General features: G+C 52.4%; 2 protein-coding genes, 1 long non-coding RNA gene and 1 pseudogene across 7 annotated transcripts; 3 read left to right on the top strand and 1 right to left on the bottom strand.

Annotated features, from left to right (window-relative positions):
- The first annotated feature begins 12,110 nt into the window (after positions 1-12,110).
- Positions 12,111-20,108, top strand: LOC139179694 (uncharacterized). 3 transcript variants are annotated; one of them, XR_011563997.1, is made up of 5 exons: positions 12,111-12,360; positions 14,644-14,723; positions 15,458-15,673; positions 16,727-17,138; positions 19,161-20,108. It is a non-coding gene; the product is annotated as an uncharacterized lncRNA (long non-coding RNA). The 3 variants fall into 3 exon arrangements; XR_011563998.1 differs by having other exon boundaries at positions 12,111-14,723; positions 17,058-17,138; XR_011563996.1 differs by having other exon boundaries at positions 12,111-14,723.
- A 6,541-nt stretch (positions 20,109-26,649) lies between these two features.
- On the top strand, positions 26,650-38,928 carry TFAP4 (transcription factor AP-4). Of its 2 annotated transcripts, none has more exons than XM_019988302.2 (7): positions 26,650-27,124; positions 34,750-34,915; positions 35,021-35,119; positions 35,522-35,692; positions 36,183-36,323; positions 36,969-37,124; positions 37,937-38,928. In XM_019988302.2, the coding sequence occupies exons 2-7, from the start codon at positions 34,841-34,843 to the stop codon at positions 38,120-38,122; spliced, it is 828 nt and encodes a 275-aa protein (XP_019843861.2). In that variant the 5' UTR covers positions 26,650-27,124; positions 34,750-34,840; the 3' UTR covers positions 38,123-38,928. The 2 variants fall into 2 exon arrangements, with proteins under 2 accessions (XP_019843861.2, XP_019843860.2); XM_019988301.2 differs by having other exon boundaries at positions 26,650-27,183.
- An 11,564-nt stretch (positions 38,929-50,492) lies between these two features.
- On the top strand, positions 50,493-87,533 carry SRL (sarcalumenin). Of its 2 annotated transcripts, XM_019987525.2 has the most exons (7): positions 50,506-50,601; positions 73,245-74,198; positions 75,937-76,038; positions 77,153-77,248; positions 80,873-80,989; positions 82,612-82,845; positions 84,320-87,533. In XM_019987525.2, the coding sequence occupies exons 1-7, from the start codon at positions 50,541-50,543 to the stop codon at positions 85,129-85,131; spliced, it is 2,376 nt and encodes a 791-aa protein (XP_019843084.2). In that variant the 5' UTR covers positions 50,506-50,540; the 3' UTR covers positions 85,132-87,533. The 2 variants fall into 2 exon arrangements, with proteins under 2 accessions (XP_019843085.1, XP_019843084.2); XM_019987526.2 differs by lacking the exon at positions 73,245-74,198 and having other exon boundaries at positions 50,493-50,601.
- A 16,150-nt stretch (positions 87,534-103,683) lies between these two features.
- Positions 103,684-104,964, bottom strand: LOC109578835 (galectin-4 pseudogene; annotated as a pseudogene).
- Positions 104,965-112,229: the final 7,265 nt, after the last annotated feature.

Here is a 112,229-nt window from a genome sequence, read left to right as displayed (position 1 = left end):
AGCTGATTTCCAACCTCCTGAGATTGAATCCCAGACTCGAATTCTTTAAGTGTGTTTTGTTTGGGTCAACCCGGAGACCCCGCCCAATTATCTTCTTGCTGTCTGGTGGCAAATCTTGGTTCAAAAACAAACCCTCCTGGTGTTGGCCTGCGCTGCCAGTTGGCCTTGAGGAGTCCGGGAGAGGAAAACCATGCACTCTAAGCGAGGCGTCTTGATTCTGGGTGTAATTTTGCCTTCATTCTTGCGCTTGGTGCCCGGCCTGAACCTGAGAGGAGCAGATCTTCATCACTCAGCGACCTCAGTGCCTGGCCCCATGCTCCCGCACATAGATATGTTTCTCGGATGGACACAGAGCAGTTGCTCATTCCATCTTAAGTGGTCAGGTAGGTATAGTAGTGCTCACGACTGTTGGGTGAATGGGCACATAATTGGTGCTGTGAGCTGTTATGTGGGCAGGTAGTAAATGCTCATTACATTTCCAGCAAACGGATACATAATAGGTTGCATAAATGGACAAGTAATAGGTACTCATGACTGTTGCATGAACAGACAAGAGGCTATTGGGTGATACATGAAAGGCCAGTAGGCCCGCACCATTTGGAGGTGACCTCCCCTGTCCCCACCCCACCCCAGTTTCCCTGTGTGAATAATGTGGAGTGAGGCCGGGTTAAACATTAGCCGGCAGATGGTCCCGAGGGAAGGCCAGCTTCGGGACCTAGCACCTCCTAGGAGGGGGCTGTTAAGGGCCGACGCTCTGGGTTCTGGGTCCGCTGACCAGCCAGGGCGTGGGGAGGGGCAGGGGCCGAGGGCCGCAGAGCGCCCCCTTCCGGCCTCCCGGATTTGGCCCTCGGGGGCCCTGCAGCCTGGGGCCTCACTTCGTTCCAATTGGCCCTGCAGGCTCCAGCTGCGAGGGAATGCAGGTGGATGGTAATAAAAGGTACACAAGGGGCTAGTTTTAAATCTTAAAACTGCTTATGGAATGCTTACAGGATGCCAGCGACAGTGGGGACAGATAGTGAACAATCCCAGCCATCCTTGCCCTTCGAGATCTCACAGTTCAGCTGCAACTGATTCAAGTGAAATCCACAGGTCTCCACACTATGAGGGGACCTGACCACAAGAAACCTTAACCCGTGAGGACTTTCTCATTTGTTTTTCTGCTCCCCTGTGTTTTCATGGACAAGCACGTTGCTCCCAGTGAGAACTCTGACTTAGGATTCCCACATTTGGATGGTAAATAATAGTATCTCCTTTCTGAGGTTGTTATGGAAATTAAATGAGGTATATTCTCAATACACATTAGCAATCACTACTAGGAATCAAGAGGCTTCCCAGATGGCATTAGTGGTAAAGGACTTGCCTACCAATGCAGGAGACATAAGAGACACAGGTTTGATCCCTGGGTCAGGAAGATCCGTGGGAGGAGAGGGTGAGGGAACAGCAACCCACTCCAGTATTCATGCCTGGAGAATCCCATGGACAGAGCCCTGGCAGGCTACAATCTATAGGGTCACAGAAGTCAGACACGACCGAAGCAACTTGGCACATATGTACACCCACAGCAGGTAGCATTAAGCCTGACCCGCTGCTTTTCAATTCCAGGACCCAGTTGGTGTCCCCTTAGCTGCAAACAAACCCTTAAATTTGGCACCTGCAAACCCAACAAGAATGAGGAACTCTATATATAATTTTGGTGGAGTCGACCCAACCAGAAACCCTCAATTCTCAGCCAGACCAGTTCTTTCTCTGAATGAGATGCTTTACTTTCATTATATTCACAATAACCCTGAGGGTGGGTCCTATGATTATTCCCATTTTGCAGAGAAAGAAACTGAGGCAGAGATTAAGTGACATGGCCAAGGTCTTAGAAGATAGAAAGAGGCATAGACCAAGTTGTGGTCTCAATCAATCTGAGTCCAAAGCATTTGTTATAATTGCTGCCTCCCTGGGGCATCAGCTAAGTGGTGGGATGGAGTGTGGGACATTTCAGAGGGCCAGTCTCAGAGAGGGTTTTTCATGGTATGCTTTTCTAGGAGGCAGCATTTGTTATGGTAGTCAGGCCAAGTGTGGCTTCTTCCTTCTAAGTGCAAGATGGGTGAACAGGGATGTCTTCTTTCCCTAGTAAGACACTAGATTTCCTCCTTCCAGGAGCCCTTACTCTGAGTACCCATCCTTTGCCACCTGCTCCCCTCCCATGTGTTATGTACTGTCTCTTCTGTTAGAGCATAAATTCCCCAGGAAGTAGAAGAGGGGACAGTATCTGCTTTGTCACCCCCCGCTACAGGGTCCTGCCCAGGGCCTGGCATCATCATAAATATTGCTGTTAGAGACTGAAGGTTTGTGTCCTCCTCTGTATTCATATACTGAAGCCCTACCCCCAACCCTGAGGTGATAATATTTGCACATGGGGCCCTTAGAAGGTAATTAGGTTTAAATAAGTTCATGCAGTCCCCATGATGTGATCGGTGCCCTTATAAGAAGAGGAAGAAAGTTGGAGCTCTCTCTTTCCCTCCCTTTCTTCCTCTCATGTGAGGACACAGCAAGAAGGTGGCTGTCTACAAGCAAGGATACGAGCCCTCACCAGGAACTGAGTCTGTGAGCACTTTGATCATGGACTTCCAGCCTTCAGAAGTGTGAGAAATAATGGTTGGTTAAGCCACCCAGCCTGTGTATTTTGTTATAACCACTGGAACTAAGATAATCGCTGAATATATTTGGGGGCTGAATATTGTCCCTTATCCTTCATCAATGAACATTTTTTTCCCCCATGCTGCGTGGCTTGCAAGATCTTAATTCCCCAACCAGGAATCAAACCGAAGCCGCCCCACCCCGACCCCCGCCCCGGCAGTGAAATCACCAGGCCCTAACCACTGGACCACCAGGGAATTCCCAATAAACATTTATTGAACATCTCCTAGGTTCCCGTTCATTCAACAGATGCCTATTAAACTGTTATCACATGTTCATTCAACAACATTTATTGAGGGTATGCTGCGTGCTGGGCTAGCAAACTCATCCAGGTTTCCAAGGGGATCGCTCAGTCTAGGGTGGGCTCCTTACCCAGTACCCAGAGGGGACGTGGCTCACTCATTCACACACATGTACCTGCCCACTTAGTACATGGCTCTTTGGTTAACACATGATGAGTTTCAGTCCAGCAGAAACTCAGCTGTATAAATATGGTTCTTCTCTTTCCAGAGCCTTTAATCTATTCAAGGGACTGGAATTGAATAATACAAGACAACATGTGAGCCTGAATGTTTCAGATGTAGGAGAGGTAATAGGAACCAGGATAGATGAATGGTACCTATCAAACCCCAAACTCTAGCCCTAAACCTCAGCCAAGTCATCAACTCTCTCCTAATTTCCCTCTCTGGGAAACCATGATCCTCATGCCTGCTATGGGGCTATATGAGGCTCTACTAAGAGGGAACACAAAGGGCTGGAAGGGAGAAACAGCGCAGCAAATAGTAGCTGCGCTATTATTATTAATGAAGCCTGCAACCCACTGTGAGTGGGGCCCAGGCACAAGGATGGAGCTGTGGCAAGAAGTGAGATCAGGGTGACTTATTAACCTTCAGCAGTCAGCCTGGAGAGCTCTCTCCCCGTTGGTGCTGGCTTGCCATGGCTGCAAGGCTGGGGCTAACTATGGGTGGGGTGTTTATTCTGGGAATCAGCCCTGACTGTTCCTCACTTTCAGCTCCAGAGAGAAAGAAGGGCTTTGAGTCAGAACTGAGGGCCCTGCTGGGCCCAGCATGTATGACCCAGCCCACCTGCCAGCAGGGCCCCTGACTGAGAACACCCGGGAGGCACAGCCCCCAGGACCAGCAGGGTCTTTTGGGTTTGACACACACTATCCCACTGGAGACACACCTGACCCCTAGAGGGCCTGAAGCACTCAGCTTTTGGAGTTTTGGAGGCTGAGCTCTAGACGTCAGCCTGGAGTGAGGTTCCTGGGCAGGGAGAGACAGACACTGGAGGTGGGGGTGTCCATGCTGGCTTTTCCGCCTCTATAAGTGCCCCCAGCTCCTTCATCAGGGCTCTATGGACATTCACCTGTTCAGTCGCACAAACCTGACACATCAGGGCTCATCCACCACCAAGGGTGATTTGGGGCTTCCCTGGTAGCTTAGTTGGTAAAGAATCTGCCTGCGCTGCAGGAGACTCCAGGTTCAATACCTGGGTCGGGAAGATCCCCTGGAGAAGGAAATGGCAACCCGCTCCAGTATGCTTGCCTGGAAAATCCTAGGGACAGAAGAATCTTGCAGGTTACAGTCCATGGGGTCGCAAGAGTCAGACACGACTTGGCGACTAAACCACCACCATACTGCACTGAATGTTCTGCCTTCACCATCTTGGGATTATTAATAATTTTGAACAGACCCAGTGCATTTTCATTTTTGCACTGGATCGGGTCCATTGTGCAGCCTGTCCTGCCCCCCTGCTTTGTTTTTTCCCCCAGTCTTCCCCAAGTGAAGGAGGTTTTCAGATCCACTCCTCAGCCACGCCCAGCCAGCCTGGAGTGCCTTAAGTAATAAGCCCATTTCTTGAAAGGGGCGGGGGTGAGCACCTGCCACTTCAGCCTAACGGTACCAACCTTTCCGGAAAAAAGCCTAAGGAGTGCGGCTGTGTGGTGGTGGGTAAATCACTCAACTTTCTGATCTTCTGATTATTGAGACAGTGTTTTATTTAGCTGAGTTGGACTACTGGGAGGATTAAAGAGGTAGTTCATATAACACGCAGTGCTTGGTGGAGTAAGCGTTCAACCCATTAGAACTATTATCAATACCGTTTCTAAAAAGGAGGATTCTTACAGGCGCTAACTTGGAGAGAGGGAGGGAGGGAGGGTAGGGTCAGCCCCATCCCTACGGACCTGCCCCGGGAAGGAGGAGCCGCCCCTCCCCCGACCCCGCCCCGCTGTCTTCCGAGGGAGGAGACCCCACCGTGGTAGGGACGAGGGGGCGGAGGAGCGGGAGCGACACATTTTTGAGTCGTGACCAAGTGGAAACTCCCTCCCAGAGGCGGAAGCCGGGGGCGCCCCAATGGGGCCGGAGCCTCCGCCGAGGCGGGATCCGCGGCCTGGGGGGGGGGCGGGGCGCCGCGGGGTGGGGATGGGGGACCCGGGACCCGCCCCTCGCCTCATGAATATAAACGAGCCGGCGGAGGAGAGCGGAAGTGCGAGGCAGCCCTGTCCCTGCTGGCCCCGCCTTCGCCGCGGGCCCGCGGCCGGAGGGGCGTGGTCTTGCCGCAGACGCCCCGCCCCTCCCGCCCTGCACGCGGGGCCTGCTTCCGGCCGGCGCGCCCCGGACGTGACCTCGCGGGGGCGCGCGCCGGAGCCGCCCTGGGGGAGGTACCCGCGCCCCTAGCGCAGGTAGGGTCGCCTTTTGTCTCCGGCGCCGGCCCCCGGGGCCTGGGTTTCCACCACCCGCCCGGCCCGAGGCCCCAGTGCTCGCTGCTCCTCTAGCTCAGACCCGGCCTGGCGGCCCCCAGGGCGCGATCTGGTCCCTGAGTCAGGCTCGCAGTCGCGCCCGCAACCCGGGAGGCGCGACAGGAACCCATTCACTCCAGCGCGGGCTCCCCGGGTACAGAAGGCTGCAAAAGCCCTGCACCTCACGGGGCTTGTGCTCCAGAGCGAGAGAGGCCGGCGGGTGCATCAGTAGAACGTCCAGTATGTCGGATGAGTGTCAGGGTGAGAACAAAGCACGGGATGGGCACCACCCAGGCCGCTGGGGGGGCCCTGGAGAAGGTGACTTTTGAGCGAAGACCCGGAGGAAGCGAGGAAACAGGCCGGTGCCTGGGGGTGTCGGGGGCAGCCGGCCATTGAGGCTGGTGTGGCTGGAATGGAGACAGGCAGAAGGAAAGGATGGAATCATGATAATAATGGCTCAGTGTTGAGCAGGTGTCCTGCAAAGTGTTAGGTGCTCTATGTATATTATTTTTTTTAAGCCTCAGGACAGCCCGGCCCTGGGCGCTAGCATTATCTGAGAGGAAATCAGTCTCAGGCAGGCTAAATAACTTGCCCAAGGTCACACAGCATTGGAGCCCAAGGAGACTGGTGTCATTGCCCGATACACCCAGGAGACCCAGAATAGGGTGACCTTGACCCAGTCAGGTTCTTATGCTGTACCTCAATTTCCTCCCAAAGTGCTGGAGGGAGAGGGTGTGACTGACTGCCCAAAGGGAAGGACGGGCAGGCAGGGCCCTTTAGCTAACAATCTTCCCCAAAGCCAGTCTGCTGTAATTCATACCCAGCCCTGAAATCCAGCCTGAAATCTACACAGAAGGAGGATGTAGCAGGAGTCTTCGAGGATGTCCGCCTACCCAGGAAAGGCTTTTATTGCCTGGGAGGCATTTGTCATCCCTCCAGGCTCTGGAGCAGGTACAAGTGGGCTTGGGAAGGGAGGACAGAAGGCCCAGAGGCTGGAAGAGGCTGCTTGGAGGCAGGGGGAGGCAGGGGAGAGCCCTGTGAGCCTCAGTGCTCCAGAGCAGTAACAAAGGCGGAGTCAACCAGACAGGCAGGCTCTGTGTGCGTGCAACCAGCAAGTGCAGAACAAGCAGAATCCCCCAAACATCCCTGCGAGCCTGGAGAGGTTAACACACACACACACACACACGCGAGCCTGGAGAGGTTAACACACACACACACACAACGAAACCCACCCGTGTCTGCACCTGCAGCACATTCTTTGGCCACTGCTCAGACCATAGGGCGGAGAAGGCAATGGCATCCCACTCCAGTACTCTTGCTTGGAAAATCCCATGGACGGAGGAGCCTAGAAGGCTGCAGTCCATGGGGTCGCTGAAGGTCGGACACGTCTGAGCGACTTAGCTTTCACTTTTCACTTCCATGCATTGGAGAAGGAAATGGCAACCCACTCCAGTGTTCTTGCCTGGAGAATCCCAGGGATGGCGGAGCCTGGTGGGCTGCCGTCTGTGGGGTCGCACAAAGTCGGACACGACTGAAGAGACTTAGCAGCAGCAGCAGCAGCAGACCAGAGGGAAAGGGCCTCAGTGCTTCCTATCTGGGCTTGGCTAGCCACGCTGACCGCTCTCTGCTGTGGGAAGGGGCAATCTCCTGTGAAGATTTGCTTATGCCTCTGATCCTGAGTTTCTAACAGGGCAAGGGGGGTGAGTCTTCAGCTTTGCCCCTCCTCTAGCCTGGCACAGACTCCAGCCTCGGCCTCTGGGCCATGGTGTGAAATGTGGCACTGGGAGGATTCGGCATGTGCCCCATTCCTGTGTGTTGGAGCACAGTCCTGGTGGTGCAGGAGCACAGTCCTGGTGGTGCAGGACCACAGTGGAACTTACCATCAGGCCCATTTGGTAGATGCTCAGAGAGGTTAAGTGGTTGGCCTGAGCGTGCACAGCTGTCAAGGAGCAGAGGGGACTTCCTTAGTGGTCTAGTGGCCAAGACTCCTGGCTCCCAGTCCAGGGCCCCAGGTTTGATCCTGGTCAGGGAACTAGATGCCACATGCTGCAACTAAGAGTTCAAATACCACAACCAAAGATCTCGCATGCTGCAATGAAGATTGAAGGTCCCGTGTACCCCAACTAAGACCCAATGTAGCCAAATAATTTTGTTTTTTTAAAGGACCAGAGGTGGGATCCTAGTCCAAATCATTTGACTCCAGAGCCCTGCCCCTCAGGGAGCTGATTCACCCTGTAGAGGAGATATATTTCGTGTTTGGCCTGGAGACACCCTCCCACCCCCGCCGCCTGCCCCCCCCCACACACACATATACTCTGTGGAGTTGTAGGGATGGCAGAGGGGACAATGACCAAAGGGGATGGAGACACTTGCTGCTCTTCTTTCTTCTCAGCCACACAGTCAGATAGGTCAGTCCCTTCTCAGGGTGGGAGTGCTGCAGGTGGGGCCAGAGGCACCCTGGGGGCACCCGCCAGGCAGAGGGCTTCCCCAGGAGAATGACTCATCCTACCTGGGCTCCTGGAACCTTCCGTACACCCTGGCCTTGAACTGAGGGGGCAGCTGGAGCTCTGGCCGCTGACCAGGTAGGCTGAGAGTGTGGGAATGTCCAGGTGGAGGGGGAGAGGTCTGAGGTGTCACATTTGAGTCCTGCAAGTCACAGGGATGAACCTGGAGAGAATGCCCGAACGAGCTGAGAGCTGGTCCCCTCAGATCAGTCTCTGTGTTGTCTGTCGCCTACTGAGCTGGAGAGCTTCTGAGCCTTACAGCCCCAGTGGTTCTCAAACTGAGAGACTTACTGAGGGCGGGGCCCAGGGATACACATTTCTAACAAGCTCCCAAGCAGTTAAGATGCATGTGGTCCTCTGAAACCTGGAAAACCACTGTCCTGGACCTCCCAGCCAGGCAGCCATGAGAAACCCCTTCTGGAGCCTTCTAGCAGATCCAGAGCCTGCTGTGTGTGTTAATGTTTTCCACGACTGGATTTAAGTGCATTCCACTCTCCGTTGGGGGTGCTGTCATCAGCTGAGCTTCTTCCCTGTTTAAAATAAATGATGGCGTCTCAAGTGATAGCTCTGCTTTGATCCATCCCCGGCCGTTTCCCCCAAAGAGCAGGCTACCCCATCACCCGATTACCGCTGAGCCGCTTACCGCCGGGCTGTCCTGAGCCTTCCCCCTGGGCAGACCTCCTCCCAGCTGTCCTTCCCTAAGCCCTCCGGGGTCTGCACTGCCTGCCTGCCTGTGGGCCCCTAAAACTGGGTATTCCCTAGGATTCCCTCCTTGGTCCTTTTCTGTCTGATGCCTTTCCTCAGGTAAAGAGGCAAAAGTGAGGGGGAGGGATTTCCCTGGCTGTTCAGTGGCTAAGACTCTGTGCTCCCAGTTAAAGGGGTCTGGGTTCAGTCCCTGGTTGGGGAACTAGGTCCCATGTGCTGTGACTAAAGGATCCTATATGCCCTAAGGAAGATTTCTCTTGCTGCAACTAAGACCCAGCGCAGCCAAATAAATAAATGGATTTTTCTTAAAGTGAGAGAGGAACCCCATCTCTATTCAGGAGAGTCCCCCCAATACTACCCAGCTTCTGAGGTATATCAGCCCGACGTTTTCAGGGGCGAGCTTGATATCTCCCCTCGGCTAACCCCATGGAGCTCTTCGATACAGGCTCTGACTTGAGGGGAGTCTGGCCACACCTGTCACTCTGAGGGGGGTCCACCCACCGTGGATTCCTCGATCCTCCTTCCAAGCTGTACCCCTGACAGGAAAGAGTGCCCATCCCAGTAGCCAGGCTTCCTGCTGGAAACTTCTGACTTATTTCTGCTTTCCCTGTTAAAAGTCATAGTGCCCTCTCACCTTCCAGACCCCTGAGTGCACACACACCTCCACCCACCACACGGGTGTCTGTCCTGGTGTCCCAGGCTAGGGGTCTCTTTGTATTAATACCTTTTCTTTTATTCCCGCCCCCCACCCCCCATCACACATCTCTTAAGTCCCTTCATCTGGCCACTGCAGTTAGGGGCCTTTGAACTCCCCAGTGGCCCCCTCACTTTCTGAGAGCTTGACTCAGCCCAGGGGTGTCAGCTGAACTGGACTACTTGGAGGCTGCCTGGCTTTTCCCCATCTGTGTCAGGGGCCACGTGGCACTGAGTCAGTGCCCCTGCCTGGAGTCCGGGTCTTCGTTCAGATCCTGGCTTTGCCCTTCCTGGCCTTTAGCCTGGACAGATTTCTTGAGCCCCCCAAATCCCCATTTCCTTGTCTATAATGGCAAAGCAGGTATTAATAACAACAGTCTTATCTCACAAAGCACTTGTGAGGGTTGATGATATGTGACCTGGTGTCTAGAATTCCTTGGCACATTTAATTTAATTTAAACACTGCTTGGTGCATTTAATCCTCAAAACCATGCTGTCAGAGACTTCGTTGCTAGTCCAGTGGTTAACAGTCTGCCTGCCAATGCAGGAGACTCAGGTTTAATCCTTGGTCTGGGAAGATCCCACGTGCTGCAGGGCAACTAAGCCCATGCGCCACAACTGCTGAGCCCGAGTGCACCTGGAACCTGTGCTCCGCAATGAGAGAAGCCGCCGCAGTGAGACACCCACACGCGGCAGCTGGAGAGTAGCCAAGCCTGTGCTGCAGCAAAGCCCCATGCAACCAAAAATAAAAAAATAAATCTTAAAAAAAAATGCTGTCAGGTAGAAAGTCACTGTCAGGCCCAATTTGTAGATGGCGAGGGAGGCTCAAAGAAGCCAGGAAGTTGGGCACGCAGCTGTAAAGCAGCAGAGGTGGGCTTCAGTGGAAACCAGTTCACCCCAGAGCCTTAGCTTCTAACCGCCAATCCTGACTCTGGGTTCTCTTTCTTCACCTCCTGTTCATTCATTCACCCATTCGGCAGTTATTTATGGTGTGCGTACTATCCAGGGCCGTGGCGTGAAGGAACAGGTGAAACCCCACTCTGTGCAGAGAGGAAGGCCTCAGTTCCTGCAGGAACTCCTGGAGGCAATTGCCCAGGCTCCTCTTGCACACTCGCTTCCTTGGAGGCACAGACCAGGATGCCTGTCTCTCCTCTCCACTGCTCCTCATACCTGAAGGTCTGCAGGCGCTGGACTGGATTAGGGTTTGACCCTTGTGAAGGAGGAGGAGGATCACAGCAGGACCTGTTGTAGGGCTTGGAAACACTGGAATCCTCAGGGAGTGGGACAGTGCAGTCACGAATGGGGATGCAGCTCAGTACCCCATTGGGGTACCACTTCACCCAGCAGATGGCGGTCACAAAAAAGGAGGGGCAACAGCAAGTGGTGAGGAAGAGAGGGAGGAATTGGAATGTTCTCCCACTGCTAGTGGGCACGTTGGGCGTATCAGGTGGTGCGGCCACTGGCAGTTCCTCAGGATAGAGTCACATTTGACCTGGCGACTTCACTCCCAGGTGTGCCCCCAAGAGAAAACACATGTCCACGAAAAACCTGTACACAGATGTTCACAGCAGCGTTATTCACAACAGTCAAAAGGTAGAAACAGCCCGAAGGTCCATCAGTGGATGAATGGAGAAACCAACTGGAATATTACTCAGCCAGGAAAAAGACTGAAGTACTGACACAGGCTACCATGTGGATGAATGATATCACTTCTTTCAGCAAAAGAAGCCAGACACAAAAGACCACATACTGTATGATTCCTTTGCTCTGAAATGTTCAGAATAGGCCAATCCATAGAGAGTTAATAGGTGAGTGGTTGCCAGAGGCTTGGGGCAGGGGCTAGGGTGGCATGGGTAAGTGGTAAGCAGGGCAGGGTTTCTTTGAGGGTGATGAAAATATTCTAAAATGGATTGTGGTGAGGGTTGTACCACATTGAAATACTGAAGAATCACTGAATTGTATACATTAAAATGGTAAGTTATATACTATGTGACTTATATTGCAATAAAGCTTTTATTAAAAAAAAAAAAAAAATACTAGCCAGGAGCCTTCGCTGGGGGGACAGTGGTTAACACTGCGTTTCCAGTGCCGGGGACTCAAGTTTGCTCCCTGGTTGGGAAACTAAGATCCCACATGCCACACAACATGGTCAAAAAGAAATCAGAATAATTAGCCAGACTTCCCTGCATCAATGCTGACAGAAGGCATGAACACAAGAACTCAAAAACTTTCTGAGGAATCGAGAGACATTCTTTGGGGTTGCTTTGCTGTAGTTCTCGGGACACAGAGAAGTGACTGTAGATAAGGTTTCCGTTCATCCTTCAGACCTCAGCTTACACGTGACTCCCAAGAGAGACCCGCCCTTTGTTACTTGTCCTCTGTCTCAGCCTCTTCTTTCTTTCTTTAAGAGTTCTTCCTGCACTTGGAATTGTTGTCTGTGGAGCTGATTCTGACTCTTGCTGGGTCTGGTTCCGGCCAGTCAGGGGCTTGCTTCTTGCTTGCCCCATAGTAGGTGCTCAGTAAATTCCTGCAGCGTGAATGAACAGCAAGTACTGATAACAGCCGGGGCGCCGGGCTGGGGTCCACACTCCCTGCAGGGGAGAGAGCCAGCAGGGCGGGTCGGGGTGCCTCCCAGCCCCAGTGGCTTGCTTTTTCTCTGTTCCAGTTCCAGGAGAATGTCTCTGGAAAGGAAGCCCAAAGCCCGGTTTGGCTGGGAAGAGGCGGGCAGGGAGGGGAGCAGGGGCCGGGCGGGCCTGGGGAGGAAGTCTGCAGCCCTAGGCTGCCGAGGGCGCGGCGTCTGTGTTCGCACCTTTGGAATGTGGCTGATTCACTCTGGGGGGAGGCAGGCAGCCACTGCTGCCGCCGGCCGCCGCCACCGACTCGGATCCGACATCTGGAGGCTGGATTCCAGGAGGAGAGATGGAGTCTTGCAGGCAGATGTCAGCTTTGAAGGTCAAAGTGAGCAAGGGAGCCAAGGAGGAAGAGGCTGCCAGGGTCCCACGCTTCCCCACCCAGGATTCTGGGAGAGAGGTGAGGCCCCGTCCCCAGCCTTGTCCCAGCCCTTCAGCCACCAGAGCCCCTAAGGGAGCAGGACAGCCTGGGGCCCTCCTTCAAAGACCAGTTGCTTAAGAGCTGATGTAACTGCAAAGGCTGAGGGCCTAGCTCGTCCCTGCTGTCAGTGGCCTTGGGACACGGGCTTGCATCTCCCGGCCCAGTGTCTGGTGTGGCTTCACTCAGGCCGTCGCTCCCCAAGGCCTGCGAACTCCCAGCTTGCCTCTCCCTGGGGCTCCAGCGAGACCCTCGGCTTGCCCCTCGTTGGCTCAGCTGGGCCCAGCTCATGTTGGACACTTGGATGGGACAAGTCCGGGTCAGGAGCTCACTCCAGTGCATGGCTGACACCCCGAGAGCCACACAAAGAAGGTGGGATTTGGGGGTGGTCCCCCAAAGGAGCCAGTGCCAGAGGATGGGCAGAAGCCACTCTGTGAGCTGCCTCCACAGGACTGGCATCTGGCACTTCTGCCAGGCAGTGCACTCGGCCTTATGACCCTCACCTACTGGGGTGTCCCACTGGCTAGATTCCCTAAGCTCTCAAAAGCTCATTTTCTTCATCTATGAAATCTCATGGGATTCTTTTTGGGATTGACTGAGACCATGCCTGCAGATCCTCTGGCACCTGTCTGGCCCGGAGAAGACACAGAGCTAAGTGACCTTGGTGCCTTTCTCTGTCCTGAATCTAGGTGCTCTGTGATCTGCCCTGTGGGCTGAAAGAATGGTGTGTGCATGTGTGTGTGTATGTGGGAGTGAGCATGCAGGCTCCTTTCTCTTCTCCAAGGAATTTTGTACTGTCTGGCTTCTCCCTGGGTTAGGGACTACAGCGGGCAGAGGGTGGAGGCAGGAGGGACAGGAAAGGGCTGGGGGGAAAAGTGGGTGGGCATCACCTGCAGGCCTGCAGGTTCAGGCCTGCCCCTGGGAGTCTCTTCCCTGTGCCCTCAGCTCCACCAGGGCTGGAGGAGGGGCCCAGGATCACTCCTGGGAATGACGGTCTGTCCCTCCCTGTGCAGCATAAGCCTGCCTGGTCATTTGACCGGGGTGGGGTGTGTGTGTGTGTGTGTGTGTGTGTGTGTGTGTGTGTGAAGGGAGGGACCCAGGCTCACCCGTCTCCTATCCTGTCTCTCCTGGAACCCGGGGACCTGGGGGAGGGGGTGGCTCAGAAGGGGAACCCAGGCCCGCGGCTCCTCAGGAGAGGAAACCCGGTGCCCAGAGTGGTCGGAACCTCTTGGAGGCTTCAAGAGAAACCTGGAGGTTCTGGGAGGGTGGAGGGCCGGCCTCCTGTAAGCTTTTTGCAGCTATTTGTGAAGTGCAGCCCCTCCCAGAATCTGCTGGGGCACAGGACGTGCTCCACGGAGCGTGCCCCCACCCCACCCCACCCTGGGTTCAGCACCCTCCACTCCTGCCAGCCCTGCCTCCCAGCATCCCTCTGGGACGCAACACATCTGGGCGTCTGCTCATCCCCACCAAACCACCCACATCCTCCGACTTAAGGACTTGAGTCCAAATGCTACCTCTTCAGATCCCTGCCAGCCTCCCGCACTCACGGTTATTCTCCTCTGGACATGGTGGGCTTGGCACTCCTGTGTGGAGCTTATCACCACATCAGCCCCCTCGGCGATGGGGGGCTCCTGCATCCATCCCTTGTCCACATCCTACGTGCCCTGAGCCTGACTCTAGGACAGGTGTCCCAGACTGCTGGGACCACGCTGCCTGGCTCTCTTCTCTAAGATTTTTCAACATGTTCATCTGTCTCTTTCATTAGACGACAGACTCTCTGAAGTTGAAGGACATAGTAACGAAAGCTACGTTTTCTGAGCTCTTACTAAGTGCTTTTTAAAAACTGAGGTATAATTCACATACCTTAAAAGTCACCCCTTTAAGATGGACAATCCAGGACTTCCCTGGTGGCCCAGTGGATAAAGAATCCACCTGCTAATGCAGGGGACACAGATTCGATCCCTGGTCCAGGAAGATTCCACATGCCATGGAGCAACTGGGCCGCAACTACTGAAGCCCTCGTTCCCTAAGAGCCAGCAAGTTGCAGCTACTGAACCCGTGTGTACCTAGAGCCTGTGCTCCGCAATAAGAGAAGCCACTGTGATGAGAAGCCCGCACGCTGCAATTAGAGAGTAGCCCACCCCCTGCAACTACAGAAAAGCCTGCACAGCAACAAAACCCAGCACAGCTGAAATAAATAAATAAAGCAGTTTGTACACATAAAAAATAAAATTTACAATCCAGTGGATTTTAATGTATTCACAGAGTTGTGCATCCGTCTCCAGCATCTAATTCCAGAACATTTTTATCATCCCCCCAAAGGAAGCCCAGCAGATTCATCAACTGTAAGATGTGTACCATTCGTGTGGGGATTGATCATGGGGGAGGCTTTGCACATGTTGGGGCAGGGAGTAAGTGGAAAGTCTCTGAATCTTTGCTCAATACTGCTGTGAACTTAAAACTAGTTTTTTGGTTTGTTTGTTTTTTTTTTTTTTTATTGATTTTGGGAATTTTCTGGTGGTCCGGTGATTGGGGCTCTGTGCTTTCACTGCACAGAGCCTGGGGTCGGTCTCTGGTTTGGGAACTAAAATCCTGCTAGCTGCATGGCACAACCCGCCCCTACATTGATTTAAAACAAAACAGAACCCTGAATGCATTAGCAGTCACTCCCCATTCCTCTCCTTCCCCACCCCCAACCACTGGCAATCATTAGTCTGCTTTCTGACTCTACAGATTTGCCTGTTTTGGACATTTCATATAAGCAGAGTCCTATAATATGTGGTCCTTTGTATCTAGCTTCTTTCACTGAGCACCGTGTTTTCAAGGTTCATCCACCTCATTCCTTTTTTATGGGTGAATAATATTCCACTGTCTGAATGGATCAGCATCGGTTTATCCATCTGTCCATCAGAGGACATTCAGGTTGTTTCCACTTTTCGTGAATAATGCTGCTAGGAACATGCATGTACACATTTTTGTAAAGATGAGGTTTTTCCAGTCTAAGTGTTTTTTTGACAAACACCTCATTTAATCCTCAAAGCAGCCCTGTTTCAGTGCTGACACGATCCCCCTCCGGCAGGTGAGGAAGCTGAGGCTCAGAGAGGTGAGCCAAGGTCACGTCACGGCTGGAAGCCATGGAGCCAGGACCCTCCTGCCTCCTGGTCAACAGACCCCGGTGTTTCTGCCTGTATTTAGCAGAGCTTTGCCCACTGTTACTGCACAGTAGATGTTGCTGACTCTTCAAACAAGGACCATGCACACCTGAAGTCCCAGAAGTCCTCTGTGATCTGTCAAGGTGAGTGGGTCACCTGCTCAGTGGTGATCCAGCGGCTCCAAGGGATGTGCGTTAGGGGTTACAAGAGGTCCCTGTGGCCATAGCATCATCATCCATGGATCCAGGCTGGACCAGACCCGGCCCTGCTCCCTCCAGATGCCATTTGCACCACCTCGGGGAGTACAAGCCCCAAACATTGCTGCCCTTTTCATTCACCTGCAGCCTCTTTCCTGGGGTTCCCGGGCTGCCTTACATCTCTTGCTTTCTTGGATTTGGCATGCAGCCCTGGGTCACCTTCTGGTGGGCTTTGTTCCTTTCTCCTTCCCAGGAGTGTGGCATGGTGGGTAACTGCTGTCAGATATCCCAGGTTTGAGTCAGCTTTGCCACTCCGGCTGTGTGGCTTCGGGCACGTTCCTGAGCTTCTCTGAGCTTCCATCTGCTCATCTGTGATGGGGGTCACAATAATAGACCCGCCGAAAGTCTGTGGGACTGACTAAGGGCAGGGAGATGAGCAGCTCGCGTTGTCCCCAGCACCTCGCACAGGCCTGGGAAGAACTCGAGGTCGGTCCTCAGGGCAGAGGCAGGCTGGCAGTGGGCCGGGGAGGGGGCAGGGAGCTTCATGTATCTCCCATGACTCAGTCCTGTTCGAGGAGTGGGGAGTCAAGGCCAGGCCTCTGAGGTCGGGCGCCTGGGGACCTCCTGTCCTCCTCCTCCCTACTCTGCCCTCGGCCTGCTCCCCACCCAGCGCTTCCGGCAGTGCCGGGCAGGGCCTCACGCATTCTCCGCTGGCCGCCTGGGCACGCCCTCCAGCCTTCCCCAGATCCGCAGCCCGGATCTGCAGCCCCGTGGCCCAAGGGCTCGGACGCTGGCCCACCGTGGACCACCTTGAGTGGGTGCCACAGCCCACAGCCTAAGGCAGAGGGGCGGTGATGAAGAGAGGGGATGGGGGCGGAGGGAGGGTCTTTTCTGGCCGCTGGAGCGGAGCTGCAGCTCCTGCCAGGGAAACCCTCTCTCCTCTCTGCTGCCAAGCCTTTCCCAGCCCTGCCCCTCTCCCCTCTGCTTCTCAAATTTCAGCTTCTGCATTACTGGCATCACAGCCTGCCGCTGTGGTCACTGCACCAGACAGACGTTAACCCCCAGTGTGCTGGTGGGAGCAGTGCGGCTGCACGTGGGCGCGTGGTCCGGAGAGGCCGAGGGAGGAGACCGCCACCGGGAAACCTTCCTTCACTCCAGCCAGCTTCCCCTCCAGGGAGCTTGCTCGCCCTCTTTCTCCCTGTCCACCCAGACTTGAAGCCAAAGCCCTCCCTGACCCTTTGAGTTGCTCCTTCCCTTGGCTGTCTGGCCCTGACTCTCATCCACAGCACGTGGGTTCTTTATCACCGTGAACCTGGCCTTGTTTCAGCAGATGGGGTTCTCGCCCTACACATCCTTCAGCTGCCCTCTTGCACCTGGCCTTACCTGGGCAGGGCTGGACCCCTGGGACCAGGTGAGTGAGTTCTCAGCCTGATGGCTATTCTGGGGATGATCACAGCCAGGTCGCTGAGAGGAGCCTGAAGGGAGCCAGGCACTGGTACAGACTGGCCAGGTGACCCTGGCAAGTCCCCGGGGAATAACAGGATTGGGGGTCCATAGTGAGGATGAAATGGGGGATGCAGGTAAAGCCGCCAGAGCAGCAGGTGTCAGGCACACGTGCGGCCCAGACTTCTCGTGCCCATATACACAGGGGCCTCCTGGCAGGCTGAGCCCCCCTCCCCAGGGAGAGCTCCTCCTGTTTCCCATCAGCTTCCCCTCGAAGCCCACCCAGGTCTGCTTTCTCATCAGAGCAGACATCCGTCCCTCCCCTGGCCCGTCCCGTCCCATCCTCAGATGGGGCTGGACGTCCTGCCCTCTCTCCCCATCCCTGTCTCCTTCAGAGGAAAGCCTGCAGCCCAGAGGGAGACTGGACAGCCTCTTGAGCTCAGCAGCACCCCTCTAGCCCTCCTCCCTGATTCTCCTGCTTCCTGCTTTCCTTTTGAACCCCAAATGCTCCCTCCCGGTTTCCTGTGGCGCCTCTGCTGACCCTTTGTCCCCTCCGGCCACAGTTCCCTTGGTGCCTCGACCGACTTAGCCTCCTTTATATTGACCGGAGGCCCAGAGGCCCCGTCCTCCCCTCCGCCTGCACCCCTGGTCCCCTTTACTGCTGTGCTGAGACCCAGGCTCCTGGTGGGATTTTTGTAACTGCTCTGACGGCTTACAACCAACTGAGGAAGTGGTCAGCCAACCATTGCTGTCTAAAATGGAAAGTCCAGCCAGGATGGCCATTCACTGAGTTTTTATAATGGGGATGCACCCAATCGAAGCAGACAACCTGGCTCCTCCTAGTCGACATGTTGCAAAGCAGCAGAGGAACATTTCCCAGGGTTGGGGAGTGGGGGAGCCTGGACAGGGCGAGCTGCTGGAGGAAGAGAAGAGAAGCCAGGAGGCTCCCCACCATGGGCTGCAGTGTCGGGCCTGGAAACACGGAGTGCGAGGGTGGGACCAGAGAGAGGGGACAGGGGACATGTCACAGGTGGGCTCCAGCCCCCTTGTCAAGGGCTCACTTGTGAGCAAAGTGAATCAGATCAGCCTGTTAGAAGGAAGCGGGCATCTGGAGATCGGGGTCTGGTGGCCGGGGGTTTGAGGCCCTGGGGGTGTGGGAAGCTGGGTGGTCAGAGCTTCCACCCTGGTATGTGTAGTTGGGTTTCCCAGATGTACTCAGGGTGAGCCTGGACAAAAAACATTGTGTGTGCTGGTCGCCCCCTAGTGGTTGGGGGACCCCCGTCTTGTTGGCCCAGGACTCTCCCTGTGGTTAGGGTAGGAAAGGGCATTGGCCGGTATTGCGGTTTGCTCCAAACCCCAACAGAGGCGTCTGACCCCCATTCTGCCTTCCTGGGAGCATTTAGGATCATCTCCCAGGCAAGGGCTTTATGCTTCTATGGGGTCTAATCCGTGCTCCCATAGCTGGTATCTACACCCCTCAACCCCAAGAAGGCCGGGATTCCCCGTGTGCACGTGAGCATGCTGGGGCCTGAAACATCAGCCGGAGCCCGAAAGGCCATCTTGTCCATCCACCTGCTGCTTCTCTCACGTTTGTGTAGAGGATAAAGCTTCAGATTAGGGTTGGGGCCCCCGTTTCTGCTTCAGGCTCCATCTCCAATTCTCTGTACTTCCTGAGGGAAGTTCCTTAACTTTCTCTGTACCTCCTTCATGGTCTCCCCTCTGTGGCAGCAGAATTCTTCTATGACCCCCCCAATGACTTTTGTTCTCGTGAACTCCCTACATTGGGTGTGGGTGGAACCTGTGACCCTGGCATCACTCCCGTAATTAGGTTATAAGTTGCCTAAGAGATAGGTTATCCAAGTGGGCCTGACCTAATCACTCAAAGCCATTTAAAAAAAAAAGATTTTCTCCAGCTGCTTGTGGAGGAGGAGATTAGAGAGATTCAAAGCCAGAGAGGGAATTGATGTGTGGGACCCTCTCTGTTCCTCAGATGGAGGGACCACAGGATAAGGGCTTGAGGATGGTGTACAGGAGCCGACAGCCCACGACGACGGGACCTCAGTCCTACAGCCGCAGGAACTGAATCCTGCTGACAACCAGTGAGTTTGGAAAACCATCCAAGGCCCTGATGAGATTGCAGCCCTGCCAATGCCTCAGTTTCACTCGGCAGGACTTTGAGCTGAGAGCCCAGCCATGCCACGTCTGGCAATGATAAATGGTACTGTTCGTGTCCGACTCTGCAACCCTGTAGACAGCAGCCCACCAGGCTCCCCTGTCCCTGGGATTCTCCAGGCGAGAACACTGGAGTGGGTTGCCATTTCCTTCTCCAGTGCATGAAAGCGAAAAGTGAAAGTGAAGTTGCTCAGTCATGTCAGACTCTTCGTGGCCCCATGGACTGCAGCCTACCAGGCTCCTCCATCCATGGGATTTTCCAGGCAAGAGTACTGGAGTGGGGTACCATCGCCTTCTCCATTTCAAGCCAATACATTGATGGAAATCTTATGTGGCAACAGGGAATAAGTCCATCATCGTTCCAAAGAGGAGAACAGTATTCTAGATGCAAATGTAGGATAAAAGTTTAAAACTGAGAAAAACCCGTCCCCTGCTCCTCGGGCGCTCTGTAAAGTGGAAACCTGCCACAGCCTCTGTGCTGATGGTCCCCCCTCCTGCCCTCCTGGCTGCAGTTTAAATCCATGGTCTTAGGGCTCACGTCTCTCGCCTGAGCTTACAACCAGCCTCAGAGGAGGGCAAGTGTGTTCTGGAAAGGGTAGCACTGATGGCACCTTGAGGGCAGTCACATCCCACTGTGGCTGAAGAAAGATGCTCTGGAACCCTTTGCTTTAGGAGATCCCTGAGGTTTCTGGGGCTCCTGGGACTTCTGGAAATCTTCAGGGTCAACAAAGCTATTTTTTTAAAGAAATACAGCTGTTTAATTTAATAGCTTTATTATATATAATTCACCCATCTAAAGTGTAAAATTAAGTGGGTTTTTTTGAATACAACCAGTTTTGTAACCATCACCACAATCGATTGAGAAGATTTTATCACTCCCCCCAAAGAAACTCTGTACCCTAGCACCCACCCTCCATTTCCCCCTGACTCCCCCTCATTCCCTTCAGTTCAGTTCAGTTCAGTTCAGTCGCTCAGTCGTGTCTGACTCTTTTCGACCCCATGGACTGCAGCACGCCAGGCCTCCCTGTCCATCACCAACTCCCAGAGTTTACTCAAATTCATGTTTGAGTCGGCGATGACATCCAACCATCTCATCCTCTGTCATACCCTTCTCCTCCTGCCTTCAATCTTTCCCAGCATCAGGGTCTTTTCAAATGAGTCAGTTCTTCACATCAGGTGGCCAAAGTTTTGGAGTTTCAGCTTCAACATCAGTCTTTCCTATGGATATTCAGGACTGATTTCCTTCAGGATGGACTGGTTGGATCTCCTTGCAGTCCAAGGGACTCTCAAGAGTCTTCCCCAACACCACAGTTCAAAAGCATCAATTCTTTGGCACTCAGCTTTCTTTATAGTCCAACTCTCACATCCATACATGACCACTGGAAAAACCATAGCCTTGACTATATAGACCTTTGTTGGCAAAGTAATGTCTCTGCCTCATTCCCTGGCAACCACTAATCCACTTTCTACCTCTGTGGATTTGCCTATTCCAGACACTTCATAGAAATGAAATCCTACGATATGCAGCCTTTTATGTCTGGCTTCTCTCACTGGTCGTCACGTTGTCAAAGTTCATCCACCTTGTGCCATGTATCAGTACTTCATCCCTTTACATGCTGAGCAACTCTTCACTGGGTGAATAGACCATGGCTTCTGTGTCCAGTCATCAAAAGAGCCTGTTGCTCATCACTCTTCCTACCTGGAATCTGGGAGTGGGGCTGGGGGATAGGCAGCAAAGGGGAATGGGGGGAAGTGGGCTGATTGGGCTTGGGTTTGACAACATAGAGGAAGGAGGGCAGGGGTTCTGCGGTGTCCTAGCCACACTGTGGCCCCTGGTTCTTTCCCCTAGGCTGAGTCAGTCCGGTCCCCTCTCCTGTTCTCCAAAGCATTGTCTGCCCCAGGGTCTCCAGCCCCAGAGTCCTGCTGCAGGTGGGCCGGCTGTCTGTCAGCTCTGTAATCTGCATTTCTGATCTTCTGCATTTCTAACACCAATTGTCCACTGGCAGTTATTTGATGACAGTCTTCACAGAGACTTCCCTTTTAAAGGGCAAACTGTCTGCAGGCCAGTTTTCACATCAGATCCTACCTGTGAGTGTCTTTACTATAAAGCGGGTGAGCACCATGATCAACAGAAAAGAAACTTGCAACATGCTTGCTTCCTTTCACTGTGACAAGTTTTTTTTTTTTTTTTTTGGCTGTGCCACAAAGCATATGGGGTCTTAGTTCCCCAATCAGGGATTGAGTCCGTACCCCCTGCATTGAAAGTGCAGAGTTTTAACCACTGAACTGCCAGGGAAGTCTCATTACCATGACAAGTTTGAGCAGGGGAAGGGGAAAGCTGGGCCCCTCCTCTGTCCCTCCCCTGTTCTCCCTGGCCAGCTACCTCTGGCCACTGTCACCCATGGCAACCCAGTGATACCAGGAAATACCGCTTATTAATGCTATGACAAGCCAGGTGTGCCAGTGACTTCTTGTGACAGTCAGCCTGCAAGCTAGGTACTATAGGGCTTCTGTTTTACAGACCAGGAAGCTGATTCAGGTTAAGGAACTTGACTGCGGTCACCCTGATAACACCAGGAGCTGGGGTTGGGGCAGAACCTCCTGGATTCTGAGTCACACTGCATGGCCTCAAGTGCTTTCTGGAAACCCTGTGGTCCAAAGAGTGAGGACTGTGTGTAGACAGAGATGAGGTCTGAAGACTATGGCCCCGGGATATCTCAGATGCTAAGCAGAAAAGAGCTTCAAGAAGGTCATTTAGGGACTTCCCTGGTGGTTCAATAGTTAGGATTCCTTGCTTCCATTGCAGGGGGCCCGGGTTCAATCCCTGAACAGGAACTGAAAAAAAAAAAAAAGTCAGATACAGTGAAGACAGGAAACAGAGCTCCTTGGAGTCACCAGTGAGAGCAGTTTTCATGGAGTCCTGGCTTCGGATGGAGTGAGCAGGATGAGAAAGTGGGCATAGACAGCCACTTTAGGGAGCTTTGCAGTCAAGAGTGTAGCTGGAAGGGGATGTATGATTGTCTCATTTTTTTTTTTTCCTTTTTGGCCAAGTTATGGGGCTGATGGGATCTTAGTTCCCTGATCAGGGATTGAACCCAGCCCCATGGCAGTGAAAGCATGGAGTCTTAACCACTGGACCACCAGGGACTCCACCGTTTTTAAATGGGAATAAAAATGGTTTGTTCTCCACATGGGAATGAGCCAGTAGCAGGCAGGAGGGAAGGATGCAGGAGTGGGGGACAGTTGCTGGAGAGAATACACGTTGGAGGGGTTCTCCAGGCACCAACAGAACATGGACCCACATCTAGGTGCTGGCTGGTTAGCAGATTTCAGGTACCAGGGGGGAGGCAGAGAAGCCTTGGGAAGGGAGGGAGGAGGGACCAGGGCCATACGAGGGGATGGCCAGCTATGCAAAGGAGCCACTTGAGCATCTTGGTCCAGCATTTAAAAGTAAGATGGTGAGATTTCCTTTTCCCAGCGCTGTTCAGATCCAGGGGTGGGGGCAGGGGCAGGACAGGTGGAGGGCTGGACTCAGAAGCGAGCATGCATGCAAGATGATTAGATTGCTGGGCTGTGAAACCTAAACTGGAGAAGGAGCAAAGGGAGAAGACAAGGGGCTTGCGGTAGCCCCCTCCCCTCACCTATGGAGTCAAGCAAACTATAGCCCACTAGTCAAATCCAGACCACTGACCTTTTTAATTTTTTTGGTTAACTTTTTAAAAAACTGTGGTAAAATGCATATAACATAAAATTTACCATTTTAAAATTTTTGTGTGTTCACCTGAATGGTAACTTTGCTGTTTTAAAGTGCACGATTCAGTCCCATTAATTACATTTATGATATTGCGCAAACACCACCACTATTTCCAAAAGTTTCCATCACCCGAAACAGAAACTCCATACCCATTATTAAGCAATAACTCCTCATCTCCCCTCCCCCTCCCCCGCCCTTGGTAACCTCTAATCTACTTTCTGTCTCAATGTGTTTGCATATTGTAGATCATTCATAGAAGTGGAGTCATACGATGTGTGACTTTTTGTATCTGACTTAGCATCGTGTTTTCAAGGTTCAGCCAGGCTGTAGCATATATCAGAACTTCATTCCTTTTTAAGGCTGAATAATATGCAGTTGTTTGAATAGATCAGTTTGTTTATCCATTGATCCATTGATGGTTTTCACCTTTTGGCTGTTGTGAATAATGCTTCTGTGAATACTGGTATATGATCATGTGTTTGAGTCCCTGGTTTCATTTTTTGGGGGATGTGTAACTAGGAGTGAAATTGATGGAGCATACTGTAACCTCTGCCAGGTTTTGTATGAACTGAGATTGTACAGTAGACGGAAAAATGACCTCCCCAAGATGTTCATGTCCTAATCTGTGGAACCTGTGAATAAGTTACCTTCTATGGCAAAAGGGACTTTGAAGATATAGTTAAGTTAAGGATCTTGAGATGGGGAAATTATTCCTGATTATCTGCTTGGGCCCAAGGTCATCAATAAGGGAGTGGTGGGGGGGGGGGCAGTCAGAGTTGCATAAGGAGATGTGATGACTGAAGAAGTTGGAGTGATGCATTCTGAAGATAGAAGGGGCTGGGAGCCAAGAAGGGGTGGGCAACCGCGAGAAGCTGGAAAAGTAAGGAAATGGATTCCCCTTCCTACCCTAGAGCCTTCAGAAGGAATGCAGCCCTGCTGACACCTTGGTTTTAGCCAAATACAACCCATTTGGATGTCTGACCTCCAGAAAGTGTATGTATATGTGTGTATATATATATATATATATATTTTTTTTTTTTTTAATTGGCTGCACCATGTAGCTTGTGGGATCTCAGTTCCCCTGACCAGGAACCCGGGATTGAACTTGGGCCATGGCCATGAATGTGCAGATTCTAACCACTGGACCAGCAGGTAATTCCCTTGTGCTGTTTTAAGTCACTAAGTTTGTGGTAATTTGTTATAGTAGCAATAGGAAGCTTATACAAATATTAAAAAAAAATTTTTTTTGTTGAAGTGTAGTTGATTTACAGCGTTGTATTAATTTTTGCTGTACAGCGAAGTGATTGAGTTTTTAATATATATATATATTTATATTCTTTTCCATTATGGTTTATCGCAGGATATTGAATACTGTGCTATACACTAGAACCTTGTTGTTTATCCGTCCTATATATAATAGTTTTCATCTGTTAATCCCGAACTCCCACTCCATTCCTCCTCCCTGTTTGGCAACCGTGAGTCTGTTCTGTCTGTCTGTGTTTCTGTTTCTTAGATATGGTCATTTGTGTCATATTTTAGATTCCACGTGCAAATAACTTTTACATTCCCTTTAAAGAAAGTTTGCTGATGCCTAATTTAGAGTAAGAAGGGGAGGGGGAAGGTCCAAGGATCAAAGTGATTTTGCGGAACAGCCTCTGAGAACTCCAGAGGGCACAGTGGCCCGAATTTAGGAGTCGGGAAGGAAGTAAGAAAGGGTCAGAGGTAGGGGGGTCTACAGAGCCTCCTGGGAATGAAAAATAGCCTGGAGGAACTTCTTTGGTGGCCCAGTGGTAAAGAATTCGCCTTTCAATGCAAGGGACACAGGTTTGACCCTTGGTTAGGCAACTAAGCCGAGGTACCACGACTAGAGAAGCCCACTGGCTGCGACAAAGACCCAACACACCCAAAAAGAAAAAAACCAGCCCGGAGTTTGGGGACTTCTCATGCTACTGTCATGAAGGAGGTGACGGGACAAGAGTTGGGTGGGTGGTGAGGGCAGTGGTATTTCAGGTGTTGGTCCAGCTGAGCCAGGGGTGTGGGTTTGTGCCAGGGGGTGTGGTTTTGTGCATTGGAGACAAGACAGGGCCCTAGAAGAGAAGGTGCCTTTGGCAGAAATGGGGAGGCCAGTTGGAGTGACAGTGTGCCCAGGGAACCAGGCTCCGGCTGGGTCAAGGGATTTCTGAAGAAGACAGAGCAAGGGGTGGACGCACTTCCCCCAGCTCTCCTTCATTCATTCATCAGGCATTGTGGACGCTGCGCAGTGTACACAGTTAAGTGGCCCTGTATCCTCTACTGTCTCCGATGTCATCCTTCCTGCTCCTGCAATGAAGCCTCCCAGGGACCCCCGATGTTACCCAACAGCTGACTTGAAGGATTGCAAAACATTCAGGCAAAACTGCCAGGCCTCTATAAGGGGCTCCGAATATCTAAAAACAACAACATTTCCTAATCATAACAGTAATCTTTGTTATTACGAGGGTTTCAATTGGGAGGCGCGATCTGGGCGGGAACCTGGAAGGCGGATGGGATTGGGAAAGGCGGTGGGCAGGAGAAAGGACATTCCAAGGCAGGCGCGGTCTTCCTGAGCCAGGGGCCAACCTCCAGGAGCCGGGGGAGGGGACGCGGGAAGCGGGGGACGGAAGCTCGCCGGCCAGGAGTCCTTTCCTCCTCAGTCCCAGGCCTTCACCCTTGGTAAAGAGCGCACCCTGCCGGGGGAGCGAGTCTCGCCCTAGCTTCGCCACGAATGGGCAGCTGCAGCCTTCCGCCTGCCCAGGCCAAGCTTCGGCGGGCCTCTCGCTGTCCAGCCTCCCAGCGGAGGGCTAAAGAGAAGCGGACAGGAGGCGACCCGCAGCAGCCACCGGACCTTCGGGCCGCGCCGGCAGCTGGCCTCCGGGTCTGCTGCTGTCCTGGCCCGCCTCCACCCTTCCCTCCCCGCCCGGGCCCCTGCTGCCTAAGGCAGCCCCAGGATCTGAGGCGCCCGGCGCTCCCCCACCCCCACCCCTTTGCCCTCCCCTCTCCGGCTCCGGGATTCCCAGGTTCCGGCGGCCAGGCCGAGCGGCCAGCGGCGGGCAGCTGGGCAGGGAGGGAGTGAGGGAGGGAGCCGTTCGGCCTCTGAAGTCGGCCCCAAGTTACATGTGGGAAGCGGTGGCTGTGACGCAAGTTTCCAGGGGGCCCTGGGCTTGGAGGGAGAGCGCCAGAGCGGCTCCTCTTGGAGCAGTTGCAACCGTAAAAAAGAAAAAAAAAAAAAAAAAAGCCCCGAGCAGCACCCAGGCCGCCTTCGGCTTCGCCGGGCCCAGCAGCGCGCTCCCGCCCCGCGAGGGTCTTCGAGGGCGCAGACCCTGTACCGGGCAGTCCCCGTCGGACCCCGGGCGCACAAGCTGGGCTCCCTAGCTGTGGCTGGCCGTTTCTTTCTTTCTTTTTTTTTTTTTTGCTACGCTTGCCAACCTGTCAGCTGATGGACCTCATCACCCATAGTGGCGCATGTAGCTCGGCCGCAGCTCGCTCCATTCACGCCGCGCCCCCAAGGCCGCCCGCGGCCCCCGCACCCGGAGCTGGAGTGGGGGGTGGCCCGCAGACCGGGGCCACCACCCGCCCCCGGGGGCCCGCGCCCCTCTCGCCCCGGCCTCGCGCCGCCCGGGGGGCGCTGCAAATAGTCCTTTGTTTACATGCAATTCCTTACTCCGCGGAAGGAGGCCGGGGGAGTGCTGAGTTTTCACCAGCTGTTTCCCGCCTTGAAACAGACATCTGATCAGCTGCAAACACACACACACACACAGACACACACACACACACATACACACGCCCGGGGAGGCAGGCCGGAGAGACCTCCCTCCCGCCCCTCCCGCCCGCCTCCCTCCCCTCGCCGCCGCCGCAGCCAGCATCTGGGACCGGCCGATTCTGCACCTCCGTCCGGCGCTGCCCTTTGATTCGGATTTCCATCTTGCATTCTCCGGCGGACCGCGGGACCTGGCTCGTGCAAAGGAGGGGGGCCGATCGCTATGGAGTATTTCATGATGCCCACTCAGAAGGTGCCCTCTTTGCAACATTTCAGGAAAACAGAGAAAGAAGTGATAGGAGGGCTCTGTAGGTGTGTACTCCTCCTCCCCCTCACCCCCTTCCCACGATTGCAGCCCCCGGCCAGTCCGCCCGGGCGGGCGCGCGTGTGCGCACGCATGGCCCGCGCCGCGGACCCTCTCGCCTTTCTTATCCGCCGAGGCGGCTGCAGCCCCGCGCGCCAGGCTTGGGCCGTCTGGGGACCTTCCTCCCTCGGAACGTGGGGGCCCCGAGCGGCTCCGGTCACTTTTGTCCGCTGCAGGCGGGCGAGTCGCGACGTTTGTAAATTGCAAACAGACCCACGTGGTTCTGCAGCAGTCCCGGCCATGCTTGGTGCTGGTGGCTTCCCCCCCGCGCTTCCTCCTCCCCCCTCCCGCGGCGGCTTCCTTCCTCTCCCTCCTTCATCGCTCTCTCTGGGCCCCCCCACTCCAAGGGAGACTGGGGGGCCCGTGTCGCGCGTGGGGCCAAGGGGCTACAATGCAGCCATGCCGCGGCTCCGGGCGCGGGGAGGGGGGTGCGGGGAGCCGGGTGGTTGTGAGTGTTTGCTGGGACCGGGGCTGCAGCGGGGTCGGGGGGCGTGCTGGAGAGGGGGTGAGGGAGTGGGCGGGACCCGGGAGGCCAGCGCGGCCCGCCGGGAGCGCCGCGGACCCGGGCACGTTGGCGGCCGCTTGCTAGCTCGCCGCCCGCGCCCGGGCGCTGTTTACTAGCGAGGCCTGGACGTGACTCTGCAGCCCTCTTGGAGTAGGCGGACCTCCGCGCGCAGCCTCGCGGGAGCTGTAGTTCTCCGTGCCGCGTCGGTGCGGCATTGTGGGAGTTGTAGGCGCGCCCAGGCCATGCTTTACCCGCACAAAGCTCGGCCCCCGCGGGCGGGATGGGCGAGGCAGGCCGGGTAGGGGGCTTTTTGGGGAGTGGGCACCGTAGGCCACCCCTAGTCTCGCCGGATCTCTGCCCGCCGCATGTAGGCCTCGGCTGCAAACTTTCGTGTCTCACGCCCCTCCCCCCAGTCATAAACCGAAAGCATCCAGTTGCCCAGCAGGCTGGGTGGGTGGGTGGTCCAAGATCCGTAGCCGTCCCCAGGACCTGCTCCCTAAATTTGGCCCGGGTTGCTCCGGGATCTATCCTTTGCAGAAGACTAATGGGTTAGGGGAATCGCCCTGGACACTTGTTAAAATGCACACGCCCGCAATTCCGATCGCTAGAAGGGCCTGTGTATCAGCATACTGAACACTGCGGGACGGCGATACCGCGTGGGTTGTTCTCTGCGGGTCCAAGTTTGGGACCTGTGGCTCCTTTCCTCCCGTGCGGCTTTCGGAGAGAAATGGCTCCCCAGGGCTGGGGCCACGTGCTCTGCCGCCCCGGGCAGGCAAGGCGGGGATTGAGGGAGGAGGAGTCGCAGGCGGTGTGGCCAAGGCTGGTGGACACCGCGGGCTGCAGAAACCAGGCTAGGGGGAGGTTGCTGCACACGTATACATCGTTCCCGCCCCCTCTCCCCTCACAGGGCTCCTGCCTTAACTACTCTCAAGTTCAAGGTGGTAGGCAGTCAGCAGTCCTGAGTGTTGGCCCTTCCCCAAGGTCCGTCCACCTGGAGGACTTAGCTGTAATAAGCGAAAAGAAAAAGAAAACAATTCTGGAGCTTGTAATACGTTGTAGGGTGTCGTTTTGCAAGACTTCTCTAATCAAACTGTTAACAATCTTCCTCTGTTAGTTAAGTGGCTTTATGATTTCTGTGTGGGTGGAGGACACAGGTTTGGGAAGGAACAGGTAGGGCAAGTGGTGGGGCTGGGACTTGAACTCTGATCCCTGCTCTTACCCTGAACTGCTGGTTGCTCCGGGAAGGGAAGGCTGGGCAGTGAGGAGGTGGGTTGAGCTGCCGCAGATGCTGGAGCGGACATCCTGGGCCCGACCTCAGGCAGGCGTGGCAACATAGGACCCTCTGGCCACAAAGCCTGAGCCTTGGCTGAGTCCTCTCTGGGCCCCCTAGGACTCCAGCTTGACCTGTTTCTGTTCCAAGCCCCGCTTCTGAGAAATCCAGCAGTTCCTTAGGAACCAAGTGCTCCAGGCTTGGGCACAGGGACTGCTTGGCTTGCCCAGCTGTGAGGCAGTTGTCAGCCTATGTGCTGGGTGTGGAGTTGGGGCCTCTGGGTTTATTCATTTTCAGACGGAGCTGCCGGATGAGGTAGGATTGAGTGTGGGTTGGGCAGGACCTTCTGGCCGGATATACTGGCTTCTCAGGCTGGTGGACTTTGCTCCATCCCTCGTTGACTAGCAGGGCTCCCTGCTTCTCTTCTCCTTCTCCCAGACCTGCCTGCCGGAGTGAACCGTACCAGACCGTGGGCGGGGGTGGGGGTGGGATGGAATGGGCGTACCTGACAGCGGCACCCTCACACACTGTGTGGTTTTGGACCCGTTGCCTAACTGCTCTCAGCGTCTGTAAAATGAAGCACCTGTGAAGCTTGGCTATGCGTGTGGAAAGTGCCTGGTAGCTATTAAGTGGCGCTCGGATTCTTAGAATCAGGAGCATGGTGGTCTTAAAGAGTTTAGCTGCCCGCTGCCAGGGAGAAAGAGGCCAGCTCCCCTCAGAGGGAGCTACAGAACAATTAGGGGCTTTGGAGTGTGTGTTGGGTCCCTGGTCTGGTATTTACGAGACACTTACTTTGTGCTGGGTGGTGCTAGTGGTAAAGGCTCCACCTGCCAGTGCAGGAGACACAAGAGACACAGGTTCAATCCCTGGGTGGGGAAGATCCCATGGAGGAGGCATGGCAACCCACTCTAGTATCCTTGCCTGGAGAATCCCATGGACAGAGGAGCCTGGTGGGCTACAGTCCATGGGGTCGCAAAGAGTCGGACATGGCTGAGTGACTAAGCATACACACACCATGTGCTGGGATTGAAGACACCTCAATGAACTAGAACTTGCCCCTCTCCTAAAAGATGGAAGTCTCATGGTGCTACAGAGTCTTGTCAGTTTCCTTAGATGCATGAATTCTGGAGTCTGGGGTACAGACTCTGGAAAAGCAAAGCATCTTGATACCCCCGATCTCTCTCTTATTTATTTACTTTTCTGTTTACCTGTCTGCGCTGGGTCTTAGTTGTGGCATGCAGGATCTTCAATCTTCATTGCAGCATGAGGGATCTGTAGTTGTGGCATGAGAACATTGAGCTGCAGCATGTGGAATCTAGTTCCCTGACCAGGGATCAAACCCAGGCCCGCCTGCACTGGGAGCTCAGAGTCTTAGCCACTGGACCACCAGAGAAGTCCTCCTCCTCCATCTCTTTTAAACTTCACTATGACCCTGTGAAGTGAGGCAGTATGTGCCCATTTTTTGAATGGGGAAACTGAGGCTTCAAGAGACAAAGTGCCTAAGCTTGGGATTCCACAGCTAGTAAGTGGCAGGACTGGAGTTTCCACTAGAACCCAATACAGGCCTCCCTCTGACAGGCTGAAGGAACTGGGGGGAGGGGGTGTTTCTGATGGGGACAGTCCAGACATGGTTTGTTCTGGAACCGTAGGCAGGGCGTATGGATAGAAGCAACGGGCATGGGCCAGGGCCTCAGGCTGCTTCAGTAGCTGCTGCAGGAGAAGGATGGGGGCCTTGGGCATCCTTGGTGAGAGGGTCATCTTCCTCCTGTCCTCCTTTTTGGGGTATAGGAAAAACTCCAAGTGGGCTTTCCCACCTCTGACTGTGTAGACATTGAGTGGTAGGTTTGTGAATGACTTTGGGGCAGCGTGAAACGAGAGCTCTCAATGGCTAATTTGAGGCTGGAGCTGGGTGGGTATTGGGGGGTGGGTGTGGGGAATGGGATACCCATTTGCACTTGGGCTGGGCAGAAGGGAAGGGTATAGGTTGGGATCTAGACTTGAAGAGCCTGCTTCCTGCCCTTGAGCCTCTGGTTGGGATGCCAGGGTTATTCTGTGGGGAGGGAGGGAGGGGTTGTTGTGGGGGTACCCTGAGAGTGGGAGCGGCAGCTCTGGTCTTGGCACTGAAGGCTCTGCCACCAGCTGCCCAACCCCAGGAGACCGGCTGGTTGAGGGCTGTCAAGGAGGGAGAGGAGAGAGAGACAGTGTCTGTGGACCAGGCCTCACCGCTGACCTGGGGATTCTGAAGTTGATGTGAAAGAGTGGAAGGACCTTACAATTACTATAAATCCGGTGTACTTCTGCAAAACTCAGAAAGATATGTAAGTAACTTCCAGGCATTTGCAGAAAAACCCACTTTATCTAGTACAGTAGCAGCTGGAAATGCTAATTAGCCATCCTTTATAGGAACCCCTGGCAGGCCAGCAGTCAGAACCCCTGGTTAGTCGTGATTCCACTCATCAGAACTTTGGGTTAGTCTGCATTCTATTAAAGAAACTTCCAGGACTATTTAGGTGAGTTGGTCTTGGTGGCAGCCCAAATCCCTATGAGGAACTGTGGCTTTGGGGTGAAGTCTGTTTTCTGAGCTTAAGTCTGCACGAGCTTAACCAGCAGCTGGTTCCTGAACCAGGAGGCAGGGCTGAGGGACTTGGTGCTGAAGGGGACAGCATGGACCATTCGGAAGAGCCAGGCCCCCTTCCCTCTGGGGAGGTTTGGGGCTTTCAGGCCTGGGGTCCTGTGGTCTCCTTTGGTGTCACCCCACCTTGTGGGCATCCTGGGGAGAAGGGAGGGGCCAGAGGTTGGCTCCCCAGGGCTGAGGTTTCCTGAGCAGATGAGTGGGCTGGTGGGGTGCAGGCGGGGTAGGGGGTGGGTTGTTGGGTTCTGGCTTCAGGCTGGAGAGTTGCTGAGTCTCGGCTGGGAGGCAGAGGGGCTACAGGGCTGTATGTGAGCCCTCAGTAAAGGGTGCCGCCCGCAGGCAGGGGAGGAGAGCATGCATTTTGGCTCCTGCAAGTGCCTGTCGTATCCTGCTGTGGCTGCCGGACCTTGGTTGAGCATACCAGTTCCCCTCCCAGAACCCTGGATTCCTCATTGCAGCTCAGCCACTAGGTGTCCATGGGGGTCAAGGAAAAATACAAAAAAGTCCTGTGAATGGCAGTAAGAGCTGACCCGTTGACAGTGCACACCTGTGCGCAGCCTCTCTACGCGGTGACCATCACCTGTCTGTCAGGGCATCTGTGGTGCTGGGATCGGGGTTCAAGTCCCAGCTTCAGCACGCACCAAAGCTGTTCCCTTCCCAAGCCTCAGTGTCTTCATCTCATCAGGCCACTTGACTCAGAGGATGATTGAGATGGTTCAGTGAGATAATTGCAGCGAAGTGAGTCTTTAGCACATTATGTTAAGAACTTAAGACTTTTTACTTTTTAAAAAAAAAAAGACTTTTTACTTTTTTAATTTTTTTGGCCACACCAAGTGGCTTGCAGGATCTTAAACCCGGGCCCCCAGCAGTGAAAGCACCAGTCCTAATTCTCAAGACTTTAAAGAAAACAGTAACTCTGTGGCTAGGCTCTACAGGTGGGCCTTCTGGAAGGAAGGGCCAGCACTCAGAGTGGCCCAGGGGTGCAGGTGGGGCTCCTTTTTGACCCTATAATGCTCTGGTCAGCTCTGGTCTTTGGGCATCACCAGGAGGGAACCCAGGGAATGGGTAAGTGGGGGCGTCTCTCCCTGTATCTCTCCGGGTGGGGGAATAGGAAACTCCCAGATGGATGTCAGTCACCGGGTTCATTGGCTTCCTGGGGACATCTCTCCCCATCTCTTTAATCCACCTGCTGCAGAGGGTATGCAGGGCGCTGGCAGGCCTGGGGGCCCAGACTCAGCTCTGATCTCCCTTCTCCCGCCACCGGCAAAGGGCAGGCAAGCCACTGTGCATCAGGTCTCTGACCTTCATTTTCTCTTTTTCTCCATCACCCCCACTGTGTGGGTGCATGCTAAGTCACTTCAGTCATGTCCTACTCTTTGCAACCCTATGGACTATATAGTCCGGCAGGCTCCTCTGTCCTTGGGATTCTCCAGGCATGATCCTGGAGTGGGTTGCCATTTCCTCCTGCAGGGGATCTTCCCCACCCAGGGATCGAACCCCCGTCTCTTATGTCTCCTGCATTGGCAGGTGGGTTCTTTACCACTAGCACCACCCGGGAAGCTTCCCACTGTCAGGTCAGGGAAACTGAGAGAAGTGAGGTGCCCCTGGCCCGGAAATGGGGGAGCCAGGTGCCCGGCTAACCAGGAAACCACATCCCTCCCATTCTGAGCCCTCAGTCTCATTTGTAAATGGGGGGTCATGGGCCCCCTTTTCCAGTGCTGTGAGGGAACTGTATCTTGGCGGTGGGGTTGGGGGGCTCCCAGGGAGACGCTGGGGCTGCTGGTGGAGGACAGGGCTGGTCTGTGGACCCCTGGCAGCAGCTGATGTGAAGCTTGCTCCCAGCTCACCCCTAGCCGACCACCCTCACGTGGGGACAGGAGGCAGAGACCCAGGAAGGGGCAAGGGCAAGTTCAGGGGGTCGCTCAGGGGAATGAGGAGGGACAGGTGGGGTGGGTGGGGGCCAGGAAGACCTTAGTCTCCAGCTGCAGGAGACGCGCTCCCCTCCTCGGTTTCCCAACAAACTCCTTTTTTCCTGGGGGTGGTCAGAGGGGCCAGGGCACCTGCCTCTGAGCGCAGGCTGCTCCGCCATCGACGGAACAAAGCTGCTCAGAACCGTCTCCCCGCGTTTCCCCAGATCTGGGGGTGTGAGCTGTCTTGGCCCGGGCCTGGACCAGGTCACCCCAGGAGGGCCCCTCAGGAGGAAGCTGGGGCTGTGGCTTTGGGTGGGGCCGGTGGCCTCTTCTGGGAGCCTGGCATCTGGAAGCCATCAGGCCGGGGTGGGGAAGTTGCAGGAGAGGGCCGGGGAGGGGAGCTTCCCTCTTCCAGGCCACACACAGGCCCACCCCTCGGGAGCAGTGGCGTTGGGCCCACAGCCCCGCTGCTGGCTCTGTCTCCCGCCAACGCCTCTCAGCCTGCAGCCTCGTCCCCTTCCACTGGCTGCCTCTCCTGCGACATGCGAACACATACTATGCAATAACATCGCTTGCTGTGTGCTGGGAGTCTCGCTTCTCTGGCCCAGGGTGGGCCTGCCTTTCAGGGTGGGTGGGCTTGGGGACAAACTGTCGGTAGCGGGTGCTGGCTGGGTCCTCTTCCTGGAGCGACTGGTACTCGGCTTGTCTTGGCAGTCTTAGCACAGTGTCTTGGGCTGGGCTGGGGTCTTACGTAGCAGCGTATGTGGCTGTGGAGATGGGAAGGGAGGAGGGACATCTTCCTCCATCGTCAAGCCTGCGACCTTGAAGGAGGGGGCCCTGGGGGCACAGCAAGGAGCTCAGAGGTGTCCCAAGAGCAGGTGTCTCTGATTATCACCTGAGGCCACCCACATCCAATCACAGGGATTCTTAGCCATGTGGGTTTCCCGGTCCCACACAGGCCTGTGGGCCAGACAATGGGGTCAAGACTTGGGGTCCACACACTGACGTTGACAGCCAGAACATGCTACTCCATCAGCTCCCTGGTCTGCTGGGGGGTGTAGGCATCAGACAGAGCCGGTATATTCTGTAGGGGCAGCTTGCCTGTTACACTTGGGCCCTCTGGAGATGAAGACAGGGTCCCACTGGGAACCAGGCATGGAGGGCACCCAGCCTGAGCCCGTCCCTGTTCTCCCGTAGCCTGGCCAACATTCCACTGACCCCTGAGACTCAGCGGGACCAGGAGCGGCGGATTCGGCGGGAGATCGCCAACAGCAACGAGCGGAGGCGCATGCAGAGCATCAACGCAGGCTTCCAGTCCCTCAAGACCCTCATCCCCCACACAGATGGAGAGAAGCTCAGCAAGGTGAGCGAGTGCCAGGAGGACTTCCTGGAGGAGGAGGAGGGCTGGAGGGGGAGACTCGGGAGATACCAATAGTTGGGGTCCCTGACTCATCCCTCCTGCCCTCAGGCAGCCATTCTCCAGCAGACGGCAGAGTACATCTTCTCCCTGGAGCAGGAGAAGACCCGGCTCCTGCAGCAGAACACACAGCTCAAGCGCTTTATCCAGGTAGCACTCTGCCCTCCTCTAGGTGCCCTCTCCCTGGCGTGGGCATGTCCGGGCCCAACCACTGGCTTGGGACTGTGATGTGGCTGTGGGTCCCTTATTTCCTACTGACCTGCCTACTTCTGGCACTTGCCTTCCTGCCCAGGGTCCTGACTTAGCCATGGGCAAGTGCAGTGCAGTGGGGCGGGCTCTAGAAGCAACCGAGTGACTTTGGGAAAGCAGGTCCCTTCTGCCTCCCTTTCCAGCCTTCGCTTGGTGGATTTGCACAGGAGGGCTCCCTCGTGCATGTCCACCTGGGTTTGACAGCTTTGGGGGGCTGCGATGGAGCTCCGCACTGCCCTGGTGGTGGTGGTGGTGATGTATGCAGTGTCACCGCACACTCATCAGCCCCTGGGGGGTCCTCAGGAGCTGAGCGGCTCGTCCCCCAAGCGGCGGCGGGCGGAGGACAAAGACGAGGGCATTGGCTCGCCGGACATCTGGGAGGACGAGAAGGCAGAGGATCTGCGGCGGGAGATGATCGAGCTGCGGCAGCAACTGGACAAGGAGCGCTCAGTGCGCATGATGCTGGAGGAGCAGGTGAGGCGGGCGGGGTGAGGCAGACGAGGCTATGCTGTTGGTTCGGAGCTCCTGCTTTGTGCCTGCCGGGGCTGGGAGTCGGGTGTCTGGTGGGGTGATCAGTGGGGAGCAAACCAGACAGGTTCCTGCCCTGCGGGGGGGTGGTCCCTGTCCGCGCCTGGGGAGATGAGTCAGAGGCACTCACACTGTAAACACGCATCCGTGGTAAAGGCCACAGTGGTCAGTGGGCATCAGCGAGGGGGGATCTGGGCTGGTTCCACCCCACAGTTTCCTTGTGAGGGTGGGAGGAGCAGAGAGGGGAGAAGGGTGCTCCAGGCAGAGGGAACTACATGGGCAAAGGCCTGGGGCTGAAGGTAGGCAGGGAGGGAGCACAGCCTGAGGGAGGGAGAGGAGTCAGCTTGGGCCCTGCGGCTATGGTGCAGGACTTTGGTCTCCATCCTGAATATGTTTCGAAGGGCCCCGCCCCTGAGCCCTACTGCTCCACCCCCAGGTCCGCTCCCTGGAGGCCCACATGTACCCGGAAAAGCTCAAGGTGATCGCACAGCAGGTGCAGCTGCAGCAGCAGCAGGAGCAGGTCCGGCTGCTGCACCAGGAGAAGCTGGAGCGGGAACAGCAGCACCTGCGGACCCAGGTGAGCGGGAGGGGCCTGCAGGGGCCACCCACACCTGGGCCGGGGCTCTCAGACCCAACGTCAGTGCCACCAGGCGTCCAGCAGGGCTGACCCAGGGCCTCAGTCGAAGTAGTGTAGACATTCCTGGCTCCCAGGTGTCTTGCATACATGATTACGTTGACTCCTTATAGCAGCGCTTTGAGGCCTGAGCTGTTATTACTCCTGTTTTACTGATGAGGAATTGGAGGCACAGAAAGGTTCACTAACACACCCAAGATTTCTCAGTGAAGTGGGGCCGGGATTTGAACCCTGGCCATCTAGATTCAGTCTGAACTCCCAACCACCACTGTATTTATTAAATGTGAATTGCTGGCATGGCTCTGGAGAGGGAAGGCCCGTGCAGTCTCAGATGGTCAGAAGTCCCTCCCCAGGCCACCTTGCCTTCATTTCTTAAAATAAGAGGGGTGGGAGGGGTCATGATTTGGGCATCCCCGAGCTGTGAGTGAAGGAGGTTGATGGGCTGCTGGGGTGTTTGGTGGAGGCTCCCCAGGTGGTGGGCGGAGGGAGATGGTTTGGAGGACTGTCCCGCACCCTCTGTAATGGACAGAAGGGAAGGGGCTTCTCCTAGAACCTTTGCAGAGAGACTGAGGGCCCCTTGTCTCCCAGCTCCTGCCCACTCCGGCCCCCACCCACCACCCCACGGTGATAGTGCCGGCGCCGGCACCCCCTCCCTCCCACCACATCAACGTCGTCACCATGGGCCCCTCCTCGGTCATCAACTCTGTTTCAACATCCCGGCAAAATCTGGACACCATCGTGCAGGTACCTGGCCCTGGGGAGAGGGCAGTACTTGGGGGCGGCCCCCTGGGAACAGGCCCTTTGGGGGGAGATTAGAAAGTGGGGGAGTGGAGGGGATAGAGACAGGGATATTGAGCATTGAGTAGGGGGAGGAGGTCTGGAAGCCAGATGGGTCTCCATCTCTGCATCCTGGGTGAGGGGCAGAGAGGGAGGGACCGGATGGCCGGGAAGACCCCATTCCTTCCCTCGTGGGGGTTTGCTGGGGCTGTCCTTTGTTCCTGGAGCCTCCTGCTTTCAGAGTTCTTGCATCTGTCTCTCGGGTTTTGGGATGAGGGTGGAGGTGGAGGAGGAAGAAACAAGATGCTCAACTCTGAAGGTTGAGCCTGAAGTCCCTGCTATGCCCAGCCTCATGCAGAGATCCCCTTTAGGAGGCCCAATAACATTACAAAGAAAGAAACAACCCAAAGGCCCAAACGGAAAAAAAAAGTTCATTGAAGTCCCAGGAACTTGAGTTGCACCCGGCAAACTGAATAATAAAATTAATAACAGAGACCTTTGATAAAGCCAACAGGCAGGCTTTTGAAATACATAAATGAGGGAGAGAGGCTTATGACTTCAGGCAGGCTTGCACTGTCCCTCTTCCAAGCCAGATTCAGCTCAGGAGAGAGCTTCTAAAGTTTGTTTTCCCCCTGACTCTGAACGAGCTGCCCCTTTTGCCAGGCTTCCTTCTGGTCCTTTCTGGGGGGTGTGTGGGTGGTAGGGGAGACACTGCTGGAGATGCTGGCGGTCCACATGGCCCCCGCATCCTCACAGCAGCCTCCCCCACTCAATCCCAGGCGATCCAGCACATCGAGGGCACCCAGGGCCAGGAGGAGGAGCAGCGGCGAGCCGTCATCGTGAAGCCGGTCCGCGGCTGCCCCGAGGCCCACGCCTCGGACACCGCCTCCGATTCGGAGGCCTCAGACAGCGACGCCATGGACCAGGGCCGGGAGGAGCTGGCAGGGAACGGGGGGCTTCCCTGACCAGCCCCCCAGCCCTCCTCTCCCTTCTGGGGGCTGGAGGGGGCGGGGCAGCAACTGGGAGAGAGACGAGGGTGAATGAGTGAGAAATTTTTACAAAATTTACGGCGTCATTTGGGTCTCTTTTATGACCTCTTTTTTCAATACTGTAAATCGTCCTTTGAGTGAAGCCGCCCTACCCGAAGTCCGGGGCTGGGGCGGCAGGAGCGCCTGGCAGCACCCGGGCACCTGGGGCTGGGCCTCGGCCCCGGAGGCTGGGGAAGCGGACGTGGAGGTGACTGGCCTCTCTCCGCCAAAAAGCATTTTTTCAATGAAACATGTTTTTAAGAACAGGGAAGAAAATCAAACAAAACCCCAAGGTATTTTTGCCCTCTCCGGAGCCAGCCCGAGACCGTCAGTTTTTAATTACCCCTTCCCTCCTCTTTTTTTGGTGTTCTTTCTCCTTTAAGCACTTACATGGGTTGGGGGTCTGGCTGGGTCGGGGCTCTGGGGGTCCGGGGGTCTCCATTGCTTCTCGGTTGGGGTTTGCTGCTGCCCTTCTCCCCTCCCCTCCCTCACTACCCGGCTCCCCACCTCTCCCTCCAGGTTTCCCATCTTGCACCCCAAAAAAGTCTGTCTCTCTCTTTGTTTTGTTTGTTGTTGGTTCTTTTTTGGTTTTGGTTTTTTTTTTTTTTTTTTTTTTACAATTTTGAGGTCTTTGTGTTCAAGGAGAAACTATTATATTTTGTTAAAAAAGTGGGGGGGGGAAAAACCAAGAGGCCACTGTGCCTTTATAAAGAAACAAAATAAAGTTTGTACTTTGTTTTTTAGATTCTCTGTCTCCTGGGTGTGTGCTGTCCTGAGGGGCTGGTGAAAGCTCCCTGGGGGTACTGTTTGGGCCTGCTGGAAGGGGACTGGATGTGGATGAGCGTGATTACTCCCCCAACTTATAATTGTGGTGTTATTATGAGAAATGAGGGTCCTGAGATTCCCTGGCTTTACTCTGGGGATTCTGCAAAGATGGAAGATGGTGTTGGGATTGAGGTGAGCAGTTCCCAATTTCTCCTGGGTGGGAGAGAATGAACAGCTAGGCCAATAGTTCCTATCTGCTAGAGAAAGGACACAGGATGTTCAGGGCTCCCGATTGACTGCCACTTCCCTGGCTTGTGTAACGTCTCTGAACCACAGGATCCTCATCTACAGAAGGGAAGGGAGCACTGCAGTAAGGTGCAGTGTTTAAAAGCTCAGGTCCTGGAGTTGGTCTGGTGTTGATCAGTTTCACCTCGGCCACATCTCTTGATCTTTGAGACTCAGTTTTCTCTTCTGAAAGTTGGGAATCATAAGGGCTCAAGGTTAAATTTCTTAATCTTGTATGACCAGAGATGGCTTAATAACATCTCGCTCTTGACCTGCTTTTCCTCAGGTATGTGACAGGTACGTGGGGACTGAGGTCAGAGCAGAATAGCAGATTCACACCTCACCCCACATTAAATGCTTCTAGACATGAATTTGTTGGATAGAAAGGAGGGCAGGGGCCTGTATTTTTTTTTAACTTTTAATACTTTTTTTTTTAAGTGAAATTAACAGAATTTAAAATTAAGCATTTAAAAGTGAACAGTTCAATGACATTTTGTTGTTGTTCAGTCACTAAGTCATGTCTGCCTCCTTGCGATCCCATGAACTGCAGCACTCCAGGCCTCACTGTCCTTCACTGTCTCCTGGAGTTTGCTCCAGCTCATGTCCATTGAGTCAGTGAGGCCATCCAACCATCCCATCCTCTGTTACCCTCTTCTCCTTCTGCCATCAATCTTTCCCAGCATTAGGGTCTTTTCAGTGAGTCAGCATTTACTACATTACTATTCTGTGCACTCATCACCTCTATCTAGTTCCAAAACATTTCTCGTTTTAAAATGATCCATTAATCAATCTCTCCCCATTCCTCTCTTCTCTGATCCCCTGACAACCACCAATCTATTTTTTGTTTTTTAGTATTTAAAGAAATTAAAGTGTAATTTATCTTAGGTAAAAATTCACTTTTTTGATTTTGGTTGTGGGAGTTTTGACAAATGTATATAGTTGTGTTACCATCACCATAATCAAAATAGAAATGAGTTTCTTCATCCCCATGTTTCCCCCTGTCCTTTTTTTTTTTCCCCCCTGTCCTTTTGTGATCCATCCAGCTCCTGGCAACCAAGGCTCTTTCCTATGATTCCTATGTAGTTTTGTCTTATCCAAAATGTCATACTATAAATATATTCATTTATAGTATATGACATTACAAATTTAGCTTTTTGAATCTGGATTCTTTCACTTAGCATTATCACTGTAGGTTTCTCTCTTTTGGGGGGTGTATCTAGGTGTATTTACATAAATTAAACGCGTGTTTGAGGGAAGGGGCTTAGTTAGGATCTGGGCGGGAACACCGCTTCCCAAGACCAGCAGAGCGACCCCTTTTAGCCAGGTGCAAGACGGGTCCTACGGGTTGCAGGCAGCGCCTAAAAGGGTCAATAGAGGGCACTGTGGAACCAGGATGTCTGGCAAGCAAGGGCAGAGGCTCCGCCTCCTTCCGGTGTCTGCGGGACTACTCAGTTCCTATAGGCCAGAGGCGGGGCTCGGGGGCGGAGTCAAGGGAATACCCAAGACCTGTCCTTGGGAGCCCAGCGACCGTAGGCGGTCTCACCAGCAGGCTGCGGGAATCGGGGGCGCGGCCGCGGCCCCGCCCCTTCCCGGACTCGCCCCGCCCCGCCCCGCCCCTCGGTGCGCATGCTCCTTGGTGCCTCAGGCCATCTCGCGCGCTCCCGATAGCACGCTTCTCTGGCTCTGGCCCGACCCCGCCCCGCGCCCTCCCACGCACGCTCCGCACGCAGACGCGGCAAACGTGCGTTTCCCGCGTGTCCTCCGCACGGAGGCGCTCGCAGGCTTTCTGCTGTGCCGCAGGGGCGTGTGGTGGCTCCTTCGCTGCAGAAGTTTGGAGCCCCGGCCGTTCCAGTGACTTAACGATGTCGCAGTCAGAAAAGGAACAAATGACCTTAGTGTTAATAACTTGTTTCCTTTTAACCCACAATGTTTGAGATGTTATTTCCTCAGAGGTAGTGAATGTAAGAAACTGAAACCATTCACCTCAAACTGGGACTTGAACCCGTGTGCGGAAACTTGGACCCTGCCAAAGCCCAGCTTGGAACTTAAACCCAAATGGCTGGGACTCGAAGGTGGCCAAAACTCACTGTCTTGGGAGATCATACATCTGGTTTCAGGACCGAATGAAGCTCAAGCTCTTGATGTCTCATCACAGAAAAAATTCAGTGAGAGACAGAGTGGTAGGTAAGAAGTAGATTTATTTAGAGAGAAACGCTCCACAGTATGTGGGCCATTTCAGAAGGAAGGAGCAGTTTCAGGAGAAACTCATGCCATAGAGTGGACCATGGAAGAACCCAAGTGCAGCCTCGAAATGTGGTAGTTAGCTCTTAAGGACTGGGTAATTCATAGGCTAATGAGTGAGACAGTTATTCCAACGATTTTGGGAAAGAGGTGGAGATTTCCAGGAATTGGACCACCACCCACTTTTTGGTCTTTGATGTTCTTGGAACTGTCTTGGAGCCTCTGGTGCGTCACTTAGCTTGCTGAGCTGTTACTGAGGATGAAGGTCTAGTTGAAGTTGACCTGTCTGCCATCTTGGACCCATTTGGTTCTAATCAGTTTACCTCATGTCCTTGGGTTTCATCATTCTTTAAAAGGTTGTGCCCTACCCTCTTCCCTCTTGTTTACAAACTACACATGAAATAGCTTATTCTTCCTGCTGAATCTGGGAGCCCTGTGTGCAATACTTTGGCCACCTAATGTGAAGAACTGACTCATTTGAAAAGACCCTGATGCTGGGAAAGATTGAAGGGGACGACAGAGGGTGAGATGGTTGGATGGCATCACTGACTCAACGGACATGAATTTGAGTAAATTCTGGGAGTTGATGGACAGGGAGGCCTGGCATGCTGCAGTCCATGGGGTTGTGAAGAGTCGGACACGACTGAGCAACTGAACTGAACTGAACTGAACTGTGTGCATCTTGCTCTGGCCACACATTTGTGGGGAAGGCCGTGGATCCGGGCACTTGGGAGCCAGGCCTAGGGTTCAGAAAGGGCATGGTGTCCAAAGGGCACAGCAGACACTGGCCTGGGAGGAGGAAGAAGTGGAGATAATGTAGGAACCGGATTGTAGAGGACTTTCAGGTCATGCTACTTGACCTGAAAAGAAGAAGCTTGGGGAAAAAAAAAAAGAAGCTTGGACTGTATTTTTTGTGAAGGGAAGGAGTCTAGGAGAGACATGACCAATGCGAAGTTCAACAAAACCTTTCTTATAAACTTTTGTATTGAAGTACTATATTACGTATACTTAGAGGGCTTGTAATGAAGCGTTTAGCTCCGTGAATTTTCACAGACTAAATGTACACCCATATAGCCATCATCTTACCAAGCCTTCAAGTGGTTTGTTTCTTAAACAAACAAAAAATTGTTGGAAGTAGTTACAGAAATGTACAGGAGGCCACCTGCACCGTGCCTCCCCCAGTGCTAACATCTTGCCTACCTAATGTACCCCATGGAAACCAGGTGAGTGTTGTTGGTGCAGGCCACAGGACTTATTCAGAGTTTACAGTTTTGCATGGGTTCACTTACATACGTGTGTGTACAGTTGCTCTGTACCATTTTGCAACAGCGATTTTGAGAACTGGAGTTGCTCTGCATCCTCACCAGTACTTGATATTATATTGTCAGATCACTATATTTTTCAGGGTTTTTTTCCAACCAACTTGGTAGGTGTAGAGTAGAATCTCACTGCAGTTCTATTTTTTATATTTTTGGCCACATCTTGGGGCATGTGGCATCTTAGCTCCTTGACCAGGGATTGATCCCTTGCCCCTTGCAGGGGAAGCATGGATTCTTAATCACTAGACCGTCAGGGAAGTCCCTAGTTTTGCTTATTTTATATTGTCATACAAATCGTACAGTATATATACTCTTTTTGTCTGGCTTCTCAATATAATTCTCTGAGATTCATGTTTGATTTTGTGTATATTAGCAGTTTGTTCTTTTTTATTTCTAAGAATACTGCATTGTATGAATATACCACAATTTGTTTAGCCAGGCATTTAACAATGGACACTTAGGGTGTTTCTAACTTACGACCATTGTGAATATATTCTAGTAGAGACTGTCCCCCAAATAGATTGTGCCAGCCTATGGATTCTGTCACCAGAGTGACGGTGAAGAGGCATCGTAAACCTGTGCCATGGACCCTCTTTTGTGGTGGTTTCTTTGGGAGGGGACTAGGCATTCTTGGTTCCTACTGGCCTCCCCCACCCTATTTTAAGGTCTTCGTTAGGGATTAAATCTTCTGGGAAATGTATGTCTGCTCTGATCTCAAGGATCGTGACACTGCACCATGTCCTCTTTGTGAAGATCCTCAGAAGAAATTCCTGTCGAGTTTCAGCAGCAGAAATAATTTCACTTCTCCGGAACAGTTGGTTTGTTCTTATTTTAAGGATACTGAGTTGGCAAGTGATCAAGTTACACACACGTGAGGGTTTATGTATGCACTGCCGCTTGCTTTTGTATCAGCCTTACACATGGCTCCATTTCGTGTGCCTGTCTTTGTGTGGTTTTCATCTCCTGTTACTTCCCATTCTTGTTTTCTTGGTGTACTTTATGGATATTTGGGAGCCATTTGTATGCTTTTCTGGCACAGGGTGGGTTATGATAAACGCTGCTTGTGCCCTGATTTGGGGGTGTCTGGCAGCAGAACATTTGCCCCCCCGAGTTCTGTGAGATGTTGAAGGGCTATCTAGCAGAAAGAGGGAGGGGACTCCCTGTGACCTTGGCCTCCTTAGCGGTTGGTTAACTGGCCTCAGACCAGTACATAAAGCCCGTGCAAATCCTCCAGCCACCTCTTGGGGCTGGCTGGCCAAGTTGTCCTTAGCCCCAGATTTGTCTCTGGCTCTCCCCTGCCTGCCCCTGCCCCTCCTGGACCCATTCCACAATCCCTTCTTCATCCAGCTGCCTCTCTGTGCTCTCCTGCAGGCTGCCATCCTTGTCGCCTTTGTCTTTTCCCCTCCATCTGGAGTTCCGCATACCCTCCCTTGCCCTGCAAGTCCTGGGCTGGGGCGTGGGGTCAGTGGCGTCCCCTGCCTTGGTCCCCTCTCTCCTCTTGTCCTGCTGAGTTGCAGGTTTTGGTGTTGATTGACGCGAGCGCGTGCTGGCTGAGAGGAGGAGGGTAAGACTGGGGGCTGGGGGGCAGGATGGGCCCTGAATCCGGCAGCCGTAGGAAGGAATGAGCTCCCCGAACCGGCTGTCCCCCTCACCACACCCCTGGTGTTGAAAAGAAGCTAGGAGTGACAGCTGCAGGGTTTCCTGAATTAGGGGGCCCAGGTCACAGGTTCCCGCGGGTGCGGCCTGTCTCCATGGCAGCCTCAGGATCAAGTTCAAGAGGAAACCGCACAGTGATTGGAGAAGCCTGCGTGCGAGTGCTGCACACATTCCAGAGATTAGTCGTCCCTCTCACGTCGCCTCTCGCCTATCTGAGGCAGATAGAGAGGATGCTCTGAAAACAGGGAAAGAGAATTGACAGCAGCCTGTTCCTTTGTAGGGAGAAGGAATTGTCTGGAGTGGACAGGCACTGAGAATTAGTGGGGTCTGCTTGTTTGAGATCAGGGGAGCGGCGGTCTCCATTCTCCGGGGGACCTCATGGTGCGTGTCCCTGGCTTCCTGCGAGGAGGGGGGATGGCAGTGGGGAGGAGGTCTGAAGCACGTGGCTGGCTGTGGGCCTCACCTGGCATGCAGAACAGCAGAGTCAGTACTCTGTGGTAGTGCTCTCTGACACTGGAGGTATTCAAGCAGGGGTCTCTGTGAGGGTTATTGGAGGGAGGATGGTGGGAATTTGGGTCCTTCCAAGGAAGACAGTCTCTAACTCCTGAGGTAAATGGGAAGGTCCTCTTGATGAGGGCTACTCTAGAAGAAATGAAATCTGCTGACACCTTGATCTTGGACTTCCAGCCGCCAGAACCGTGAGAAAATAAACTGTCGTTTAAGCCCCCAGTCTGTGCTATTTTGTTACGGCAATCCTAGCAAAGTAACATGCTGTCCTTTGTGACTTTTGTTTCACTTTGCATAGCATTTTCAAGGTTTAGCCACTTGTTGTAGCATACCTTAGTGTTTCTTCTTTTTTTTTAAATGACTGAATAATATCCCATTGTATAGCTGGACCACATTCAGTTTATTCATTCATCTGCTGATGGATACTTGGGCTTTTTTCACCTTTTGGCTGTGGTGAGTTATTGGCTGGGTGTTCAAGGACCTGTTTGACTGCAAACAGGACATCTTTAAATCAGATGAAGTCAACCCTTTAAACGGAGCTGGGCTCACCCTCCCTGTCTTCCTGGCTTGGGTTCCTGTGGTTTCTCTGACCCTCTGTCTGTTTCCCACATCCTCGCCCTGCCCTCCACCCCCTTCCCTGACGTGCTAACTCCTTTCCCCCCACCATGGATGCTGTTCACTTGGTTGATGGGAGAAGCACCAGGTTTGTGAGGCGGGCAGATCTGGGCTCAAGCCCAGCAGCTCTGTTCCTAGTAGGTGACCCTGAACAAGTCCCTTCAGCCCAGAGCCTTGGGCTCCTCTGTGAGGTGGTGACGTTCGCCTCCCATCCTTCGAAGACCCTGGTGGAGTGGGCGCCTCCTTGGTTCAGATGTCCTTTTCTCTCCCGTGACTGAATGAGGCCCCCTCCCTCACAAGGAGCACCATCCCCCAGCTCCCCAGCCATGAATACGGGTTGGAAGACTTAATGTTGATGTGTCAGTTGGGGTCTCCTGAGAAACAGCCAATGGGATCTGTGTTTACAGAGGGGGCCAGAAAATCAGAAATCCAAGGGGGAGGCAGCAGCTGGAAGTCAGGTATGTGGACATCACAGTCTGGAGGCAGAACTCCCTCCCCAACGCAGGACCTCAGTCTTGCCGCTTAAAGCCATCAACAGATTGGGTTAGACCCACCCACATTAGAGAGGGTGATCTGCTTGACTCAGGCTGGGGTTTAATTATTTTTAAATTATTTATTTATTTTTGGCTGTGTTAGGTGTTCATTGCTGTGTGCAGGCTTTCTCTAGTTGCAGTGAGTGGGGGAAACTCTCTAGTTGCAGTGAGCAGGCTTCTCATTGAAGTGGCTTCTCTAGTTGCGGAACACAGGCTCTAGGGCATGCAGGCTCAGTAGCTGTGGGGCAGGGGCTTAGTTGCCCCTTGGCGTGTGGAATGTTCCCCAGACTGGGGATTGAACCCATGTCCCCTGCCTTGACAGGTGGATTCTTAACCATTGGACCACCAGGGAAGTGGGAAGTCCAAATGTTAAGCGTATCTGAAAAACACTTGCACAGCAATATTTACACTGTTGTTTGACCAGCAACTGGGTGTCATGACCCAGTCAGGTTGACACACAAAATAACCCGTTGCAACTGATACCTCATCAGTTCTCTTCAAACTGATCTACAGATTCATCATAATTCAATTAAACTCCAAGAAGACTTTTAAAAAACAATTGATAGGCTGATCCCCAAATTCATGTAGAACAGTTAAAATGACTTTAAAAAAGAATATCAAAGTTGGAAGATTCATACTACCTATTTTCAAGATTTATTAGGAAGCCACGGTGATCAAAATAGTGAGATATTCAGTTCAGTTCAGTTCAGTTCAATCGCTCAGTCGTGTCCAACTCCCTGTGACCCCATGAATCACAGCATGCCAGGCTTCCCTGTCTATCACCAACTCCTGGAGTTCACTCAAACTCATGTCCATCGAGTCGGTGATGCCATCCAGCCATCTCATCCTCTGTCGTCCCCTTCTCCTCCTGCCCCCAATCCCTCCCAGCATCAGGGTCTTTTCCAATGAGTCAGCTCTTCACATTAGGTGGCCAAAGTATTGGAGTTTCAGCTTCAGCATCATCCCTTCCAAAGAAATCCCAGAGCTGATCTCCTTTAGGATGGACTGGTTGGATCTCCTTGGAGTCCAAGGGACTCTCAAGAGTCTTCTCCAATACCACAGTTCAAAAGCATCAATTCTTTGATGCTCAGCTTTCTTCACAGTCCAACTCTCACATCCATACATGACCACTGGAAAAACCATAGCCTTGACTAGACGGACCTTTGTTGGCAAAGTAATATCTCTGCTTTTGAATATGCTATCTAGGTTGGTCATAACTTTCCTTCCAAGGAGTAAGCGTCTTTTAATTTCATGGCTGCAATCACCATCTGCACTGATTTTGGAGCCCCAAGAAATAAAGTCTGACTCTGTTTCCACTGTTTCCCCATCTATTTCCCATGAAGTGATGGGACCAGATGCCACAATCTTAGTTTTCTGAATGTTGAGCTTCAAGCCAACTTTTTCACTCTCCTCTATCACTTTCATCAAGAGGCTTTTTAGTTCCTCTTCACTTTCTGCCATAAGAGTGGTGTCATCTGCATATCTGAGGTTATTGATATTTCTCCTGGTAATCTTGATTAGTGAAGGGACAGACACATACGGAATGTGATATATGTGACATATGGAATGGAACAGGACATAGTCCGGAAATAGATTCTCACATATATGGTCAATTAAGTTGTTTGGCATATGAGATCCTAGTTCCCTTACCAGCGATAGAACTTGTGCCCCTCGAAATGGAAGTGTGGGGGAAAAAAAGAAATGAAAGTGTAGAGTTCTAACTACTGGGCCACCAAGGTGTCCACATATATAGTCAGTTGATTTTTTAAAAAAGATGCAAAGGCAATTCAGGATCGATAAGACAGTAAAGAATCTGCCTGCAGTATGGGAGACCTGAGTTTGATCCCTGGGTTGGGAAGATTCCCTGGAGAAGTGAATGCCAACCTACTCCCATTCTTGCCTGGAGAATCCCATGGACAGAGGAGCTTGGTGGGCTACAGTCCATGAGGTTGCAAAGAGTTGGACACGAGTAAGCACTAACACTTTCACACTGCAGGAGAGTCCTTTTAACAAACAATGCTGGAACAACTGGATATCCATTTGTTAAAATCTAAAATTTGGTTCAGTCTTGCAACATATTTTTTAAAAAAAACACAGAAAATAGATTATAGATCTAAATGTAAAATCTGAAACTACTTCTGGAGAAAACAGGAAAAAATCTTTATGGCCTTGGGTTAGGCAAAGAGTTCTTAAGTATGACACCAAAGGTATAATTCTTAAAATAATACATTGATCAATTGGACTTTATAAAAATTAAGCATTTCCGCTCTTTGAAATACACATATAAATGAGAAGATAAGCCGCAGACTGGATAGGGAATATTTACTAATGGTATATCTGATAAAGGATTGTCTCCAGAAGACAAAAAATGGGGAAATATTTGAATAGGCACTTTATCAAAGATGCACCAAAGAAGTGGATGACAGATACATACACAGGAACATGCTTAATATCATTAGTTGTTAGGAAGGTGCAAATTAGAACTACAATGTGATATCACTACACACCTGTAAGAATCACTAAAATTTGAAAAACAGGCCATACTAAATGTTGGTAAGGATGTGGAGTAACTGGTGTTGGGATTATAAAACGGTATGGTCATCTTAGAAAAAAGTTAAGGCTAAGAGGAGTGAATTAAGAGTTTGAGATGAATATATACACACTATTATATATAAAATAGATAACCACCAAGGACCTACTGTACAGCACAGAGAACTGTGCTCAATATCTTGTAATAACATATAATGGAAAAGAATAAAAAAAATTTTTTTTTGCCATGCTGTGCAGCATGTGGGATCTTAGCTCCCTCACTGGGGATTGAACCCGTGACCCCTGAGGTAGAAGCCTAGAGTCTTAACCACTGGACTGCCAGCAAAGCCCAACTCCTAGGTATTTACCCAAGAGAAATGAAAGTGTATGTCGTAATGAATTGTATATAGATGTTTATAGCAGCTTTAAAAACCTAAAGTCTCTCAACAGGTGATAGATAACAAATTGGGATCTATCCAGGCCATGAAATACAGCTCAGAATCAAAAGGAGTCAACTATTCATATGTGCTACAATGTGAAAATGTCTCAGTATCATTATACTATGTGAAAGAAGCCAGATAAAAAAGAACGCAGATGGGATGATTCCATTTATATCAAAATCTAGGAAATGCAAACTAATGTATAGTGGCAGGAAGCAGACCAGTGGTTGCCTGGGAAGGGGTAGGCATGCATGCATGCTAAGTCGCTTCATTCACGTCCAACTCTTTGCGACCCAGTGTTCTGTAGCCCGCTAGGATCCTCTGTCCTGTAGGATTCTTCAGGCAAGAATACTGGCGTGGGTTTCTGTGCCCTCCTCCAGGGGATCTTCCCGACCCAGGGATTGAAACTGTGTCCCTTACGTCTCCTGCACTGGCAGGCGTGTTCTTTACCGCCAGTGTCACCTGGGAAGCCCTGGGAAGGGGTAGGAGAGGGTAAGAGGGAGGGACTGTAATGAACATGAAGACAGTTCGAGCATGGGGAATCCGTTTGTCATTTTGATTGTGGTTGTGTACGTGTGTGAAGATATATCGAATTGTACACTTTGAATACGTTGTTTGCATGTGGCCATTGTGTCTCATAAAACCGTTTTAAATGGAAAGTGTGTGAAAGATGCCAACCAGACTTTTGTCCTGTCCCCCATGGCCAACGGCCACCCCCACAGGGACGCCGTCCCCAGCAGGGCCAGCCGACGCCACCCCTTCTAGAGCTGGCTTTCAGGGGGCCGTCAAGTGCCCCCAGGAAGAGTGCATCAAGTAGCATGTTGCGGAAGCGCTGCTGGACAGGGACCGGTCCGTCCAGGCTCTGCCCGACCGCACAGCCTCCGATGTACCTTTTCCCTCCTGTCAGCATTCTGTCTCTTCCAGGGGAGAGGGAAGCCAAGGCTCCTCATCATCGACCTCAAAGGTCAGATGTCGCGGGCTTTCCTCAACTGACCATCAAGGCTCTACCCTCCTGACCTTTGGAGAGGGGCTCAGATGTGTGTCAGTGGCTGTCGTCTAATAGGCCCTTGGTCCACAAAGCCAAGGCGTGTGAAAGGCACTGCTCACACGGACTTCAGCTCACATGACTGCAGGTGCTGAGAAGACTCGATCCCTGACTCCCATACCAGACCCAAAAGGACACCCCACTTTTTCTCTGCTGTACACCCCTCACCCCTGCCCACCCTGCGACCCCTGTCACGTGACCCTGGGGCTGTCGTGGGAGAGGAGTCAGCCGGGCCCTGCCTTCCCCGTGGCAGCTGGTGCTGCAGGCGCAGAGCAGCCTCCGCGGCCTCCAGGGTCCGCGCCGCTGGCCCATCACGTCCGCCCAGTTGCCCTGGTGACTGTGTGACCCTGCCACCCGCCCCCGCCGCCGCCCGCCCTATAAATAGAGGCCCGGAGCAGCTGGGCTCTCTTGGCAGTCACCATGAGGGCGCTGGTCCTGCTCTGCTGCTTTGTGGCCTCACTCCTGCTCCCAGGACAAGCAGGTACGACCCCCAGCCGGTTGGCCGGACCAGCCTGTGACCCCACATGCCCCCGAGGTTTTCTGTTTACTGTGGGGTGGGAGGCTCGGGCGGTGGACGGAGGACGAGGCCTCCGTGACTCCTGGAGGCTGATGGCAGCCCTTTGGCTACCGGCTGGTCTCACTGAGAACGCACTGAGTGCGGAGACCTGAGAGCAGTCAGGGGGCTCGTGGGGAGGAGGCCAGGTAGCGGAAGCCATGACCTGAGAGGTGCAGGCAGGTGCAAGGCCTGAGCAGGGGGCTGGGGAGAAGGGCCGGCTGGTAGATGGTAGGGGAAGAAGACCCCAAGAGTCAAGACTAGAGGCTCCTAGGCGGACAGAGGACCCCGGTCTTGGAGGTGGAGGGAACCCCTGGAGGTCACTGAGTTGATCCTCCCACCTGGTGGAGATGGAGGGGTGCCTGGCTTTGCATGGGTGAGGGTGGGTAGGGGGGCACGGCTTGGAAACGATGGGACAGAGAGGGGCTCAATTTGGGGCGGGACTGGAGCAAAGAGCTGGAAACCAAATTGGGCAGTTCAGAGGAGGGCCGGGACCCAGTCTGGAGTGGAGCTGGCTTGGCCGGGGGCTTCACTGGAAGGGGGCTGGGGCCTGCGTGCTGTGGTTTTCCTGTGACATCTCAGCACTTTGTGTGGCAGAGGCGGTGGCTCCGGTTACAGCATGGGGGTTATTTATAGGTGTGGAGGGGGTACCAGAGCATTTTGCCACCTCTGTTCCCAAGACTCTTGGGGCTAAATGCCCCTCCAAGTTGCTTTAGGGGTGCCCTGGGGACCCCCCAGGAGTCCAGGAGTCCCGCTTTGCCTTTTCATGACGACTGTAGGCTTCATTTGCGCTGGTGACCGTGGGGCCCTGGGGGTTCTCTTTCTTGAGCTCTTAGACCCAGACTGGGGAGCCCGTGGCAGGCAGGAGCAGAAGCCCTTCCCTCGAGGGCTGGAGACCGAGGCGGGGGGCTCCGGTCTCGTGTGTGCCACTGGGCCCTGCCCTTGTCTGCCCTTGAGTTTAATTTGGGCTCCGTGGGGCTGCAGTGGCTGGGGTGGCAAGGATTCCAAGCGGCTGTCAGGCGGCTAAGTATGGAAACAGCCGTGTAATCGGAGCCCGAGCCCGGGAGCCACTGCCGACCTCTCCCCTGCACCGCCCAGCCCCAGCTGCCAGCTCCGCAGCTTCCACGCCGGCGCCCCAGGAACTTTTAGCCTTTTAGGGACATCCTTTATCTTTCCTCCCACCAAGGGAACTGGACATCTGGAATGTCCCACAGGCCCTGTTGGGGGACCTTGCCATTGGGAAAGGAGGCAGGCAGGTGCTTTCTGCAAAGATCCTTTCTTTGCAGTCCTTTCCTTCCTGGACTCTGCAGTGAGCACCCCCACCGGCCCCGGCCTGGCCACTCGTGTGTGGGGTCCCCGCCCTCCTCCCCACTGCTCATGGTTTGTGCTGTGTGTTCTTTACAGTGGTGGGCTTCCTAACCCCCAATTGCAGATTGTAAACCCCAGATGGCTTCCTCCTATGATCCGGGGTAGGGGATTCCATGAATGGCTTCCCCCACCCCATAGTGACAATCCTTTCTACCCGTTGACTTGCCTGTAGAATATGCTACTAGTAAATGCCGCCATGCCCACAGACACAGCTTTGCTCCTGAACTTCCCACCTCTGTGCCGAATCCTCATTTCCAGCCGCGTGTTGCTCACCCGTCCCTGGGGGGACCCTGCAGAGCCACCCTTCCTTCTTGTTTGCCGTCCTTGCTCCCGTGGTCCTCTGCACCAGGGTGATGGGCTCCACAGCCTCCCTGACCACCAGTCCGCCCCAGTCCTTTGTAACTACCAGCGTCCTCCTCTTTGTCTTGGGGACCTGGCCTGGGGTCAAGCCTGCTCGAGGACAGAGGAAAACAGCCCCAAGAGGGTTTACTCAGTCTGCTCATGGTCCAGGTGAGGGAGCAAAATCCAGAGGAAAGAACCGTGGTCAAGGTCAGACAGCGAGTCCGTGGCAGGCACGCCGGGCCAGGGCCGGTCTCAGCCCACCCGGGAGTTCCTGGCCTCCTTTGGCCCTTCTCTCTGCAGCCCTTCTTGGACACCCCAGTCCTCCTTGGACACCCCAGTTTCTCTGCCTGTGGGTGTGGGGCCACGCATGGCTGCCTTGGGATGTAGGGCAAGACCAATGCCTTTGAATTTTGACTCACCAGAGAGCATGTTGGAATGGGGGTGCTGGGAAAACATTTCTTCGGGCTTAAATGGCTGGTGTTTGTTAGGCTGAATTCAGGACAGCCTTGCCTCCTGTTACCTGTTTGAGGCAAAGATTGAGGGACGACAGGGGGTCTGAGTCTGTTCCTCTGCTTCCTCCAGCCCAGCCCTGGTTTGCAAACTCACCCCATCTGCTCTGGCCTTACTCTGCCATCCCAATGGCAAGAGGTTGGTGCGTGCTGGGGCTCCCAAGGCCCTCCAAGAGTAATGGGGGTCTCTTAGGAACCCCTTCGTGACATTTCCTCTCCCACCCAGAAGGAAGTGGTTTTCACAGCCCCTCAGCAGGGTAGCCCAGGTGCCATGATCCAACTGTGGCGGAGGGCTCGGAGAGAAGGTCATGAGCTGGGGGATCCTGGGGAGGGAGTAGACCCCAGAAGCCTTTCCAGCATGTCCCCCCTCCACTGCAAGCTGTGTCCCCAGCGAGGTCCCCAGCTCCTGGCTTGGTGCTGCCAGATGAGCCATGAGGAGCAGGTGGTCCACTTCCCACATCGGGTGCATGAGGTGCTAGTCTGGTTCTGCTCAGTGGATGCAGCCCCCAGATGTGGGCACTGAGCCTGCTGGCCTGTGGATCCGAGGTTTGGGAAATGCGGGCTTTGCCTCCCATGTGGGTGTGGCAGTGAAGCTCACACAGCTAGCTCAAAGGCCAGAGCTGGAATCCTGGACCAGAGAGGGGTCCGGTGAGGCTGGTTGCATCCATCTGGCCTTTGGGCGCTCGCTCAGGTGTGGTGGCCAGGAAGGAGCCTGATCCCTGTGGACTCAGGAGAAAGACGACCGTTCCTCCGTTGATATGGCCTGAGGGATCAAGATAGGGCATAGATACAATGCCTTCTGGCCTGGAAGGAGGGGTGTGGCTGGAAGAGGGGCGCGTGGATGGGGTCTGCCACTATGGGGTGCACCCCTCTACTCCAAATCCAATTTAAAGCCAGACTCACCGTCCCTTTTGTTTAAATACTGCTCAAGGATGCAAAGCGCTTTCACTCAGACACCTTCCCTAATTCATCCCGGATCTAGTGTGTACCTGCTGGTTCTCAGGTGTGGGGCCAAGGGAACGCAGATAGGCATTCTGTCCTTGGCACGCTTACAGTCTGGGGCTGGGGGAGATAGGGCGTCCCCCTTGTGGCTGTGCACACACAAAGAAGACACGCGTGTCCTCAGGGAGATCCATGTAAATGAGGTGGGATGGACGGAAGTGGATCTGAGTGGATCAGGAAACGTCTTCCAGGTGAGGGAGTGTCTGAGATGAGCCTTGAGAAGCACAGGGTTCAGAAGAGAATGCTGAGGAAAAGCAGGGATGAGCACATTCATGCAGCAGGGAAGGTGGGGCTCAGGTGAGACCCAGGAGGGTCATGGGGAGGAAGGGTGAGGTGGGGTTTGTGGGGAGTCTGGGAGGCTGGGTTGGGGCCAGAGTGTGAGGGGTGCTGGGCTGAGGAGGGGGCTTTGCTCTGTGGGTGGCAGGTAACCACGGGGTGGGGGGGAGTGGTTTCGAAAAGTGCGTCTGGCAGTTGTTTGTAGGGAGGAGTAGACCGAGCTGGGATGATGTGTACTCTGGCAAGGGAGAGAGATGGACTGGAGGGCAGGCCCCACAGATGCCGGGGAATAATCTGCGGGACTCCTTGGCCCAGCGAGCTGGGCAGGAAGGAGCCCCCAAGGGTTTCGTGTAGGCCACAGCAGGCAGCATCTTGCCAGAAAAATAAGAAAAGACTAGGATCGTAAAAGAACTGATTTTAAAAGGTCATCTGAAATCATCATGAATTCTGGATCCTGGGGGAATGCCTGGACGCAGATGGTTAGCTTAGGAGGAAGGTCGGGTCTGGGGATCCAGAAATGAGGCTCGTTTGGGTAAAGATGAGGGCGAGGCTGTGAGATCCCTGAGGACACTGCTGCAGAGAGAGAAAAAGAAGAGAGTCCAGGACCAGTCCCTGGGGAGTAGGAAGAGGAAGAAGATAAATGGATTTCAGGAAGATGGGATGAGATCCAGGCAGAGGCATGACCTGGCAGCAGAGGACAGGGTGCTTCCTGCAGAGGCTGTGAGTCCTGCGGAGAGGCCAGGGAAGGTGAGGCCTTGGCTTGGACACCAGGAAGCTGCGAACGGGTCACTCAGTGAGGACGCGGAGGCATGTTCACCGGGAGAGACTTTCAACATTAAGTCTACGAGAGCTAGAGGATGGTGAGAGGAGGTAGGGTGGCTGAGTCTGCAGAGAAGGCAGTGTGTTCCTGGGCCGACAGGGAGGATGCAGAGGAGCGGGAAGGGCTGATGATCGTGGGGCATAGGGTGGATGTCAGAGTTTGAGAGCGAGGTGGACAGGTCCGAGGGGGTTTGAGGGGGGATCTCAGAGGGATCCCCTGTACACTCGAGTTCACTGAGCAGTGTCTGTGCCCACCAGGGAGCTCAACGAGGAAGTGAGGATCCTGGTCTACAACAGGATTGCTACAGAGCAGGGAGAAGGCCATGGAGGGGAAGAACCAGCCAGAGCTGACCAAGAACCCCTTGAGGTAGAAAAGGAGGCCGGTTGTCCTGAGATGCGTGGGATCGAACAGCAGGGTCCAGACCAGAACCTGGTCTCCAGTCCAGCTGAGATGAGGCCAGGAGGTGACCAGTGAATCAGCATTTTCATCATAGCAAACGCTGGTCTCTCGCTGTTGGTGAACCAGCCTTCTCGAGCCTTCAGATGCTGCAGAGAAGGGGGCAAAACCCGACCCCAAGCTCTGTCCCAAGGTGTTCATTCCGCAGACATGCACCGACCTGCTCCCAGGAAGCGCTGTGTTCGGCTCTGCAGGGACCATTACTTTGGTGGAAGCTGGCGCAGGGCATGGTGCAGGGCACAGGGCCCAGAGGTAGCCAGGCTCAGGTTTCCTCTGGGTGTTTTCCAGGTGGCTGCAAGGCCTCCCTCCGCAGCTCCCTGGCCCATCGGCAAGACTCATTTCAGGCTGAGGGAATTTAGGATCTGCTCCGGGTGGCCAGGGCCCTCAGAAACCCCCGCACCTTCCTCACCTGCCTTCTCAAGGGCCTTCTAGACTCAGACACATGGCTTCAGGCGCCTGCCTCTGCCCTGTCTGTTTCCTTCTCTCCTTGGAGGTTCCCTTCTCTCCCCAGACACTGGCCTTGCTTTGTCCCCATGAGACGTGCCCTGAAACTCATTCCAGCAAGGGCTAATGGCTCAACACTTAAACTGTCACTTTCCCAAGTCACTTTTTGTTTGAAAGGAGTCAGAAGATTTTAGCTCAACAAATGCATCTCTAACATGGAATTTCTCATTGCTTTGGTGGGCAAGGTCTTACCCTAAGTCCCTAGTCACGGTGTTGAGGCAATAGATAGTCCCCAATCCTGAGCTGTAGAGCAGGGCTTCCTCTACCTGACCCTGAAGGAAGGAGACAGGGAGTGGACTGGAGCCACGGTGGCCACAGCTGTAGGACTTGCTCTGTGGTTAAAAAACTCACCCGCTGCTCACCCCCAGCCTTGCTGTCGTCAGCAGGAGGTAAAGGGGGTGGCGTAATTCGGCAATGGGATGGGTCAGTTTTCATCTGCACTGAGTTTCTGGAGACATTCGTTTCCTGGTCTGTGTTACCTGGGATGTATCTTTCTCGGGGCTCAGGGACATCCCATCCCATTTGGTTTCAGCCTTATCCCTCTCCAGCCACGAAGACGGATTTGTTCAGGGTCAAGGTCCCAGGCACCCCTCTGGTGTGGGCAGATGCCTGCCCCTGTCACTTCCTTGTCCCCTCAGAGACCTCCAGGTCAGCCTTTCCTGAGCCGCCAGTCCTCAGGGTGAGGGGCTGGGGCGGTGGAGTCTGCTCTTAAAATGCCTGAGCTGTCAGGTCCGCCGTTCACACCCCTGGCAGGGCCTAGAGCATCTGCCTCTTCCACCCTCCTGCTCTTCCCTGCCGGTGTGCAGGGAAGGCTGGTATCATTGTTTAGTCGCTGAGTCGTGTCCAACTCTTTGCAACCCCAGGGACTGTGGCCTACCAGTCTCCTCTGTCCGGTTCCTCTGTCCTTGGGATCTCCCAGGCAAGCGTACTGGAGTGAGTTGCCATTTCCTCCTCTAGGAGATCTTCCAGACTCAGGGATTGAACCCATGTCTCCTGGGTCTCCTGCACTGGCCGGCAGATTCTTTACTGCTGAGCTGCCTGGGAAGCCTGAGGCTGGTGGTGGGTGTGCCCAGTTCTGAAGCCCATGAGACCGTGGGGCTGGCGGGCAGCTCCTGCCTGGTGCCATCCCAGGAGCCTGTGCTTTCTGGGACCACATCGTCAGGACCATAGGAAGGCACAGTCGCTGTTGCTCTGTCCAGTTCCCAAGCCGCGACCCAGAAGGATTTCGGGTGGGACATTGGCCCAGTGGGGCAGGCTCCACATGTTCATGGCATGTTAAGTGATGAGAAGAGGCTTTTCTCCTCTGGCCCTTAGGGTCCTTGTCTTCCACAACCTTGAGGGCCCTTGACCTCTAGTCCTCTGTCAGCCAGAGTGCCCAAGGGCAAAGGACGAGTGCAGACTGTGTGGCCAACCCTGGGGAGGAGGGTTCAGCACAGCTCCCTAAAAAAACAGGCAATGCAGCCCTGCCTTGGGAATCAGGATGGACACGTGACTCGGGGTGATGGGCAGTGTGTGATTATCAAGAGGCATGAGGGTACAATGTGGAAGCAGGGTACAGCAGGAAGAGGGAAGGAAGGGCGGGGCTGGGTAATCACACAGGGTGGGTTCTCAAGGAGCGAGGCAGGACCGATTAGGCAATCAGGGTCCCTCTCCGAAAGGCCCAGCTCTCTAGCCCTGAGGCCAAGCCATGCCCACTGTGACGTCCGGGCTGGCCGCACTGTGCTGGCAGGAACCGGTTATGCCCCTGCCCTGAGGTGCTGCCTTCTATTTGGGGAGATGACACGCACTGAAAAAAAGATGTAACTAACACTCTGGGCAGCTCTGTTTGGAGTTCAGAGGAGGGCTGGAGGTCTGGCCTCACGGAAGAGCAGGGTTTTGCACTGGGTCAGCTCCAAGAGGACGGGGCTGAGCATTTGTTTAACTTGCTCACCGCTCCATCGCTGATGCGTAGCACAGCGCTTGGCTCACTGGAGGTGTTTAGCAATGTCTGATGAATGATGAAAGGTGACTCTTGTAGGCAGAGACGGGGCAGGGTGGGGGAGCATCTGGAGCTGGGGATCAGAGCCGGGAGCGGGAAAGCTCGGACCGTGGTGCTGGCAGAAACGGGATGAGAAGAGCTCTGGCTCGAACGTGGGGCTCCCGTTGAGGGAGACCAGACCACCCTGATGGGCTGGAGCCCGCTGGAAAGGGCCGTGAATGCTGAGCCAAGCCGCTGTCTCCCTAAGCCCTCAGCATGCTCTAGCCCCTCCCCTTCCAGTAAGCTCCTCCCCTTCCCTTCCCTCTCTCATATTTTTGGATGCTTCTAGAGCAGGGACTGCATTCTGAGCTCCAACAGGTGCAGGCAAAGTCTGGCCTGGAGTTTGGGGCCTGTGGGAAGTGGGTTGCACCAGGAGCCCCGCCCAGAACCAGGCCAGGGGGAGCCCTGGGGTGTTGGAGCCCCTGCCCTCCCTCCTTCCCTGCTCCAGGCCACTGGCAAACCTGCGGCCCCTGGTTCTCCTCCAAGTGGCCATTCAGTTAGGACCTCGGCCAGCGCAGTTGCCTCCCATAGAGTTTTCCCTAGATGGCAACAGGTTAACACAAAGCCATTGCCTTGATCTCTAGGTCCCCAAAGTGCCTCTGATTCTATGGGTGCCCGCCCTGTATACCCGCACCGCACCCCCCAGAGACACTTCCAGCCATTGCTGGTTATTTGCTTTTCCCCGAACTTCCTCCTATGCTTTATTAATCAAGGGTCAGGCAATAAAAGACCATTTATTTCTCTAGCTTATCCCAGGAGGTTGAAGACACCAGGAACATTCCCTGGGACCTAGGAAGGGGTCTGGAAACATCAGGGAGGGGTCACAGCTCTCGCAGTGGCCTGGGGGAGCCCAACCCGGCCTCAGGCTCCCAGAATATGAAGCCTGGGTCCCAGGGGTCCCAGGAACAGAAGGCCGGCGGCGAATCCACCTCTTTCTCCTGTTTCTTCCTGCCTCAGTTTTGTTTCGGAGTAGGTAGTTAGGCCGGTGTCCTCTCCACCCAGACCTCCCTCCCCTGAGGCTGCCCATGAGGGTACCCGGGGGCGGGGGCAGCATGCACTCTGAGACTCGAGGACAGAGCAAGCCTTGGCATCATCACAGTTCACCAGCGAGCCCCTTACCACCTCGGCACCTGTTGGCTCTGCCTGTAGAGTGGAATAATACTCGCCCTATTTACAGCATGGGGTTGTTTTGCGACTAAAATAAGAAAGTGGCTATCGGATGCTTAGGATGGTTTTCGATCTCAGATACTTTTTAAGGTTAGAAGGGCTGTGACAGCGATTACAGGCTCTCACTGCGGACAGTATTCCTGTAGTTTGAGCCTCTGGTTTCCTCGAATATCGTGAAACGCGAGCGACTCTGAAGATCTCATCATCAGCACAGCTGCCCCTTCTCGGCGCTGCAGATATCCTCGGATTCTGTCCTCAAGGAGCTTACAGACCGGGAGGGCAAGCTGTCCCTGTTGGTGATAGGAGCAGGGAGCCATATAAGGCAGGTGTAATCGGGGCTAAAAATAAATGGCCAGAGCTTGCAGAGTAAGTGGGAGCAGGGACGGGGCCCCAGCGCTGGGGAGCACGACCAGCATAGCCTCAGAGGGGCTGGGAGGCTTTCGTAGGGCCGGCTCAGGTGTTGGTTCCTGTATTATTTTCCTGGGCTGCTGTAACAAATGACCTCAAACTAAGTGACTTCAAACAAGAGAGAATTTGTTTTAATTGAAGGATAATTGTTTTGCAGTACTGTGCTGGTTTCTGCCATACATCAACATGAATCAGCCACAGGTACCCATATGCCCCCTCCCTCCTGAGCCTCCCTCCCACCTCCCACGTCATCCCAGCCCTCCAGGTTGCGACAGAGTCCCGGTTAGAGTTTCCTGAGTCATACTACAAATTCCCACCGGCTATCCATTTCATACATGTGCATATGTGCATGTGTGCGCTAAGTTGCTTCAGTCGTGTCCAACTCTTTGTGACCCTATGGACTGTAGCCCGCCAGGCTCCTCTGTCCATGAGATTCTCCAGGCAAGAATACTGGAATGGGTTGCCATGCCCTCCTCTAGGGGATCTTCCCGGCCCAGGGATCGAACCCGCGTCTCCTGCGTCTCCTGCATTGCAGGTGGATCCTTTACTGCTGCTACCGGAGAAGCCCCTCCACACATAGTAGTGTACATCAAAAAACAGAAATTCATTTTCTCCCAGTCAGCAGGCTGGAAGTCCAAAGTCGAGGGGTGGGCAGGGCGCGCTCCCCCAGAGGCTCCAGGCAAGATTCCTTCCTGCCTCTTCCAGCTTCTGGCGGGTCCAGCAGGCCTAGGCCTTCCTTGGCTACTGGGTGCGTCTCTCTGATCTCTGCCTGTGTCCTCACATGATCTCTTCTTTGTGTGTCTCCTCCCCCTCTTATAAGGACAGAAGTCTTGGACTCAGGGTCCACTCTAATCCCATATGAACTTATCTTGATTAATCACCTCTTCATAGACCTTATTTCCAAATAATGTCATATCCTGAGATTCTAGATGGAACACTCTGTCTTTTTGATATTTATTTATTTATTAGTAGCTGCACCAGGTCTTACTGGGTCACACAGGGTCTTCAGTCTTCATTGCAGCACTCAGGATCTTTGATTGGGGCATGGGAACTCTTAATTGCATCATTCAGGATCTTCTTGTTTCCTGACCAGGGATTGAACCCAGGCCCTCTTGCATTGGGAGCACAGAGTCTTACCCACTGGACCACCAGACGTTCCCTCGTTGCTGGCTCTGAGCAGTTCTCGTCTGTCTCCCAGGTTGTCACACCTGTTTCCTTGGTCCCCTCTCCGGCCCCACGGCCCACACAGTTGTCCCCAAAGGCTAATATGGAGCTCTGCGAACACTCCCAGGGTGACTGTGTCGAATGAATGGATGGACAGCTGGCCGGGGATAGGGAATTTTAGGAATTTTAGTGTCTCGCCTAGTGGTGGTCCTGGGGAGGATCGTGGGGAAGATTTTCCAGCTCCCTGTGGTCGGTCACGTGTGCCCAGGTACAGAGTGAGTTGGAATTGGCACATCTGGAGGGCAGGGGTCTGGTTCCTGGTGGCCCGTCGTGTGATGGAGAGAGGCAGCGAGAACTGAGAACCAGCAGACTCCCCCGGGAGTGCCTGCACCCAGCTCTGCAGTGTCTCCTGCGGGGGAGTGGCCAGAGAGGAGCAGGATGGGGGGCCCTCCTAATACTCAGCAGGCATCACATGCAGAAGGAACATCTGGGTGACCCTCCACCGCCATCTGTGAGGGGGTCACTTCTCAGCCTCCTATGCTCCCCTCGCCGGAAAGAGCCCCCAGCTGCAATGTATCTGGGGCTCCTCAGGGTGGAGTTAGGGGTCCCCAACCCAGAGACTGGGGTGTCAGCCAGCTCTGGAAGCTGGTGGCTGTAGCTCTGTGGTTTGTCCTGGGTCTGGAGGGATGAAGAGGTGGGGGGCAAGTCTCCAGGGTCCCCTCCCCTTTCCAGAAATGCTCACCAGTGAATCCAGTTTATACCCAAATGCCCTACCCCTACCCCAGGAGCTGCTGCAATGAGCTCCTGGGGTCCACATCCCTGTCTGGTGCTGAGACTCCGCTACCAGGACGAAATTTCTCTCTCCCTGCCTGCCACTCCCTCCAATTACCTGCTCTGTCTTTGAGGAGAGGATCTTTATATTCAGGAATCCACATTGGCAGCCACTCCTAGGACCCTTTGATCACAAAATAATAGGCCAGTTAAGTGCCTCCGCCCATGGGTGCTTCTCTGGTTCTGAATCCTGGTTCTGAATTCCTCTCTTCTGGAACTTTGAACTTTCTGATTTGTGGAAAGGCCTTACATTTTGTCACCATTCACCTATCCTCTCCTCCCATCCACCCATCCATGCATGCATGCATCCATCCATTCATCTGTCTGTCCATCCATCCATCCATCCAGTGGCTGTTCTAGATGCCAGGACATACAATCTCTGATAGACAGGCAGTCAGATAAGCAAGTTATCTAGTCTCTTAGACATTTATAGGTACAGTGGAGAAAGAGAGACTAGGATGGAAAGAGGGGGACCGAGGGTTGGGAGGCAGCCTCAGCAGGGTGGCCAGGGAGACCTCACGGAGAAGGTGACAAGGAGCCAGGACTCAGGGGAGGATGGGAGATAGCCAGGCAGTGAGGGGAGCGTTCCCCAGCTGAAAACACAGCATAGGGAGGCAAGCGGGGGCCTGGCACTCCCAGAAGAGCAAAACAAAGAGACAGAAATGGGTGATGGGGAACAGGGCTCAGAGGGTGTGTGCAGAGGAGGGCATGGGGCTCAGGCAGGGGCTGTTCCATAATCCAGGTGAGAGATGACAGTGCCTGCCTGCCTGGGTCCTGGGCTGGCAGTGCTGCTGGGTGGGTGGGGCAGGGGGTCAGGGCTGGTGGGAGGGAAACAGTTAGATTGAGAGATTTTGAAGGTAGACCACAGGTTCAACTAAAGTTTTGGATAAAGAAAAGAATTGTAGATGCTTTATTTTTTAAACAGCTTTCTTGAGATATAATAATTCACGTGTAATACAATTTGCCCAATTAAGTGCACAATTCAATAGTTTTTAATGTATTCACAGAAATGGGCAACCATCAGCGTCATTTTAGAAGGGCTGTTGGCTGGGAGCAGAACAAGGGGCAGGCCTGGTCCACACTTTGCACCCAGTAGGTTCCTGGGAAGATGGGTATAGGTTGACTGCCAAGGTCAAGGCCCAAGGACAGTGGTTCTCAGATTCTAGCATGTGTGAGAATCACCTGGGTGCTCGTTAAAAAAGCAGACTCTGGACTTCACTGCTAGTCCCGTTGTCGAGACTTCACTCTTGCTATGCAGGGTGTGTTGGTTTGATCCCTGGTCAGGGAACTAGATTCCGCAAGCCACCACTAAGGATTCACATGCTGCAACAAAAGATCCCTTATGCTGCAGTTAACACCTGGTGTAGTCAAAAAAAAAAAAAGGCTGTCACATTGGCTGACAGGCGCTGTGGGGACACAGAGCAGAAGCCCCTCAGTACCAAGTCTAGGGATGTGTCCCAGGGGTTCGGCCTCGAAGCTGAGGTCTGAAGCGGGAGCTGGAATTAGCCAGGCAGCACTGGGGAGCTGGGAGAGAGGAACCGACTGGTGTTGGGGAGGCTGACCCGAAATCCTGCAGCCAGATCTGTGGGAAGCAGAAAGTGTTCTGGGTGCGCGGTAGCCTGGCTGTCAGCAGACCCATCACAGGTTAGGTCGTGTCTCCCAAAAAGATATGCCGAAATCCTAACCTCAGCATCTCAGAGGGCGGCCACTTTTGGAAATAGGCTTGTTGCAGATGTAGTAAGCTCGTGTGACTGGTGTCCTGAGAGGAAGAGGAGGAGAGACAAAGAATGGAGGCAGGGGGAACAGGCCGTGATTGACACAGGGCAAGGTGGGCGAGACTGGAGATGCCCATTGATGAGCCAAGGGCTGTTGAGAGCCGTCCAAGCTGGAGGGCAGGAAGGCACCACTCCTAGAACCTTGGGGAAACAGGGCCCCTTGATATTGGACTTCTGGCCCCAGAACCATGAGGGGATACGTTTCTGTTCCTTTAAGCCACCAGGTTGCAGGACTTTGTTACAGTAACTTCAGGAAAGGAATACAAGACCAGGTTCAGGTTTTGTGCAGGGACTTGGGAGTCTTGTCCGGCGGGGGTGGGCGGCCCCCTGGGCAGGTGGCCTGCTGGAGCCTCAAGTGCAGTCTGGTGGAGTCTGGCTGGCAGCAATGACCAGGAAGGGTCACCCTGGGGACAGTGTGTGCGGAATGTCCACTCGCTCTTGCCCCGCCCTCTGTCCTGCCCTTGGCCTTAACCTTCCCCTCCCAGGGGAGACCCGAGAACTAAGGAATCGGTGACTGGCCCTGGCCCTCTGCATGGCCACCAGGTACCAGAGGAAGAAGACGTTCCTGCACGATCAGAGCCCCGTCTGGAGTTTTAGTGTTTGAAGAGACGAGGAGTACCTGGGTCCTCGGTGACACTGGGTTCACATGAGAAGGAAGCTGCTCTCAGGTTTAACTGCCTTCATGATTCCTCCCCGGAGTGGGGAGGTCCTGAGAGGGAGCCAGACCCTGGCTTCCTGGGAAAGTGTGGCCCACGTGTCCGAGGCTACAAACGGGAAACGAGTCTACTTCCAGAGGAGATGTGGATTTCCAGACCGTTCCACCAGAGAGCAGCCTGGGTGTTCCAGACATCTTTGTCTATGGAGTCCAAGCTCTGGAGCTATGAGTGAGGGTAACAGATGGTTGCCTGCTCTGTTAACCATCCATTACCAGTTGATCAATGCTCTGGAGGCTTTGGGGGTTGGTGCAGTTCAAGGAGCAGCGGGTGGGAGGTGGTCTTCTGCCCTTCCTCTGTGACCCCAGGTCTTCTCCAAGTATGTGTCCAGATTTGTGCTCAGGGGCCCAGCCTGATATCAGCGCCCTCCCCTGGCCCTTTCTGGGAGGCTGCACTTTATAGGGGAATGGATGGGTGATCCCAGGAACACCGGGCCCCAGGGATGGGGTGATTCTTGGGTGTAAGGGGTTAGAAATATCAGGTTGACAGGGACACCATTACCATTTGGAGCCTCCCTGAAAGGCCAGAGCTAGAAGCCTAGGAGCCATCCCTTTACATCTGGCTTTGCCCCAAGGGGCTTGGCAACATACGGGCAGGTTCTTTTCGGTCTCTGGGCCTCAGTCTCCTCATCTGTGAAATGAGAAAGCTGGGTTAGAGAATTCCTAAGTTTCCTTTTAGTTCAACAAGGCTGTAATAGGAAAACCACCCTAAGGCTGAACAACGAGACGAGCTCGGGGGCCATGAACCTAAAGATTCAGAGGTAGAACCTGCCAGTCTCGAATTTGGGGAAGCCCTTTGGGAGAGAAGGCAGAGGATCTGGCATCATGGCTGTGGGCAGCGGCTCTGCTGGAAGGGTCCACAGGGTGGAGTATCCCCTGTGTTGCTGCTGCCCCAGCTTCTCCTATTGGCTTGACCTTCCTCTGCAGTCTCCTCCGAGTGGACCTAGGCCTGGGGGGCCCCTGAGGGTGGGATCTGCTAAGGATGATGCCTCACTCCCGAGCAGGCGGGAGAGGGCCTGGGGCTGCTGAGGGGGCAGGGCTGCTGGCGGCGCCCAGGCCAAGGGCCGGCTGGCCGTGGTTGGGCCGGGCAGAGCAGTGTACAAGGCACCTGCCCCGAGCTGCCAAGTGCCGCTGAGCGGGAGCTGGAGCCGCCCTCAATCAGCTCAGGTGCAGCCAGAGCTGTGTCTCGAGGCCCGAATTGCTCCTGAAGGGCTTGATGCTCCCTGTGCTCACTGGTCAGAGGGATGGTGTCGAGGCTGCTTGGGCCCCCAAAGTGGCCTGTCTCCCACTGTGCTGCCATTTCCCAGAGCGGGGAAAGGCCTTCACCTGTCCTCATGCCGATGTGACCCCTCACGCACCTTTGCGTTGGGGTGAAACGCAGGGCCACCTCGGAGTGACAGGAGGGGCCTGGGAGGCAGAGGACAGAGGGGGAGCTGTGCATGGTCGTGGAAGTTTCTGAGTGAGTCAGGGCTGCGTGGAAGTGGGAGTCAGTGACCGCAGGAGTTAGCCTGGGGCTCGGCAGGATAAAGTCCAGGCACAGGCGTGCCAGTAGCTCAGCCTTGTTCCTGTCCCAGGCCAGCGGGAACCGCAGAGAGCAGGGACACCCACAGCTCCTCTCTGAGCTGCTTCCGGCTGGAAAAGGGGGAGAAGGACCCGGGGCAGAAAGACCTCACCTGGCCCATGGATGAACCACTTAGAAATGAGGTTGAGAGGAGTAGGGTGCAAGTGAGCCAGGGTGGCTCTCATCCGAAGCCAGTTCTGTTTTGCCCTATCCAGTGAACTTGGGATTCAACCTGGCATCTTTGCTCATCTAGGAAATTATTATTATTATACTTGACATTTGTAGAATGCTTTTTTTTTTTTTTTTGGTTCTGTACCAACTTTCGGGCTTTTAATTCCCTGAACCTGGGCCCACGGCAGTGAAAGTGCCAAGTCCTAACCACTGGGCTGCTGAAGAATTCCCCGTAGAGTGTTTTAAACATCACCTGATGTTTAAAATACTCCGAAGAGGTTGGCAGAGCAGGTATCGTTCCCTGCTGCATTTTATGGGGGGAAGGAGCTGGGTGCAAGTCAGTGAGGGGCAGCCTATATACTAACCGCATGGGTGGTGAGGAAGATGTCAAGGAGCAGAGCCCAGCTCTCCTGGCTTCTGACTGAGTCCAGAAGGATCAGTCTGGCTCTGGGTCTCGTGGCAAAGGAAAGCCCTGAGATGAGGGCATGGCCCAGGAAGGTGTCAGATCAAGTTCCTTAGCTCAAGAACCAAGCTGACTTCCCCCTACTTCCCCGGCCTGGGGAGGAGGTGGGTCTGTGCCCTTGCTCCCCAACCTGCCAAGCCCACGACGACGGCTCTGAGCTGAACCCAAGGCGTCCATCTGACAGGGGCCTCCGGGAGCCACTCTCCTCTAGCCCCCGGCAGGTCACCTCTTGTCCGGTGCCCCAGAGTTAGACCATCAGTCCTCCCAGAGGTGGTCCTCACGCTCCCAGGAAGGTTGTTTCTTTGGGTGGGGAGGTGGAGGTGGGGGAGGCTACCTGCCTACCTCAGCCCGTCTCAGAATCCAGCCTGTGTCCCTACTCCCTGCCTTTCCCCCCGACCCAGCTAGGCCCCTCTGAATGGAGGAAGCATTGCCAACAATTCCTTCGAGGATCTGTGCTCCCTTGAGGCAGGGAAAGCCGTGTGCTCCATGGAGTGTCCAGTCAGTCCCCCAGGGCTTAAGGCTTAATGTCCTACTTCTTCCAAAGGTACTTGCCTTTTGAAAGTGAGTGCTTACCCTTATCCATGAATCCTCTGGGCATCAGTGTATACACCACAGCTGTGGAATCCTGGGCAAATTTCCCAGTGTACCTCCTGAACTGAGAATTCCTGGGAATTAGGGGTGGGGAATGGGGATGGAGTTATTCTGTCAGTCTCTGGACTTTATGGGTTAAGAACAATTGTGTTAAAGTCTTGAGCATGGTTTTCAAAGCAAGGAAGAAGAGGGCAGGCTGAGAAGTTGCTGTCCTTCTGAGGTTGACTCACCCCCTCTCATTCCGAGGTTGGTGGAGAGCAACCAGGCACAGGAACAGCGCATGAGACTTGGAGTTGGTACAGAGATGGGTCCCAGAACCAGCCCGCTGCTGACTAGCCTAACTAGTCCTGTGGTCTTGGGATAATCATTTATCAGAGTTCTAGGATCCTGACCAGTGAAATCAAACCAGTTGGTCTGTGCGGAGGTCCCCTCTGACCCCCTATCCCATGGTTCCCACTGGCCGCTGCCCTTGTCATCCTGCCCCATGCCCTGGGTGAATCATTTTGGGGCTAGAGTCCAGCCTGGGACAAGCTGTCCTGGTGGGATTAGCCTTGACTTTAGGAGCTTGGCCAGGAAGCCAAAGAACCTTCTGAGAACGGCTGCCTGCCGGGGCCCCTTGAGGAGGGTGTCCACAGAATGGTGAGGGAGAGGGCCTTAGGGTCCCCGGGGGGAAGTGGGCACTTCCCTCCTAAGTTCCTTTCCAGTATCAGCATCTGTAAACCATCTGAAGTCTCATTTGTGAAGCGAAGGAACAAGGGGCCTTGAGTGGCGAATATTTACTCCATAAAATAAGGTCGAGAAAAAATGTGATGCCAGAGGGGCCGCTGCCATCTGCTCAGTCCAGGAGCGTGCAGGGACGCAGAAGTGTCAGCCTGCCGTCGTGAACGTGAACTCCGAAGTGCTCTCTGCTGTACCTGAGGCACCGCCGGTGAGACACCCAAGTGTCTGGGCAGAGGAAAGCCTAGTGAAAGACAGGGGACTCCCTGGGCACCCTGACCAGTATTCTTGGCTCCTGGGGGCAGACGTGTCTGGAGGTAGAAGTGGAAAGGAATTGTGCCCCCGGGGACTTTTTTTTTTTTTTTTTTTTTTACCACATGTGCATTCTGGGGTATGAGTAATGGTATATCTTACCTGTGATGATCTCTTTTCTCCTGAGGTCCAGTCCCAACCTCAGGACAGATTGTCTGACACTTGGGGGTGGCCCGGAGCAGAGCTTCTCACATGCAGGTGTTCGTTAGAATCACCTTGTGAAACACCCGGATTCACACTGACCCAACCCTGGACACGGGGCATCTTTGTCAGGAAAGCCCTGCAGGGCTTGGGTACCACTTGCCACAGGCAAGAGATCTCGGGTGTTGTTTCTTGGTGAGAATGCTAGCCCATCCCTGGATGGCCTGTCAAGCCCACGCTGGACTTTCCTGTGTCTGCTTCCTCCTTTCCAGAGAAGTGAATAATCAGTTAATAATCCTTGCTTTCCCTGCTTCAGAGGACCACTGGGGGGTGAAGAAGAACACAGAGCTATTTGAGGGGAAGCCTGAAATTCAGTGTGAAGGTCAGATGGCCTCTAGCTCCCTGCTGGGCGCATGTTGATCAGCAAAGTGAAAAGATGCTGTTGGGGAGGCTTCTTGGGCTGTTAGAGGAAATGAGCAAGAGGAGGAATTCTCAGGAAAAAGGCAGCGGAGGCAGAATAGTGGTTGTCACACCCTCCTTAGGCAGTAGGGCAAACAGACCCAAGGAGAGCTGGCTGGGCAGGAAGTACCAAGGGGGTGGCTGAACCCTAGCTCCTTCATCTCCCCTCACCCCCTAGACCCTTCCATGGAACCCTAGCACCCCATGGGACATGGTCTGTGGGATCAGAAAGAACTCTAGACTGAGGGCCATGACCTTGGGCTCTGTCCCAACCCTACCCCTCACCTTGAGCAAGTCTCTAAACCTCCCCGGCCAGAGCTTCCTCCTCTGTAATGGACTCACCAAGGCCCCGGGCAATTCCACAGTAATCTGAGTCCCTGTGAAAGCATTTGGGAACAGTTAGGAGCTGGAAAAAAAAATCTGGTGTTTGGCAGTGGAGAGAGGAACTGAGCCTGGGGCCCCCACTGAGGCTATGGGCAGGGGAGCAGCTGAGCAGCTGACTCCTGCAGAGAAAGGCTGATGACAAAGAGGGTGTCAGGAGAGAAAACGGAGCCAGTTTATGCTGTGCCCTGCCCCGGGGCACCTGTCGGGCTCAGGGGCCTTCCTTGATCTCCAGGGTTGAGCCAGGGGCTTGCTATTTGCATACGCTGACGTTAGCACCCAGGCTTGCCTGGGGCCTGGGTGGCTACCTTGGCAGCAGCACATACAGTGTGGTACTGCATGTTCTGGGAGAGCCTGAGACCCATCTTACCAGGCTCTCAACCTGGCCAGGGTGTCCTGGGTCCTCTGCGCCCCCCACCCCTCCTCCGGGGCCACTGGGGGGGCTTCCACAAGAATTTGAGGAAGTCAGGGTGGGTGGTTTGATGTCACAGAATTGAACTAAGTTTAACCAGAGGCTCTTTAAGCCTCTGAGCTGCTTCCAGGAGGAGAGATTGGACCCAATGGCACAGCTGCTTCCTGGGCTTTGAGCTCTAGAGACCCAATGGCACAGCTTGTTTCATTGAGAGACTTTCTCTCAGAGAAGTTATTTTTAGCCTGGGAAGGAAGATCATGGGGATGAAGTCATCACCCTCGCTCTTTGTCACTGGAAGGGCAGGCGAAGCTTGGCCCTAAGTCATAAAAACCAGGGAAGAGTATGGATGTAAATAAGTAAACACACATGCACACACCTGAGTTCCTGTCTAGGGCCCAGGTGTGGAAATACACAGCAGTGCAAAGGTCATGTGTATCCCGAGAGTCTGCGCTCCTTATCTCCCTTCAGATGACGTAGCCCTCCCACCTCCACTGGGCCAGAGGATGTTCTGAGAATAGCAGAAATGCTGCAGGTAGTCAGACCCAGAGTCCCTTCAGCCTGGTATCATCACCACCATCAACACTATCACATCACCATCACTATCACTGTCACCATTACTTTGGCCACTTGATGAGAAGAGCAGACTCAATGGAAAAGACCCTGATGCTGGGGAAGACTGAGGGCAGGAGGAGAAGGGGATGACAGAGGATGAGATGGATGGATGCCATCACCGACTCGATGGACATGAATTTGAGCAAACTCAGGAAGACAGTGAAGGACAGGGAAGCCTGGCATGCTGCAGTCCATGGGGTCACAAAGAGTCAGGCACGACTTAGCAACTGAATGACAACAGTCACCATTATCATCCTCAGTACCACCACCATCATGACCATCCCCATCACCATTATCATCATCACCACCAGCATCACCATTACTAGCAACATCGCCATCATCACCATCTTCATTATCATCACCACCAGCATCAACAGCATTAACAGCAGAGGGTGACGGGGCCTGTTGAAAGAGGCTGGACTCCCCAGAGGAGAAGCCCTGATCACTGCTATTCCAAGGTCATTTGCTAAGCCCTGGTGACCCATCTAATTTGGAAGCCTCCAGTGGGCACATGAGTGGAGAGAGGCCAGGAGCAGAAGCCTTGGGGTCAGGGTTATTTGGCTGGGTAGCATTTCCCTTCTGCAGAGGATCTTTCCAACCCAGGGATCAAACTCAGGTCTCCCACATTGCAGGCAGATTCTTTACCAGCTGAGCCACAAGGGAAGCCCAAGAATACTGGAGTGGGTAGCCTATCCATTCTCCAGCCAATCTTCCCGACCCAGGAATTGAACCAGCGTCTCCTGCATTGCAGGCAGATTCTTTACCAACTGAGTTATGAGGGAAGCCCCTGAGTAGAATCACCCCCGCTAATTTTTTGGAGGGGGTTACAGTCCTGATGCTGGGGCTACACCCTGGACTAATTAATTCAATGAGAACCTTCAAGGAGGGGGAGAGGAGTGGGATCAAGAACCAGGTGTTTCCACATACAGACAGTGGCGAGAACCACGGGTTTAGAGGCAGTTTTATAGGCTCAGGTTGACTAGTAATCCTGAGTCAGTGGTTCTGGGCTGGGGCCTGAGAGTTGGCATCTCTACTGATTCTCCCACCTGCTGATGCTGCAGGTGCCTGGACCACAGGCTGAGGAGTGTTGGGAGGGGTGCGGGGTGGGGTAGGGGGCGGGGGAGAACCCCCCGCTGCAGGATCAGAGAATCTCCTTTGCAGTTCCGAAGTTAAATGGCCTCAGCCGGTTGCTAGCTGTGTGATGTTGGGGGCAAGACATTCAGTGCCTCTGATTCCAGTCCTCTCATCTGTAAAATAGGGGTGAGTAAGACTTGTTTCACAGAAGCAAGCAAATAGAGTAAGATCAAGTTCATGTTTTATACATCCAGTGCTCAAGCACTGCCTGGCACCCTGAATAATTGTCCAAATGTATCTCATATGATATCTATATATCTATCTTACTGCTCAAAGGCCTGTCTATCTCTTGATGCTAAGTCGCTTCAGTCGTGTCCGACTCTCTGCAATCCCATAGACGGCAGCCCACCAGGCTCCCCCATCCCTGGGATTCTCCAGGCAAGAACACTGGAGTGGGTTGCCATTTCCTTCTCCAATGCATGAAAGTGAAAAGTGAGAGTGAAGTCACTCAGTCGTGTCGGACCCTTTGTGACCCCATGGACTGAAGCCCACCAGGCTCCTCTGTCCTCTGTCCTCTGGGATCCTCCAGGCAAGAGTATTGGAGTGGGTTGCCATTGCCTTCTCCATGTCAATCTCTTGGGTTAAACCAAATTCCTGCCATAGATTTTTATTTCCCCAGAGGTTGGGGGCAGGGCAGATAGAGATTCAGGCAGAAGAATGAGGACTTACAGGTATTCAGGTGGTAATGAAAGAAAATTTTAATGCGTTAGCTCCCCAACTAAGGGACCAGGAATTCTGAATGTACCCAAATCTCCCCATGGACCTCTTCACAGCACTTTGTGGGGTTGAGGGTGGGGGGTGGGTCAGGCAGGTTCTCAGCCTACAATCCAGGAGCCAGAGCAGGTGCATCCAGGGAGGGCAGAGGTACCAGTCAGAAGGGACTCCCATGTGCTCCCCTCAACATAGCATGGCATGGAAGGCCTGGACAAGGAGTGGGCAGTTCTAGGTTCCACTTGCCCACTAGCCACCTGGTGTTTTGGGCAAATCAAACACTCTCTCTAGACCTTCAGCTCTGAAATCTGGTTGATAGTAATAACGGAGGTGAAAGGGGTCACAAACGTGAGTGGAGGGAGTATTACATCAACATATGGGCTCCTTTATAATGAAAGGCACCCAAACTTCCCATCCTTCTGAATTTGATAGCAGACTGTGTCTGTGGGGATTAATGAGAAACTATTTGTGCCTGGCCCTTAAGAGGCTTCCCCAACTTTCAGGGAACAAGGGGGTGGGTACTCCCAAGAAGTGGCTTTTCTTTGTGGGAGGCAGAGCCGAGCTGGCACTGAGGCAGGATGCTCCTTCCTCAGAAAGAGTCCTGTGAAACGAGGGAGACCCAGGAGCATCTCAGCGACCCTGAGGCAGGGCCCCCACTTTGCCCTCATCCCCATGTGCCTGCAATGTCCGGCTCTGCAGGGCTCCTCCTTAAACACATCCCCACCTGGGTGGGAGGGCTCGGAAGTACTAGACCCCACCCTCTGTTCTGACCCCACTGTCCAAATGCATCACACTCATCCCTTGACAGAGGCTCCTGGCACATTCTGGGACCCTACCTGCCCTCTGCTTTGCCCTCCCAGTGCCCCTGGCTCTCCCCTTAAAGCCCTCGGCCCTTAGAAGGGGATCCCCTCGGAAGGGGTTGGTGAAGGCCATCGAGAAGCCCAGGCCTGCCCCCATGGGTATCTCCTCCTGCCACACGTCCCCTCTAATCTAAGGTAGAGAGGCCAGAAGATGCTTGCCCTTAAGAGGACAGAGTTGGATGTGTGACTTAATAAGGTTGGGAGCCATAAGTAATCCCCCGAGTGCTGTGCCCCGTAACCCAAGAGGACCTGGCCCGCAGGCACCTGTTTTCACTCCTTTGCGGATAGCAGTATAAAAAGCACGCTGCTTAATGACTCTAGGAACTGACCAGGGGTGGCAGTTCCCATCGGCCCTGTCTTGGAAAGATCTGCCGGGCGAGCCAGGCTGCACGTGCCCGCCCGCACGGTTGAGGAAGGACTGGAAGGGCGGCGCCCAGCTTCCATCCCCCCGGGATGCCGGGGCGGGGCTGGGGCGGGTCAGCTGGTCGCTCAGAGCCCAGGCTCGGGTCAGGAGGGGGCACGCCCGCTCTGCCGGCCACTCGGGGCGGTTCCGAAGACGAGGGAGGGAGGAGCCCCACCGTCCCCGCAGGTCCGCACCGCTCTGCCTCTGGGAGACAGGCTGAGTTTTTAGAGTTGTGAGAAGCAAAGCGCGTGCCAACCCCTTGACACTGACCCCTCGTGTTCTGATCATCTAGAACTGCAAGTTTCCGCTTCGGGTGGCACGGAAGATGTTGGCAATTTGTTGGAGAATCATTTCTCTGCCGGAGACGCAAGTCTAGAGGAGAAAGAAAGGGCGCTTCGGGCAGAGGCGGCCCCTGGAGAGACGCGCCCGCTCCTTCACCCCCCAGAAGGCGGGGAGGATGGGAGCTCGGAGAAGACAGCGGCCGACGGCCTGAGCTCTGATCCCGATCCCGATCCCGAAGCCAGCCTCTCCAACGCCTCGGCCTCCGAGTCTGCTGCCCCCGGGGAACCTGCGGGGCCCGGGGCGGAAGATGCGGGCCCGCCGGGAGCAGCGAGCGCCCTTCCCCCAGGAAGGGAGGGGGAGCCCGGGGAGGAGGAAGGGGCGCGGGAGCTCAGCTCCGGAGAGGGCCCAGGACAGGAGGCGGAGGGACCGGCTGGGAGCGGCGAGGTCCCCGAGGAAGCTGCGGAGGCGCTAGGGGAAGCAGCGGCGGGGTCCCCAGAGCCTGAGAACTCAGAGGACTCTCCCAGCCAGGAGGTCGAGACAGGAGGGGAGGGCAGCCCAGGGCCCGGTCTGGAGCCAGAAGTGACTGATGGAGCCGCGGATGTGGACGCAGAAGCCGCGCAGAGGACGGAGGACCAGGCGGAACCCAGCTTCATCTCGGCCGCGGCCGCGGAAGACGCTGCCGCTCGCGAAGAGGAGGGGGGCTCCCGGGAGCACCCGAACGAGGCCTCCTCTGAAGAAGAGGGGGGTGAAGAATCCGAAGAGGAGAGTGGCGACGAAGAGGACAGCGGCGACGGGGCTAGTTCGGAAGAAGCCGGGGGCGCCTCGGAGGAGGAGGAAGCCGAGAAAGAAGCTGGGGAAGGAGCCCACGCGGCAGCGGGAAGCGCGAGCCCCGGGGAGGAGGGGTCCCCGGAGGAATCGCCCGAGGGTGCCGACGCGCAGGAGCCCAAGGAGGAGGGGCCACAGGGTAGGGGGGCGTCCCGAGGCTGCCCACCTCCCCCCGCCCGGCACCTCGACGGTGGGGGCTGCTTCGGGCATTTTGGCGGCTGCAGTCCTCCCGGAGGTTTTGTATGTAGAGGCAGACAGGGACCCGCAGGGCGGGCGGGAGAGCCTCTAGCCAACCGCGGGGGTCGTGGGGCATAGGCCCCATGGGGGTTCCCGGCCCTCTGGGTGCCTCCAGGCTGTTCCTTAATCACTTATCCCCACTTCAGAGAGATCCACTGAGAGCCTGCACCTTGGAGGGCCCAGAGGAACCTGGTTACATCTGAGTTAGGCCATCAGAAACTTATCCGTTAGAGTCCCTCCTTTAACACAGACCAGTGCTTAAACCCCAAGGACAAGGGACACAGGGGCAGGATTTGAGGCCGAAGGCAGGCTGGTGAGTGTGAGGGGCATTGGGGGACCACGTTGGTCGGCTAGCTCCTGGGACCTCCACTTGAAGACTAGGTCATGTCAGGATCCTTAAACACTGGGCTGGCTGAGACACTAACGTCCAGCAGATGTCTGTCCGGCAGATGTCTGTTCTGCAGATGAGTGGCTGCAGCAGCCACTCTCCAGGCTAGGGGACAGGGTGGGGGGATGGAAGTGGGCAGGACCTAAGCTATTGGGCAGCATTAGAGGCGTGTCCAGCACTGGCCTCATCCACTGAGTACGCTGACCTGGACCCGGAATTGGCTTAGGTAGGATGGAGGCACTGGAGTCAGTCTTCAGTTTCCAATGCAGGTTTCCTTGCAAGAACTTCATTTCCACACTGGTAGGGTATTTGCAATGGGGGACCCTTCCCCTTAGCTCCCAGATCTGGGTCTGATGGCAGAAAGGATCACCCTGTCAAGACACATTGATTATTCTCTGCTCCCATCCCTCCTGGAACTGGTCTCCCCTTGTTCCCACAGGCCAGGTCCATCCTCCTTCCATCACCTAAAATTCTTTGTGCAATTAGCCCAGGATTAAAAAAAAAATGGCTGTGATGTTAAGAGGCCTGGGAATGTGAGCACCCCTCCCTGGGAGCCTCAGGTGGTCACGGGCACCTCTGGCTGGGTCAGAAGCAACAGTGTACCCCCACTCCCTCCCCCCTCTCCCTACTCCCCCTCCGCTCCCCAAGACTGCCTGTAGCGGCTCTTCCTGATGAAATGCTCACTTGACCAAGCCAGTGGTCCACCTAGAAACTGAAAGGCAGTCTCCTATAAACTACTCCTTCTCCTGTCCTGGATCTCAGCTCACAGGCACCCCTCAGGAAATTTTCCAACTTTCCCTAAGATGTCATAGGCACACGTCTTAGGCCCTCCCAGCTTTCGGACTCTTTCCTCCCAAAGCCACATCGATGCCTGTAATTGTATTGCTTTTCAGGTTACTTCTCCCCCTCTCCCTGCAGACTGTGGAAAACTCCACGTGGGCAGAGCTGGGTCGGTTTGGGGCACCACAGCATTCACAGTGCAATGCTCCATGCTTGGCGCGTGTATAGTAGGTGCTCAGTCAACATTTGCTGAACACCTAGAATCGTGGAGCTTCACAGATGTTGAGTTTGGATTTTCAAAGTCCCTCCTAGAGACAGAACTCCGTGCAGTTGAACCTGGACCGGCTCCAGTCAGCACTTGCTTGCGATCCTGCCCCACTCTGCCCACTCCCCAGCTTGCCTGACTGGAGGGACCCCAGAGCCAATGGCTCCTTGCTCTACCCTAACCCCCGATTTCTGCGTCTTTCCCCAGAAGAGGCGGAGGATGTGAGTGAGGAAGCCCCGCTGAGGGATCGCTCCCACATCGAGAAAACTCTGATGCTGAATGAGGACAAGCCAGCTGATGACTTCTCTGGTAACCAGAGGCAGGAGCTGGGTGGGGCCGGGTGGGGCTGGGAGAACCCCAGGACCAGTGGCCAGGCAGAGCCTCTGAGTCTGTAGCTGACGCTGGCAGACACGCCAGGGGAGGAGGAGAGCCCTGGAGTTGAAGGGAGAGGAGCGCTTTCTCTTCATGGAGGAGGCTTTGTGAGCTGGAGGGCTCTGGGTTGGCGGGGAGGAGGAAAGGCAATCTGAACAGAGGGGCTGATTGGGGAAGTACATGGCAGAGCTGCGACCTGGGGACTGTTGTTGTTCAATTGCTCAGTCATGTCCCACTCTTGGGGACCCCACGGACTGCAGCATGCCAGGGTCCCCTGTCCCTCACTGACTTCTGGAGTTTGCTCAAGCTCGCGTTGATTGAGTCGGCGATGCCATCCAACCATCTCACCCTCTGTCACCCCCTTCTCCTCCTGCCCTCACTCTTTCCCAGCATCAGGGTCATTTTGACAGTGCCAGCATCCGAGTCGTGGCTGGGGGAAGGTTGTTCATCACACTGGCTTCAATTTTTACAGTTTATAAAGCCCTTTCGTGTTTGGTATTCCATTTCACCCTCATAATAACCCAAGGCTGTCGGCAGGGCTTTCTGTCTCCTAGTCGATGAGCCAGTGAGAGCTCAGGGTGAGGCTGGGGTCTGCTCTGGCAACAGCAGGAGATGGGCCACTGACCGGCAGCTGGAGAGCCTGACCCTCGCGCTCCGAGTTTGTCCCTCTCTGCACTTCACCCCGGGAGCCGCTTCTCCCTGGAGCCACATTCTTCCCAAGAAGACACTTGGGATGTCTGAATCCTCCCAGGGGCACCAGGGATGCAGTGGAGGGTGCAGGGCTGGGGTGGCCATGCCTGCTTGCCTCTGATCCTAAGGCAGGTAGCGGTAGGGGGCAGAGAGAAGGAGCTGGAGTTTCCAGCACCTCGAGGTAGCTGCAGGCCGAGGTGGTGCTGTGAACTGTTGAGGGGAAGGACCAGAGGGCCATGTTAAAAAACAAAAATGCTGTGGTGACTTTCAGGGGTGTGTGTAGGGGGAATGCCTTCTAGACAGTGCCACAGCTGCTAAGCCCCTGCCTGACCCTTAACCCTTCACCCTTCTCTGCCCCCAGTGGTGCTGCAGCGGCTTCGAAAGATCTACCACTCGTCCATCAAGCCCCTGGAGCAGTCTTACAAATACAACGAGCTTCGGCAGCACGAGATCACAGGTACCGGCCACATCTCTCCCCTGAGCCCTCGAGGCGGGGAGGGGCGGAGACCTCAGTGACCAGGGCCAGCCTTTCGCTGCAGGTGTGCCCCTTGATCTACACAGGGATTTACGTTTCCTCTGTGAGATCCATGAGTGCAGTTTGGGTTTCCAAAAGATGCCAACTTCCCTGACTGCTGTGCTCCAGCCCCCACGGGGCTCTTCATTCACTTACGGATCGCGTCTTCTGTCTCCTGTACACTTCCCATGGGTTTGGATTCTTTTAAAAATTGATTTTCAAAATAATTTTTTAAAAATAAGATAAACTGGCAACCAAAAAAATTTCTGTGCAAAATAGTATAAGTTGAAAAAAAAAAGTCCCTGTCTTGATTTCCAGGCTCTCTGACTCCACCCTCAGAGACGCACGTGGCTAAGGTTTCTCATCAGGGCTTCCAGACAGCACTCTGCTTCCATGCTCAAGGGTGTCCTCCCTTTGTTTGACAAAGATGGGATCACAGCACACAATTGCTCTTTCTGGTCTTTGTGAATCCACCACCTTAGATAGCGTACCCTGTTGATGAACCACTGGGCGTTTGCCTCGTTCCCTTTTTAGTGTTACAGACACTACTATAGTTGTTCCATATTTCACACAAGTTCATTTGTAGGATATGTTTTTTTAAAAAAATGCTGGAATTCAGCATTTTGATAGTTGTCGCCCAGTTGCCTTAGGTTGTCCTCTGTGTACCACAGCAACAGGATAGAGTTCTTGTTGCCTCACAGCAAGGCCATTTTAAAGTGTGGCTTGTCTTGGAAACCTGTTGACAATGACACCTAATTGCTATTATTGTTCTAGTTGTTGTTTTTAAAGGGGCAGCAGAAAAATTCCTCCTTCACCTTTGGTCACCTTTCTTTTTTAAAAATTTAATTTAAAATGTTTTATTGGAATATAGTTGCTTTACAATGGTGTGTTAGTTTCTATTGTACGGCAAAGTGAATCAGCTCTATGTATACATAGATCCCCTCTTTTTTGGATTGCTTTCCCATTTAGGTCACCACAGAGCACTGAGTAGAGGTCTCTATACTATGCAGTAGGTCCTCATTAGTTATCTATTTTAAAATAGTTCACAGGCTTCCCAGGTGGCACAGTGGTAAAGAATCCGCCTGCCTATGTAGGGGATGCAGGAGATATGGGTTTGATTCCTGGGTCAGAAAGATTCCCTGGAGGAGAAAATGGTAGCCCATTCCAGTATTCTTGCCTGGAGAATCCCATGGACAGAGGAGCCTGGTGGGCTAGTCCATGGGGTCACAGAGTTGGACAGGACTGAGGAACTGTGCATACATGCACACACGCGCTCTTCAACAGTGTATATGCCAATCTCAGTCTCCCAATACGACCCAGCCTGAGGCGGGAATCTAATTTGCGTTCGAACGGGGAGTGAAATTGCACGTCCCTTCCTGTGTTAGTTGGCTGTTTCTGCATGTCTCCTGTGTTGTTCTGATGGCTGTGCAGGGAAGGAGTATTGTAGGGCCTCCCTCATTCCTGCTTTACAGAAGGCGGACCAGAGGCTCAGAGAGATGCTGGGCTGCCCAGGCCACATGGCTGGAATTAGGAGCGGTAGCTTCTTGTCTCCTCCTTGTTTCACCATTCCCTTGCAGGCTTCTCAGAATGTGCACGCCAGGCAGGTGGCCCGTGGGCATGGCACTCAGCAGAGAGGGCGTCCCCGGGGCCTGATCTCTCTGTCCAGGCGCCCCTCCTCTCCTCTCTTCTCTGGCCAGTGTCTGGGCTCCTCCGAGCCCAGGGTCATCCTCCTGTGACCTCCCTCCTGGGTGCCACACCTGTAGCCTCCTGCGTGTGCCAGTGCCGCCCCCTGCTGCAGGGAGCGGAAACAGCAGCTGGGAAAACTGGAAAGGTGGTCTCGCAGGGGAGCTGGAAGGCCAGGTTACCCTTAGTGGGGCCTGGTCCAGGGAAAAAGAGGCTCCTTGTAGGATCTCTGTGGCTGTGACTGGGGATTCCTGCCACCCCACCCCCCACCCTCCTGTTCCTTCCTGCTCCCCAGCCAGGGGTTGTTCAGTCATTAAATCATGTCTGACTCTTTTTGACTCCATGGACTGCTGCACGCCAGGCTTCCTTGTCCTTCACCATCTCCCAGAGTTTGCTCAAACTCATGTCCATTGAGTTGGTGATGCCACCCAACCATCTTATCCTCACCCATCCCGTCTCCTCCTGCCCTCAATCTTTCCCAGCATCAGGCTCTTTTCCAATGAGTCGGCTCTTTGCCTCAGGTGGCCAGAGTACTGGAGGGACCTTCAGCTTCAACATTAGTTCTTCCAGTGAATATTCATCATTGATTTCCTTTAGGATTGACTGGTTTGATCTCACAACGAACTTTGGGAAATTCTTAAAGAGATGGGAATCCCAGTCGTGGTCTCACACACGCATTCAAATATCGGAAAGGATGCATAGCCTAAGCAGCTTGAGGACATGGAGGGGAGACTTTTCTCTGTATACCTTTTTATACTTCTGATTTTTGAATCAATAAATGAAATCAATTAAAAATTTTAAAAATAACTGAAAGAGAGAGAAAAAAGGAAAAAAAAAACAACCCACCACAGTGCCTCCTGTGTTGAGGCCTTGCCTGCCAGGCTCAGCAGGGCTAAGATGTCTGGACAACTTTAGGTACTAAGCTGTGCAGGGCTGGGGACTTGCCTGGTGGTCCAGTGGTTAAGACTCCATGATTCCAATGCAGCAGGTGTGGGTTTGAGCCCTGATCTGGAAACTAAGATCCCACATGCCTTGCTGCAGGGACAAAAAAAAAAAAAAGCTGTGCATGGCCGACTCTATGTGCCCTAAGGGCTGGAAGTCTGCAACAGGAGATTGTGAATCTCCCACGCGGAAAGCCTCTCACTGTCCCCTCCCCATCCCTGGGTTTTGAAAGCACTGGAAAATTCTGTGTTTTCTTCTCAGGGACCTGCACTGGAGAGGCCCAGGCAGGGTGTTCTTCCCAACATGAGACAAGAACCCGAGAATTGCCGAGTCAGTGCTTGGTGGACACTGGCAAACGTGTCTTGGACTTTGGAGGCTGACATTTGAGACTGGCCCTGTGGACCGGCTTAGGCTGAGCCTGAGGAGGGGTGTTGGGAGGTGCAGCTAAGCAGAGGGAGGCAGGGGGCCGTCAGTGCCTGGTCCAGACCATCCCAGGGTGTATAAACCTCTTCCATGACTGTTTTTCTGTAACCAATCCAGGTAGCAGCATTTTAGCCTCTCCTCGGTGGCGGCTCTCTCCTGCCCCTCTTATGAATGGTGTGCTCCCAGATCTGAGCCTGGAGGTCTCCCCCCAGTGTGAGCTCTGGGTCACTGTTTGTTGACCTCAGTGGATCCCTCCCTCTCGGGGGCTGGTGTGCTGTGGGTCTGTGCATGGTCCAAATGCTGGTGTGCCACAGTCCAAATGCTGTCTCCTCGTGGGCGCTAACTGGGTCATCACACTAACACAGAACAAGGCGTGCTCCAGACCATACCATGCTCTGAGGTCCAGGGTAGAAACCCACAGCTCCTGATCAACTGTCTGGGGCACAACGTGAAGAACCCTGTCCCTCCACAGTGAGGAGCTTTGAGTTCATGTCCATGTCTTGTCCCTGCTGCCCACAGATGGGGAGATCACGTCCAAGCCAATGGTCTTGTTCCTGGGACCATGGAGCGTTGGCAAATCCACCATGATCAACTACCTCCTTGGCCTGGAAAACACTCGCTACCAGCTCTACACAGGTAACAGCATGACTTTCTTGTGTGCCTGTTGGTGTTTCAGTGTCACATGTAAAAAGCATTGGGAAAAAAAGGAAACATGGAGGGGCTGTAGTGTACGGCACAAAGTGCCAGGAAAGAGATCCTGTGCCCACCAAACTTAAGCTGTAATGCCATGGGGGAAAACTTGGAGATAATGAGGTATCTATGATTCAATATACAAAGATTTAAAGGGGTTACATTTGTTTAAAAAAAAAAATATATATATATATGTAAAATCAGAAGTAAGTTAAAAGGGTATTTGACTACACAGGAAATTTTATTTTTTTTAAATTATGGTATAGCATTAATACAGGGTTTCCCTGGTGGCTCAGTGGTAAAGAATCTGCCTGCCAGTGCAGGAGATTCAGGTTCAATCCCTGGTCCAGAAAAAGCCTTTGGAGAAGGAAACGGCAAGCCACTCCAGTTTTCTTGCCTGGAGAACCCCGTGGACAGAGGATCCTGGTCAGCTACAGTCCATGGGGTTGCAGAGTTGGACATGACTTAGTGACTGAACAGCAACAAATGTATGGCGTAAGTGAAAGTGAAACTCAGTTGTATCTGACTCTTTGTGACGCCATGGACTAAACAGTCCATGGAATTCTCCAGGCCAGAATAATGCAGTGGGCAGCCCCTCCCTTCTCCAGGGGATCTTCCCAACCCGGAAATTGAACCCAGGTCTCCCGCATTGCAGGCAAATTCTTTACCAGCTGAGCCACAGGGAAGCCCAAGAATACTGGAGTGGGTAGCCTATTCCCTCTCCAGCAGATCTTCCCAACCCAGGAATTGAACCGGGGTCTCCTGCATTGCAGGCAGATTCTTTACCAACTGAGCTATCAGAGAAGCCCAGTGTATGGCACAGGAAGTATAGAAAACAACACTAGTAACTTTGGATGGTGACAGATGGTAACTGGACTTACTGTAGAGATCATTTCTTAATGTACGAAAATATTGAATCACACTGTTGTATACCTGAATCTACATGATGTTGTAAATCATTTATACTTCAATTTAAAAATTAGAATCTGACAGATTAAAAAAGAAAATGAAAATATTCATATACATCTTCAATATAGTAATAAAAATTATGTGCAGGAAACCAGCAGTTATACCCATGTTCACAGCAGCATTATTTGCTACGGCTGAGAGGTAGAAACAACCCAAATGTCCATCAATTGATGATGGATAAAAGACATGTGTTCATTTCATCTGTATAAGGGAGTATTATTCAGCCTTGAAAAGGAATTAATTTCTGATACATGCCACAACATGGCTGAATCTTGAAGACATTATGCTAAGTGAAATAAGCTAGACATAAAATGACAAATATCATATGATTTCACTTATATGAGGTCCCTAGAGTCATCAAATTCATAGAGACAGAAAGTGCAGGAGAGGGAATTCCCTGGTAGTCAAGTGGTTAGGACTCAGCACTTTTCCTGCTGGGGAACTAAGATCCTGAAAGCCAGGTGCCATGGCCAAAAAGTAAAAATAAATAAACACTAACTTCCATTCCTCCACTCTCCACTCCCAGTAATCTCTCCTGTGCCTCCTTTTGTATTGCTGTGATGTGACATGACTGTGTTCTTTCTAACCCGTGTGTGCAGGTGCCGAGCCCACCACCTCAGAGTTCACGGTCCTCATGCACGGGCCCAAGCTGAAGACCATCGAGGGTATTGTCATGGCTGCTGACAGCGCCCGGTCCTTCTCGCCCCTCGAGAAGTTTGGCCAGAATTTCCTGGAGAAGCTGATCGGCATTGAGGTTCCCCACAAACTTCTGGAGCGGGTAACATTTGTGGATACACCAGGCATCATTGAGAACCGCAAGCAGCAAGAAAGAGGTAATTCAACACTCATTTCTGAACAGCATGAGCACTGTCTTATGAAACTGTTTAAGGCAGAGGAGGAGACCAGCATTGTCCAAGACTTTGGGATGCATTCTTTGCTTCCAGCCCTTTCTTTGTCATCACTGTGGTGCCTCCTAGGTGTGAGTACCTCATCCTTTTACTTCCCTGAGGAATGGTCTGGTTTGGAGGCCGTCAGCATCTTCCCAGGGGGAGGGCTGGCCTTCTTGCCAGGAGCTCCTTGAGGTCCCTGCTGTGTCTTTGGGATGCACAAGCTGTCCAGGTGATCAAGGGCCTGGACTGGTTGGATCCCCTGCACTTGACCTCTGGCTAACATGGGTCTGGGTTAAACTTGACCTTCAACTCGTCCTGGTCCCAATATCTGCTTTGCCAGACCTGCTTCAACACAATCCTGTCTTAGACTTTCCAAAGCCCTGCTTGCCTTCAGGTGGCAGGGGAGTGCCATTGAGTGTCACCATGACGCAGCACCATCTGCAGAGATGAGTCATAACGGGGCATTTGTCAGAATATATGAACAGATGGTGAATCTCAGTTTATGGTTATAACTCTCATTTTGTTATAACCAAATCCTGTTTTATAGCTAATAATAATATTATTGCTAATAATTACAGTAATAAACTAACCTTTATTGCACTCTTCTAACGCACTGGATAATTTCCATGTGTTATTGGTTGATCATTGTAGAAACATTTCAAGACAGGTATCCCTACTCTTCCCATTTTGGAAATAAAGGAATTAGGATGTATTGAGCACCTACCCTGTGACTGGATAGCAGTTTTAGTTCAGTGCTTTCCTGTGTTTCTAGCAACATCATGATCTTTATATCACTTTAGGTGGTATTGTTCTTCTTGTCATTTTTCAACGAAAATGGTAAGGCTTAGAAGCATATAATTTTCAGTTGGTCAGTGATGGAGCCCAAATTCTAGTCCGGGTCTCGATGGTAGGTCCACATTTATTTCCCCTAAGTGATGCACCCTCTCTTTTATTCCTTCTAATTCCCTGACTTATTTCCTTTAACATTTTTGCCACTGCCCCAGATCTTTTCAAGCAGTGGGAAAATCTCCATTTGGCAGAAATGTTTTGTTTTCCTGGAGCCTTGAATTCCACTGTGGATTAAAACAAGGATCAGGCCGTTTTCTTTTTTGGTCGTACCATGCAGCTTGCAGGATCTTAGTTCCCCAATCAGGGATTGAACCTGAGGCCTCAGCAGTGAAATTGTGGAGTCCTAACCACTGGACCGCTAGGACATTTCCCCAGGCTATTCTTGACTGAGGGTTGACAAGGAGCAGGAGACGTGTAATGAATTCTTTAAGTCTTCAGAAATCCAGAAAATCCCTGACGTTCTCAGTCCCTTCAAAGCCACAGAATGGTCTGGTTCCAGAAGGAGGGGCAGGGGGCCTGGGGGTGGATGAGGTCTTCCCAGCCTGACTTCTCGTACCCTCTCCCCAAGGCTACCCCTTCAACGATGTGTGCCAGTGGTTCATTGACAGAGCGGACCTCATCTTCGTCGTCTTCGACCCCACCAAGCTGGACGTGGGTCTGGAGCTGGAGATGCTCTTCCGCCAGTTGAAGGGGCGCGAGTCCCAGATAAGGATCATCCTGAACAAGGCCGACAACCTGGCCACGCAGATGCTCATGAGGGTCTATGGGGCCCTCTTCTGGAGCCTGGCCCCACTCATCAACGTCACAGAACCTCCGCGGGTGTACGTCAGCTCCTTCTGGCCCTACGACTACAAGCCCGACACCCACCGGGACCTGTTTCTCAGGGAAGAGATCTCCCTCCTGGAGGACCTGAACCAGGTGATCGAGAACAGGCTGGAGAACAAGATCGCCTTCATCCGCCAGCACGCCATCCGGGTCCGCATTCACGCCCTCCTGGTGGACCGCTACCTGCAGACGTACAAGGAGAAGATGACCTTCTTCAGTGACGGGGAGCTGGTCTTTAAGGACATCGTGGAAGACCCTGATAAATTCTATATCTTCAAGACCATCCTGGCCAAGACCAACGTCAGCAAGTTTGACCTTCCCCACCGCGAGGCCTACAAGGACTTCTTTGGGATCAACCCCATCTCCAGTTTCAAGCTCCTGTCCCAGCAGTGCTCCTACATGGGAGGCTGTTTTCTGGATAAGATCGAGCGGGCCATCACCCAGGAGCTCCCCAGCCTCCTGGGCAGCCTCGGGCTGGGGAAGAACCCAGGTGCTCTCAACTGTGACAAGACAGGGTGTGGCGAGACCCCAAAGAACCGTTATAAGAAACCCTAGGTGGCCGCGTTGCCATTCTCGGGCTCCCGTCGTCGTCGGTGAATGAGCTTGTGTCCTGACTGTCCGAGAAGTCCTGGTTTATTAACCCTTTGAGCCACACTGGCAGGAACCGTTGTGCATTGGAGACGGGAGTTAATTGAGGCCAGTGGTGGGGGAAGGGGTGGGTTGAGGGGGGGAGTGGAAACTGTGAATTAGGGCCTGCTTGTCTTGTTGCTTCAAGTAGGGGCCTGACTGAGACATGTCAGGCCATACCTGCTTTTCCTGGGTCCCCTCTCTGCAGTGGGGTGGAGGGGGTGCAGAGAGCAGCTAAACTCTAGTGTAAACTGAATTAATAAGCGTCACACAGGCTAAAAGCAGCTGAAGTTCCTTTTTCCCGGATCAGCTGAGAGGCTAGAGGAGACTTGAGTTCTGCAGGGCTGTCTGCTCCGTGCACGCAGCTGCCTTCCACACAGTCTTCTGTCTGTCCCCAGCCCTTGTCTGCCTCCTGAGCTTGGGTTGGCTTCACAGGAGACAATTGTCTGAATCAACCTGGGTGTTGAGCCTACCCCTGGGCCCTCTCCCTTGTTTCTGCAAGGGGCAGGGAACGGTTTGGGATACCAGGACGCTGAGCGAGAACAAGCGCTCCCCAGGCCAGTTCTCTGGCACCTTCTAAGCCAGCCGGAAGCTTGGTCCCTTTCTCGGCCCCAGGAGGAGGGTGACTATTCCATGTGTTCCGGTCATTTCCTTGTTGGAAGTGACTTCAGTGAGAGTCCCGGCAGGGCTCAGAGGGTTAATTGGTTTGCAGTGTGTCTTTGTCTATTGCATGTCTTGGAAAACTCAGACCCCAAAGGCTTTGGGTTTCAGAGGGGACAGTGGAGAGCTTGCTCCTGCTGTTGCCACAGCTTCTCCGTGGAGACACTTGGCACAGGAGTTGTTCCTTCCTGGTTCTCATCACACAGCTTTTCCTTTCGCTTCTCCATTCCCTGATGCGACAACACTCGAATCTCGGCGTAATTCCTGGGGAGTCAGAAGCAGTACCAGCCACTCGGTGCCACTGGCAACCCAGGCCTGACTGTCAGTTTCCACCTGAACTTGATGCTGATGCCCACCGAGCGCATAGCAGGGGCGCCTGGCCTTCCAGTACCAAAGAGTGTGAATGTGTGTGTGTTATGTTGTCCAAGAGAGATTAGGGAGATGACAGATGCCCGAGGGCACAGAGGGGGAGTGAGCGGTGAGAGTCCTGCCTGCCTGGCGTGCCCCCTCAGAGGGCAGGAGCAGACGGAGGGATGGGGCATGGAGGGGACAAGCCTTTTGATGGAGGATGGGTGGGTGATGAGTCTAAGTCTAGGGGACCCGGCCTGGCTGCCCCTTCCCCCCCCAACCCGGAGCCTCCTTCTGCCTGTCCTGGGAGTGAGCTGTCTTGGGGGACTTCTCCAAGAGGCCCTGCCAGCACCAGAGAGTCCCCCAGACCCAAGGGAAAGCCAAGACAAAGGCAGAGGGAGAAGTGGCCTGAGGGTCAGGCAGAGGAGGCAAACGGGCACACTGGTGGCCATGTTAGGCTCACACAGAGATCTGCAGTCTGGAATTCCTTGAGTTTCTTGGAATTATCAGCAGTCTGGCACGTGCTGCCTCAGAGGCTGCTTCTTCTGGCTCCTTTGAAGGATCTAGAACCTCCCACAAGAAGACCAGAGGCCCCACCACCTCCAGGACATGTTTCTAAGGACAGAGTCAACCAGAGAAGACAAGTCTGCAGGGGCATCCGAGGAACCTGGTGACCAGCACCCGGGGAGCTGCTTCCTTCTCGTTCAAAACCAGCCCTGGCCTCATCTCTCCATCCTTTACGCTTTCAAGGGGCTGCTCTCCCACCTTGCTCCTTAATGCTCCTTCGTCCCCTCAGCTACTTTGGGCATTTCTGTTTTCCCAGCACAGAAGGGGAAGAAAAAGTGCAGAACTGGGCATCGTCGTAGCTGCTGAGGTCAGCACTGCTTTAGGAGCAGCAGCAGGAATGAGATGAAGACATTCATACGGTATTTATATTTCTGGGGGTGCGTGTGACATCATCAGTGATCTTTCCCCCCTTTTCTCCATTCGGCTTCCTTTTCTTACTCTTTCTGTTCCTCTGTTCACCCTTTGACTTTCCTTCTGTCTAACTTCCCGCAGGCTTGTCTACCAGCCAGGGCTTTGAGCGCTATTTGGTGCCCTGCTCTGTGGAGGTGGATTTCAAGCAGAATTCTGACTCTTTGGGTGGGGGTGGGGGATCGTGGGGAACTGGGTGGGGAGTCAGGAATCCCCTAGGAGGAGTATCTGTGAACGTTTGTGCCTGAACAGTTGCTGTTTCTCTCCAAAGCAGAATCTTTCTAATGCTCTTTCTGTTCAGAGTTCATCAGGGAGAAACTCTCAATAAAGTTCCCATCTCTCTTTAACACCTTGTACTGTCTCGATGCCTCCAACCTGTGTAATCTCTCTCTTTTTAAAAATTTTTAAAGAATTTTGGCTGTACCCTGTGGCATGTGAGTTATTAGTTCCCTGATTAGGGATCGAATGCACACCCTCTGCATTGGAAGGCAAACTCTTAACCACTGGTCCATCCCCAGTGTAAACTCTTTCTTCCTTTTATCCAGTAGAAGGGATTCCCAGGTGGCCTAGTGGTAAAGAAGCTGCCTGCCAATGCAGGAGACATAAGGGAACTGGGCTGGATCTTAGGGTCAGGAAGATCCCTTGGAGAAGGGCACGGCAATCCACTCCAGTATTCTTGCCTGGAGAATCCCCATGGATGGAGGAGTCTGGTGGGCTACAGTCCATGGGGTAGCAGAGTGGGACACGACAGAAGCAACTTTGCAAGCATGCATGCACATACTGATTTTAAGGAAGACAAATCTTTTTTAAGAGCATTTTTTGGTTCATAGCAAAACTGAGAGGAAGGCAGAGGTTTCCCACATGCCCCCTCCCCACAAGGCTTGCCCATTATCTACGCCCCCCTCGACAGTACATTTGTTACAGCTGACCATCCTCATTGACACATCATAGTCACCCAGCTCTTAATCTGCTTAGGGGGCAAGCAAATGGGCACTGAAGTCCCTTTTATAAGGATTAGCCAGAGCAACTTCACGGTCACGTTTAGGAAAAAGTACTGAATAAATTTGGAGTAACCATGGAACTGTACTGATATCCAAGGTGGAGCTAAGACCGTCTTTAAGTCTGCAGTCAGGATGATAGGGAAATCAGAAGGGTGAAATACAGAAAGCAAAATCAAGGATCATTCTAAACACAGCCTGATGACATGAGAGACACCGTGAATGGAGGGGGTGTCTACAGCTGTGTGTGTGCCTCCCCTGAATATTTGGGGGTTACAGGTAGCTGTATGTATAAGAGACACGCAAACACTTGTGTGTAGTCTATGTGTGGGTGTAGTGGCTCAGCAGATGCACGTGTGGGTGTAGCGGCTCAGCAGATGCACATGTGGGTCTGGGGTGGTGAAGTAATTATATGAACAGTGTGAGGATTCAGATCACGGGAGCATGTGTACAGGCAGATGTGTGTGGGGGGTGAACTGGGTGCCCAACCCAGGGTGGAGAACCAGGAATCTGGCCCAAGGAGGACATCGCAACTGTCTTCAAGCTTTACATGTGTATCCCAAAGTCTGAGCCTCGAGACAACATTTCAAGCGAACTTCTCTTTCCCTCTCTCTTTCTTTTTAAAGCCAATTCCTCTTTCTGTGACATAAGCTCAAGCTCTCCTAATCCAGAGAAACTTGAATTTTTCTTTAGAAGACCATAAAAGCAATAAAAAAGAGGCCTAAGAGAAACAGAAAAACGAGAGTAGAGCAATGCAGCAAAGGAGGATTGAACAGGTTCTGAAGGAATCCCTTGTGCCAACTTCTTATCTGAAGCATACAAAAATGACACACATAAATGAACATATTCTGTGTCTGCCTACACTGTGGAGACTTTCTCTGGTTTACCGTAATGTCAGTGGGGAAGAGAAGCAACTTCTAGAACACTCGTTGTGCCAGGAACCGGGCTATAGACCTACAGACATTACCACTCTTAAGGTTACCTTAAGATCATGCCTTAATTTTAACAGCTGTGTGCCATGCCACATTGAGTGCTTTATGTGCTTTATTTCTTTTCCTTTTTTCCCCTTTTCTTTTTTTTTGGGGGGGGGGGCTGCATTGTGTGGCTTGAGGGATCTTGGTTCCCCAACCCAACTTTTACTGCTTTTACAGCAGTAAAAGCACTGAGTCCTAAGCACTGGACCACCAGGGAAATCCCTGCTTCATTTCATGTAATCTTCAAAATAACCCCACAGGGAAGGAGCCATCCGGCACAGACAAGAGCACAGCTTCTGGTGTCAGTGCTTGGGATCCATCCTGGGCTCCACCACGTACTAACTGAGCACCTGGTGGCAAATGTCTTAACTTTGTGCTTCAGTTTCCTTACCCATAAAATGGAGATGTTAATTGTTCTTCTCTCATGGGGTTGTTGAGAGGATTAAATGACTTAATGTAACATGCTTGAAATAGTACAGAGCCCACAGAAAGTATTCAGTACATGTTATTACTATTATTAATCATACTTTACTGAGGAGGAGACTGATGGTCAGAGTGATTGGGATGATGGCATGTGTATTTGGGAGGGCTGGAATTCTTCTGAAGTCTGATTCACCCTACAGCTCATGCTAGGTTACTTGCCCAGGGGTCACATTTGGTGACATTGTTCTTTCTGATCCCTCTCCCTCCTCTTCATAAACTGTCTAAAATGTTTGGTCAGTACCTTGAAGCTTGTAAGTAACAAAACCTATCATTAGAAAGATTATTGAGGATTATTTCCTGAACAACAGCAAAATATTATAAGAAAAAAAAATCATACCCTTAATTCCATTTCAGTTGGATCTCTACCATGATCATCTTGTAAAGTATTAATAGATTGGGTAGGTATATTTACTGACCTTAAATTCAAATCCAGCCTGGGGAAACTGCATATCCAGAGAAGTTAGGTCCAAATTCACCCCATTAAAACCTGACAAACCAAACTAAAAGGCAATTTTCTATCCATCCCGCTATTCTTTCGACTATATGCTATCATACTGACTTGTGCTAATCTGGAGCCTAGGCCAAATTGTGATAGTACATTTTTCTGATACAATGAAGAGTGATTTTGTATTTGTGAAGTCTGCAAAAAAAAAAAAAAAAAATTTGTTGGTTCTATTTCCATTTTCTCCAAACTTCTGGATTTTTCTCCCACCACAACTTCAAAAGCCTTGGAATTCTCACATATTTATTCAGGCATATTCTTTCCCCTGGGGGAGCCAACAGCCAATTAGGGAAAGAGTCATGGAACCTGAGTGACCACAGAAGTCCTCTGGGATGAAGTGACCACATTTTCTAAATCATGGGGACACATGGTCTGGCAGAGGATTTTTTTTTTCCATTTGAAAATGTAATCATTTGAAAAGTCTGACCAATGCATATTGACTGTGAAATTTATTTCAGCATTGAATAGATTCCCTTTGTTGAGAATCTGTTTACATCATATCAGGACTCCTGAGAATACTGAGACAGCCAGGGGGTTATCGAGCTTGGGAAGGGAATTCTAGGTACATGTTGAGGGATGGGTGGGATTGGAAGGTCAGAGACCAGGAGGTTGGATCCTGCTGGGAGATCAAAGGCCCAGACTCAGAAAGGAAGACATCTGTGTGTCCAGTGAGGAATCAAGGTGAGATGAGGTGATTTAGGGGAAACCAGCACTTTGCTGACTAAGGTCCGTATAGTCAAAGTGACGGTTTTTCAGGACTCATGTGCGGATATGAGAGTTGGCTGAGCGCTGAAGAACTGATACTTTCAAATTGTGGTGCTGGAGAAGATTCTTGAGAGTCCCTTGGACAGCAAGGAGATCAAAACAAATCCTAAAGGAAATCAACCTTGAATATTCATTGGAGGGACTGATGCGGAAGCTGAAGCTCCAATACTTTGGCACTGGAAAAGACCATGATGCTGGGAAAGATGAAGGGCAGGACAAGAACGGGGGCTACAGAGGATGACATGGCTAGACAGCATCACCGACTCTATGGACATGAGTTTGAGCAAACTCTGGGAGATAGTGAAGGACAGGGAAGCCTGGTGTGCTGCAGTCCATGGGGTCCCAGAGTTGGCCTTCACTTATCAACAACAACAAGGCAATTAAATGGAAGCCCAAGGAACCAGGGTTTGAGGTCACTCCATTTCTGAATATTGAAGGCCATGAAGAAGAAGGAAGTTGCTTCCTGCAGGCAGCAAATGGGCACCGCCTGGAGAGGTGAGCACTTAGCATCCAGGAGCCTGCTTTGGCTACCCAGTATCCCTTGGGCAATGCCCCTTTCCTCCAGTGACTCATGGCCTGATGGGTAGGGGATACTGGGTCTCTGTCCTCCCTGTCCCTGCCCCACTCCTAGGAGCTGAGAACCAGGTGCTGGAGCCTGGTAAGGAGGCCGCAGGAAGAGGCTCACCCCATCAGTCCTGCCCTACTCAGGAACCCCCGTGGGGCCCTGTACCCCTACTAGTGCCTACACCCAAATCTGTGTCCCTTCTCTGGCCCCCTGTGACGTTTTGGTCACTCCAGCCCAGTTGACCAGGGCCAGCGGATAAGAGGACAGGAAGGCCTGTGTGACGGGGCAGGACGAGGACATGACGTGCTACTGGCCCCGGGGTCTCAGATCATCCAGTGAGGTGGGCTCCTGGTGGGGTCGGGGGCCACTTTTGGTGCGGAAACGGGTCTCCCGGACCAGCGACCTGCACGTCTGGGGACCTCAGGGTCTGAGGCCCGAATCCTCACACCGGTCAGGTGCGGTCCGAGGTCAGCGTCACGACTGGAGGGCCTCAGCCTTGGCCGGTTCATTCCCCCGTTCCCTTTCCCCAGCCTCCCCCGCTCCCCGCCACCTTGCAGGTGAAACCAGCGCCTGGGCAGAGCAATTCTGGACCGGGGTCATGAGGATAGGGGAACGGGTGCCTGGTGGAACTTGGTCTGGTCCCTCAAGCCCGGCTCCTAACGCGTAAATGACTATCCCCGAGAGGCTCGTCACCCCGACTCTGAGGGGTAGGGAGGGCGGCCGCGGCACCGGGACCCGTCAGAGCCTCGCCTGTGAGATCCCGACCCTCGCAAAGCGCCTCCGCTCGTGCCCGCGGCCCTGCCCCGCCTCCTGCGGGGCCGCGCGCTCCCGAGACACGCGCCCGGGACCGCGCATGCGCAGGCGCGCGGCGGCGCTTCCTGGGAACTCGGGCTCGGCGGAACCCGGGCAGCGGTGACTCAGCGCCTGAGGCGAGGAGGGCAGCGGGGTTCCCTCCCCGCGAAGCCGAAGAGCTTCACTTCTCGGCCCTCGCCGCCCCCAAAGTTGAGGCCGCCCCGGGGCCGGGCTACGGTGCAAGCTCGCCGCCTCAGCCGGCTCCGTGCGCTGCCCGATCGTTGGAAGCCCTGAGGAGCTCGGAAGTTTTTCATTTGGGGCGGGGAAAGGTCTTGAACTTGCTCAGAGTTGTGGGGTGAAGCCACAGCTTTCTGGAGGCATTTGGGGAACGTGAAGAACGTCAGAGACAAATTGGTGCTGGCAGCTACTGTGTTGTGGTTTTTCACCTGCGGTCAGTCCTCAGGTAAAACAGGAACTGATAATTTTAGGAGTTTGTCGCACCTCCCTCACCCCTCCAGAAACTCAGAAAAGCTGGAGTCCACGCTGCCCTCTCCTCTTGTCTTTAGGACAGAAACCAGCCTTATCTGGCTCACTTTACCCTCCTGGATGACCGTGGGTGGGAAAGCACTTAGAACAAATGAAACTTCAGATTCGGGGGCGGCGGGCGGGGAGGAGGAGTTGTGGGGATAGGCATGGAAAGTGAAATTATTAGAACATATTTCTTGTGCCTCGTGGATTCCTCTGGGTCACTAATTTTAGGAGCTAAAAGGACTTCAGAGACTCTGTAATAAGCACCTAAGTGGTCCTTAGCTTCTACTTGAAACGTGACCTGCCACAGGGGTCTCCCAACAGGGTGATGGTTTAGATTCCTCTGTCTTAGATGCCAACTGTAAGATGCCCCCCTACCCTGCTGCAGCCCCAGGGAGTGGGGCATCAACTGACCAGGCTTTCCTGCTTGGATCCCTGGGCCGTTAGAACTTGGGAAGGGGCCTTGGTGGCTAAAGCAGGGTTGGTGGCTGGCTATTGAAAGATAAGGAAATTTATTTTAATTCCCTGAGTTTTCTTGGCAATTGCTTTGGCGGTGGGGGAGATCCTCTGGGCATCTGGTAATCTGGTGGCCTGAGAGAACAAGGACACAGAATGTCCTTAAAAGGAGTGAGGCAATTTCTGGGGAAGGATGCGATGGTGTAGGCCTGGCAACCTCACCTGCCCTCTGACTGAGGCAGCTCTCCTTTGTATGCATCCCTGTCCTGGGCTTAAGTTACAGAACCCCCTGTGTGTGTTTGTATGTGTGTGTGTGGTGGGGTGGGGTTGTAGGACAAAAGAGCTGTTCTTTTTACAGATGTAGAAGCTAAGGCCTTGGAAAGGAGAGCCTGGCTCAGGGTCACAGAGCCAGCGAGGAGGAGACATAAGACTCAAATCGAGGTCTCTTGATCCCCAGGCCTGTTCCTATGTTCTGCACCTTGGATTTCAGGGGTCCCCGAAAACAGATGGCACATATCAGCTGGGTAATTTGACACAAGGTATAGGGAAACAGCTATGGAGTGTGAAATATTCTGGGGCTAGTCACAGTGGGATTGTAACCACCTCTGCGCCCAGAGGTAAGGAGGCTGTGTGGAAGGTCATTTTCCTAGAGCTGAGACTTTGTGTCAAGGGGCTCAGGAAGGGACCTGGGGAAATAAAAGCCTTGTCTTCAATTTCTCCCTCCCTTAATCTCGCTCCCCGTGGACCAAACCCAGTGAGAAGTCAAGGGGCAAGAGAGTCTTGACTAGTCCATTCTAGGGCACTGCACAGAGTGGAAAAGGGTGTAGAGTGTATCTGGGAGGTGGGAGGGGCAAATGAAAGATAGCCAGCATAACATGCAATCCTGCTTTTATCAGTATAACAATAGTTTGCATTTCTGGAGCACTTATTCTATGCCAAGTCTGTTCACTGTCTCATTGCATCATCCTGTGAGCCCATTTTCTCCATCTGACAGATAAGGAAACTGACTAGTGAATCAGCAAGAGGAATGGAGGTGTGGACAACTGAGCTGACGTTTGCCTCTCTGGGATCTTGTGTATGATAGTTCCTCTGTGGATGTTTGTGGGGTGAAAGAATGAAAGAGGAGCATATAAGAAGCCGGATTCTTTGGAGAATTGCCCTGGAGATCCATAACTGTGCCTCGTTTCTGCAGTACAGGGGGATGCCTGTCAGTGTCTCCCCTGCCGCTTGGTGATAAGTCAGATTATTCAGGTTAAAAGAGTAGGTATATAGATCTGAAAAAACAAAAAAACCTTGTACATTTTGCCTTTCCTATAGAGGATAGTGTTGGAGTTAAAAGCATTTCTTTTTCTGCAGCCATCTTTCCCTGTCCCCTGATTTCTGGTTCCCCCCCCAGTCTGGGCAGGAGCCCAGGTGCTGCCTCTCATCCCTGCTTAACTCCTACACTCCACCCACAAGCTCGATTCTGCTAATTGCATCGCTGTGCCACTCCTGGAACACAGTGTTGTTGGGGGACAAACCAAAGACCAATGTGATGGGGAGTATTTTTCCAGCACCCGTAAAGTGGCCTGCCGTGGAGCAGAACCTCAACTCAGAAGCTTTGGGTTCTTTCCTCCAGGCACCTCTTCCTTCACCACCACCACCACCCACTTCAGAATCCTCTTTTATTGGCCTCTTCCTTCCTCAAGGGTCCCCCAAAGTCTTTCATTTGTTGTTCATCGTCCCAGCACCTCAGATGTGGAGATGGAACCTGACATTCAGTGATCACGTGCCATGTGCCTGATGCTGCCAGATGCTCCTAGCCACGATCGCATTTCATTTCTTCGTGATCCACTCAGTAGAAAGTACCAGGGAGGGACCTTGCAGAAAAGCAAGATTCTAGTTAGGTAACGTGTTCAAGATCACACAGCTCTTTTTTAAATTTTTTTTATTGTGGTAAAAGTCACATAAAACACTGTTTTAACCATATTTAACTGTACAATTCAATGACATAAGTATATTCACATTGTTGTGCAGCTCTTACCATCAGCCCTCTCCCGAAGTTTTCACCTTCCTAAACTGAAACTCTGTCCCCATTAAACACTAACTCTCCATCCCCCGCTGCCGCCCCTGGGCATGGCATCTACCAGTGTACTTTCTGACTCTGAATTTGACTATTCAATGTATCTTGTACAAGTGAAATAAGCAGTAGTTGTCTGCATCTACTGTATATTGGAATACATTTTAAAGGTTAACTTAGTATGTTCTACAAGCATGTTATACCTTCTTTTTTCTCACCCCATGTGCTATACAATAGGTTCTCATTAGTTATACAAAAGACCCTGATGCTGGGAAAGATTGAGGGCAAGAGGAGAAGTGGGTGACAGAGGATGAGATGATTGGATGGCATCACTGACTCAAAGGACACGAATTTGAGCAAACTCTGGGAGATAGTGAAGGACAGGGAAGCCTGGCGTGCTGCAGTCCCTGAGGTTGCAAAGAGTCAGACACGACTTAGGGACTGAACAATAATACATAGGAGGGGGTTTCCCAGGTGGCGCTAGTGGTTAAGAACTCACCTGCCAATGCAGGAACATAGGTGCTGGTTCGATCTTTAAGTGGGGAGGATGCCCTGGAGGAGGGCACAGCAACCCACTCCAGTATCCTTGCCTGGAGAATCTCCATGGACAGAGGATCCTGGCAGGCTACAGTCCATGGGCAGGGGGGCGGGCAGGGGTGTCACAAAAGACACAGCTGAAGCGGCTGATTACGCACACATGCACAGTAAGACCATACAGCTGTTAAGGCAGAGGAACTTGGGAGCTACAGTCCATAGAGTTGCAAAGAGTCAGACACAACTGAAGCAACTTAGCTCACATGTATGCATGGTCCATGGATCCTCCCCTAGTCCTGTGCTGCTGATGTCTCTTCCATGTGGAGGGCATTCCAACTTCTGAGTGGCAAGTTCCCTGTTCTCTAGAGCCCAGCTCAGGCACCACTCCTTTCAAACTCACCTCCAGATTCCCAAACTCACCTTGGTGAGCCTCCCCTGGAAGACATCACATTACTCCTGTCTGTGCATGAATGTGAAGATGCAACTTACTTTCTTTGCTGGGGACGGATTATATTGCAGTAGGATTTGAATTTTCAGTTCCTAATAGAGGACCTTATATGCAGTAAGCCAGCAGTGAATGAGTGCATCTGGGGAGCTCTTTTTCCTCCTTTAAAAAATTAAAAAAAAATTTTGGCCATGCGGGGCATGTGAAATCTTAGTTCTTCAACCCAAACCCCCTGCATTGGAAGCACAGAGTCTTAACCACTGGACTGCCAGGGAAGTCCACATCTGGGGAGCTTTGTGTGGTGAAAAGAGTTAAGTGAAGCTTCATCTCTCAACTTTACATGCTCACTTTGCTCGAAACAAGATTCAGCTGTAAAACAAACATCCTGGTTGCATTTGAGGGATGAGTGGTGGAGGATGTTTTTCTCAAGGATCTTAATTCTCCAACCAGGGATCGAACCCGTGCCCTGTGCAGTGTAAGTTACGCAAACTGAAAGTTGCTCAGTCATGTCTGACTCTTTGCGACCTCATAGACTATACAGTCCATGGAATTCTTCAGGCCAGAATACTGGAGTGGGTAGCCTTTCCCTTCTCCAGGGGATCTGCCCAACCCAGGGATCGAACCCAGGTCTCCCACATTGCAGGCGGATTCTTTACCAGTTGAGCCACAAGGGAAGCTGTATAAATGCAGATTCTTAACCATTAGACTGCCAGGGAAGTCCCTTAGGGAAGCTTTGAATTAATTTGGGGAAATGAAGACACACCAATGAGGGCAGGCAGTGGAGGGCAGGCAGTGGAGAACAGGCTGCTTAGGTGAAAGGCCGTCCACATCTGTCTCTCCAGATGGATGGTGATCTGTGTCCCTTGACCTTCATCAGGGGCTGCAGCTTTTCTGAGCCCATCCCTGGCATTCCCTGAGTCCCTATAGGTTGGGTCCTTTGGATAGAGGCCATCACTCCTGCTTTCATCACCAGGGGTTGGGGGACCTTGGCCACAATGGCAACCGTCCCTCCTTGGTTCAGAGTCGGCTCAGAGCACCCATTTCCTGTATCACCAAAGACAGGCAGATGCTGGGGCCCTTGAGCAGAGAACGAGCGTGGGCTGCCATGACTCGCCTGCTCTACCACCGCCTCCAGCTCGATTCAGAGCCCCTCAGCAGCACGACAGTTCCCCAGGATGGGCACGGAGGCTGTCCTTACAGATGGCAGCTTGCGTTCCTGCTTCTGCCAATGTCTGTTGCTGCCCCAGAGTTTCTAAGTCCAGATCAGTGAGGAGCATCCAACTGGATGGGCATGGAAAACGGAAGAGGCAGCCTAGGAGGAGACCCCTGATCTGGATATCCGACAACCTTGATTTTTAACTGGGTTCTGCCAGGAGCTCACTGTGTGTTTATAAAGGAAAGGGGTTCATTCTTTATAAATGAATGCTTTTTTTGATCATTTACTACAGATACATCAGGAATACACCTTCAGACACGGAAGTGCATGCAGAACACCAGCTGAGACCAGACAGGAGTACCTATTCCGCAGAAAAGAATATATAGAACCATGCAAAACTCAGTAGAATGACGGAACTAGGGGGAAAAACAGGAGTGTTAGTAGGATGCTGGCTAGCAACTGGTGTGCTAGCAACCAGGGCTGTGAGAAGTCAAAACCCATCCCCACCCCTATGGTCTGAGTCTCCATAAATCAGTACAAATCAGGGTCAGAAAGGCTATGCAGACGCATATATATATATATATATATATATGTTTTTCCCAACTTTATTTTTTAAATTAATTAATTATGGCTGCACTGGGTCTTCATTGCTGCATGCAAGCTTTCTCTAGTTGTGATATGAGAGCTTCTTATTGTGGTGTCTTCTCTTATTGTGGGGCATGAATTATAGGGTACGTGGGCTTCAGTAGTTGTGGTTACAGGGCTCTAAAACATGGGCTCGTAGTTGTGGTGCATAGGCTTAGTTGCCCTGCTGCATGTGGGATCTCCCCAGACCAGGGGTCGAATCTGTGTCCCCTGCATTGGCAAATGGATTCTTAACCATTGGACAACCAGGGAAGTCTGCAGAGGTATTTTTGGAACATAGAAGATCAACTAACTCATCCTTCCTTGGAAAAGTGAGGGGGGATTTAACTGAGGAGGTAGCACCTGGGCTGGACCTTGACATTTCAATTCTCCTGGCAGATGGGAGTAAATTTATTGCGTCTTTGGAGAATGTTGTGCAGTGTGTTGTCAGTGGAATGAGGTCAGTGGGATGTGGAAAGGCGTAGAGTAAAGACAGAATATTGTATGTGAAGGTCTACCTGGGTCAGGAAGATCTCCTGGAGGAGGGCATGGCAACCCACTCCAGTATTCTTGCCTGGAGAATCCCATGGACAGAGGAGCCTGGTGGGCTACAGTTCATGGGGTCGCAAAGAGTCGAACACAACTGAAGCGACTTAGCATTACCCGTGTTTAACAGAGAGGGGCCGTTTTAGGCCATATGGATTTTGGACTCTAACCTGAAGGTTGGGGAGCAACTTGAATGGGCTGTTGCAGAAAGACCACAACTTGGAGGATGGATTGGAAGCATCAAAGATGAAGATTGATGCTGAGTGGAAGTGGCTTCTTCTCTGACAGGAAGGAATTTTTGAGGACCTCAACTGTGGGATCAGAGAAGGGGGTCAGACTAAATAATCCCTAAACCACTAGGACTTTGGTCTCTTTTGCCCCTTTTGCACCCCACTCTGTTCCTATTTGGTCTCCTTGATGGACCATCTCCCTGGGAGGATGGAGTAGCTCATGATCCTTCTCCCCGTCAGGGGGACTTGTTTGAATTTTGACCCTATCTGATGTCCCTGTTTGTCATTCTTGTCTACCCAGCACTTTGGAGGAGACCACCTCATAGGAAGCTGTATTCTGCTTTGGGGTCCTTTCCACCCCCACCCCCACTGGGCCCTGATTCAGCTCTCCTCTCTGGCCTCGAACCCTGGGGCCCCTAGACTGGCAGTGGCAACCCTACCATCCTTCCCGTTACTCTTCCCAAGAGGAAGGAGAAGACCCCATGTCTCCTTGGAAGATGTTGACAAGCAGGAACTGGAAAAACAGATTAGGGGAAACTTGGGACCTTGGTCTGAGAGAGCAGAAGGTGAAATACTGGAAATGCAGGGCTGTCCCACAGAATGATCCAAGCCCCTTGATTTAAATATAGCTCAGTTCTATAAAAGGCAAACCTAAAACCAGAAGTACATGTCTACTCTTAATCCCTTCACTGTTGTCCCAGATGAGGGATGCTGTCCTCATCTTTTAAACTGTCATCCTGTGATTCTCGGGCCTGTAGACTTCAGCAGGGGCTTCCCTGGTGGCTCAGATGGTAAAGAAGTCACCTGCCAATGCAGGAAAAACAGGTTTGATCCCTGGGTCAGGAAGAGCCCCTGGAGAAGGAAACAGTAACCCACTCCAGTATTCTTGCCTGGGAAATCCCATGGACAGAGGAGCCTGGTAGGCTACAGTCTATGTGGTCACAAAAGAGGACACGACTGAGCAACTAAACAGCAAGATATCCACACAGAGATTTTGAGTACCTACTTGCTCTGTGCCCAGCTTCACGATGGCAGGGATAGGATACAGACACCCCGTGGCCATGTTCACAAGGAATCAGGAGACTGGTGTTTTAATCTAGCTGGGAAAGCAAACCAGACATAGAGAACAGAAAAGTTGAGTGGTTAAGAGGGCAGTTAAGATCAGGTGGGACATGACACAGACACCTTAGGACCTGAGGAGGAGCAGGTGGTCTGGGTCTCTTGGCTTCCCTCAAGCTGGGGCAAGATCCAGCCCAGATCTAGCTGGAGGCCTGACTGAGCTGGATGGCCCCTAACCTCAGGGTGACATGGGGGCTGAGCAGACTTCACGCTGTTCTCACATGGGGCTCCATCCCTGTTTCCCAAATGTTCACTCTCTTTCTGCTATAACTATGTCTTACCTGAAATCTTTAGTATCTTCATGGAAAAAAGTTGCCCAGTGGGCTTTCCTGGTGGTCCAGTGGTTAAGAATCTGTCTTGCAATGCAAAGGACACCAGTTCGATCCCGAGTGCACATGCTGCAGAGCAGTTAAGCCTCCTGCGCCACAACTACTGAAGCCCACTCGCCTACAGCCTGAGCACCACAATGAAGAGTAACCCCTACTTGCAGCAACTAGAGAAAGCTGGAGTGCGGCAACAAAGACCCAGCATAGCCAAAAAAAAAAAAAGTCTTAAAAGTAGTCTAGTAACATAAATTGCTTCTGCATCAGTTCCACAAACAAAACAAGGACCTAAAACATCCAAACTGTTCACAGACAAAGCCCTGTTGGAAAGCAAGCTTGTGATTGAAGTGCCATCTTTGGCAGGATCAGAGCTGAGCCAGGAACTTATAAGAGACTGGTGAACATTAGCTTGGTTACTAATGCTGCAAGCAGGAAAGTGCTGTTTCTTCTGCAGTGAAGGACTTGATGATTTCTCAGGTACGTCTGTGGAGTCATTCCAGTGTTAGAGGGATCCATCTTCAGGCCAAGTAAATAGATGATCTGAGTTGGATGGGTGAAGATGGACTTCCCATATCTCAGCTTCCTGAGCCTTCAGTAGAGACATGGGTATTGTACTTGTCTAGCATCCCAGATACTCAATATCCCACCTTGGTCACTAGTAGCTACAACATACTGCTGGTTGGGATGTCTATCGATAAACACAGTGGAGTGGCACTCTGTCACCAGTCAGTGACCCACACCCGCCTGCTTCTCCACTGTGAGTCCAGATTCTCCACTCACCCGTCAAGGTCCAGCCCAAAGGCTGCTTTCTTTTTAGGAATACACTTTTCTTCCACCAGTCGGAATTGTCCCTGATTCTCCATAGCCCTTTGCTTATAACTCTGTTGTGACATTTATTCCATCTTGTTATGCATTCATGAATGTCATGTATCTTGTCAGGTATTTGTGTTTTCTTCAGTTCCACTAGACTGTGAGCATCTCGTTAGCAGGGAATATGTCTGGTTCATTTCTCTAACATCAGGGACTAGTCTAGAGTGAAGCCCTGTTCAGAAACAGCTGTTAAATGGACAAACAGCAGCTTGACAGATAATATTCTCCCTGGTTTATCAGTTATATAAAATCAGTTGTGTAAAAGTAATCCTAAAACCAAAGGAGATAAGTGAAGGACAGGGAAGCCTGGCACGCTGCAGTCCATGGGGTCGCAGAGTCGGGCCTGTCTTAGCGGCTGAACAATAGCAACAATCCTAAAACCAGAAGGGGGAGGTGCCTGCTTCTGGGGCAACTTCCGGCAGAGGAACAGTGAAATGAAAGGTGTCCCAGTGGTTAGGATGCGATGCTTCCACTTAGTCCTTGATTTGGAACTAAGATCCTGCAAGCCATGTGGCATAGCCAAAAATACAAATAAAAAATAAAGGTCACTATAAGTTGGACTTGTATGGACACACAAGAGAAGGGTGTCCAATTGTCTCTTGGTCCTGACTCTCAAGACCAAAGGGACAGAAGTAGGGTATGTGTGCTAAGAATGCCCTCGCTTAGGTTATGGAAAGAGTTTGAGAATCAGAAGAGTTAGGGGTTGATTCTGAGCCAGCCTTTTTACAATCAATCAGTGTGTTCGTCGCTCAGTCGTGTCTGAGGATTCTTTACCGTCTGAGCCACCATTATACTTGCTTTATTAACCTAATGGGATTGTTCTTTGAACCAAATGAGATAAGAAATATGTGAGTTCCTTGAAAGCTCTCAAGTTTTGGAGAGTTTTGATAGTTACTGGACTATCAGGCATCCTTGTATCTTCCTCTTACTCTTGATCCTTACTTTTCTTTCATTCTTTCAATAACAAAATTCTCAAAAGAGCAGCCACTAAGGCCAGCTGAGAAGAGCTCAGCTAGTCTCCCTTTGAGTTCCCATTTAGGCCCAAAGACTAGAGACAAGATGGTAGAAAGGGAAGAAACATGGATTTTTGGCTTCTAAACTAGGTGACCTTGGGTGAATCACCTCAAGTCTTGGGGCCTTGGTTTCCTCATCTGTGAAGTGGAGATGGTTTGTTGGTAAAGAATCCACCTGCAATGCAGGAGACACAGGTTCAATCCCTGGGTCGGGAAGATCCCCTGGAGAAAGAAATGGTAACCCACTGCAGTACTCTTGCCTGAAAAACCCCATGAACAAAGGAGTCTGGTGGGCTACAGTCAATGGGGTTGAAAAAGGACTTCAGTTCAGTTCAGTCGCTCAGTCGTGTCCAACTCTTTGCCATCCCATGAATTGCATCACGCCAGGTCTCCCTGTCCATCACCAACTCCTGGAGTTCACTCAAACTCATGTCCATGGAGTCAGTGATGCCATCCAGCCATCTCATCCTCTGTCGTCCCCTTCTCCTCCTGCCCCCAATCCCCCCAGGCATCAGGGTCTTTTCCAATGAGTCAACTCTTCGCATGAGGTGGCCAAAGTACTGGAGTTTCAGCTTTAGCATCAGTCCTTCCAAAGAACACCCAGGACTGATCTCCTGTAAGATGGACTGGTTGGATCTCCTTGCAGTCCAAGGGACTCTCAAGAGTCTTCTCCAACACCACAGTTCAAAAGCATCAATTCTTTGGTGCTCAGCTTTATTCACAGTGCAACTCTCACATCCATACATGACCATTGGAAAAACCATAGCCTTGACTAGATGGACCTTTGTTGGCAAAGTAATGTCTCTGCTTTTGAATATGCTATCTAGGTTGGTCGTAACTTTCCTTCCAAGGAGTAAGCGTCTTTTAATTTCATGGCTGCAATCACCATCTCCACTGATTTTGGAGCCCCCAAAAATAAAGTCTGACACTGTTTCCACTGTTTCTCCATCTATTTCCCATGAAGTGATGGGACTGGATGCCATGATCTTCGTTTTCTGAATGTTGAGCTTTAAGCCAACTTTTTCACTCTCCTCTTTCACTTTCATCAAGAGGCTTTTTAGTTCCTCTTCACTTTCTGCCATAAGGGTAGTGTCATCTGCATATCTGAGGTTATTGATATTTCTCCCGGCAATCTTGATTCCAACTTGTGCTTCTTCCAGCCCAGCGTTTCTCATAATGTACTCTGCATATAAGTTAAATAAGCAGGGTGACAGTATACAGCCTTGACGTATTCCTTTTCCTATTTGGAATCAGTCTGTTGTTCCATGTCCAGTTCTAACTGTTGCTTCCTGACCTGCACATAGGTTTCTCAAGAGGCAGGTCAGGTGGTCTGGTATTCCCATCTCTTTCAGAATTTTCCACAGTTCATTGTGATCCACACAGCCAAAGGCTTTGGCATAGTCAATAAAGCAGAAATAGATGATTTTTCTGGAACTCTCTTGCTTTTTTGATGATCCAGCAGATGTTGGCAATTTGATCTCTGGTTCCTCTGCCTTTTGTTTTTTTTTTCATTCATGAGACACCCTCAGACATTTTATTAGGGGCTTAGAAAGGGTCCTACAGGATCTTCCTCTGTGTTCCCAAGGGTTATGGCCCTAGGAATAGATCAGATCTGGACGTAGGACAAGGTGACATCACCGTGGATCTCCACCAAGTCCACCCTCTGGAAGGCTGAGAGGCTATGGGAGAAGTCGAAGAGGTGCTGGCCATTGGCATACACCTTGAAGCGATCTGCACCACAACGAACGGACAGATCAAAGAATTGTCCAGGACCGAATGGGTTGTAGGGGACCTTCCTCTCCTCAGATCCCCAAGAGCCATTCAGAAAGCTGTTCCGAACCACAGCGCCCTTGGTCATGCGGGGGTTAATGTGCAGAGCCACGTCCCCAGAGGATCCCACCTTGAAGTTGATGACAAAGCTCTTGGCTGTGCGGGGTATGTAGCCCTTGATAATGATGATTCTTCGAGCTATGAGCCCCCCCTTGCAGTCTCCCATTAAATGGCACGGGTGGGTTGAAGGCTGGGGGTCCCTCCATGGTAGGCAGTCTGCTTTGTTGTTGATAGTACTGTCCGGGACTTGGGTACGCCTTAGCAGGCATGGGCATCTGGTTTGAGGGGGGCTGGCCTCCAATGAAGTTAATTGATTGAAGCATCAGGTCGCCATCCACATGCAGGTGGGTGACCATCTGCAGCGGGATCCGGTGCTTAAACTCATGGAAGGGAGTCCCATTCACCACCACCTTGAAGTGCTCCATCATGACCATGAACACCAGCTCGAAGGCCGCACCCTTGCGAAAGGGCATGCTCATTTTCCTCTCCTCGTTGCCCCACGAGCCATTCTGCTTCGAGTTCAAGACCACCTTATCCCAGCCATCAAAGCGGGGATTGAAGTGGAAAGCGACGTCTGCCCCTTGGCCCTGCCCCACCTCGAAGTTCACGAAGAACCTCTTCATGTGCTCGCTAGCCACTCCTTGCATGTAAATGGACATTCCAACTCTGAGACCTCCTGGGATGGGGTTGTGGTAGGGCAGTGTCGGGTTGTAGGTGGGCTGGTAGCCTGGTGCAGGGACAAAGGCCATCTTTAGAGGCTGGGCTGGTGACTTCTCCTGTGAGAAAAGCTGCAGGAGTCGTGTATGGTGGCAGCTAGCAGGTGGTGGGTGGCTCTTTTTTTTTTTTCGGTGGGTGGCTCTTATAGCTGAGGATAAGGGTGTGGCTGGCAGGGCAGGGTCCATGGTGGGGTCTGTCTTCTGCACATCCCAGGCTCCCTTCTCTTACCAGCCTCCCCTCTGCCTTTTCTAAAACCAGCTTGCACATCTGAAAGTTCATGGTTCACATATTGCTGAAGCCTGGCTTGGAGAATTTTGAGCATTAGTTTACTAGTGTGTGAGATGAGTGCAATTGTGCAGTAGTTTGAGCATTCTTTGGCATTGCCTTTCTTTCTTTGACCTTTTCCAGTCCTGTGGCCACTGCTGAGTTTTCCAAATTTGCTGGCATATTGAGTGCAGCACTTTCACAGCATCATCTTTCAGGATTTGAAATAGCTCAACTGGAATTCCATCACTTCCACTAGCTTTGTTTGTAGTGATGCTCCTAAGGCCCACTTGACTTCACATTCCAGGATGTCTGGCTCTAGGTGAGTGATCACACCATCGTGATTATCTTGGTCGTGAACATCTTCTTTGTACAGTTCTTCTGTGTATTGGGGAACAGTACCCACTCTAGGATTCTGGCCTAGAGAATTCCATGGACTGTATAGTCCATGGGATCGCAGTGAGTCGGACATGACTGAGTGACTTTCACTTCACTTCTGTGTATTCTTGCCACCTCTTCTTAATATCTTCTGCTTCTGCATTTCTGTCCTTTATTGAGCCCATCTTTACATGAAACGTTCCCTTGGTGTCTCTAATTTTCTTGAAGAGATCTCTAGTCTTTCCCATTATGTTGTTTTCCTCTATTTCTTTGCATTGATCGCTGAGGAAGGCTTTCTTATCTCCTCTTGCTATTCTTTGGAACTCTGCATTCAGATGCTTATATCTTTCCTTTTCTCCTTTGCTTTTCACTTCTCTTCTTTTCACAGCTATTTGTAAGGCCTGCCCAGACAGCCATTTTGCTTTTTTGCATTTCTTTTCCATGGGGATGGTCTTGATCCCTGTCTCCTGTACAATGTCATGAACCTCCGTCCATAGTTCATCAGGCACTCTATCTATTAGATCTAGTCCCTTAAATCTATTTCTCACTTCCACTGTATAATCATTAGGGATTTGATTTAGGTCATACCTGAATGGTCTAGTGGTTTTCCCTACTTTCTTCAATTTAAGTCTAAATTTGGCAATAACGAGTTCATGACCACAGTTAGCTCCCGGTCTTGTTTATGCTGACTGTATAGAGCTTCTCCATCTTTGGCTGTAAAGAACATAATCTGATTTCGGTGTTGACCATCTGCTGATGTCCATGTGTAGAGTCTTCTCTTGTGTTGTTGGAAGAGGGTGTTTGCTATGACCAGTGTGTTCTCTTGGCAAAACTCTATTAGCCTTTGCCCCGCTTCATTCCGTACTCCAAGGCCAAATTTGCCTGTTACCCCAGGTGTTTCTTGACTTCCTAGTTTTGCATTCCAGTCCCCTATAATGAAAAAGACATCTTTTTTGGGTGTTCTAAAAGGTCTTGTAGGTCTTCATAGAACTGTTCAGCTTCTTCAGCATTACTGGTTGGGGCATAGACTTGGATTACTATAATTTTGAATGGTTTGCATTGGAAATGAACAGAGATCATTCTGTCATTTTTGAGATTGCATCCAAGTACTGCATTTCGGATTCTTGTTGACCATGATGGCTACTCCATTTCTTCTAAGGGATTCCTGCCCACAGTAGTAGATATAACGGTCATCTGAGTTAAATTCACCCATTCCAGTCCATTTTAGTTTGCTGATTCCTAGAATGTCGACATTCACTCTTGCCATCTTCTGTTTGACCACTTCCAATTTGCCTTGATTCATGGACCTAACATTCCAGGTTCCTATGCAATATTGCTCTTTACAGCATCGGACCTTGCTTCTATCACCAGTCACATCCACACCTGGGTATTGTTTTTGCTTTGGCTCCATCCCTTAATTCTTTCTGGAGTTATTTCTCCACTGATCTCTAGTAGCATATTGGGCACCTACTGACCTGGGGAGTTCCTCTTTCAGTATCCTATCATTTTGCCTTTTCATACTGTTCATGGGGTTCTCAAGGCAAGAATACTGAAGTGGTTTGCCATTCCCTTCTCCAGTGGACCACATTCTGTCAGACCTCTCCACCATGACCTGCCAATCTTGGGTGGCCCCACATGGCATGGCTTAGTTTCATTGAGTTAGACTGTGGTCTAACTCAAGGCTGTGGTCTGTGTGATTAGATTGACTAGTTTTCTGTGATTATGGTTTTAGTGTGTCTGCCCTCTGATGCCTCTCGCAACACCTACCGTCTTACTTGGGTTTCTCTTACCTTGGACGGTGGCTGAGAGGAGCAACCCCACATCCAAGGAGTGGTGGTTGCGCGGGCGCAGGAGGGCCAAGAGGAGCTACTCCACGTTCAAGGTAAGGAGGGGTGGCCCTGAGGAGATACCCCTTGTCCAAGGTAAGGAGCAGCAGCTGTGCTTCGCTGGAGCAGCCATGAAGAGATACCCCACCTCCAAGGTAAGAGAAAAAGTACTTAGTGACTAAAGAAAAAATGTAGAGATAATAATCTTTACCCCACCCACTTCCTAGGGCTCCTGGGAGGGTCAGATGAGACAATGAACATGACAGTGCCTCGTAAACTGTAAGTAAAAGTGAAAGTAAAGTTGCTCAGTTGTGTCCGACTCTTTGTGACACTATGGACTGTAGCCCACCAGGCTCCTCCTCCGTCCACGGGATTTTCCAGGCAAGAATACTGGAGTGGGTTGCCATTTTCTTCTCCAGGGGATCTTTCTGACCCAGGGATCGAACTCAGGTCTCCCACACTGCAGGCAGACTCTTTACCATTTGAGCCACCAGGGAATCCCAAAGGTGTGTTCAAATGCCATGGACTTACTTTTTAATCTGTGCTTGAGGGCTCTGGATGAAATTTGCCAAGATTGTCGCACAGTTATTTAGCCAGTGACATCACTGCCTGTGATGGGAGTCGAGGGTGGGGCACAGAAGGCGGGCCAGAATCCCAGGGGTGGGTGCAGAAGGGACCCCACCCACTGCCTCCCCAGAGCAGACTTGGGTTTGCCCCCACTCATTTTAACAACCTGAAAAAATTCAATCTCCTAGTCTCCAAACTGTCAAAGACTGACACAACCTCTGTGCTCAGGGGAGGCCTGGATTCAAGTTCAAGGGTTGGAGCCACTCTGATCTGATTCTCTGTCTCCAGGGTCTTTGATCGGTGTCTGGACATGGTGGGTATCTGGAATAAATCTGTTGTTGAACGAAATACAGGTAGTATGTTGTGTGAGCTCTCATCCTCTTTAGTCTCACTTCCTTTGTTTGCACATTCCAGGTGTAAGTAAACATTCAAATAAAAAAACACAACTGATTGTGATTGAGAGCAGTGGTGGCCCACTCGTGCTTGAAAATGTGACTGGCCAGTGTTAATGAAAGGTCAGGCTGCAGAGATGGGTATCCCCATCTTGCATGTGGTGCATGCCCGCTTGGTTGTGTCTGAATCTTTGCAACCCCATGGACTGCGGCCTGACAGGATCCTCTGTTCATGGGATTTCCCAGGCAAGCATCCTGGAGCAGGCTGCCATTTCCTCCTCCAGGGATCTTCCTGACCTAGGGATCAACTCTCATCTCCTGTGTCTCCTGGCATTTCGTTAACCCCAGGACGCTGTGAGACCAGAGTCTCCTGGGAGGGGCTCTCTGGGTCCCTGTGGCTGGCTGGGTTTCGGGTTCCTTCATTGGCCCTGCTGGTCACAGGAGCTGAAAGAAAATGTCTTAAACCAAAAATATTTCTGAGTGTTTATTGTGTGCTTGGCCCTGTCCCGGGTGCTTTGGGGAATATGGAAAAGGTCCGATTGTGGCTTCTCTGTTGGAAGCATTCAGCCTAAAGTTGAGAAGATGTGGTGGCTTCAGGGGAGGCTCCCCACCGGTGGGCAGTGTGTGCCCAGGGCCAGGGACGTGGTGGGCCAGTGGGCAGAGCAGCAGGTCCTCAAAAACTCGAGGAGGTGGAAGTATGTGAAGAAGCCAAAGTCAGTCACTGAAATTCATTTCTCCCCCACCAAATATCTTCTTTCTTTTTCTGTCCCCAATTAGGAGACTGTATGGTTTTCTGTTTCTGCCTAACAAATAGCCACAAACGTAGCAACTTAAAATAGTGCCTAAAGGGGCTTCCCTGGTGGTCCAGTGGTTAAAAATCCACCTTCCAATGCAGGGGGCAGGGGTTCCATCCCTGGTAGGGGAGCTAAGATCCCAACATCCGAAGGGCAGCTAAGTCCGAGTGCCACAACTAGAGAAGCCCACACACCACAGGGGAGATCCAGTGCAGCCAAGATATACATGGGAACCTCATATAAGTGGAATCACACCATATATTTGTCTTTCTGTGAGTGGCTTGTTTTACTGAGATAATGTCCTCAAGGTTTATCCATGTTGTACTGTGTGTCAGAATTTCCTTTCTTTTCAAGGTGAATAGTATTCCATTGTATGTCTGTGCCACACTTTGCTTATTCACTCATCTGTCAATGGACACTTGTGTGGCCTCCACCTCTTGGCTGTTGTGAACAGTGCTGCTATGGACGTGGGTGTGCAGATATCTCTCCAAGACCCTACTTTGAATTTTTTGAGGGTATATCCAGAAGTGAAATTTCTGGATAGTGTGGTAATTGATAATTCTATTTTTAAGTGTTTGAGGAACTGCCATATTGTTTTTCCATAGTGACTGTGCCATTTTACATTCCCACCAACAATGCACAGGAGTTCCAATTTCTCTACATCCTCATCAACATTTATTTTCTGTTTTTTGTTTTCATAGTAATTTTTATTTATTTATTTACTTGGCTGTGCCAGGTCTTAGATGGAGCACACGGGATCTTTGATCTTTGTTGCTGCTTGTGAACTCTTAGTTTCAGAATGTGGAATCTAGTTTCGTGACCAGCAATCACACCTGGGGTCCCTGCTTTGGGAGCTCAGAGTCTCAGCCACTGACCCCCAGGGAAGACCCTATTTTCTTTTCCTTTTTTTTTTTTTTTTGATAGTAGCCATCCTAAAGGTTCAGGGCATAGACTTGGATTACTGTGATATTGAATGGTCTGTGCCCAGACCAGTAATGCTGAAGAAGCTGAAGTTGAATGGTTCTATGAAGACTTACAAGACCTTCTAGAACTAACAAAAAAGATGTCCTTTTCATCATAGGGGACTGGAATGCAAAACTAGGAAGTCAAGAAACACATCGAGTCACAGGCAAATTTGGCTTTGGAGTACAGAATGAAGCAGGGCAAAGGCTTATAGAGTTGTGCCAAGAGAATGCACTGGTCATAGCAGTAACACAAGAGAAGACTCTTCCATGTAACACAAGAGAAGACTCTACACATGGACATCACCAGATGTCAATACTGAAATCAGATTGATTATATTCTTTGCAGCCAAAGATGGAGAAACTCCATACAGTCAGCAAAAACAAGACCGGGAGCTGACTGTGGCTCAGATCATGAACTCTTTGTAGCCAAATTCAGACTTAAATTGAAGAAAGTAGGGAAAACTACTATACCATTCAGTTCAGTTCAGTTCAGTCGCTCAGTCGTGTCCGACTCTTTGTGACCCCATGAACCACAGCACGCCAGGCCTCCCTGTCCATCATCCACTCCCGGAGTCTACCCAAACTCATGTCCATTGAGTCGGTGATGCCATCCAACTATCTCATCCTCTGTCGTCCCCTTCTCTTCCTGCCCTCAATCTTTCCCAGCATCAGGGTCTTATCAAATGAGTCATATCTTCGAATCAGGTGGCCAAAGTATTGGAGTTTCAGCTTCAACATCAGTCCTTCCAATGAATATTCAGGACTGATCTCCTTTAGGGTGGACTGGTTGGATCTCCTTGCCGTCCAAGGGATTCTCAAGAGTCTTCTCCAGCACCACAGTTCAAAACTGTGGAACTCTCTTGCTTTTTCGATGATCCAGCGGATGTTGGCAGTTTGATCTCTGGTTCCTCTGTCTTTTCTAAAACCAGCTTGAACATCTGGAAGTTCATGGTTCACGTATTGGTGAAGCCTGGCTTGGAGAATTTTGAGCATTACTTTGCTAGCATGCGAGATGAGTGCAATTGTGCAGTAGTTTGAGCATTCTTTGACATTGCCTTTCTTAGAGATTGGAATGAAAACTGACCTTTTCCAGTCCTGCGGCCACTGCTGAGTTTTCCAAATTTGCTGGCATATTGAGTGCAGCACTTTCACAGCATCATCTTTTAGGATTTGAAATAGCTCAACTGGAATTCCATCACTTCCACTAGCTTTGTTCATAGTGATACTTCCTAAGGCCCACTTGACTTCACATTCCAGGATGTCTGGCTCTAGGTGAGTGATCACACCATCATGATTATCTGGGTCATGAAGATCTTTTTTATACAGTTCTGTGTATTCTTGCCACCTCTTCTTAATATCTTTTGCTTCTGTTAGGTCCATACCATTTCTGTCCTTTATCGAGCCCATCTTTGCATGAAATGTTCCCTTGGTATCTCTAATTTTCATGAAGAGATCTCTAGTCTTTCCCATTCTATTGCTTTCCTCTATTTCTTTGCACTGATCACTGAGGAAGGCTTTCTTATCTCTTCTTGCTATTCTTTGGAACTCTGCATTCAAATAGGTATATCTTTCTTTTTCTCTTTTGCTTTTGGCTTCTCTTCTTTTCACAGCTATTTGTAAAGCCTTCTCAGACAGCCATTTTGCTTTTTTGCATTTCTTTTTCTTGGGGATGATCTTGCTCCCTGTCTCCTGTACAATGTCATGAACCTCCGTCCATAGTTCATCAGGCACTCTGTCTATCAGATCTAGTCCCTTAAATCTATTTCTCACTTCCACTGTATAATCATTAGGGATTTGATTTAGGTCATACCTGAACCAGAGATCAAATTGCCAACATCTGTGGATCATTGAAAAAGCAAGAGAGTTCCAGAAATACATCCATTTCTGCTTTATTGACTATGCCAAAGCCTTTGGCTGTGTGGATCACAATAAACTGTGGAAAATTCTGAAAGAGATGGGAATACCAGACCACCTGACCTGCCTCTTGAGAAGCCTGTATGCAGGTCAGGAAGCAACAGTCAGAATTGGACATGAAACAACAGACTGGTTCCAAATAAGAAAGGAGTATGTCAAGGCTGCTTATTGTCACCCTGCTTATATAACTCATATGCAGAGTACATTATGAGAAACACTGGTCTGGATGAAGCACAAGCTGGAATCAAGATAGCTGGGAGAAATATCAGTAACCTCAGATATGCAGATGACACCACCCTTATGGCAGAAAGTGAAGAAGAACTAAAGAGCCTCTTGATGAAAGTGGAAGAGGAGAGTGAAAAAGTTGGCTTAAAGCTCAACATTCAGAAAATGAAGATCATGGCATCCAGTCTC

This window comes from Bos indicus, chromosome 25 (genome assembly GCF_029378745.1).
Source record: "Bos indicus isolate NIAB-ARS_2022 breed Sahiwal x Tharparkar chromosome 25, NIAB-ARS_B.indTharparkar_mat_pri_1.0, whole genome shotgun sequence".
Lineage (NCBI taxonomy): Eukaryota > Metazoa > Chordata > Mammalia > Artiodactyla > Bovidae > Bos > Bos indicus.
This window is presented reverse-complemented; position numbering and strand designations above follow the sequence as displayed.

What these genes read in the sequence shown, in the direction of transcription:
- TFAP4 (XM_019988301.2), top strand. Translation starts at nt 27,095, where the DNA reads ATGGAGTATTTCATGATGCCCACTCAGAAGGTGCCCTCTTTGCAACAT. An exon ending in AGCTCAAGCGCTTTATCCAG is followed by an intron (nt 35,120 to 35,521) that starts GTAGCACTCTGC and finishes GGGGGTCCTCAG; the next exon opens with GAGCTGAGCGGCTCGTCCCC. An exon ending in AGCAGCACCTGCGGACCCAG is followed by an intron (nt 36,324 to 36,968) that starts GTGAGCGGGAGG and finishes CTTGTCTCCCAG; the next exon opens with CTCCTGCCCACTCCGGCCCC.
- SRL (XM_019987525.2), top strand. Translation starts at nt 50,541, where the DNA reads ATGAGGGCGCTGGTCCTGCTCTGCTGCTTTGTGGCCTCACTCCTGCTC. An exon ending in TCGGCAGCACGAGATCACAG is followed by an intron (nt 77,249 to 80,872) that starts GTACCGGCCACA and finishes TGCTGCCCACAG; the next exon opens with ATGGGGAGATCACGTCCAAG. An exon ending in CCGCAAGCAGCAAGAAAGAG is followed by an intron (nt 82,846 to 84,319) that starts GTAATTCAACAC and finishes CCTCTCCCCAAG; the next exon opens with GCTACCCCTTCAACGATGTG.